At 46.7% G+C, this 121896-nt stretch overlaps 5 protein-coding genes and 1 pseudogene across 12 annotated transcripts; 3 read left to right on the plus strand and 3 right to left on the minus strand.

Annotated features, from left to right (window-relative positions):
• Positions 1-20349: 20349 nt before the first annotated feature.
• Positions 20350-25138, plus strand: SLC35G3 (solute carrier family 35 member G3). The gene has a single exon (XM_055101125.2). It carries the CDS (start codon positions 24056-24058, stop codon positions 25070-25072), a length of 1017 nt encoding a protein of 338 aa, XP_054957100.1. The 5' UTR covers positions 20350-24055; the 3' UTR covers positions 25073-25138.
• A 1339-nt stretch (positions 25139-26477) lies between these two features.
• LOC100975898 (transcription factor Spi-C-like) lies at positions 26478-27432 on the minus strand (annotated as a pseudogene).
• A 1895-nt stretch (positions 27433-29327) lies between these two features.
• Positions 29328-70792, minus strand: UNC45B (unc-45 myosin chaperone B). Its single transcript, XM_055101126.2, has 19 exons — positions 70433-70792; positions 69859-69895; positions 68645-68820; positions 65887-65976; positions 64126-64293; positions 63404-63572; positions 59321-59491; positions 54694-54865; positions 50511-50811; positions 48941-49035; positions 48611-48758; positions 47409-47549; positions 44504-44631; positions 42843-42909; positions 41747-41860; positions 41255-41370; positions 38211-38328; positions 35314-35469; positions 29328-32098 (listed from the first exon to the last, which is right to left on the minus strand). Exons 1-19 carry the CDS (start codon positions 70598-70600, stop codon positions 31838-31840), a joined length of 2796 nt encoding a protein of 931 aa, XP_054957101.2. The 5' UTR covers positions 70601-70792; the 3' UTR covers positions 29328-31837.
• A 5438-nt stretch (positions 70793-76230) lies between these two features.
• NLE1 (notchless homolog 1) lies at positions 76231-86751 on the plus strand. 3 transcript variants are annotated; one of them, XM_003817991.5, is made up of 13 exons: positions 76231-76563; positions 76699-76842; positions 78758-78975; positions 79510-79589; positions 80934-81010; positions 81184-81281; positions 81631-81823; positions 82327-82462; positions 82609-82655; positions 83372-83574; positions 85316-85475; positions 85573-85643; positions 86365-86751. In XM_003817991.5, the coding sequence occupies exons 1-13, from the start codon at positions 76546-76548 to the stop codon at positions 86375-86377; spliced, it is 1458 nt and encodes a 485-aa protein (XP_003818039.1). In that variant the 5' UTR covers positions 76231-76545; the 3' UTR covers positions 86378-86751. The 3 variants fall into 3 exon arrangements, with proteins under 3 accessions (XP_003818039.1, XP_008969518.1, XP_014197567.1); XM_008971270.4 differs by lacking the exon at positions 78758-78975 and having other exon boundaries at positions 76462-76563; XM_014342081.4 differs by lacking the exon at positions 78758-78975 and having other exon boundaries at positions 76520-76842.
• A 114-nt stretch (positions 86752-86865) lies between these two features.
• Positions 86866-98627, minus strand: FNDC8 (fibronectin type III domain containing 8). Of its 3 annotated transcripts, XR_008621612.2 has the most exons (5): positions 96879-98627; positions 91400-91775; positions 89158-89394; positions 88262-88534; positions 86866-87680 (listed from the first exon to the last, which is right to left on the minus strand). XR_008621612.2 is itself a non-coding variant. In XM_003817992.4 (4 exons), exons 1-4 carry the CDS (start codon positions 97085-97087, stop codon positions 88382-88384), a joined length of 975 nt encoding a protein of 324 aa, XP_003818040.1. In that variant the 5' UTR covers positions 97088-98627; the 3' UTR covers positions 86866-88381. The 3 variants fall into 3 exon arrangements, 2 of the variants coding, with proteins under 2 accessions (XP_003818040.1, XP_034797978.1); XM_003817992.4 differs by having other exon boundaries at positions 86866-88534; XM_034942087.3 differs by lacking the exon at positions 86866-87680 and having other exon boundaries at positions 88085-88534; positions 89185-89394.
• A 289-nt stretch (positions 98628-98916) lies between these two features.
• Positions 98917-120391, plus strand: RAD51D (RAD51 paralog D). Of its 4 annotated transcripts, none has more exons than XM_003817993.6 (10): positions 98917-99252; positions 99612-99673; positions 100165-100283; positions 111191-111272; positions 111516-111650; positions 112156-112251; positions 115095-115185; positions 115315-115385; positions 117273-117437; positions 117602-120391. In XM_003817993.6, the coding sequence occupies exons 1-10, from the start codon at positions 99171-99173 to the stop codon at positions 117683-117685; spliced, it is 987 nt and encodes a 328-aa protein (XP_003818041.1). In that variant the 5' UTR covers positions 98917-99170; the 3' UTR covers positions 117686-120391. The 4 variants fall into 4 exon arrangements, with proteins under 4 accessions (XP_003818041.1, XP_008969520.1, XP_008969521.1 ...); XM_003817994.6 differs by lacking the exon at positions 100165-100283 and adding an exon at positions 101750-101928 and having other exon boundaries at positions 98950-99252; XM_008971272.6 differs by lacking the exon at positions 111516-111650.
• The last annotated feature ends 1505 nt before the right edge of the window (positions 120392-121896 follow it).

Raw genomic sequence — 121896 nt, forward strand, 5'->3', positions numbered from 1 at the left:
AGTATAGGCCGGGCATGGTGACTCATGCCTGTAATCCCAGCACTTTGGGAGTCCAAGGCGGGTGGATCACTTGAAGTCAGGAGTTTGAGACCAGCCTGGCCAACATGGCAAAACCCCATCTCTACTAAAAATACAAAAATTAGCCGGGTGTGGTGGCACGCGCCTGTAGTCACAGCTACTCAGGAGACTGAGGCGAGAGGATTGCTTGAACCTGGGAGGTAGAGATTGCAATGAGCCGAGATCATGCCACTGTACTCCAGCCTGGGTGATAGAGCAAGGCTCTGTCTCAAAAAAAAAAAAAAAAAAAAAAAAAAATGCAAGTGGCCGGGCATTGTGTCTCACACCTTCAATCCCAGCACTTTGGGAGGCCGAGGTGGGTGGATCACCTGAGGTCAGGAGTTCGAGATCAGCCTGTCCAACATGGCAAAACCCCATCTCTACTAAAAACACACAAATTAGCTGGCGCGCGCCTGTAATCCCAGCTACTTGGGAGGCTGAGGCAGGAGAATCTCTTGAACCTGGGAGGCGGAGGTTGCAGTCAACTGAGATTGTGCCACTGTACTCTAGCCTGGGCAACAGAGTGAGGATCTGTCTCAAAAAAAAAAAAAAAAAGAAAAAGAAAAAAAGAAAGAAAAGAAAAGAAAAAATATGCAAGTATAATTCAGTAGTTTTGCCATTGGGTCTGAGATTCTGCATTTTTAACAAACTCCCAAGTGATGCTTGAAGAATTTAGAGGACACTGGGCAAACATGCATCCCCTTCCTCACCTAAATTACTGCTGCTGAAGTCAAATAAAATATAGAGACAAATCTCTGAATTTAAAACATTTTCATCTATGTAGGAGGTGGGTTTAAATATATATGTATACATATATTTTTAAAAACCATTTTATTTGAGAAGCAAGAACTGTAATGTGGGGCATACACAGAGACCAGGTGGTCTTCAGTATGCCAGAAGAACAAAAACTTCAGAAGTTTTATAAAAAGGAGAAATTTTACAAATTGTTTCGAAAGTAAGTTTATTGACGCTAGTAAAGCTTTGGGGAACCAACAAGCTCAGAGATTGGTGAGTGACAGCGATAACTAAAACTACTCTTAGAGTTGTAGCAGATTGTTTCAGTAGCTATTCAGTAACAGGGGTTTCAGATTACAGAAGGCAAGCTAGCAGAGGATTATATCCTTGGTGCAATGCTCTATGCCCTGAGTGCTTTTATTCCCTGGTCTCTAGACTCTGTTTTAGTTGAGTATGACAAAAATTACCCAATTTGTATAATCAACTTTCACTGTGCCTTTGCTGCATACCTTTGCTGCATACCCAGAGATTCATCATTAAAGAATAGTTCCTTTGGGTCTTGGACACATTATTTGTTCAGCATGATTCTCACTTCTCTAAATCTCATTATTGCTTTGCTGTGGTTCTCTTATGGAACTTAGTATGTTCTTTTGCTATACTTATGGGTATATATCTTATACCCCTACCCTGCCCTTCTCCATCTCCACTATCCCCAACCCTCATGCTAGATTAGGGCCCCACTATAAAGTGTTCTTATAGATTTCTGTGCTTTTTATTAATAGCAGTTATAAAAACTCTAATTAAGTAATTATGTAATTTTTGTGGGTGTCTCCACTACTAAATAAAAAACTTCATGAGGTCAGGGATCCTGTATATATTGTATAACACTGTATCCCCATCATTACCACATTATCTGGCACATAACAGGTGCTCAGTGAACTGTAAGGTTCATGAAAAGAGCAACTTTGTATTCCCTGAAGAACCCACCATAGAGCCCTGTATATCATAATTATTTGGCAAATAATTATTAACTTAATGGCAATAATCTTAGGAGATATTAAACAATCATTTTCTCATTCACTCATTAATTCATTCAACAGCAATTTATTGACTAGCCACGGTATGCCAAGCATGATTCTGTCCTCAAAGATCTAACAATATCCAGAAAACACACTGCTTCAAGATGAAGTTCTCTTTCCTTGGTTTAAATTGAGTTATTTTTTGGACTAACAGGTTCCCAAGGTCATGTTTATGCCTTTATGAAAGTTTTTAGGTAAGAAAGAGACATGGTCCAGTCTACACTTTTAGATGGTGTATTATTAACTCAGAATAGAGGAAGGATGTGGGGAGGGAAGACTAAAGGCAGAGAGACCATTAGAGGATCGTTGCAGCCAAGCAGTTGAGAGATGGTCTGGACTAGAGCAGTGGCAGTGGGGAAGGAGAGGCTTGGGTAAATTTGGGAGAGATTTAGGAAGTAAAATGAACGGTACACTGTGATCAACTGGATTTGGTAGACGAGGAACATGGAGACTTAAATAATATAAGTCTAGAGTTCAAGAAACAGGACTACGATGGAGATACAAATCCAGGCACGATCAGCTTGGAGCAACAGGATGGAAGAGATCACCCAGAGATACTGTAGAAGACTCTGAAAACATCCCATTCAGAACAAAGGCTGAGGAATGCCCCCATCAAGGAAGAGGTAAATTAAATGTACATTGCAAAGTAGCCTGCAAAGAAGACTGAGTGAATGGCTAGAATGGTAAGAGTAAAAGAAAATCAAGCACCTGTGAGACATAAAAGTGGTATCAAAGAAGTCCAGAGACGCCGGACACAGTGGTACATACCTGTATTCCCAGCTACCTCGGAGGCTGAGGCAGGAGGACGGCTTAAGCCTAGGCGTTTGGAACTGTACTATTTTTATAACTTTTCTACAAGTCTAAATTGCTTCAAAATGAAAAGGTTTTAAAAACTCAGAGCTCCTTACAATTTTCAAGTTTGTTTTATTTTCTCCCATTGGTTAACATACACTGTCAATCTTGACATTTTGGGAAATCTGGAAAAAAATCTTTAGAAATAGGGGCAGGGAAGGACATAGATTTATTTATTGTCCAAAGACTGTTAGCATTGTGACATGTTTCATCTGGACTTTTTTTCCCCTAGAATTTTTTTTGGCAGAGTGGTAATTAAATATTAGTGGACTTTTTTTTATACTTATTTTTACTGAATCTTTTTTTACATTTATTTTTACATTTATTATAGTAGTAATAGGAGACTTTTAAGATGTCACACCAAAGACATCTCTGTTCCCTTTTTTGCAATACCCCAAATGAAAAATAAGAAATGAGACACCTAAACCTCACCCCTCATTATGTGGGAAGAAGGGCTAAGGCTGCCTCATGCAATGGAGGTCGAGGACACCAGGAGGGAAAACCTGCCACTACAGATGTTGGGCACAGTCAGCAGAACACGGGGTTGTCTGTATTGGGTGGTTTGTAGACCCTGGGCAGAAAATTCAATGACTACTTGTTTGGAACAACCAGACTGAAGGGCAGAGGGGGCTTGGAGTTTCCTTACCCTTGTGTTAATCGCAGGATTGGCAAAGGACACATCATCTTTGAAATCGGAAAAACATCTGTGAGTGACAAGCAGCCCTGCCTAATATCTAGTCTGTGAAAAGAGGAAATCAGTACCAATCATCAAAACAGTTATAAAACCCTGTACCCTATGTAACTTTTCTGTGAATCAGGGAGGCTTTGGCACCCCCAAGCCCTGCCCTGGCCCTGTTCCCATGCTATATCCTGCAAGCAGCTCCATCAAGGAAACAAGGATCCACCCTGGGAAAAGAGCCCTCTGGATACATGTGACAGGGAGTCCAGGATGACAGCTGAGGGTGGGCCCAGAGAGCCCCCAGTCAGGATCCAAGGGCAGAAGGCTCAGGGGGACCTTCTCCTGAGGATACAAAGTTGATGGTAGACTTCATGTACTTGATTAACCAAAAAAAAAAGTTATGAAACAAACAAAAAGTAAGATGACATGAATCCTGAGGAAAGCAGAAAGTTGTATGAGAAATGAAATGCACCCATAGTACATCACCTAGCACAACTGTGACTAGAGAGGCTCATAACAAGGTGAACATCGAATATTGTTCTAACCCAAAACAGTGATAAAATCATCTTGGCAGGATGTGGGGAGAGCAAAATAGGGAGGGAGTATAATTGAGCTAAATCTTCCGGAAATAGATAATATCTAGTTAAACCTCAAAATGGCACCATTTAGAGCTAAGTACCAAAAGAAACATCAAAGTGATGGCCCCTAGGAACAAGATGGGGGCAGGAGCAGGAGACTGCTGGTGTTATACTAAGCCCTGTCAAACTATTTCACTTCCAATATTATGTGCATGTACCACTTTGATTTTTAAAACTTATAAAAATCTGAGAACTATCTGGAAAGTAGTGGACAATGTATCTCCTCTTACACAGCTTTTTTCCCCCATATAATTGGAGGAAACCCCCCCCGCAGATTATCTGATAGAATCAGCACTTCATAGACCCATATTCATGCCACTCCTGTGGATCTGAAACACAAGATCTATAGTCCACATAATAATAATCCTATCCTGACCTTTTCTTTGCATCTTCTAAGTTTTGAACTCTAGGGTCTGGCACTTGCTGTCTCCAAAATAACTAGTGAAACTTCAGTGCTTAGCTCTGAAAATTGCATATCTGGTGGGGAAAACAACCAACTCAGCAAGATAAGTAGATAATGTCTCTCCGACCCTTTATAGCTGCAGAAAAGTAGGTATGATTTCGCTTCTTGAAATTGTCTTTCCAAATGTTATGTCTAGCAAAGGAAAACTGTATAAAACATCTAGACTTCAGAGAATATTATTGTGTCCTATGAAAGTAATCACTAACTGCTACCAAGTCTGTCATCCTGAAGGCTTGTTTAACTCTAAGTTGTGCTGTTCTGATAACATTGAAATGAATGCTTTTTCCTGGAAGGGATATACACGTAAGAATTTATTTTGTTGAGCCAGAAGAGAGAGGAAGAGCTCTTTCCTGTTTTCCCACATGCACGGAGATTATAAAACCTATGCTTCTGTTCAATTGTTAAGAGTTTAGGAGTTTGTGATCCATTGAAATGAAGATTTCTTACCTGGACACTGCTTCCTTGTCTTGGAGCTGACCATCCCCTCTGGCCTGGCAGCAGGAATTTTCACCCCATCCCTAGATATTATGAGAAATCAGACCCTTGGCTCACCCAACACTCACCAACTAACTGCCACCTGCTAGTAGCCCCAGCCCCACCAAGTAGCTGTTGTTCCTCTGTTCTTTCCTACAGCCTCTATTACTTTTTTTTTCTTTTTTAGACAGGGTCTCCTCTGTTGCCCAGGCTGGAGTGCAGTGGTGCATTCACAGCTCACTGCAGCTTCAATTGCTTGGGCTCAAGAGATCCCACCACCTCAGCTTCCCAAGTAGCTGGGACCACAGGTGCATGCCATCACATCCAGCTAATTTTTTGTATTTTTTTGTAGAAACGGGGTTTCACTGTGTTGCCCAGGCTAATCTTGAACTCCTGAGTTCAAGCGATCTGCCCACCTCAGCCTTCTAAAGTGCTGAGATTATAAGCGTGAGCCACTGTGCCCAGCCTACTATTTTTTTAAGGTTAAGATTTTATTTTCAAGGCTTCTCGTGTTGTACAGAAAGTAAAAATGGTGTTCCAACCTCAGTGTAATTGGTAGCTGTGACTGGCTATGACTCACATGCCAATCACAGCTATCCACACTACCACAAGATCCTTACGTGAAAACCCGGTAATACTTACAATTTGTTAGGGTGAATTCTCCAAGCTTGGTGGTGGATTTCCAAGAGGTACAAATGGAAGAAGGCAGACTACCACACTTTGGGTGGGCGGGTAGGTATCTTGGCATTTGTATCCCAGGCACTTCAGCTACCAAGGAACTCCATATGAACAATAAAACCAATCCCGAACAGTCCCAACACTTTCCCTTCCCAGACCCCTCTGCTTCCAATATCCTCAGCCCACCTTCCAGGCCCCCTGCCCCAGACCCTGCCCTAGAGGGTTCCTTTCTAGTTCCCACATCCCCAAGCAATGGATGGAAAGGAAATCTCTTTTCACACAGACCTCAATCTCTGGGAACTGGTACCCAAGAGGAGTCTAATTGATTATTGATTGTTGATTGATTGATTGAGACGGGGTCTCACTCTGTCACCCAGGCTGAAGTGTAATGGCATGATCAGGGCTCACTGCAGCCTCAACCTCCCAGGCTCAAGCGATCCTCCTACCTCCACCTTCCAAAGTGCTGGGATTACAGGCACAAGCCACTGTGCCAGACCTAGTTGATTTTTGAGATGGGATACACTGGGCTTTATGGGCTAGCCAACCCCATCCCATGTTGTTGCCCTACAAAGATTTCCAACACACTTGCTCATACACAGGCAACCATGGGGAATGCAACCCCTAGCGAATAATCTCAGGAACCTGTTTGCACCCAAGACACAATACTCACAGAACCCAGAAACGTGGCTCATTGTGTGGCTGTTTCCTCTGAAATCTTTCATGGTTATGAACCGCAGTGAAATCTACTGTCTTGTTATTGAGGTGTATTGGGTTTTGGACTTCCATACTAGTAGGTGAACAGCCCACAGACCTCAGAAACTCAAAGATCAGGGCCAGAATGGTATATTGGCAACAGTGCATAGAAAAGAAAGGTGTGGCCGAGCGCGGTGGCTCACGCCTGTAATCCCAACACTTTGGGAGGCCAAGGTGGAAAGATCACTTGAGCCCAGGAGTTCAAGAGCAGCCTGGGCAACATGATGAAACCCTTCTTTACCAAAAATAAAAAAATTAGCCTGGCATTGTGGCATGCACCTGTGGTCCCAGCTACTCAGGAGGCTGAAGTGGGAGGATTGCTTGAGCCCAGGAGATGGAGGCTACAGTGAGCTGTGATCACCATCACTGCACTCCAGCCTAGGTGACAGAATGAAACCCTGTCAAAAAAAAAAAAAAATTTGGTCTGGGTGTGTTTATTTTCATCAAGGTTGAAATGTGTGCACTTTTCCGTGTAATGCTACATTTCACTTTGTAAAAGCTTAATTTAAAAAAGTGAGTAATACCTTTCTCTTAGAGTTGTTGTGAGGAATACATAAAATAGCAGATCTGAAGCAACTTTTTCTTAGTGTAAGAATAAATGCTATTCTTATACTAATAAGATTATACTATAGCATAAATGCTATTCTTATCCTAATAAGTGTATGCCATAGAATAAATGCTATTCTTATACTAATCAGAATATACTGTAGGATAAATACTATTCTTATACTAGTATGGATATACTATAGAATAAATGTTATTCTTATGCCATTATACTAAGAATACACTATAGAATAAATACTAGTCTTAGACTAATAACAATATACTATAGAATCAATGCTATTGTTAAACTAAGAACCAGTTGCTTCAGATCCGCTATTTTACGTATTCCTCACAACAACTCTAAGAGAAAGGTATTATTCACTTTTGAAACTAAGCTTTAATAAAGTGAAACATAGCATTACACAGAAAAGTGCACACATCTCAAGCTTGATGAAAGTGAACACACCCAGACCAAAACTTCAAAGCTGCCATGGTGCCCCCCCCTACCGCTATCCTTACGCTCTGCCTGTAAGTAACCACCATGCTGACTTTTAACATCACCTACTGGTCTTGCCCGGTTTTGAACTGGTATAAACGGATCATTCACTATACAGTATATTCTATTAGGTCCAGCTTCTTTCACTTGAATATTGTATTTGTAAGTCACATCCGTATTGTTGTACTTAGCAGTAATGTGGCATTTACGCTGGTGTATCGTCTTCTCCTGTATACGTATCAGACAATTTTTCCATTTACGATGGACATTGGGGTTATTTCCATTTGGGAGTCACAATGAAAAGTGTTCTTTCTCATTGCAACACACAAACACAAGTACATATTTCTGTTGGCTGTGTACCTTGGAGTTGCTGGCTATGTATATGTTCAATTTTATGTCAAGCACTTTTAGGGGATACTGCCAAATACATCTTCCTAAGTTTTCGTAGCAATTCACATTCCCATCTGCAGTGTATAAGAGTTCCAGTTATCCCATATTCTCACCAACACTTGGTTTTGTCAGTGTTTTAATTTTTTTTTAATTTGCTTATTTTTTCAGACAGGGTCTTCCTCTGTCACCCAGGCTGGAGTGCAGTGTCACCATCATGGCTCACTAACTACAGCCTCGACCTCTAGGACTCAAGCAATTCTCCCACCTCAGCCCCCAACTCCCAAGTAGCTGGGACTACAGGCATGTGCCACCACACCCAGCTAACATTTTTAAAGTACTCTTTGTAGAGATGGGGGTCTTGCCATGTTGCCCAGCCTGGTCTCAAACTACTGGCCTCAAGCAATCCTCCTGCCTTGGCCTCCCAAACTGCTGGGATTACTGGCATGAGCCACCACACCTGGCTTAATTTGCTTTAAAAAAAAATTCGATAGGGGTACAAGTGGTTTTTGGCTACATGGATGAATTATATGATAATAATGTCTGGGCTTTTAGTGTGACCATCACCTGAATAGTGTACATTGTACTCAGTAGGTGATTTTTAAATTCCACATTCCCCTCTCAACTTTCCCACCTTCTGAGGCTCCAGTGTCCATTATACCAATCTACATACCTTTGCGTACCCATAGCTTAGCTCCCACTTACAAGTAAGAACATGCAGTATTTGATTTTCTGTTCCTGAGTTACTTCGCTTAGGATAATGACCTCTGGTTCTATGCAAGTTTCTGCAAAATACATTATTTTCCTCTTTTTATGGCTGCATAGTATTCCATGGTGTGTATTTGTGTGTGTATGTGTGTGCGTGTATATACACAGCACATTTTCTTTATCCACTCATCAGTTGATGGATGCAGTGTGGTTTTAATATTAGCCATTCTGATAGGTCTATGGTGACATCTCATTATAATTTTATTTTGCATTTCCCTGATGACTAGTAAGATGACTGAGTTTCATATATTTATTGGCTCCTTTTATAAGGTGTCTGTCTGTACAAGTAGTTTGCTTTTTTTTTCTTTTTTTTTTTTTTTGAGACAGGATCTCCCTTTGTTGCCCAGGCTGGAGCACAGTGGTGCAAATCTGGCTCATTGCAGTCTCGACCTCCTGAAATCAAGCAATTTTCCTGCCTCAGCCTCCTGTGTAGCTGGGAAACACAGGCACATGCCACCATGCCTGGCTAATTTTTTTATTTTTTGTAGAGATGGAGTCTCAATTTGTTGACCAGGCTAGGACAAGTTCTTTATTGATTAAATGTTTAGCAATCTTTTTCCACTCTGTGGCTGACTTTATTACTGTCTTAATAATGTCTTCTCATGAATTGAAGTCTTAATAGTGTCTTTTCATGAATTGAAGCTCCTATTTAATAAAGTTGTCCAATTTATCAACATTTTCGTTTATGGTTAGTGTTTCTATGTCTCATTTAAGAAATACCTGCCTACTCCAACTCATGAAGATAGTCTCTAGTGTTATCTTCTAGAATATTTCCTTTTTATTTTTTTAAACTCTCTAGCCCTATGTCATAAGAATATTTCTAGTTTTACTTTTCACATTTAGATCTCTAATCCACCTGATGTTTGAGTGTGTTGTGGGGGAGGGGTTAAGTTTAATTTTTTTCCATATGGATAGCTAGTTGACCCAATATCATTTGTTGAAAAGTGCACCCCTTCCCCTCTGTTCTGTAGTGTGATCTTCGTCATAAGTCAAGTGTACCTATATGTGTCGGTCTATTTCTGAATTCTCTCTTCTGTTTCATTGGTCTATTTTCCTATTCTTTTGCTGACATCACACCATCTTAATAACTATGACCTTATATTGATACTCACTGTTAGTCTTCCAACTTATTCTTGTTTTCTTTTCTTTTTAATTAAAAAAAAATTGTGGAAATGGAGAGTCACTACGTTTCTCAGGCTGGTCTCGAACTCCTGGCCTCAGGCAATACCTCCTGCCTCAGCCTCCCAAAGTGTTGGGATTACAAGCGTGAGCCACCATGCCTGGCCAAACTTTATTCTCCTCCAAGATGGTCATTGCTATTCTTGACTCTTTGGCTTTTCATAAACATTTTACAAATAACTTATCAATCTCTGTCCCACCAAAAGCCTCAAAGTTGTATTGGGCTTTCATGGAATCTATATATCACTTTGGGGAGAATTTATAGCTTTATAATGTTGTCATCCAATCCAGGAATTTGGTAATATCTCTCTATTTATATGAGTTTTCTTTTATTTTTGTAAATAATATTTTATAGTTAGGATTCTTAGACATCTTTCACAATTTATCTCTAGGCATTGATGTTTTATGATATTATAATGGCACCATCTTTAAAAACTCAATTTCCTAACTGTTATAGGTATGTAGAAACACAAATGATTTTTGTAAATGGACTTTGTATCTAAATTCACTTACTGGTTCTAATAGTTTGTAGCTGTCAGATTTTTTACATGTACAATCCTGTCATGTGAATAATTAAAAAGTTTTATTTCTAAGTTTTCAATTTTATGCTTTTCTTTTTTTCTTCTTTTTTTAGTGTAAATTGACAATTTATAATTGTATAGATTGATGGGTTCTGTGAAGAGGGAGTTGCGTGGGGAAAAAATTTATGGGGTACAAAATGATGTTACGATTTATGAATGCAATGTGAAATAATTAAATCAAACGAGTTAACATTTCCGTCACCTCAAATACTTAACTTTTTTTGTGGCAAGAACATTTGAAATTTACTTAGCAATTTTGAAATGTACAACACTCTACTATTAACTATATTCACCATGCTGTGCAATAGAATGCACAAAAAGAAAAATCATGTTCTGCCTGTCTGAAATACCCTTTGACCATCACCTCCCCATTTCCCCATCTTCCAGCTTCTGTCACCACCATTCTACTCTCCACTTCTATAAGTTCATTGTTTTAAATTCCACATATAACGGAGAACATGTGGTATTTGTCTTTCTGGGCCTGACTTATTTCACTTAGCATAATGTTCTTCAATTCCATCAATGTTGTCACAAATTTCAGAATTTCCTTCTCTCTCTCTCTCTCTCTTTTGAGATGGAGTCTCACTCACTCCGTCACCCGGGCTGGAGTGCAGTGGCGTGATCTCTGCTCACTGAAACCTCTGCCTCCCAGGTTAAAGCCATTCCCCTGCCTCAGCCTCCCAAGTAGCTGGGATTGCAGGCATATGCCACCACACCCAGCTAATTTTTGTATTTTTAGTAGAGACAGGGTTTCACCGTGTTGTTCAGGCTGGTCTCAAACTCCTGACCTCAAGTGATCCACCCACCAAAAGTGTTGGACTTACAGGTGTGAGCCATTGTACCCAGCCAGAATTTCCTTCTTTTTAAAGGCTGAATAGTATTCCATTGTATATATGCACTACATTTTTTTTAAATCCATTTGTCTGTTGATGGGCAGAGGTTGATTCCATTACTTGGCTGCTGTGCATAGTGTTGCAATGAACATAGGAGTGCAGATATCCCTTCAACAAACTGATTTTGAGTCTTTTGCATTAATACCCTGAAGAGGGACTTCTAAATCATATAATAATTCTATTTTTAGTTTGGTTTTGTTTTTTTTTTTTTGGGCGGGGGGATCTCCATACTGTTTTCCATAATGGCTGCACCAATTTACATTTCCACCAACAGTGTACAAATGTTTCCTTTGCTCTACATCCTCACCAACACTTATCTTTTGTTTTTTCATTTGAAAACACTCTGTTTTGAAATAAAGTACAGGATGATTAAAAACATAATAATAAGCATTCTGACAGGTGAAAGATTATATCTCATTGTGGTTTTAATTTGCATTTCTCTAATGATTAGTGATGCTGAGCATTTTTTCATTATCTGTTGGCTATTTGCATGTCTTCTTTTGAGAAATGTTTTTATCACTGGAATGCAAGGATCAATAAATGTGACATGCCACATTAACAGAATGAAAGACAAAAACCATATAATCATCTATTAGATACCAAAAAATCATTCAATAAAATTTAATATCCTTTTATGATAAAAACTCTCTCTTATCTTCCATTCCCTAGGCAGAGAGTCAGAACGAGAGAGCAAGAGAGAGAGAGAAAGATGACAAAAAAAAGTTCACCAAATTAGATGTAGAAAGCATATATCTCTTTGAGGATAACCCTGAGTGCAAATTTTTTAAAAAGAAATGTAACTCAGCACAATAAAAGTCATTTATGAGAAGCCCACAGCTAACATTACACTCAAGGCCCTTCGTGTAAGATCTGGAACAAGACAAGGATTTCTACTGTTTTAGTCTGTTTGTGTTGCTCAACAAAATACCTGAGCCCAGGTAATTTATAAAGCAATGAGGTTTATTTGGCTTATGTTTCTGCAGGCTGTACAAGCTTCTGGTAAGGGCCTCAGGAAGCTTCCACACACGGTGGAAGGTGAAGGGGAGCCAGAATGTGCAGATTACATGGTGAGAGAGTGGAAGCAAGAGAGAGGGGCAGGAGGTGCCAGGATCTTTTCAACAATCAGCTCATGGATGAGCACAGTGGCTCATGCCTGTAATCCCAGCACTTTGGGAGCACGAGATGGGAGGATCACTTCAGCCCAAGAATTTAATTAAGACCAACCAGCCTGGGCAAAAAAGTGAGACTCCATCTCTACAAAAAATCAAAAAATTAACCAGTCACGGTGGTGTGTGCCTGTGGTCCAAACTACATGGGAGACTGAGGTGGGAGGATTGCTTGAGCCCAGGAGGTCAAGACTGCAGTGAGTTATGCTCATGCCACTGCACTCCAGCCTTGGCAACAGAATGAGACTCTGTCTTAAAAAAAAGAAAAGTGAATTTATAAACAAAATTTAAAAAAATCAGCTCTTGTAAAAACTAAGAGTGAGAACTGACTCATTATTGCAAAGATAACACTAACCTATTCATAAGGGATCTGTCCCATTATCCAAACACCTCCCACCAGGCCCCACCTTTAACATTGGGAATCAAATTCTAAAATGAGACTTGGTAGTCAAACAAATCATATCAAACCATAGCACCTACTCTCCCACTTCTGTTCAACATGGGATTGAAGTTCTTTCTAGAGCAATTAGGCAAGAAAAAGAAATAAAAGGCATCCAAATAGGAAAAGAAATGAAATTGCCAATGTTTGTTGATGGCATGATCTTATATATGGAAAATCCTATCGACTTTAGCAAAATAGTTGTTAGAACTAATATGTGAATACAGTAAAGTTGCAAGATACAAAATCAACACACACAAAAATCAGCAGCTTGCTTTTGATTAGTGTCAATGTGTTAAAAATTTACAAGAAAAAAAGAAATAAAAATCAGTAGCATTTCTACACACTAACAACAGACTTTCTGGAACCTAGGCTTGTGAAAAAAAAGAAAAAAAGAGATAACAACAAACTATACAAAAAAAGAAATAAAGGGAACAATCACATTCACAATACCTACAAAAAAATAAAAAAAACTTAGGAATAAATTGGCCAGGTAGGTATTAAAATCCATGCTACCCAACGTGACCTGCAGATTCAATGCAATCCCTATGAAAATCCCAACATCGAGGGTGGAGCCAAGATGGCCGAATAGGAACAGCTCCAGTCTACAGCTCCCAGTGTGAGTGATGCAGAAGACAGGTGATTTCTGCATTTCCAACTGCGGTACCGGGTTCATCTCACTGGGGATTGTCGGACAGTGGATTCAGGACAGTGGGTGCAGTGCACCGAGCATGAGCCGAAGCAGGGTGAGGCATTGCTTCACCTGGAAAGGACAAGGGGTCAGAGAATTCCCTTTCCTAGCCAAGGAAAGGGTGACAGACAGCACCTGGAAAATCGGGTCACTCCCACCCTAATACTGCGCTTTTCCAACAGTCTTAGCAAACGGCACACCAGGAGATTGTATCCCGTGCCTGACTTGGAGGGTCCTATGCCCACGGAGCCTCCCTCATTGCTAGAACAGCAGTCTGAGATCAAACTGCAAGGTGGCAGTGAGGCTGGGGGAGGGGCGCCTGCCATTGCCGAGGCTTGAGTAGGTAAGCAAAGCGGCTGGGAAGCTCAAACTGGGTGGAGCCCACCCCAGCTCAAGGAGGCCTGCCTGACTCTGTAGACTCCACCTCCGGGGCAGGGCATAGCCAAACAAAAGGCAGCAGAAACTTCCGCAGACTTAAATGTCCCTGTCTGACAGCTTTGAAGAGAGTAGTTGTTCTCCCAGCATGCAGATGGAGATCTGAGAATGGACAGACTGCCTCCTCAACTGGGTCCCTGACCCCTGAGTAGCCCAAGTGGGAGGCACCCCCCAGTAGGGGCAGACTGACATCTCACACGGCCGGGTACTCCTCTGAGACAAAGCTTCCAGAGGAACGATCAGGCAGCAACATTTGCTATTCACCAATATCTGCTGTTCTGCAGCCTCCACTGCTGATACCCAGGCAAACAGCATCTGGAGTGGACCTCCAGCAAACTCCAACAGACTAGCAGCTGATGGTCCTGACTGTTAGAAGGAAAACTAACAAACAGAAAGGACATCCACACCAAAACCCCATCTATATGTCACCATCATCAAAGACCAAAGGTAGATAAAACCACAAAGATGGGGAAAAAACAGAGCAGAAAAACTGAAAATTCTAAAAATCAGAGCGCCTCTCCTCCTCCAAAGGAATGCAGTTCCTCACCAGCAATGGAACAAAGCTGGATGGAGAACGACTTTGATGAGTTGAGAGAAGAAGGCTTCCGACGATCAAACTACTCCGAGCTAAAGGAGGAAGTTCAAACCCATGGCAAAGAAGTTAAAAACCTTGGAAAAAGATTAGACAAATGGCTAACTAGAATAACCAATGCAGAGAAGTCCTTAAAGGACCTGATGGAGCTGAAAACCACAGCACGAGAACTACGTGATGAATGCACAAGCCTCAGTAGCCAACTCGATCAACTGGAAGAAAGAGTATCAGTGATGGAATATCAAATGAATGAAATGAAGTGAGAAGAGAATTTTAGAGAAAAAATAATAAAAAGAAACTAACAAAGCCTCCAAGAAATATGGGACTATGTGAAAAGACCAAATCTACGTCTGATTGGTGTACCTGAAAGTGATGGGGAGAATGGAACCAAGTTGGAAAACACTCTGCAGGATATTATCCAGGAGAACTTCCCCAATCTAGCAAGGCAGGCCAATATTCAGATTCAGGAAATACAGAGAATGCCACAAAGATACTCCTCGAGAAGAGCAACTCCAAGACACATAATTGTCAGATTCACCAAAGTTGAAATGAAGGAAAAAATGTTAAGGGCAGCCAGAGAGAAAGGTCGGATTACCCACAAGGGGAAGCCCATCAGACTAACAGCTGATCTCTCAGCAGAAACTCTACAAGCCAGAAGAGAGTGGGGGCCAATATTCAACATTCTTAAAGAAAAGAATTTTCAACCCAGAATTTCATATCCAGCCAAACTAAGCTTCATAAGTGAAGGAGAAATAAAATACTTTACAGACAAACAAATGCTGAGAGATTTTGTCACCACCAGGCCTGCCCTACAAGAGCTCCTGAAGGAAGCACTAAACATGGAAAGGAACAACCGGCACCAGCCACTGCCAAAACATGCCAAGTTGTAAAGACCATCAGGGCTAGGAAGAAACAGCATCAACTAACGAGCAAAATCACCAGCTAACATCATAATGACAGGATCAAATTCACACATAACAATATTAACCTTAAATGTAAATGGGCTAAATGCTCCAATTAAAAGACACAGACTGGCAAATTGGACAAAGAGTCAAGACCCATCAGTGTGCTGTATTCAGGAGACCCATCTCATGTGCAGAGACACACATAGGCTCAAAATAAAGGGTTGGAGCAAGATCTACCAAGCAAATGGAAAGCAAAAAAAGGCAGGGTTGTAATCCTAGTCTCTGATAAAACAGACTTTAAACCAACAAAGATCAAAAGAGACAAAGAAGGCCATTACATAATGGTAAAGGGATCAATTCAACAAGAAGAGCTAATTATCCTAAATATACGTGCACCCAATACAAGAGCACCCAGATTCATAAAGCAAGTCCTTAGAGACCTACAAAGAGACTTAGACTCCCACACAATAATAATGGGAGACTCTAACACCCCACTGTCAACATTAGACAGATCAATGAGACAGAAAGTTAACAAGAATATCCAGGAATTGAACTCAGCTCTGCACCAAGCGGACCTAATAGACATCTACAGAACTCTCCACCCCAAATCAACAGAATATACATTCTTTTCAGCACCACACCACACCTATTCCAAAATTGACCACATAGTTGGAAGTAAAGCACTCCTCAGCAAATGTAAAAGAAAAGAAATTATAACAAACTGTCTCTCAGACCACAGTGCAATCAAACTAGAACTCACGATTAAGAAACTCACTCAAAACCACTCAACTACATGGAAACTGAACAACCTGCTCCTGAACGACTACTGGGTACACAACAAAATGAAGACAGAAATAAAGATGTTCTTTGAAACCAACGAGAACAAAGACACAACATACCAGAATCTCTGGGACACATTCAAAGCTGTGTGTGGAGGGAAATTTATAGCACTAAATGCCCACAAGAGGAAGCAGGAAAGATCTAAAATAGACACCCTAACATCACAATTAAAAGAACTAGAGAAGCAAGAGCAAACACATTCAAAAGCTAGCAGAAGGCAAGAAATAACTAAGATCAGAGCAGAACTGAAGGAAATAGAGACACAAAAAACCCTTCAAAAAATCAATGAATCCAGGAGCTGGTTTTTCGAAAAGATGAACACAATTGATAGACCACTAGCAAGACTAATAAAGAAGAAAAGAGAGAAGAATCAAATAGATGCAATAAAAAATGATAAAGGGGATATCACCACCGATCCCACAGAAATACAAACTACCATCAGAGAATACTATAAACACCTCTACGCAAATAAACTAGAAAATCTAGAAGAAATGGACAAATTCCTTGACGCATACACCCTCCCAAGACTAAACCAGGAAGAAGTAGAATCTCTGAATAGACCATTAACAGGCTCTGAAACTAAGGCAATAATTAATAGCCTACCAACCAAAAAAAGCCCAGGACCAGGTGGATTCACAGCCGAATTCTACCAGAGGTACAAGGCAGAGCTGGTACCATTCCTTCTGAAACTATTCCAATCAATAGAAAAAGAGGGAATCCTCCCTAACTCATTTTATGAGGCCAGCATCATCCTGATACCAAAGCCTGGCAGAGACACAGCAAAAAAAGAGAGTTTTAGACCAATATCCCTGATGAACATCGATGTGAAAATCCTCAATAAAATACTGGCAAACTGAATCCAGCAGCACATCAAAAAGCTTATCCATCATGATCAAGTGGGCTTCATCCCTGGGATGCAAGGCTGGTTGAACATATGCATATCAATAAACATAATTCAGCATATAAACAGAATCAACGACAAAAACCACATGATTATCTCAATAGATGCAGAAAAGGCCTTTGACAAAATTCAACAACCCTTCATGCTAAAAACTCTCAATAAATTAGGTATTGATGGGACGTATCTCAAAATAATAAGAGCTATCTATGACAAACCCACAGCCAATATCATACTGAATGGGCAAAAACTGGAAGCGTTCCTTTTGAAAATTGGCACAAGACAGGGATGTCCTCTCTCACCACTCCTATTCAACATAGTGTTGGAAGTTCTGGTCAGGGCAATCAGGCAAGAGAAGGAAATAAAGGGTATTCAATTAGGAAAAGAGGAAGTCAAATTGTCCCTGTCTGCAGATGACATGATTGTATATCTAGAAAACCCCATTGTCTCAGCCCAAAATCTCCTTAAGCTGATAGGCAACTTTAGCAAAGTCTCAGGATACAAAATCAATGTGCAAAAATCACAAGCATTCTTATACACCAATAACAGACAAACAGAGAGCCAAATCATGAGTGAACTCCCATTCACAATTGCTTCAAAAAGAATAAAATACCTAGGAATCCAACTTACAAGGGATGTGAAGGACCTCTTCAAGGAGAACTACAAACCACTGCTCAAGGCAAACCACTGCTCAAGGAAATAAAAGAGGATACAAACAAATGGAAGAACATTTCATGCTCATGGGTAGGAAGAATCAATATCATGAAAATGGCCATACTGCCCAAGGTAATTTACAGATTCAATGCCATCCCCATCAAGCTACCAATGACTTTCTTCACAGAATTGGAAAAAACTACTTTAAAGTTCATATGTGTCAGGGAACCTGCCCCGATAGTCACATAGGTTCTTTTCTATTTTCCCTAAGCATTGGCCGGGTTGAGAAATAAAGGGACAGAATACAAAAGAGAGAAATTTTAAAGCTGGGCATCTGGGGGAGACATCATATGTCGGTAGGTTCCATGATGCCCCACAAGCCGCAAAACCAGCAAGTTTTTATTAGGGACTTTCAAAAGCGGAGGGAGTGTACGAATAGGTGTGGGTCACAGAGATCACATACTTCACAAGGTAATAGAATATCACAAGGCAAATGGAGGCAGGGCAAGATCACAGGACCACAGGACCAGGGCAAAATTAAAATTGCTAATGAAGTTTCGGGCACCATTGCCATTGATAACCTCTTATCAGGAGACAGGGTTTTGAGAGCAACCGGTCTGACCGAAATTTATTAGGTGGGAATTTCCTCTTCCTAATAAGCCTGGGAGCGCTATGGGAGACTGGGGTTTATTTCACCCCTACAGTTTTGACCATAGAAGATGGCCACACCCAAGGGGGCCATCTATAGACCCAACCCCAGGCACATATTCTCTTTCCCAGGGATGTTCCTTGCTGAGAAAAAGAATTCAGCAATGTTTCTCCCATTTGCTTTTGAAAGAAGAGAAATATGGCTCTGTTCCGCCCGGCTCACTGGTGGTCAGAGTTTAAGGTTATCTCTCTTGTTTCCTAAACATTGCTGTTATCCTGTTCTTTTATCAAGGTGCCCAGATTTCATATTGTTTAAACACACATGCTCTACAATTTGTGCAGTTAACGCAATTATCACAGGATCCTGAGGCAACATACATCCTCCTTGGCTTACCAGATGACAGGATTAAGAGACTAAAGTAAAGACAGGCATAGGAAATCACAAGGGTATTGATTGGGGAAGTGATAATTGTCCATGAAATCTTCACAATTTTATGTTCAGAGATTGCAGTAAAGACAGGCATAGGAAATTATAAAAGTATTAATTTGGGGAACTAATAAATGTCCATGAAATCTTCACAATCCACATTCTGCCATGGCTTCAGCCGGTCCCTCCATTTGGGGCCCCTGACTTCCTGCAACACATATGGAACCAAAAAAGAGCCCGCATTGCCAAGTAAATCCTAAGCCAAAAGAACAAAGCTGGAGGCATCACACTACCTGACTTCAAACTATACTACAAGGCTACAGTAACCAAAACAGCATGGTACTTTTACCAAAACAGAGATATAGACCAATGGAACAGAATAGAGCCCTCAGAAATAATGCCACATATCTACAACTATCTGATCTTTGACGAACCTGACAAAAACAAGAAATGGGGAAAGTATTCCCTATTTAATAAATGGTGCTGGGAAAACTGCCTAGCCATATGTAGAAAGCTGAAACTGGATCCCTTCCTTACACCTTATACAAAAATTAATTCAAGATGGATTAAAGACTTAAATGTTAGACCTAAAACCATAAAAACCCTAGAAGAAAACCTAGGCAATACCATTCAGGACATAGGCATGGGCAAGGACTTTATGTCTAAAACACCAAAAGCAATGGCAACAAAAGCCAAAATTGACAAATGGGATCTAATTAAACTAAAGAGCTTCTGCACAGCAAAAGAAACTACCATCAGAGTGAACAGGCAACCTACAGAATGGGAGAAAATTTTTGCAATCTACCCATCTGACAAAGGGCTAATATCCAGAATCTATAATGAACTCAAACAAATTTACAAGACAAAAACAAACAACCCCATCAACAAGTGGGTGAAGGATATGAACAGACACTTCTCAAAAGAAGACATTTATGCAGCCAAAAGACACATGAAAAAATGCTCATCATCACTGGCCATCAGAGAAATGCAAATCAAAACCACAATGAGATATCATCTCACACCAGTTAGAATGGCGATCATTAAAAAGTCAGGAAACAACAGGTGCTGGAGAGGATGTGGAAAAATAGGAACACTTTTACACTGTTGGTGGGACTGTAAACTAGTTCAACCATTGTGGAAGTCAGTGTGGCGATTCCTCAGGGATCTAGAACTAGAAATACCATTTGACCCAGCCATCCCATTACTGGAAATATACCCAAAGGATTATACATAAAGCTGCTATAAAGACACATGCACATGTATGCTTATTGTGGCACTATTCACAATAGCAAAGACTTGGAACTAACCCAAATATCCAACAATGATAGACTGGATTAAGAAAATGTGTCACATATACACCGTGTAGTACTATGCAGCCATAACAAATGATGAGTTCATGTCCTCTGCAGGGACATGGATGAAGCTGGAAACCATCATTCTCAGCAAACTATTGCAAGGACAAAAAACCAAACACTGCATGTTCTCACTCATAGGTGGGAATTGAACAATGAGAACACATGGACACAGGAAGGGGAACATCACACACCAGGGCCTGTTGTGGGGTGGGGGGAGGGGGGAGGGATAGCATGGAGATATACCTAATGTTAAATGATGAGTTAATGGCTGCAGCACACCAACATGGCACATGTATACATATGTAACAAACCTGCACATTTTGCACATGCACCCTAAAACTTAAAGTATAGTAAAAAAAAAAAAAAAAGAAAGAAAGAAAAAGAAAATCCCAACATCGTTTCTTATAGAAATAGAAAAAAATCCTAGCCTGTAATCCTGGCACTTTGGGAGGCCAAGGTGGAAGAACTGCTTGAGCCGAGGAGTTCACCTCCACCAAAAAAAAAAAAAAAAAAATTTTACCAGGTTTGTCAATGCATGCCTGTGGTACCAGCTACTCCAGGAGCTGAGGTAGGAGGATTGCTTGTTTGAGCTCAGGAGTTTGAGGCTGCAGTGAGCCATGATTGTGACATTCATTCCAGCCTGGGAAAGAGAATGAAACCATGCCTCAAAATAAAACAAAAAACATTAAAATTCATACAAAACTGCAAAAAAAAAAAAAAAAAAAAAAAAGCCAAGGCAATCATGAGCAAAAAGAAAAAAAGCTGGAGATATTTGCTTCAGAGCTCTCTGAAGTTGAAAAAACTGGAGGTATCACACTATCTGATTTTAAACTATACTACAAAGCTATACTAATTAAAATAGTATGAAATAATCGCTTCTCTGCCTTTTGGCTAAGATCAAGTAAGTGTAAAACAGCATGGAATTGGCAAAAAAGAAAAAGACACATCAACCAATGGAACAGAATAGAAAGCCCAGAGATGAATCTGATTTTCAACAAATATGCCAAGAAGAAAAAGACCGCTCTTTTCAATAAATGGTGTGGGGAAAACTGAATTTCCACATGCAGAAAAAGAAAATTGGACCTTTATTTCAACACCATATACAAAAGTTAGTTCAAAATGGATTACATACTTAAACATTCCTGCATTAGTTTGCTCAGGAAAACTGCCAACAAAAAAAAAAAAAAAAGGAAAGAAAGAAAAAAAAGAGACGTTTAAGACCAAGAACCTAAAACCGCTAGAAGAAAACATAGGGGATCAGATGACAGCCTCCTTTAAAAAAAAAAAAAAGAAAGAAAGAAAACATAGGGGAAACATACAAGACATTGGTCTGGGTAATGATTTTTTTGGATTTGTTCCCAAAAGCACAGACAACAAAATTAAATATAGACAAATGGTATCACATCAAAGTAAAAAGCTTCTTGGTTCATGATGTGTAGCTAAAACAAACAAACTAAAAACCTTCTGCACAGCAAACAATCAACAGAGTAAAGAGATAACCTATGGAATGGGAGAAAATATTTGCAAGCCAGACATCTGATAAGGGGTTAATATCCAACACATATAAAGAGCTCAAACAACTCAATAGCAACAAAACAAAACAAAAAAGCAATTAAGACCTGCTTTCTGCTGACCAAGTCTTCTTCCTTACCCCTCCCTAATAAGAAGAAAAAAAGGCAATTAAAAGATGGGTAACTCCTCCTTAGTATAGTGGTAAAATTTAAACATTAAAAAAGTTTTGGGACCAGTCTGGTCACTCACACCTGTAATCCCAGCACTTTCAAAGGCCAAGGTGGGCAGATTGCCTGAGCCCAGGAGTTCAAGACTAGCCTGGGCAACATAATAAAACACTGTCTCTACAAAAAAAAAAAAAAAATTAGCTGGGCTTGAGCCATCTTTGTGTCACTGCACTTGAGCCTGGGTGAGAGAGCGAGACCCTGTCTCAAAAAAAAAAAAAAAAAAAGCTTTAAGTTGTAAAAAAAAAGTGGGTAAGATCAAAAGAAGAGAAGGAAAGAAAACAATGTATAAGATACCTGAGCTCTCCCTCTCCCTCTCCCTCTCCTTCTCCCCACGGTCTCCGTTTCCCTGTCTTTCCACGGTCTCCCTCTGATGCGGAGCCGAAGCTGGACTGTACTGCTGCCATCTCGGCTCACTGCAACCTCCCTGCCTGATTCTCCTGCCTCAGCCTGCGATTGCAGGTGCGCGCCGCCACGCCTGACTGGTTTTCGTATTTTTTTGGTGGAGACGGGGTTTCGCTGTGTTGGCCGGGCTGGTCTCCAGCTCCTAACCACGAGTGATCCGCCAGACTCGGCCTCCCGAGGTGCCGGGATTGCAGACGGAGTCTCCTTCACTCAGTGCTCAATGTTGCCCAGGCTGGAGAGCAGTGGCGTGATCTCGGCTAGCTACAACCTCCACCTCCCAGCCGCCTGCCTTGGCCTCCCAAAGTGCCGAGATTGCAGCCTCTGCCCGGCCGCCACCCCGTCTGGGAAGTGAGGAGTGTCTCCGCCTGGCCACCCATTGTCTGGGATGTGAGGAGCCCCTCTGCCCGGCTGCCCAGTCTGGGAAGTGAGGAGCGCCTCTTCCCGGCCGCCATCCCATCTAGGAAGTGAGGAGCACCTCTTCCCGGCCGCCATCCCGTCTAGGAAGTGAGGAGCGTCTCTGCCCGGGGGCCCATCGTCTGAGATGTGGGGAGCGCCTCTGCCTGGCCGCGACCCCATCTGGGAGGCGAGGAGCATCTCTGCCCGGCCGCCCCATCTGAGAAGTGAGGAGCCCCTCTGCCCGGCAGCCGCCCCGTCTGAGAAGTGAGGAGCCCCTCCGCCTGGCAGCCGCCCCGTCCGGGAGGGAGGTGGGGGGCAGCCCCCGCCCAGCCAGCCGCCCCATCCAGGAGGGAGGTGGGGGGTCAGCCCCCGCTGGGCAAGCCGCCCCGTCTGGGAGGGAGGTGGGGGGTCAGCCCCTGCCCGGCCGCTGCCCCGTCCGGGAGGTGGGGGGCACCGCTGCCCGGCTGCCCCTTCTGGGAAGTGAGGAGCCCCTCTGCCCGGCCACCACACCGTCTGGGAGGTGTACCCAACAGCTCATTGAGAATGGGCCATGATGACGGTGGCGGTTTTGTGGAATAGAAAAGGGGGAAAGGTGGGGAAAAGATAGAGAGATCAGATTGTTGCTGTGTCTGTGTAGAAAGAAGTAGACATGGGAGACTCCATTTTGTTCTGTACTGGGAGGGGTTCTTCTGCCTTGGGATGCTGTTGATCTGTGACCTTGCCCCCAGCCCTGTGCTCTCTGGGGCATGTGCTGTGTCCACTCAGAGTTAAATGGATTAAGGGCGGTGCAAGATGTGCTTTGTTAAACAGATGCTTGAAGGCAGCATGCTCGTTAAGAGTCATCACCACTCCCTAATCTCAAGTACCCAGGGACACAAACACTGCAGAAGGCCACAGGGTCCTCTGCCTAGGAAAACCAGAGACCTTTGTTCACTTGTTTATCTGCTGACCTTCCCTCCACTATTGTCCTATGACCCTGCCAAATCCCCCTCTGCGAGAAACACCCAAGAATGATCAATAAAAAAAAACAAAAAACAAAAAAAGAAAGAAAGAAAAGAAGCAGAGTTGGACTCAGCGGGAAACTAGGTGTGCTACCACCTCAGGAGAGTTCCAGGGAAGAATCCCACCCCCACTCCAATGAGGTCACAATGGCTGGAGCTCTGAGGGGCCCAGGCGCCCTGAGCCAGGAGGAGAGGAGAAAGTCCAAGGAAAGATGGCTGGCAGTCACCCCTATTTCAACCAGCCTGACTCCACACACCCATCGCCGCCCTCCGCTCCACCCAGCCTCCACTGGTACCAGCGCTGCCAGCCCTCTGATGCCACCAGTGGCCTGCTGGTGGCCCTGCTGGGTGGGGGCCTGCCTGCTGGCTTCGTGGGCCCCCTTTCTCGTATGGCTTACCAGGCTTCCAACCTGCCCTCGCTGGAGCTGCTCATCTGGCGATGCCTCTTCCACCTCCCTATTGCCCTGCTACTTAAACTGCGTGGTGACCCCCTTCTGGGACCTCCTGACATCCGAAGCCGGGCCTTCTTCTGTGCCCTGCTCAACATCCTCAGCATTGGATGTGCCTACAGTGCGGTTCAGGTGGTACCCGCTGGCAACGCTGCCACTGTTCGCAAAGGTTCTTCCACCGTCTGCTCCGCCGTCCTCACTCTCTGCCTTGAGAGCCAGGGTCTCAGTGGCTATGACTGGTGTGGACTGTTGGGCTGCATCCTAGGACTAATCATCATTGTGGGACCTGGACTCTGGACACTACAGGAGGGGACCACGGGTGTCTACACCGCCCTGGGCTATGCGGAGGCTTTCCTGGGAGGCCGGGCGCTGTCCCTGGGGCTTCTGGTCTATCGTTCTCTGCACTTTCCCTCCTGCCTCCCAACAGTGGCCTTCCTATCTGGCTTGGTGGGGCTGCTGGGCTCTGTGCCAGGCCTCTTTGTGCTGCAGACCCCCGTGTTGCCCAGTGACCTCCTGAGTTGGAGTTGTGTGGGGGCAGTGGGGATCCTCGCCTTGGTCTCCTTCACATGTGTGGGCTATGCGGTCACCAAGGCCCACCCTGCCCTGGTGTGCGCTGTCCTGCATTCCGAGGTGGTGGTGGCCCTTATACTGCAGTATTATATGCTCCATGAGACTGTGGCACCTTCTGACATCATGGGGGCAGGGGTTGTGCTGGGCAGCATTGCCATCATTACAGCCCGGAACCTCAGCTGTGAGAGGACAGGGAAGGTGGAGGAGTGAGATAGAACTTGGGAGCCCGGGGGTTGGGAGGGACAGGGATAAATAAAGGCAAAGACTGAAGACAAACATGGGAGGAGAAGTGACTGGAAAAGAACTGGTGTGGGAGAGGGATACCTCTCAGAGTCAAGGGTGACTTGGGGACTTGGTGGAGAGGGACTACCTGGAAGACCTGGGGCCAGCCTGGGACCAAGGGATGTGGAGTCCAGGCTGGGTCCTGGAATCAGGGCATAACTAAGGGGTAAAGTCTGAGGAGCAGATCCAAAGGGCTGAGGCAGGGAGGCCGTGGGCCACAGGGAGGACTTCACTCAGCAGCAAAGAGAAGAGCACTGGGGCTGGAGTGTTCCGGCAAAGACAGAGCCAGCAGCTGCGCTGGGGGAGGGAAGTGTGCCTCCCCACCCCTCCCCTCACGGCAAAGGTTTCCTTTCCTTGTGCTTGTGCCCCCCCCCCTCCGCTTGGGGTGGTGACGTGACATTGACATCAAACAAGGATTACTCTGAATGTGAAAAAAAAAAAAAAAAGATACCTGAATAGACATTTCTATGACATTTTAAAAGCCATGAACTTATTTTGGCACAAATATTTTATCATATGCAGTCACTTCTTTGTAAATGATTTTTTGTAAAGTCATTGGATATAAAAGAGTGATTTTCCTCACCTGAGTACATGAAAAGAAAATGCCGAAATCAATATATAAATCAAATCATCTGTACTAGCACTGTTAATCTAGAAGAAAGTGGTTGCATAGAGAAGAGTAAGAATGTAGACCAGCTTATTGAAGTAGGAAAAGAAAAAAAAAAAGGAGCTTCAGAGGTAGGCTTTGCCTCTTAAAAAAATTAAAAACATAAGTCATTGTGTTGTGCTTGGGAGTTAGCAGCAAAAAAAAAAAAAAAAAAAAAAAAAAAAAAAAAAAAAAAAGAAGTCACTGTCTGTGAAAGGAAAAGAAAAAATGAAAAGAGTTTGCATCCATTGAAGTATGCAGAAAAAGAAAACAATTTTTAAAATAAAATAAAATGAGTATAGTTGGGAGCTTAGCAATGGACATACAGAGTGGAGTAATAGATACTGGAGGCTCCAAAAGGTGGGCGGATGGGTGGGGGATGAGGGATGAAATCCTACCTATTGGGTACAATGTTCACTATTCTGATGATGAGGATGCTATGCAATATGCTTTACCACTACGCAATGTATCCATGCAACAAAACTGCACTTGTACTCTTAAATCCATAAAAATTAAAAATTGTCTTGGCTGAGACCTCTTTTAAAAAATAATAAAATAAAAAAATTAGAGAGAATAGTAAGAGCAGAGCAAGGACATTTAGTCTATACTTTCAAATGGACTTAATCATTTGAAACAATAAAGTTTTTCATTGAATCTTCATAGAGTATTAAAAAAAAAGCTGCTCATTGGCAGAATTTCCCACTGAGTTAGTATAGATTACATGCTCTTTGATAAAAGCAGCAAATAAAGTTACTTGGTTTTTTTTCTCTTTAGTATTTGCTTTAAGAGAAAAATCCTAAACTCCTTCAGAGGAAGGGAAAACGAGATAGAGAGTGAGAAATCCTTAAAACTGTAGGGACTTCCAATGCCAGGAAACCATGAAATATGAGAGTACATTTAGCAATCATGGTGATTTAGCTCATGGTAATTGGCATATGTATAATTATAATTTGCATTCCAGTTATTTAAACTGAGATATTCTTGATCAGGTTTAACACACTTGGGGAAAGATCTCTTTCCCCAAGAAATAAGATGGAGAGAGTCTTTGGAGAGTGGCCTCACTGAACTGGTAAGTCAGCTTCCTCCGGATTTTGGTAATTTCCTCACTTCTTCCATAATTTCTCAGTGCCCTGGCCATTTTCTGATAAGTCATGGTCTTCGAACGGCCTTTTCTTTTCCACCAAAGCTCGGCAAGTTTTCCTTTGTTTTTTGATACAAACGGAAAGATGCCTTTGATTTTATCTACCCACTGAATACAAGGTGCCATCTCTGGATTACACAGGGATTCGTGAAGGTATTCAAACAGTCTAAGCTTCTTCCTGCCTTTTCCCCACTTTTGCTGGAGAATAGTGGGTTGTACCAGCTGGTTTTCAGTTATGTTCTGCAGAGACTGATGAATGTTTCCTTCAAAATAGAAGTCTGCAGCACTGCTGATTACCGTTCTCCAATTACAGACAGGTTCCTCTGTAGGCAACACTCCATAGCAGCTGGAATTTCCTTTGACGTGAGGACAATAATTGATTAAAGCCAGGTGATTTTTGTAATCTGGTGAGTACTAGAGATCTCCAGTTGAATGTTGCCTCAGTGCCTCAAAAGCATCCTCAAATGCTTGACCCAGCTTGTCTTGTTCAACACACGTCATGTTTCATTAATAAATTGACAATTTTGTTCCTTGGCAATTGTTGCAGGAAGACACTTCAACCCTTTATAGAGATATTTCATTAATATCAGAATTGTAAATTCAATGGTAGGCTGTCATGAAAATAAAAAATTATTTTCCAGCGTGATAGTTCTGCCCATCAGTGTCCAATGCAGCATCCACTTGCATATGGTGGAAATAGCCTTCCCCTCCCCTGAAACACATGTCTGCCTCCCGCTTGGCTAACCTGTAACCTGCCATTGTAACAGCTGTCACGTTTGGCCAATTTTATGATTTTCGTTTCCTTTTCTTGCCTTTTTGTACTAGCTACGCTCTTCGGTACAAAGTTGAATACAATTGGTAATAGCAAGTACTGTTATCTCATTCTTAATCTCGGGATAATTAAATATCACAGCGGCTATAGATTTTATACAGATAAACTTTATCACATTAAGGAAGCTTCTTTCTATCTTTAGTTTACTGAAGAGTTTTATCATGAATTGTTACTGAATTTTATCAAAAACTTTTCTTACGTCTATTGAGATAATCATATTATTTTATTCTTTATTCTGTTGATGTAGTACATTATATTGGTTGATAGTCTCATATTAACCAATTTATTATTCTTAGAATAAACATAACTTGATTAATGTGTTATCTTTTTATATATTGGTGGATTTGGGGTGCTAGTATTTAGTAAAGGATTTTGTACCTATAGTCATGAAAGATACTGGTCTACAATTTTCCTATATGTCTTTGTTAAGTTTTGCTATCAAGCTATCCTCATAAAAAGAGCTGAAAGTGTCCTTTCTTTTATCTTCTCTGGAAGGGTTTGCATAAGACTGGTACTGTTTTGGCCAGACGCGGTGGCACACACCTGTAATCCCAACGCTTTGCGAGGCTGAGGTGAGAGGATTATTTGAGCCCAGGAGTTCAAGACCAGCCTGGTCTTTACAAAAAATAAAAAATAAAAATACTTGATGCACCTATAATATCATAGTGAATCTCCATTTCTATAAAAAAAAAAACACCGTTTTTAAAAAGGAAAAAAAATACATTAAGTTGGAGGACTAACAGTGAATATCAGCTACTCAGGAGACTGAGTGGGAGGATCGCTTGAGCCCAGGAGGTTGAAGCTGCAGTGAGCCGTGATCACGCCACTGCACTCCAGCCTGGGTGACAGAGTGAGACCCTGTCTCGAAAAACAAAAGAAAACAAAAGAATGGCATTGTTTCTTTCTTAAATGCCTGTAGAATTCACCAGTGAAACTAAATGGGCCTGAGTTTTCTTTGTGGGAAGGCTTTCCTTACCATCGTTGTTGTTATTACAAACGCAATTTATCCAATAGGTAACATACTATTCAAATTTTCTATTTCTTCTTTTAACAGTTTAATAAATGGTGTCTCAGACACTTAAACCTCTGTGACTCACAACCTCTGCTAACAAATTGGCAAACATCCCAAATGGAATCAACTTTACCAAAAAGTTAAGCTTCCTCCTTGGTGCTTCCCTTTTTGTTGGTCTCACTGCCTTAATGGCTCTTGGTGCCTTAAACAGATTGTTTAAGTTTTGCCCAGTTTTTCAATTTTTGTATGTCATGGTATTGTTTTGCCACAAGTTACTCTTACTAGGAACAGAAATTCTTTATTATTTACCTTTCACAAATGAGAAGACTAAGAGTCAAAGGGGTTAAATTTTTACAAAATATCCTTTTGGAGATATAAACTTTAAAACTGTATGCTTCTCAAATGGCAAAGGATTAATATGACACAGACCAAGTTCTCTGATAACAACATACTTCAGTTAAAAGTAATAATATAAATGATGAATTTTCCCATTATATGTTGGGAAACTAAGAAACATACCTCTAAGGTATTTATAGATTTTCTGTAAGAGAATTGGTTGGAAAAACCTAGAAAGTTGGCAGGTATTGGCTGTTCCTTGCTGTTTTTGAGCAAACTACCTCAATAAAGAGATGATCTCAGGCTAGCATCTGCCTATTTGAAAGCATAGATGAAAAGAAATAGAAATCTGCAAAGAAGGGCCCTCTTACAAGCAACGATATAAGAGTCTAGGCTGGAAAAGCCAACTACTTATGTAACCTAGGCAGTGGGAAACAAAGGTATTTGTCACAGCTTTTCTTAAAGGCCTCCCATGAAGACTTAGCCAGACAATGGGAGGCAGCCCAGTGGCAAAAATCAGATGAAGGAATTCAGCTTTCCTCTAGATCTTCTTGGACTATTTACAAAATATTCATGTTAAAGAATGTGGTCTCCCAGACTGGGCAACATAGTGAGATCCTGTCTCTACAAAAAAAAATTTTTTAATTACCTGGGGGTGGTGGTGTGTGCCTGTAGTCCCACCTATTGAGGAGGCTGAAGTAGAAAGATCACTTGAGCCTAGGAGACCAAGGCTGCGGTGAGCCATGACTGCACCACTGCACTGCACTTGAGCCTAGGTTACAGAGCAAGACCCTGTCTCAAAAAAAACAAACAAAAAAAGTCTCTCCAATCCAAACAAGATGAACTTTATCTAACTGGCCCTGAACGCCACTGGCAGATGTAACCTCATGAGATCAAAACGAGTAAGAGTGTGGCCCTGCCTGTGAAAGAGTTTTCTTTAAAGGAGCTAAATACACCCACTCAAGCCCACATATGAGGAAAGAAGGAAAGAAGAATTTGACAGAGGTCAAATCATGCCATTTATTGTGTATATTTTCAGAAGCACCACACCCTTTTGAATGTTGTCATTCTCTATCATAATAAGGATATGATGAATATAGTTTCCTGCTGTGAAACAAGCCCATGCAAGAGTTAGTTAAAATGTAGGCTGTATGTAAAGACCATTAGTGCAGAAAAGATCTGAGAAACTAAGGTTTTAGTTCTCTAGAGGTACAGCGGGTATTATGTTGGATTTGGCCCATACCGCAACAGTGCAACTCTGATAGTCTGTCCCTTTTCCAGCTGATGTCCCAGGCATATGTACACTTACATTTACTACACAACGGAACGTTGTAAATTGTTTTTATCAAGGACCGTAAATCTGAATGTCCCACCCTTTACCCGATGCTGAGATCAGAACTGTTGACCCTTCAATAAACGTAGGTAGAATTGGGACATACCGGAGTGACCGGAGTTAAGATAGATCTTAGCTATCTTAACCATGCTAAAAAGGCAATATTAACAGAGAGGTTCTGATCTACGGCATATTACTTGTGTCATTCTTTTGTGGCCAAGCCTGACATACAGAACATGTTCTTTGATCTGCCCAGGGTACATTCTTTTGTGGTGGCACACCTCTTCCATTAATACCCCTAATCAGTCCATGTCAATTGGACAGGGATGAAGCTCATTCCTTCCCTAGACTTGTATATATGACCCAGGCCTGGCCAATTAGCATTCCACCTCTGAATATGATTGGTTCATAGATGGAAATGTGACCTGAGACATAGACATATCAGAGTCATCCCTGGGAACTTTGCCGGGTTATTGAGAATGCTCTTCTCTCTTCTCTTCCATAATGAACTATAACAACTATGTCAGCCTGGGGCTGCCGGGGACTCTCTTTCCTATCACAGGGAGAGAGCCTGCCAGGGAATGAGACAAACCTATAATAAATAAAAGACAAGATATGGGGAGGGGAAATGAGAGAGAGAAAAAGACACATCCATGGTGATGACATTTGAAACTCTGGATCTAACTAACAATGTCAGACCTTCCCTGGGTGGCCAAGATACATGAGCCAATGAATTATTTATTTTTTGTTTGAAGTACTTTGAGTAGATCTTATTTGTATTCATCATGTCCATCTTGCTTGGAAGACTTTCCCAAGCAAATTGCAGAGGTCATGCCCCACTGTTGAACATAAACTCTATTTCCATCACAGTGAAGTGATGGGAATGGGCATGGGACTGGGACAGAGCACTGCAGGTGAAACACACAGTTCTGAACAGACTGATTCAAATAGTGTGGGAGAGAGGTCATGAAAACAGCACAGATCAGCATCCAAATACAACAGCATTAACCTTTATATGCACACACCCGTTAGTTCCTACCTTACCACAAAATCCATTTTCCAAAATATAAAGAACTTCAACCTATTATCCTGGCCTTCAGAATGGGTACAGAAAGAATGATCCAACCTATTTCTAATTATGGGTGAAAATTATTCTGGGAATTTCTGAAACATGACAAATATAAGGAGACAGGAAGCAAGAGAGAGAGTGAAACATCCAAACTCTGTCAGGACAAAGGAGAAGACTCACAACTCAGAGAACAATCAAGTCTTTCCTTTATATTGAGACTTCATTGTCACTGCTATGATCCCTAGATGACCTGACTCTCCAGGAGAACCCAACCCAGGATCTGCACAGTACAGGACCACTCCCAGCATCCCTGAGGGTCGCTGTCTAAGACACTGGTTTAATGAAACCATAATCCATGCACTTGATGAGACATTCTCGGGCTGTCTGAACCACTTCTGCCTTCTTCTCATCTGGCTCCTGTTTGCCCACCACAGTCAGGATCTCCAGCAGCTCACTCTCCACCAGCTTCTTGGCCAGCTCAGCATCGGCTGCCAGTAGGTTGTAGGCAATGACCAGGCCCCGGTGTTGGACAGACAGCTGGTCGTGCAGGCAAAGCCGCTGGAGGATCTCCAACCACTGGGTTGTCTGGAGGCAGGGAAAAAGGTAAGGAAGGTGCTAGGTTTGAGTGTGTCCCCAGAGTTCATGTGTTGGAAATGTGGTCCCTGGTGTGGCAATGTTAGGAGGTGGGTCCTTTAAGAGGTAATTAGGTCATTAAGAGGAATTAATGTTGCTGTCACAGGAATGTGTTAATTCTTGCAGCAGTGAGTTCTTGCTCTCAAGGGACTAGACTAGTAATCATGAGAGCCACTCACGGCCCCAATTGCCACCTCTTGTGTTTTATCCTTTTCACACACACACACTTCCCCTTCTGCTTCTAAATCATGCTATGACACAGCACAAGACCTTCACCAAAAGCAAATCAGATGACGCTGTCTCATCTTGGACTTCCCACCCTCCTGAGCTGTGAACCAAAATGAAGCTCTTTTCTTTTACCTAGTCTCAGGTATTCTGTTATAGCAACAGAAAATGAACAAAAACAAAAGGACTAAAGGAATCAGCATAACTTAGTTATGGTCACGCATCTGGAAATAGTAGAGGATTCATTTTCCCACATTCATTTATTTCTTAAGCAGCTTAAGAAGCAAAGGGCCAGACCCACTGCAAGCCTGAGAAGAATGGGGATGCAGAGTGTTCAAAAGGAGGATTCTCACCCTGGGCATATGGGCAATGTCTGCTTCTGCCAAACCAGGTGCCCTTTGAGACATCAACTCCAGGCATGCAGACATGCTGTCCCCCAGCCCTGACTTTAACTGGAATCAACACAAGAGTCTTAAATGTATCCTCACTTCCATTCTTCCTCCATTCCCAGCTGTGAAGCAACCCAACTTCTATTCTTGGGAAGGTAGGACTCTAGACTCCTCTGATCATCCCAGGAGACAGAGATAATGCTAAGAATAGAACCAGGAGGCTTGACTCCTGTGTCATTCAACAGATACACTTGGGGCAGCAGAGTAGCATGGTCATCAGCATGGGGATGTGGAGTCAGAGAGGCCAGTGTTCAGGTCCCAGCCTAGCCACTTACCAACCATATGGCCTCAGCTAAGTTAATTAACCTCTGTAAGCCTCAGGGTCACCTTCTATACCTATCTCTAACATTGTGGTGATTTAATGAGATGATACATGGAAAGAGCTTAGTATGGAGGCTGGAGCACAGTAAGTGCTCAACAAGTCGAAGTGGATGCAGGGCAAGTACGTGATGATTTAAGACACCAACCCAGGCCAGGTGCGGTGGCTCATGCCTGTAATCCCAGCACTTTGGGAGGCCGAGGCAGGCGGAGCATGAGGTCAGGAGTTCGAGACCAGCCTGGCCAACATGGGGAAACCCCCTCTCTACTGAAAATACAAAAATTAGCCAGGCATGGTGGTGCACGCCTGTAATCCCAGCCACTAGGAAGGCTGAGGCAGGAGAATCGCTTGAACCCAGGAGGTGGAAGTTGCAGTGAGCCAAGATTGTACCACTGCACTCCAGCCTGGGCAAAAGAGCAAGACTCTGTCTCACAAAAAATTAAAATAAAAATAAATTTTAAAAAAACAACAATGCAAAGGTTTTCCCTTGGGCTTCTTTGTACCTGTTACCCTCACCTGGCATTTGTCAGCAGGGCTCACTTTCCACAAGCACATGGGTAGACAGACACAGGGGAAAGAAAAGGCAAATTCTTGGCTTTTGAGCATCTAACCCAACTTTTGTAAACTGCACTGAATGTCCTATCCCAAGGAAAGAACATGAAAGCTCAGCTAGCTGTGGCACGGTTCTATGCTGGAAAGTTTCTATGCTAAAGTGTAACTGATAATGGGTCCAGGGCCCATCGCTCCCTGGGATGAGTCACCGAGGGTCAAAGGAAGCAGTGATAGAAACTCAACAAGGATAGGATTCCAGGGCAGGAAGCATAGCCCAGGGCATAGCCCAGATGACATGAGACTGTAGAGATGTCCAGCATCCAACATGGCCATGGGGTGGCACAAAAGATGAGTCTGAGCAGCTTCACAGAGTCCCCAGGAAGCCCCACGTCAGAACAAAAATGCAGCCAAGATGTCTGAGCCCCACAAGGAAGACCGACAAAGTGGCCAGGAGTGGGTTGGCAATCCTGAAGGGTCCCAATCCCTTCCCAACTAACAGCCTGCGTGGCCTTGGGCTAGTTGCTTTTCTGCACCTCAGTTTCCTCATTTGTAAAATAGGGATGATGACAATAATAATATCCACCTCACACGGTGGTTGGGAGAATTAAATGACTTAATAAATGTAAACACTTAGGGCAACACCTGGCACTCAGTAAGTGCAAGGAGTCACAGAGGGTCCTGTGAGGACCTGCAACAAGAGTTATGTGACCAGTGACACCAGCAGAGGCTGCTCTAGGGCAGCGGTTTCAAAGTGTGGTCTCCAAGCTGTTAGCATCCCACCCCCAATCTACTAAATCAGAACATGTTGGGAAACTGTTTTAACAAGTTGCCCAGGTGATTCTTACACACATTACAGTTTTGAGAAGCTTGCCTTAGAGAAAGAAGCTAAAGTCCAAAGACCATGCAGGATGAGCTACATTCAGCAGATACACCCTTGCCAGATGCCAGGACAACGTAACCCCCCTTGGAACTTAGAGAACACACCCGCTGATACACACATACCTTACACTGACTATCTAGAAGAGCCTGCCTTTAAAACAGACATGAACACCTTTGAATTGACCATGTCCACATTTTTCACCATGGGGAGAGATGTGTGCCCACAAACTCTTCAGTTTGGTGAAATAAGGAAAGTTTCATTGGGCACTCCCACGTTTGTGACTATACAGATATCATTTCCATTACACCTGCTGCAATGGCCACAGTCTCATAGGAGCTGGTCATTGTGTCCACTTAAGAGAATCTGCAGCTTTTTTGCCAAACCATAAGCTCCTTATGGCATCCCAACCACATCCGTGCTTCTCTTGGGAAGCTCTGGAGCTCCATGGCAGTGGTTAGCATTGCTATTGTTCTTAAGCAATGAGGTATATGCACCACTAAAGGTAATGGGTGAAACTCCAGTGGGAGGGTTTGAGCTAGCACACTTGGGAAGACCAAATAATGAATGTAAGGCACTGAAGTGAATAAACCCTCCTCTCCTTAGGCAGTAGGAACAGAAGCCTGGGGGCTGCGAGGGGTTTCTTTAGGAGTTGGCCTCCCCAGAGGATCATCCAGTGTGGTCTGTGGGTGGGGAGATTCCCTGGAGCCACCCAGCCCGTCCTATCCCCAGGGCCAGCTCTTACCACTTGAGTCATCTTGAGGCACAGTTTCTTGTGTGCTGCTGTCAGCATGGCCAGAGCCCCTGCAGCCGCATTCTGCACCTTATCATCATCCTCCCCGCAGAGCAGCACCACCAGCTTCAGCCGGTCATTCCCGTCAGCCAAGAACCTTTCCTGTACCTGTGGGAGGCAGGAACATGGCTCAGAGAAAACTGTCCCCAATCTGCCCAGCCTGAAGAGGGAAAGATACATCTGAAGTTCTCTGACCCAAGATCTCTTAGAGTTTCCCTTTAAGCAGGTCACTCATGCTACCTCCCCCAAGAAGCCTTCCCTGACTGGTTGAATGAAGGGGCTACAAATTCTTCCAAGTAAAGAAAATAAGGAATTCCCCATCTAGTGTGCTTCACCACCTCTGTTTGCATTCAGCCTCCACACCAGGGGAAGGAGGCAGGCACAGACTCCTGCAGGGTAGATGATGCCTGAGGAACTGTATTTCCCATCCCTTTGGGGAACATTGGAAGGTTTCTCCCATAATGGATGGGCCTTCAGGGTCTTCCATAAAATGATTTTGCAGGGACTGGGGCAGAAGCAGGGAACAATTATGTGGTTTGCTTGGTATTAGAAAGCTACAGTGCCGTCTCCACCAGGTGAGAGATGAGGCTTCCCAACGATCTGAAAACCAGGAGAAGAGCTTCCAGGGGACCAGTGCCCTGATATGTCTCAGAGAGGTATTAACCCCTCACAGCATCTCATCCTCACCCCTCTGCACTACTGTAAAATCTAGGTGGTCAAGTCTCAGCGCATTCTACTGGGCCAGGTTTCCTAGAAGTGGAACTCCAAAAGGGGACCAAGATCACAGCTTCCCAGATGTGACCCTCTACCTGCATCTCCCTGAAGCTGAAGCAGTGGTCATGGGAGGTGAGAGCATGGCAGAGGTCACCATATATCGGAGGGGTCAGCATGGCCCCCTCTCATGGGACACAGCTGCCCTTACATGGACTACATTCCCCCATTTCTCACATCTCGATGTGGTGGTGGCCTAGTTCTCATAGATGGAACATGAGTGGAAGTGATGTGTCACTTTCAGGCACCTCTCCCTCAGTCTGTCTCCCCATTCACCATCAGAATGGAATCCACTCCCAGTGTGGCAGAGGAGAAGACAGTTCTTGATCAAAGAAGCCTGGATCCCTGAGTCAGCTTGAAAGTGAGCCACCCGGCCGGGCGCTGTGGCTCACGCCTGTAATCCCAGCACTTTGGGAGGCCAAGGCAGGCAGACCACGAGGTCAGGAGATCAAGACCATCCTAGCTAACATGGTGAAACCCCGTCTCTACTAAAAATACAAAAGATTAGCCAGGGGTGGTGGCACGCGCCTGTAGTCCCAGTTACTCGGGAGGCTGAGGCAGGACAATTGCTTGAACCCAGGAGGCGGAGGTTGCAGTGAGCTAAGATCACACCACTGCACTCTACCCTGGGTGACAGAGCCAGACTCCGTCTCAGAAAAAAAAAAAAAGTGAGCCACCCAATCCAAATAGGACATTGACATGGTGAGCAAGAAATGAACTTCTATCCTATTGGGACCACTGAACATTTTGACTTGGGTTGTTGCAGCAGCCGGTGCTCCCATAGGAAAGGTTGCCTCCCTCCTCCCATTACCTCTCTCAGCCTCTCAGCCTCCCCGCCCATCTCCTTGGACACACTCTCTTCTCCCCTATGGCTGCCAGGCCCCCAGCCCAGCCTTAGGCCAGTTCCCTGGTAGACCCTGGTAGCTTAATTCCCCCTGACTTTAATATGCTTTTTTTTTTTTTTGAGATGCAGTCTTGCTTTGTCACCCAGGCTGGAGTGCAGTGGCACGATCTCGGCTCACTGTAACCTCTGCCTCCCAAGTTCAAGCGATTCTCATGTCTCAGGCTCCCGAGTAGCTGGGACTACAAGCACCCACCACCATGCCTGGCTAATGTTTGTACTTTTAGTAGAGACAGGGTTTCGCCATGTTGGCCAGGCTGGTCTCGAATTCCTGACTTCAAGTGACCCATCCACCTTAGCCTCCCAAAGTGTTGGGATTGCAGACATGAGCCACCACACCTGGCCTTTAATAGGCTTTAATGGGTTAGGTTTTCCCCTGTAACAGTGAAAAGATCTAAGGTTCAGGTGTTGAGGGTAAACAGACTGGGTCTCACGCTAGCCCCTATGTGGGGGCCCAGGAGGGACATTCGGCTTGGCCCTCATGTTAATGAAGGGCCTGAAATTTAGACCCTGCTGTTATCTCTGATAAGATTACACCTACAGGCACAGCAGTACTCTGACAGGATGGGGAGAAGAAGACATTCACCAGATGGGTATCATTTGTCCCATGACTGGACCGTGAAGCCTATGGCATGTTCTGAATTCATTTTATTTTTATAAACCCTGTAATTATTCTGTGCTGAGTACAGTTATATTGCATTGCAATTTCTATGGGAACAGTGGTAGTTCATTAAATGCTGACATTTAAGACATCCTAAAATGGCTGATAACTGTATTTGGCATTTCTTCATTTTTTCTATATATGTGGAGCTTCAATAAATGCAAGTGGTCTAGACTTCCTTGACCTCTGAGAGGCCCTGGTCTCATATCCTGCTTTGTTTTAAGGTTATTCGGGCCTAAGTAACTTAGGGAAATGGTGCCTTCCACCTCATCTAGCCCAGGGTTTGGATTGAAAGCCCCAGCTTTGTATTTTTTCCTTTATGCATATCTTTCTCTCGGGGCCCCTACAGGGAGGGGGGCTAAAATCTAGGAAATATTTAGGGATTCCTGGATTTTCTGCCCAAAATGCTACCTTAATGCCATCATAAGAGCTCCCGATCTCACCCCAGGCCCTGACCCTGGCCTGCCTCTCGTGCCTTTATCACGCCCGGGTCTCCATCCTGAGCCCCTGCCTCACCTCCTTGTGGAGCACCATGTTGCACATGCATTCGGTGGCCGCCTGCCGCAGCTGATCATGATTCTCAAACATGTAGTTCTCGATGTCTGGCAAGGCCCTCTCCTTAAAAATCTTCTGCCTAGGGTAGGAGGGTGGAGGAAGAAAGACCCTTGAGTCTTCTGCCATGACCATAGGGGTTTTCTGCCCACCCAGGGACCATTCTTCCATTCTGGTGCTGTCCTTCCCACGTCCTCAGCCAGCATGGTTTATGTGGCATCACACTGCCCCCAGCTCTAGGAGGGGCACCATGGGCCTCAACTAAATTGTATAGCATGGCATCCTGGCCACAGCAGTGGGTTCTGGATATCACCCAACTGGAGAGCCTCTGTATTATTGCAGTAAAGAAATTCTCTCTCTCTCTCTCTCTCTCTCTCTCTCTCTCTCATCCTGGATGTAGATCCAAGAAGATGTGAAGGCCAGAACTGCCCTTATAACCATGAGAGAGCAAAAAAGCCCATTGAGAATTAAAGCAATACAGAAAGGAGAGGAGAGACAGAGAGAACAGGAACCTAAGGCAGCTTTGTAAGCCCCGCATCAAGCCACACCTGAATCTTGTTACCCCAGACTTTTTAATCTACATGAGCCAATAAATTTCCTTTATGCTTAGGCCTATTATAGTTAAGTTTTCTGCTACTGGCAACCAAAAGAATCCCAACCCAGTACATGCTGACATACTCCTGCTTCCAAAGAGGAATACATTTTATCCCACTATCCACCTGGATATCTTTTTTTTTTTAATACTTTAAGTTCTAGGGTACATGTGCACAACGTGCAGGTTTGTTACATAGGTATACATGTGCGTGCCATGTTGGCTTGCTGCACCCATCAACTCGTCATTTACATTAGGGTATTTCTCCTAATGTTATCCCTCCCCCAGCTCCCCACCCCCAACAGGCCCCGGTGTGTGATGTTCCCCGTCCTGTGTCCATGTGTTCTCATTGTTCAACTCCCACCTACGAGTGAGAACATGCGGTGTTTGGTTTTCTGTCCTTGTGATAGTTTGCTCAGAATGATGGTTTCCAGTTTCATCTATGTCCCTGCAAAGGACATGAACTCATCCTTTTTTATGGCTGCATAGTATTCCATGGTGCATATGTGTCACATTTTCTTAATCCAATCTATCATTGATGGACATTTGGGTTGGTTCCAAGTCTTTGCTATTGTGAATAGTGCCACAATAAACATACGTGTGCATGTGTCTTTATAGTAGCATGATTTATAGTCCTTTGGGTATATACCCAGTAATGGGATTGCTGGGTCAAATGTTATTTCTAGTTCTAGATCCTTGAGAGCCAAATCATGAGTGAACTCCCATTCACAACTGCTACCAAGAGAATAAAATACCTAGGAATCCAACTTACAAGGGATGTGAAGGACCTCTTCAAGGAGAACTACAAACCACTGCTCAACAAAATAAAAGAGGACACAAACAAATGGAAGAACATTCCATGCTCATGGATAGGAAGAATCAATATCATGAAAATGGCCATACTGCCCAAGATAGTTTATGGATTCAATGCCATTCCCATTAAGCTACCAATGACTTTCTTCACAGAATTGGAAAAAACTACTTTAAAGTTCATATGGAACCAAGAAAGAGCAGGCATAGCCAAGACAACCCTAAGCAAAAAGAACAAAGCTGGAGGCATCATCAGGGTCAGGTATCACGCTACCTGACTTCAAACTATACTACAAGGCTACAGTAACCAAAACAGCATGGTACTGGTACCAAAACAGATATATAGACCAATGGAACAGAACAGAGGCCTCAGAAATAACACCACACATCTACAACCATCTGATCTTTGACAAACCTGAGAAAAACAAGAAATGATGAAAGGATTCCCTATTTAATAAAATAGTGCTGGGAAAACTAGCTAGCCATATGTAGAAAGCTGAAACTGGATCCCTTCCTTACACCTTATACAAAAATTAACTCAAGATGGATTAAAGACTTAAATGTAAGACCTAAAACCATAAAAACCCTAGAAGAAAACCTAGGCAATACCATTCAGGACATAGGCATGGGCAAAGACTTCATGACTAAAACACCAAAAGCAATGGCAACAAAAGCCAAAATTGACAAATGGGATCTAATTAAACTAAAGAGCTTCTGCACAGCAAAAGAAACTATCATCAGAATGAACGGGCAACCTACAGAATGGGAGAAAATTTTTGCAATCTACCCATCTGAAAAAGGGCTAATATCCAGAATATACAAAGAACTTAAACAAATTTACAAGAAAAAAACAACCGCATCAAAAAGTGGGCAAAGGATATGAACAGACACCTCTCAAAAGAAGACATTTATGCAGCCAACAGACACATGAAAACATGCTCATCATCACTGGTTATGAGAGAAATGCAAATCAAAACCACAATGAGACACCATCTCACGCCAGTTAGAATGGTGATCATTACTACTTTAGAAAGAAGTGCTGGCTGGGTGCGGTGGCTCACACCTGTAATCCAAGCACTTTGGGAGACCAAGGCGGGCAGATCACCTGAGGTCACGAGTTTGAGACCAGCTTGGCCAACATGGGGAAACCCTGTCTCTACTAAAAATACAAAAATTAGCTGGGTATGGTGGCGTACTCCTGTAGTCTCAGCTACTCGAGAGGCTGAGGCTGGAAAATAGCTTCAGCCCTGGAGGCAGAGGGTGCAGTGAGCTGAGATAGTGCCACTGTACTCCAGCCTGGGCGACAGAGCAAGACTCGGTCTTGATAAGAAAAGAAAGAAAAGAGAAGAGAAGAGAAGAGAAGACAAGAGAAAAGAAAAGAAAAAGAAAAGAAAAGGAAAGAAAAAAAAGAAAAGAAAAAGAAGGGCCTTATAGCATCTTTTGGCTTTGGTATAGTCACTGTGTGGTTTACTAATGCTAACTCAAATCCCACCCCTTGCCTTTGTGTTGTCTTCAGAGAAGAGCATTCTCAGCACATTATGTGAAATTTCAAACAAACACTTTTTGAGCCACCTCTCTCCACCCCTGCCACACTCACCACACTCACCGGAGTTTGTCACTCCGCCCAGACAGGTTGGTGAGGCCTAGGAGAGCCTCATAGTTCTGAAGCCCATCCCTCTGTGTGTCCAAGAGTCTTACGAGGGGCCGCACCACCTCATACACCTGTTGGGGAGGGGTCAAGGGTTTGGTCAGGTGAGGACTTTGTTCCCTGAGTGCCTCACATTTATAGGTGACCAGCTGTAAAGTTTCCAAAGCACTTTCTCATACATTGTCTGATTTCATCCTCACAATGATCCTGACTCCTGACAGGCAGGATTATTTTCTTTACTCTATAGATAGGATAACTGAATTTTGGAGAGGGCAATCCGGTTTGTCAGAGGCAGAACCAGGCCTGGAATCCAGGTGCCTCCATGCATCACCCTCCGTGTGACAGCACCATGCCCCTGTCCCAGGCTCGAGGTAGAATGACAAGGGGAAAGGCCTCTAGGAGCAGAGGAGACCCCTCCCATTGCCCTATCCCCTCTACCCAAGCACCTACCCGCTCCCCAGGAAAAGCAATGTCCGGATTGGAGACAGCAGCGATCTTTGCTAGAGCGTGGGCTGCCTTCACCTTGCCCACATCTGTGCCCTCCAAAGCCAGGGGAATCAGGGCCTGCAAGAAAGGGCAAGGTCACTAGTTAGTCACAGACATCCAGAGGCTTCCCGCCTATCCTCCTGCTCCAGGTGCTGTCTGTCTGTCCCACGGGAGGTCCAGGAAAATTCTGCCGTATAATCAGCCCTTGCACATCATGGAAAACAATTAAATCCTTAATCACATATTCACTCCTCTTGGTTCCCAGTGCACATTCAGGTCTTTACCCCACTTCCTCCCACCCACCTAAATATTCCTTCAGCTTTTGGAAAAATAAATAACTCAATCAACAAATTTTTTACTTTCTGCCCAAGCCAAACTCAATCTTTTTGTTTGTTTGTTTTGTTTTGTTTTTTTGAGACAGAGTTTCGCTCTTACTGCCCAGGCTGGACTGCAATGGCATGATCTCGGCTCATTGCAACCTCCTCCTCCTGGGTTCAAGCAAGTCTCCTGCCTCAGGTTCCTGAGTAGCTGAGATTACAGGTGCACGCCACCAGGCCCAGCTAATTTTTGTATTTTTAATAGAGATGGAGTTGCAGCCAAACCCAATCTTAACATCAGACATCTATTGAGCACCTACCATGAATCAATACTTTCTATATTTTCTCTAATTCTTGTGACAGTCTACAAATTGAAAGTGTGATTTTCCCCCTATTTTACAGATGAAGAAGCTGTGGCTGGGAGATTAAGTATTTTGCCTGAGGTTATGCAGTCAAAAATGGGAAGAGCAAGAACTCAACTACAAGTCTTCTACATCAAAGTCCAGGGTCTGTCTTTGCACGGTTCTTCCTTCCAACAGCAAGGAGGATAGATGGGATTCCAAAGTACATACCATCATAGCATAAAGTCAAGCAGAAATTGGCTTGGGGCTATGAGCACAGACAGCGCAGATAACTGGTGGCCGTATTCCAGGAGGTCGAGTTGGGGCAGAGGGTACATAATTCTTGCGCTAGGCAAAGAGCATGCACAAAGGCACCTTCTAGGAAGGCACCTGCCCAGTTACCTTGCCACCACCTTGAGCCACAATGGTGCCTCGGTCCTTTGGGTTGTCACACAGTGCCAGGAATACCCTGTGGGACCGAGAAGAAAGGAGAACAGTTAATACACCAGCACACCTTCCCAGGCAGCAGCAGCAGCAGGCCAGCCAGTCGGAGCCAGTGAAACCCTGGGATGAAAACGGAGACTATGGAAAGTGCCACTTGTGTGCCTGTGCCCCAGAATTAACCACTTTGGGAAGATGACATCATGGGAATAATTGGCTGGGAAGGAAGTGAGGCCAAGTGAGGCTGCAAAGAGCACTCCTCACTATCACTATTTAGGGACGCAACCACCCAGGAGAAGCTTTTCAACTTCAATGGATGTGCCCCAGGTCCTCCGTGATCTGGCTCTGGCCTCCTCTTTTGTCTCATCCAGCACCAGCTCTTCCTATGGATTCCCTGCCCCAGACATATTGCAGGAGAACCCCAAATTCACTCATTCTCTCTCCATCCTCAGTGTCTTTGCAGATGCTATTCTCTCTGCCTGGAACCTTCCCTCTCCTGCATTTAGGTGGCTCCTTTGCTTCCTTCAGAGCTTGAGTTGTCACATCCCCCAGGAGGCCTTACCAGCTGCCTACCCACCTCCCCTCCAGTCTGGCTGGTTGGGGAACACTGCTTGTGCTCCAACCAGCCCTTTATGCTTCCCACATCATGGCATCCATTGCATCGGACTGTAGCTGTGATCTTGCCTGCCTCCCTGGCCAGGCTGCACACAGACTGTGCCTTTAATCTCTGAGAACAAGGTAACAAGAAGGAACAGTGGCCTCCTTTCTCCTGATACAAACTTCCACCTGTGATGACCTGCCCAACATTCCACTTCTCTTCCTTCCTTTCCTTCTTTCCCTCTTTCTTTCCTTCTCCTTCCTTCCTTCCTTTCCTTTCCCTTTCTTTCTTTTCTTTTCTTTTCTCTTTCTTTCTTTCTTTCTCTTTCTTTCTTTCTTCTTTCCTTTCTTTCTTTCCTCTCTCTCCTTCCTTCCCTCCTTTCTTCCTTCCCTCCTTCCTTCCCTCCCTCCTTTCTTCCTCTTTCTTTCTCTCTTTCTTTTTCTTTCTATCTTTTTCTTTCTTTCTCCTTCCTCCCTTCTTCTTTTCCCTTCCCTCCTTCCTTTTTTCCTTCCGCCATCCCTTCCTTTCTCTCTCTCTCTCTCTTTCTCTCTTTCTTTATTTCTTTTTTGTATAGAGACAGGATCTTGCTCTGTTACCCAGGCTGGAGTGCAGTAGCACCATCATCATTCACTGCAGCCCTGAACTCCTGGGCTCAAGTGATCCTCCTGCCTCAGCCTCCCAAGCAGCTGGGAGTACAGGTGCACACCACCGTGCCAGGCTAATTAAAAATTTTTTTTGTACAGATGGGGTCTCAATATGTTTCCCAAGCTAGTCTTGAATTCCTGGGCTCAAGCAATCCTCCCACCTGGGCCTCCCAAAGCCCTGGGATTACAGGCATGAGCCACCACCCCTGGTCCCATGTCACTTTTCAAAGCTGATCCCCTCATACCTTTCTCCAGGCTTTCCCAATAGTTTATCTCCTCATTTAGGCCCCCACCATTTCTATCTCCCTGCCCAGTGTGCTGCACTCCAGGCCCCTCAGCCCCCAGCCCTAGTTCCAAGCCTTGGCCCACTGCAGCCCCACCTGGCCAGCAGCTCCTTGGTCTGGTCAGTGAGGATGGCACTATCTGCTTTCACCATGCAAGCCAGGGCAGAGATGACACCTGCCTTCAGAAGCCGCTTCACCCGCATGTCTATAAAGTCCTTCTTGTCCTGAGGAGATGAAAAGATGGCAATGTGGGAGGGTCCTGGGTGCCAGGCCAATCTGTATTGGAACCAAAGATGGTGCATTTCTGAATTCTTGGGGTTGGTTGAATAATGGCCTCCAAAGATGTCCATGGCCTGGCCAGGCACAGTGGCTCATGCCTGTAATCCCAGCACTTTGGGAGGCTGAGGCGGGCGGATCACGAGGTTAGCAGATCAAGACCATCCTGGCTAACACGGTAAAACCCTGTCTCTACTAAAAATAAAAAAAATGAGCCAGGCGTGGTGGCAGGCACCTGTAGTCCCAGCTGCTCAGGAGGCTGAGGCAGGAGAATGGCATGAACCCGGGGGCGGAGCTTGCAGTGAGCCGAGATCGTACCACTGCACTCCAGCCTGGGCGACACAGCGAGACTCTGTATAAAAAAAAAAAAATCCATGGCCTAATCTCTGGAACCTGTGAATGTGGGACCTTACATGGCAAAAGGGATTTTGCAGACACAATTATGTTAAGGATTTTGAGATGAGGGGGTAAGCCTAGATTTCTGTGTGGGCCCAATATAATCACCAGGATCTTTATAAGAAGGAGGCAGGAAGATCAGAGTTAGTACTAGGAGATGTAACAATGGAATGGAAGTGAGGTCAGAGTGGTTCAAGGTCACCAGCCAAAGCATGTAGGTGGCCTCTAGAAGCTGAAAAAGGCAACAAAATGATTCTCCCTTAGAGCCTCCCAAAGAAACCAGCCCTGCTAACACCTTGATTTTAGCCGAGTGAGACTCATTTTAGGACTCTTGACCTCCAGAACTATACGATTTTTAAAACCGGGCCAGGCGTGGTGGTTCCCGCCTGTAATTCCAGCACTTTGGGAGGCTGAGGTGGGTGGACCACTTGAGCCCAGGAGTTCGAGACCAGTCTGGGCAACATGGCGAAACCCCGTCTCTACTAAAAATACAAAAATTAGCTGGGCATGGTGGAGCATGTCTATAATCCCAGCTACTCAGGAGGCTGAAGCAGGAGAATTGCTTGAGCCCAAGAGGCGGAGGTTGCAGTGAGCCAAGATTGCACCACTGCACTCCGCCTGGGCGACAGAGGGAGACTCAGTCTCAAAAAAAAAAAAAAAAAAAAAGTATAAAAATTGCGTTTTAGGCCACAGTGCTTGTGGCAATGTGTTCTAGAAACAATAGGAAACTAAGACACTTCTCCAGATTCCCTCTTCCCAAGCAACTGCCAAGGGGTATACAGCACGCCCTGCTGTCGTGTGTGATTGTCTCTCCTCTCTTCTTCCTTGCCTTACCTAATCCCAAGACAGAGCCTGAGGAGCTGATACCGTAGAAAACCAGTCCCAAAGATTCTCTCATTCACAGAGGAATGAAATAAAAGACGGATAATCCAAAAGACTAAATGATGCATATATTGTTTTTCTTGGAAAAGGCTGGGGTGGGAGTGGAGGTAGAGAGAGGGTATAGGCAGGAAAGGACACAGTGGATGAAGCCGCCATAACAATGGACTGGGTTTGCTGGAAACCCAAAGTCAACCCAGGGTTAAAGAGTCCCTACAGATAATCCTCAGAGTGAGGAGTGGTGGGGAAGGGGCTGACAACCCTGGGCAAGCCCTGGAAGCCACACTGGAACTTCACAGCCACAGCACATGCTCTGCACCCTTGCCTGGATGAAACATCATGCAGCTTTCAAAAATGATTCAGAGGCCAGGTGTGGTGGCTCACGCCTGGATTCCCAACGCTTTAGGAGGCCGAGGTGGGTGGGTCACTTGAGGTCAGGAGTTTGAGACCAGCCTGGCCAACATGGTGAAACCCTGTGTCTACTAAAAATACAAAAATTAGCTGGGAGTGGTGGCATGTGCCTGAAATTCCAGCTACTCGGGAGGCTGAGGCAGGAGAATCACTTGAACCTGGGAGGGGGAGGTTGCATTGAGCCTAGATCTCACCACTGCACTCCAGCCTGGGTGACAGAGCAAGACTCTGTCTCAAAAAATAAATAAATAAAATAAAAATGATTCAGAGAATGAGATGGCAATGTGAAAAACATATTTTTCCAAAATTGGGCACAAAATGATAAATATATTCTAATTATAACTGTGAAAGGAAAAAAGATACATAGAAAAAAAGCCTCTGGTAGGTAACATAACATCAAAATGCCAACAGCAGTCATGTGGAGATGACGTAATCATGAGTGGTTATTTTCTTTTCCCCACACTTTAACTCGTTTTGCAGCATGATTATATTACTTTGATCATTAAAAAAACTAAATGATTTTATTGGCTGGCAATATCTTGCATATATTCTTATGCAAATCACACACAAATCATATCTTCATGTGCAGGGAATTGTTGGAGAGGGTTCCAGGGGATCTGTGACTTCTGGGCTAATGCTGACCATGCCTCTCCTCTCATGATTCCTACTTAGCACCCATGTCACAAAATCCAGAAATCTGAGAAAATCAAATTGTTATCTGTTGGAGACATGAAATAAAACTGTCTTTTATCCATAAAATCAACAACACAAGTTGCAAAGTGTCCATCATGGCTCTGTTTGTTTTCTCAGACTATAAATTGTTGGATTTTTTTCAAAATAGAAAATAAAAACAAAGAAAAAGCATGAGCACCATCTGGTGGGAAAGTTTACCATTAACATATTCAATGTATGTGTATCTTACCCCCAACCACCCAAACACACACCCTGCCACTCCTGACACCACTCCTTTTGCCATTCCGCCTCCTTTGGAGGCCTAGTGGCACAGACCAGACCCCTCCCAGGTCGCGCCTGACCCTACCTTGGGGTGTTCCTCGGGCACATGCTGCTTGGAGAACTTGGCGAGCTGGACAAGCTCTGGGATGACCTCCTTGACATCGTAGCTGTTGGTGCAGTTCACCAGGGTGGTGGCCACCGAGTACAGGATGGTCTTGTCACTGGTCTGGAAGGCACAGGGTTGGGGAGAGGGAAAGCAGAAAGGAAACTTTAGGACAAACCTCTGCTTCCAGGATGCTCCCTCACGTGGCCGGCAGGTTGGTGTCGGAGGAGTGCAGCTGGTAGGGCCCATTCTGAGGAAAGACAGCAGCGCAGGAGAGGAACGGTTCTCCCCATAAAGGCAGGCAGCAGTGTCTCCTGCACCCTCCACAGTAGCTCTGACAGTATGAATAGGAGCTGTCCCACAAAGATCCTCGCTTTGCGCCTCTTCCACAAGCCCAGTCTAACACTTTCCCATCCAACTGGAGATGGGGCGGGAGCTGGACATTTTCCAGTCCTGGTGAAAATCTCTCCCATGCTTCCTCCATTTACTGGTAGAAAAGAGCCAGGGAGTTGGCCCAGCAGATGAGGAAAGGAGTCTGGGGGGGCCTGGGAGGGAGGGCAGGTTCCCAGAAAGGCCAGGCACAGCCTCTTTTATTTATTTATTTTCTTGAGGCAAGGTCTCTCTCTGTCACCCAGGCTGGAGTGCAGAGCTGGAATTCTAGCTCACTGCAGCCTCGATCTCCCAAGGCTCAAGCAGTCCTCCCACCTCAGCCTCCCGAGTAGCTGGGATTACAGGTATGTGCCACCACGCCCAGCTAATTTTTGTATTTTTTGTAGAGTTGGGGTTTCACCATGTTGCCTAGGCTGGTCCTGAACCCCAGAGCTCAAGCCATCCGCCCGCCTCAGCCTCCCGAAGTGCTGGAATTACAGGCGCGTGCTACGATGCCCCGCTTTTTTTTTTTTTTTTTTTTTTTTTTAGCTGCCTCAGGTCCTTCAAGACCTCACCTCCTGAGGGCCCCAGGAAAACAAACTGCCCTCCTGTGCATCTTCCCATCTCTGGAAGGCATTGGGAGTCGGGAGTCCATTTTACAATCAGGTAAAATGAGGGCCAGAAAGGGGGAAATAACCAATCATGTTTACACAGGGGTAAGGAGTAGAGCCAGGAGGAAGACTGGGATCCATTCCCTGTGGGTCCGGACCCAGCAGACCTTTCCTGAGGTTTGCGGTCGGGCCAGACTCCCCGACACTTGCCTTGGCCAGCTCAAACATGGCCTGCAGGGCAGGGACGTCCCGGACAAAGTCGTCCTTCACATCAGCGTCCAGCGTGAGGTAGGCCAGGCCCTCCACTGCCCAGCGCCGGGTCCGAGTGTCTATGGACGTATTGCACAGCCACCTGGAAGTGAGGAGGGAGCACACATGGGAAGGGGCCCAGGGCTAGGTCAAGAGGGTGAAGCGATTTCAGGGTGGTGAACCAGGGGTGAGGTCCCTTTCACACTCCACTAGAGCACACCCCAGAGACTCTTGCCCGGAAGGCGCGTGAGGAGATGGAGGGCCTGGGAAACACAGCCCCCTTACTTGCGACACTGTTTGGCCAGTTTTTCTGTCGACCCTTCCGCAAACTGCCTGAGACCGTAGTCTGTGCCACCTGCAGAGCCGAGCTTACAGAGTCCCTGAGGAGGAGAGGAGACAGCAGACACATGCAGGATCAGAGACACCAAGGCTTGGGGATGAAGCCTTGCTCAAACAGGTTTCTATGGCCAGAACACTTCGCCCCTCTTTCTTTGCTTGGATCCACCTCCGTGCAGACTGTAAAACTCAGCTCAGGTGTCACCTCTGCTGAGATACTTTCCCTGATGCTCTGGGTTAGGGTAGAGGCCCATAAAGTTGCAAATTCTTGACCTGCCCCCTTCCCCCACCATTTTGACCCCACAGATGTATTGTGCCTGCCATTTTGAAAAACCAGCAAGACCAAGTTAACCATATCTGAAGCTTCAATGGGGAACCTTGTTACGGCACAGAAACTGACAGAGAAATCCTATCTTCTGGATAACAGATTCAGATGTGCAAAATTTTACCCAGAGAAAATTGGACTTTTCTTAGGGGGGCGGTTTCATAAGAGAAAATTCACTTTTGTCAGAAGCTAGAATTTGTTTTTAAAAAAATGATGCTTGGTGCGGTGGCTCACGCCTGTAATCCCAGCACTTTGGAAGGCCAAGGCGGGTGGATCAGTTAGGCCAGGAGTTTGAGACCAGCCTGGCCAACGTGGTAAAACCCCATCTCTACTAAAAATACAAAAATTAGCAGGGTGTGGTGGCAGGCATCTGTAATCCCAGCTACTTGGGAGGCTGAGGCAGGAGAATCGTTTGAACCCAGGAGGCGGTGGTTGCAGTGAGCTGAGATCATGGGGGTTGCAGTGAGCCAATATCATGCCACTGGACTCCAGCCTGGGCTACAGAGGGAGACTCTGTCTGAAAAAATAAATAATAATAATAATAATTTCAGGCCAGGCACAGTGGCTCACGCCTGTAATCCCAGCACTTTGGGAGGCCCAGGGGGGTGGATCACCTGAGGTCAGGAGTTCAGGACCAGCCTGGCCAACATGGCGAAACCCCGTCTCTACTAAAAATACAAAAATTAGCTGAGTGTGGTGGCACACATCTGTAATTCCAGCTACTCTGGGGGCTGAGGCACAAGAGTCACCTGAACCTGGGAGGCGGAGGTTGCAGTGAGCTGAGATTTCGCTGCTACACTCCAGCCTAGGTGACAGAGTGAGACTCCATCTCAAAAAAACAAAAAGTAAAATGAAAGTGGAAAAAAATACCTTATAGAAACTGATTAAGGAAAGTGGCTCTTCAGAATTCGCTCTGAAAATGCATTCTGGACACAAGCTCCTCAGTGTTCATGTTGTTCATAAGCAGGGAGACTAACGTCCTCAGGGTTAAGCAGCAGAGTTCACGGTTCTGAATCTACATCCTCACAAGCCCCCTGGATATTGCCCTGTTCTGCAGGGGTCTGTGGCTGGGTCTGGTGCCCCCTTGAACCTGGTCTCCTCAAGGACAGCAGCCTCAACTCATTCATTTTGGTGTCCCTGGTGCCTGGCATGGCACCTCGTATTGAGTAGGAGGGTGGTACCGAGCCCACTCACCACCAGTGTGCGGATCTTGATCTTCTCATTTTTGGTGGTCTTGTAGATCTGTTTGAGCAGTGACACTCCATTGGTGATGATGAAGGTGGCGCGGCTGAGCTTGGTGGAGGCATGGATGAGGGCCTCCACGGCCACCAGCTGGTCCGTCTCGCGCTCTGAGCCACATAGTGCCACCATCATCTCCATCACACCTTTCAGTCCCAGCAGCTGGTTGCCCAGGTCAAAGGGGCCCTGCAGGATCCCTGACACCGTCTGGATGGCATTCAAGTTCTTGTCCATGTCCTGGGGGTCAAACTTGCCCCTAAAACAAAGGACAAGGGTGGTCAAGAGAACTGGTCCAAGAGAATGGAAAGAGTGTGAGATTTGGAGGCAGTAGGATTTGGATTTGCATCCTGGCTCCACCACTCATGTGCTGTGTGATATTGGGCAATTCAGCGAACATCTCTGAGCCTCAGCTCCTGTAAACTGAGGATAGTACTACTAGTTCTCAGAGTTGTGGTGAGGATAAATGACATAACAGCTGTGTCACAGAGTGTGCCTCTGGGAAATACACTCTGACTCAGGGATTGACATGCAGGAAGTTTATTAGAGAGAGCTCTTGGGAAGAGAAGGAAGCAGGACTGGGGCAGAGGGAGGCATTTTGCAGCTACCACAAAGCCTCAGCCTCCAAGAAGTTCTGGAGCTGGAAGACCCTTCACAGTTGTTCCAAGTTAGAGTGAGTCTTTTTCTTTTTTTTTTTTTTTGAGACTGAGTCTTGCTCGTTGCTGGAGTGCACTGCTGCCATCATAGCTCACTGTGACCTCAAACCCCTAAGCTCAAGCAATCCTCCCACCTCAGCCTCCTGAGCAGTTGAGACTACAGATGCACACAATCATGCTCAGACAATTGTTTAGATTTTTTTGTAGAGATGGGATCTTGCTATGTTGCCCAAGCTGATCTCAAACTCCTGGCCTCAGATGATCTTTCCACCTGGCCTCCCAAAGCACTGGTATTATAGGTCTGAGTCACCTCAACTAGCCTGCTGTGAGTGTTTGCATACTGGCTTCCCTGGGAAGGGTGAAACAGCTCTCCCCAGGTGAGACAAGTCCCAAAGAGAGATAACAGCTGAGATCTATCAGCTGACAGCCTTTCCAGCAGCTGCTGTGTCTGGGAGGACAGTACAGCATTGACAACAACACAAAAAGGCCTAGCGTGATGCCCGGCACACTGTGTCTCTCTGTGACATGGCCTGGGCCAGTCACTCCCCTCTGGTGATCTGGTCTTAGTCCCTTCCCCTGTTGGTGAGCACGTGGGCTAGATATCCAGGAACGTTCTGCCTTGCTTTCAGAATCTATTATCATCTACTCTAGGGGAGAATCTCTGCGTGGGAATGTCAGAGGTGACATGCCTTCTGATGCTTCTCATCTGCCCAGGTTGGTGCATTGTAGGAAACAGGGCAGATGTGCACAGTGGAAATGCAGCTGTGTATAAATGCAAGAAGGCAGCGTGGACTGGTCAGGAGAACTCCACACCAAGAGTCCAAGACCTGGGCTCTGGTCCCATGTCTGCCTCTGATTGCTGGAGGATCTCAGGCAAGTTCCCCTGGGGAAGAGGACTCAGCTTTGGAAGCTCTGAGAGCCCCTCCAGCTTGAGCATCCCATGTCCTGTGCCTCATCTCTCCACTCAGTGCCCAGGGAACCAGCATCCTTCGTAATTAGTTGGGGTCTGACCTTTGAGCTGGCACTGGGTCCCCACACAGCCTCCGCCCCTGATGAAGCGGGATGTATTCCACTCTTGCTAGGGGCAGGCTGGGGCACCATTTGATGAAGGCAGTGACCCCTCCTCTCAGCATTCCACAGGCTGACAGGAGGGTCCTCAATCAACAAGCCCAAACAAGAACTAGCTGGATGACAGGTAATGGGAGTCAGTTGAGGACCTCACGAGGGACTCAAGAAGTCAGCAGAAAAAGTTGAAACTGAGGTAGAGAAAGACAGAAGCCTTGAAAAGACCTAAGTGAACCAAAGTCAGGGTGAGCAGAAGCCATGGGGTAGAGAAGGAGTTGGCAAATCCAGGGAGTTGAGAATAGCTTTCACATTATTTTATTTTATTTGAGACGGGGTCTCACTCTCTTACCTAGGCTGGAGTGCAGTAGTGCCTTCACGGCTCATTGCAGCCTTGACCTCCTGGGCTCAAGTGATCCTCCTACCTCAGCTTCCCAAGTAGCTGAGACTACAGGGGTGTGCCACCACACTTGACTCATTTTTAATTTTTTTTTTTTTTTTTTTTTAGAGATGAGGGTCTCTCTACATTGCCTGGGTTGGTCTCAAACTCCTGGTCTCAGGCAATTCTCCCACATCGGCCTCCCAAAATGCTAGGATTACAGGCATGAGCCACCACACCTGGCCAACAGCTTTTTGCCTTTCTTTTTTCTTTTTGAGATGGAGACTTGCTCTGTCACCCAGGCTGGAGTGCAGTGGTGCGATCTTGGCTCACTACAACCTCTACCTCCTGGGTTCAAGCGATTCTTCTGCCTCAGCCTCCCTAGTAGCTGAGATTACAGGCATGTGCCACCATACTCGGCTAATTTTTGGTATTTTTAGTAGAGATGGGGTTTCACCATGTTGGTCAGGCTGGTCTTGAACTCCTGACCTCAGGTGATCCGCGCTCCTCGGCATCCCAAAGTGCTGGGATTACAGGCGTGAGCCACTGTGCCCAGCCAGCTTTTTGCATTTTAAAGGATTTTTAAAAATATGTTGACAGAGACTTATCTGTCCCACAAATACTAAAATATTTACTCTCTGGCCCTTCATAGAAAAAGTTTGTTGACCCCTGGAATATAGAAAGGAAAAGCAGAGTAAAGGCAATGTCTTCACCCACCTAAGACTCACCTGGAGTGCTTTTAAGCATGCAGCTTCCTGAGCCACACCCCAAACTACCGAGTCAAGAGGGGATGTCTCAGAAATCTGAATAATTTACAAGTCTGGGAATCATTGCAATAAATAATTAAAAGGTCATGCACTGGAGTCACACTGATGCTGGAGCACCAGTGAGGAGACTCAGGAACTGCAGCTGCTGAGGGTCCTAACCCCTGTCTAGCTCTGCAAAGCCACATGAATCTTAGTCTTGAAAGAACCGGGCCTCCCTCCTTGACAAGCTGACATGTGTTCCTTTCAACCACAGAAGCCAGTGGTAGGTGTAAAATATGTCCATGGCTGGGCAAGGTAGCTGATGCCTGTAATCCCGGCACTTTGGGAGGCGGAGGCAGGACGATTGCTTGAGCTTGGGAGTTCAAGACCAGCCTGGGAAACACAGCAAAACAAAAAATACAAAAATTAGCCAGGCGTGGTAGTGCACACTTATAGTCTCAGCTACTTGGGAGGCTGAGGCAGAGGCAGGAGGATCACTTGAGCCCAGCAGGCTGAGGCTGCAGTGAGTCATGATCATGCCACTGCACTCCAGCCCGGGTGACAGAAAAAAAAAAAAAATTAGCCCAGCATGGTGGCAATTGCCTGTAGTCCCAGCTACCCTGGGAGGCTGAGGTAGGAGGATTACATGAGCCCAAAAGTTCGAGGCTGCAGTGAGCTATGATTGTGTCACTGCACTCCAGCCTGGGGAACAGAGACTCTGTCTCAAAAAATAAATAAAATAAAATATGTCCAAAGATATGTTGACACCCCTGCCTTCAAAAGCTGAAACCTAATTTCTTCCCCTTAAACATAGGTCAAACTTACTGACTTGCTTCTAACGAACAGAATGTGGCGGAAGTGATGACATGTATCTTCTGAGGCTAGATAGAGAAGACATCTCCCTGCTGCCTTGCTCTGTCTTGGCTCTCTTACTGTGGCATGCCAGCGGCATGCAGTGAAGACGCTTCAGCAGGCTGCAGAGAGGTCTGCAGGGAGAGGAACCAAGGCCTCCCACCAACAGCCAGCACCAGTGTGCCAGCTGTGTGAGTCCACCATCTTGGAAGCATTTTCCAGCCCCAGTCAAGCCTCCAGATGGCTGCAGCCCCAGCCAGCATATGACTGTAACTTCATGAAAGACCATAAGCCAGAGCCACCCAGCCAAACCACTCCCAAATTTCTGTTCTGGTGTGAGATAATAAAACATTATTGTTTGAGCTGCTAAATTTTGAGATAATTTGTTACACAGCCATAGATAACCAAGACAGAGCCTGACCCTGTGAGGCCTCCAGGAAACTTACGTGATGTATTCCTCACAGATCTTGCGGAAGTGATCGCGCTCCGGGTCACAGCGCAGGTCATCATAGAGCTTGTTGATGAGGATAGAGGCCAGCATGCGGGTGTTGTCAGTCAGGGGCAGGCAGGACGGCAGATCTGGAACCTGCCCCACAACCTTCAGGATCTTCCTCAGACCTGCAGGGTAGACAGTGGCAAGCCTAAGATTCCTGCTGGGCTCCATCCTCACACACACCTCTCACTCAGTGACTTGTTATCATCAGCTTCTCTCCAGCCCTGTCTGTAGAAAACATGTGGTTCATCCAGAATGAAAGGCCCTAGAATGGGGTCAAAGGACCCAGGTTATACACCTGACACTGCCCCCAACTTGACCAATTCACCTCCCTCTAGGGGCCTCTATTTTCATGTGTACAAAATCAGGACTAGTTGATCTCAGAGGACTCTACCAGTGCTGACATTCCATGGGCTGATGTATAGTCTTCTCCAAATACTATTTCATATTCCCTTCCTCAAGCCTCAGCTTCTTCATTTGTAAAATGGGAATAATACTACCTACCTCATAAAGTTTGAGGGCTCAATGAGATAATGTATGGAAACTCTACTATCAATCCAGACACACTACTATCACTCAATAAATGTTTATTATTGAGTGTGTATTTATTAAGTATTTAGTAAATGCCATATTTACATTTATGATGATGATGATGATGTCTTCTCATCTCTTCTGTTGAAAAATCTTCAATGGCTTCCTATTACCGTCGGGCAAATTCAACAGTCATGTCTTAGTTAAATAAATGAGCACCTTTGGGGTACTGGCTACCAAAATAACAGATACAACCCTGACCTCCAAAAGCTCACAATACAATAGGGAAAACTGACATACGAAGATTGCAATGAGATGTGATAAGTATAGAAGGGTAACACTGAAGATGAGGTGATTCACTTCAACAAAATAAGATCTGCAATTTATTCTGAGCACTTACTATGTGCCAAGAGCTTTATACACATTCACTTCATCTAATCCTAACAATAACCCTGCTGGTTAGGAATCATTATTTCCATCTTTCAGAGGAGAAAAACAAGACTTAGAGAAGTCAAGTAAGTTGCCCAGGACAAGTCAAGTAAGTTGCCCAGTGACATAGCAAGGACACGCTCCCAATCCCGTCTGATTTCAAAGCCTGTGATGTTAGCTGTTACACTATGTTGCCTCTGGGGCAACAGAGAGATGGATTTCGGAGCCAGGTTTTAGAGGTGGCTTGGAGCTGGTCAGGCCTTGGGTAGTATAGGGAAGTGGGAGGAAGAACATTCCAGGTAAAAGCTGGGAGGCATGAAACTCTAGATGTTAGGAGGGAATTAAAAGTGCCTGGAACCAGCCTGGCCAACATGGCAAAACCCCGCCTCTACTAAAAATACAAAAAAATTAGCTGGGCATGGTGGCGGGCACCTGTAATCCCAGCTGCTTGGGAGACTGAGGCAGGAGAACTCAGGAGGTACAGGTTTCAGTGAGCCAAGATCACGCCATTGCACTCCAGCCAGGGCTACAAGGGCAAAACTCCGTCTCAAAAAAAAAAAAAAAAAAGCGCCTGGAAGTGGCTTGGTGGCTCATGCCTGTAATTCCAGCACTTTGGTTAGGCCGAGGTGGGAGGACCACTTGAGCCCAGGAGTTTGAGACCAGCCCAGGCAACAGACCCATCTTCCCATATGAAAGAAAAAGAAAAAGAAAGTGCCTGGCAGTAAATTTTGTGCTATGTACATTTTACCACTTAAAGGAAAACTTCTGTTTCCTCCCTAAACTACTTCTACTCTCAGAGCTTACTTCTGACACTGGATGGGAGTCCTACAATTCAACGCTGACACTAACCACTTGGGGTTAGCACAGACTCCACAGGTTAAGGGCTCAATCCCACAAGACTACCCTCCTTCGGATGCCAGCCTCAAGTCCAAGTTGCCACCTGTGCTTCTGACTGGCCAACTATAAATCAGAGATTCCCATGACCCTCTCCCTCAGGTTTGATAATTTGCTAGAATGGCTCACAGAACTCAGAAAACCAGTTTAGTTACTAGATTACCAATTTATTATTTAAACAACAACAATAACAAAAACAGAAACTCAGGAACAGCCAGATGGAAGAGATGCAGAGGGCAAGGAATTATTGGCAAGGGGCGTGGCACTTCCATGCCCTCTCCAGGTAGCCATCCCTCCAGCACCTCCATGTGTTCACCAACTTGGGAGCACTTTAAGCCCCTTTGGCTAGGGATTTTTTTAAAATAGAGGCTTCATTATGTAGGCACGGTTGATTAAATCATTAGTTATTAGTGATGAATCCCACCTCCAGCCCCTCTCCCCTTCCTGGAGGTAAGGGGTGGGGGGCTGAAAGTTCCAATCCTGTAATTGCATGGTTGTTTCCCCTGGCAACCAGCCCCCATTCTGACATTCTGAGGTTATCTAGGGGATCCCAGCCACCAGTTATTACATGAGCATACAAAAAGATACTTATCACTTCAGAGGTTAGCTGTGTGCCAGGAAACAGCAGCAGAGACCAAATATGTGTATTTCTTATTATGCAACAACCATGCATTTAAAAAGTGCTCAGTAGGGCTGGGGAGTAACAGGAAGTGCCTGATGAGCCAACACAGACTCCCCAGCCTGGGTCCTAAAAGCATCCCTCAAATGCCCCTCTCCAATCTCATCTCCCAGTCTCCCCTTCCATTCTTGCCCACACCTTGAGCATCTCATTTCTCTTCTGTTCAAACACTCTAGACCTTCCTCCTGTCTATCTTTGCCCCTTCTCTCACCCAGAAGCTCACTTCGGGTTTGACATCCTGACAGCTCCCTTACCGTGCCTCCCAGCCCAGTTTGCACAACACATAACACCTCAACATTGCAGCTTTGTATTCAAATATCTGAATTTTTAAATCCACATTATTTTTACCCAAGTGTTGTCCATGTTGGTGCCCTTTACAAAAAGAACAGAATAAAAAATACTGCTCTCTACCTGTCCCATCCCATAACACGTGGATGAGCCTAGATCCTGGTGCTGAGAGAGAAGATCTGTTGTTAACGCTCACGTTTCATGACACATGTGGAGAAGACCAGAATGAGGCAGGGAGGAAGTGGGGTTTGGGCATTTAGCAGTAGGGTAATGTGTTAAAGTCTAAGCACTTGCACATGCACTTTGCTGAGGTCTATAAAAACCAAACAAGGGAAGCGCAATATCAAAAGACATTCTTTAAGCTGGGAAGAGCTGATCTGAATCTTTTAGAACAAGGTATAGTCTGTGTGTCATAAAACCTATGGAAGAATTTACCATAGCAGATCATGAAACCACAGGTATGATTCCTTAACAATCAAAGAAGTTGATTGAGGAGAGGGGTAACACCTCGGAGCTGACAAATTGAGTGACTGTCTGCTAGAACACGTGAAAGGAAAATAAAATCTTGGCCCGGTGCCATGGCTCGCGCCTGTAATTCCAGCACTTTGGGAGGCCGAGGTGGGAGGATCACTTGAACCCAGGAGTTTGAGACCAGCCTGGGCAACATAGTGAAACCACATCTCTACAAAAGAAAAACGTTAGCCCGGCATGATGGTGCGTGCCTGTGGTCCCAGCTACTCGGGAGGCTGAGGGGTAGGAAGATCACTGCAGCCCAGGAGTTTGAGGTTGCAGTGACTATGATCACGCCACTGCACTCTGGCATGAGCAACAGAGTGAGACTCTGTCTCTAAAAAGAAATAAATAGATAGATACACAAAAATAAAATCTTGGGACCCCCAACTCCCTAAACCAAAGGAAAAAAATTAAGCTGAAAGCTGAATCATGGCAAGAAACTGCCTTTCCTTTTATTCCTAAGCAGATAGCTACAGATAAAAGGTTAAATATCTCCAAAGGTTTAATAAATTACTCTAGTGCTTAAATATGTCCATTCTATGTTCACCTTATCTTATGTAAAGTGGTCATTTACTGAGCAGGAGACAAATATGTAATTGACTATTTGACTATTCCCCTACCTCCTCCTTTCTCTTCCAACATGTGCATTCATGTAATGTGACCACACCCTCCCTCTTTCCCCTCCAGGCTGTCTTTCCCCTTGAAATATTGAAGCCCTTAAAATCATCTTTGGAGAAAGGCTCAGACCACAGACTGTTTCTGTGATTCTGTGTTTCCTCTCTGCGGGGCATGTCCGTAATCTTGGCAAAATAAACTTCTAAATTGATTGAGACCTGTCTCAGATACTTTTGGGTTTACAAACATTCTCACTGTGCTTTATATAAACTATACTTGATGCAATTTCCTCCCTTTTGAAAGGCCTGTGAAGTATTTTACCAACCATGAGACTTCTGGAATTTTATCCTGTGGTTGGTGGAGTCCTTGTCCCCATTTGCTAGGATGCTTCACCCACATGTTTTGGGGATGTGTTTGGGCACTTCCTGGGCATGTTCAGGCTCTGAATTCAGAGCCTTGACCTGCGCCTTCACAGGCCCACTGGTGGATCCTGATGGGCCAATGCCTTTTCTCATCTTTTCAGTTAGAACTGAAGACCCCTTCAAGAGCCTCACATCTTCCATTTTCTGTTCAGTGCCCTGGGGCCCACTTAAAAGGCTTGAGCAAGCCCCAAACCTTCCCCTCTTCTCACCATTATCCACCACATAGATGGTACGTGAGTTGTCATGAATGGCAAGGTCCTTCCTGGGGACATTCTTATTGAGCAGGTTCAGCGCCTGATCCCTGCCCTGGCCAGACACCTTCTTGCTGACTAGCATGTCCAGCAGGTGGCTGGTGATCTGCTTCAGGTCCTTCTTGGTGTCTGAAGAAAAAGAGGACAGGGGTAAGTAGAGAGGGGTAGGAAATCTCACATATATATGACCAAGAAGAGCAGCAGCTTCTAGACTCTGGAAGTACTGAATCCACTACTCCCTGAATATGTGAATTCCCAGGGGAGTATAGTGTTGCCCATCTCACCTGGAAAAAGGGAGAGAAATCCCTAGACAACACCCCCAAGTGGTCCTCCAGCCACCCTGAACCCTGACTTCTACAACAGCTCATTCCATCCTTGAGCAGTTCAGATTCTTAGAAAGTTCTTCACTCCGACCAGTGACTGGCAGAGATCCAGGGATGCTTTATGTGGTTTCTAATAAACTGATTTAATAAAATGCTTTCCAGAAGGGGAATTTATACTTTTTAGGGACATTTCACTCCCCACAGATTCAGGCATGCTGGGAGCCTGAATTCAAGCTTTTGCCTGTGACGCCGGGACTTCCTGCCCACTGGTAGATCTTAAAAGGCAAATGCCTTTTTTTCTGATTTTGCCCTCCCAGATACTTAGAGATTTTTGCTCTCATTCTAGGATGGAGCCCAAAGGCAGGCAAACCAAAAAGTAAAGCTCTCCAAACCATGTCAGATAAATAACTGATGAAGGAATACAGCTCCATCGCCTAAAGAAGGAAAGATGTAAGCAGATGTGACAGCTCGTCTTCAGACAGAGGCATGTCATGAGAGTGAGATAACAGACTCCTTCTGTGAGGCTCCAGAGGGCAGACTTTGGACCAGAGGCAGATGGAAGCTACAAGGGGATAGAGTGGAAATCAATATGTGGAAGAATTTTGTAGCAGAGATGTTCAACCCAAGGAAGTCATGGAAGATTGTGAATTGGTGTCTCCCTGGGAAACACGACACTCATTATAAATGTTCTTGGATAATCTCCTCCAACACTGGCCCTGGGCTGCTTATGTGACCTGTGGCACAACCAGAGGCTTACATGGCACTTGCACATTGGGGCTTGTCCATTTAGAATCCAGCCACCATGTTCTATAGAAACCCAAGCTGGCCACTAGCAAGGCCACAAGATCAACAAGGTCACAAGGCCACAAGGTCAACATTTCCAGTTGACTGCCAGCCACACAAGCAGGGCCATCTTGGATCTTCCAAAAATTCTAGCTCAGAAAAGGAAAGTGACTAGCTGACCATAATAATAATAGTAAGTCAGAGTCACATCAAGAATCCAGGACTTCAGGGCTGGGCGCAGTGGCCTGTAATCCCAATATTTTGGGAGGCCACAGCAGGAGGATCACTTGAGGCCAGGGGTTTGAGACCAGCCTGGGCAAGAAAGTGAGACCCTGTCTCTATGAAAAATTTAAAAATTAGCCAGGCATGGTGGCATTAGCCTGTAGTCCTAGTAACTCCAGAAGCTGAGGTGGAAGGATTGAGCCCAGAAGTTTGAGGCTGCAGTGAGCTGTGATTGCATTACTACAGTCCAGCCTGAATGATAGACAAGACTCTGTCTCAAAGCAAACAAACAACAACAAAAAAACTCTTATAGACAAATAAGAACAACATTAAGAAATAGGTAACAACATGAACAAACTATCCAAAGACAAAGGAATCCAAATGGCTAATAAAGATACAGAAAAATGATCAATCTGATGAATAATTTAGTTTGAATCTAACACGATAATTTTTAATCTACTGGATAGGCAAATATCTTTAAGAAGGATAGCATTCAAATCTGATGAGAATGTGTTAAAATGGAGACTCTCATCATTGCTTGTGAGAGTATAAATTGATGCAGCCTCTCAGAAAGGAATTAGAGAGCAAGATATAGAAAGAACATTAGTTATTCTCATAGCCTTTGACCCAGTGCTCCTTTTCTAGGAATTTGACCCCAGGAAATAATTATAAATGTGGCCAGGTATGGTGGCTCACACCTGTAATCCCAGTACTTTGGGAGGCAGAGGCGGGCGGATCACCTGAGCTCAGGAGTTTGACACCAGCCTGGCCAACATGGCAAAACCCCATCTCTACTAAAAATACAAAAATTAGCAGAGGCTGAGGCAGGAGAATCGCTTAAACCCGGGAGGTGGAGGTTGCAATGAGCTGAGATCGTGCCACCGCACTCCAGCCTGGGCAACAGAGCAAGACTCCATCTCAATAAATAAATAAATAAATATAAATAAATAAAAATAAATTATAAATGCAAGCATAGATGCAAAAATGGCTCCTGGAGAGTTTTGTATAAACATGCAAATTGGAAATAACTGGAATCTCCAATAATATAGAGCTGATTGATGAATAATCCATACAAGGGAAGATTATGATATTCTTGAAAATAAAGTTTTCTGAGTGAACCTGCCTCTTTGGCCCTCCCAGCCAGAGCAATATCTTCTAAATTGATGCCTAGGACCTGGATGTGCAGGGAGAAGCATGAGTCTGTATGTGCATATGCAGGAAACAAATGTAAAATTAATTATTAAAATCAAAGGAATCCTTTTTAAGAATATTAAATGGTATGCAATATTAATATAATGCTCAGTGCAGAAAAAAACATATAACTATTCATAGCAGAATTCCAATTTTGTTAAATATTGATGGTTTGAAAAAAAAGAGAGGAAAGATACATGTGGTAATGGTAATAGTGATTACCTGAATGGGTAATTATAGGCATTTATTCTCATTTTTACATAGTTCTATATTTTCCCAAATGTCTTCAATAAGCCTCTGTTACATTTTTTAAGCTGTGGTAAAATTTAAATAAAATTTACCATTTTAACCTTTTTTTTTTGAGATGGAGTCTCACTCTGTCATCCGGGTTGGAGTGCAGTGGTGCAATCTCGGCTCACTGCAAACTTCGCCTCCCCGGCTCAAACGATTCTTCTGCTTCAGCCTCCCAAGTAGCTGGGATTACAGGCATGTGCCACCATGCCCAGCTACTTTTTGTATTTTTAATAGAGACAGGTTTTCACCATGTTGGTCAGGCTGGTCTTGAACTCCTGACCTCATGATCCATCCACCTCGGCCTCCCAAATTGCTGTGATTACAGGTGTAAGTCGCTGCGCCTGGCCCCATTTTAACCATTTTTAAGTGTTCAGTTCAGTGGCATTAAGTATATTCACATCATTGTGCAAACATCACCACAATCTATCCACAGAATGTTTTTCATCTTGCAAAACTGAAACTTTGTCCCCATTAGAAAATAACCCCCCATTTCCCCTCTTCCATCCTCTGCCAAACACTATTCTACTTTCCATCTCCATGAATTTGACTACTCTAAGTATCTCATATGAGTGGATTCATGCAGTATTTGTCTTTTTGTGGCTGGCTTATTTCACTAGCATAATGTCCTCGATGTTCATTGACGTTGTTGCATGTGTCAAATTTTCCTTTCTTTTAAGGCTGACTAATATTTCATTGTATGTATATACCATATTTTGCTCATCCAGTCACCCACCAATAGATGCTTGAGTTGTATCCATCTTTTAGCAATTGTGAATATTGCAGCTATGCCTGTTACTTTTATAATCAGAAAATACATATAACAGGCCAGGTGCAGTGGCTCATGCCTGTAATCCCAGCACTTTGGGAAGCCAAGGCAGGCAGATCACCTGAGGTCTGGAGTTTTAAACCAGCCTGGCCAACATGAAGAAACCCTGTCTCTACTAAAAATACAAAAATTAGGCAGGCATGATGGCGTGTGCCTGTAGTCCCAGATACTCGGGAGGCTGAGGCAGGAGAAGTGCTTGAACCCAGGAGGCTGCAGTGAGTCTAGATCGCGCTACTGCACTCCAGCCTGGGTGACAGAGTAAGACCCCATCTCAAAAAAAGAGAAGAAAAGAAAATACATAAAACCAAGCCACCCCCACATACAGGAAATTCTCAGTCTGAGGTAGCAACTGACCTTTTCTTTCCCCATCCCCTTGAATCAAAACTGAAGAATGTTTCCTACCTAGAACCAGGGCCTCCTCCTTCCCTCGATGCTCCCGCTTGTCCTCCCCAGACAAGGAGTCAATGATGGCTTGGAGCAGGTTGCAGACAGCCAGAGACATCTCCTCATTCTTCACGGCCATGAGGCTACAGATTCGGTCTATCCGCACTGCATGCAGAATCACTGTGGCCTAGAACCCCAGCAAGAACCATGGTCAGCTGCCTTGCCCCTCCCTTCTAGCTGCCATGCAGGTTAGAGAGGGTGTGATAATCCTCCCCACCCCATCCCATGCAGTAGAGAAATCAGCCCAGGCAGCCATTGCCTCATGGGCCCCTCTGTCCTGGAAACCTCTTGACACAAGCCATGCCCATCTCTGGAGGTCAGAGCTGTGCCATCCAATACAGTGACCACTGGCCACATGGGGCCGTTGAGCTCTTGCACGGTGGCAGGACCATATGGAGATATGCTGTAGTGTAAAATACACACTGGGTTTCAAAGACTTAGCATGAAAAAATGTAAAATATCATAGCCTTTGCATTCATCACTTCTGCCTTAAGCACTTTCAGTAACTTGTCTTTGCTTAGTCAAACCCATTTCCAACTGAAAGGGAAAAAGAGACTGGAGCACCCTTTGACTTTTTATCTGGTTCCACTGATGCCAGCCACAGCCCTGACCACACGTCACCCTCCGGATCCTTGGACCAGCAGTCATCTGCTCCACATGCCCCACAGCTGGGCACTTACTCTGGCTTGGTGGCCGCTGCACATGCCCGACAGGGTCCGCACTGCAGCCAGCACCAGCTCAGGCTTCTTAGTGTCCAGAAGCTGCACTAGCAAGGCTACTCCATTGTTCTGGAAGATCTTCTCAGCCCCTGCTTCCTCACGGCCTAGGACAATGAGATTGTTGGCAGCCTGAAGGAGGAAGAGGCAATAAGGGTTACGAGGGAGGTACGGCCACCCAGGCCTGGACCATGGGCCAAGTACAAGAAGAGCCAGTGCAAAGACTGGATCTTCAGAACATTGTTCTATTATCTCACCTTGGTAATCCTCCTCCTGGAAACATAGCCCAAGAACATAATTCAAGAAAAAAAGCCAAGTAATTTGCATCAAGACCAACTGGATGAAATATATTGCAGCCATTAAAGTCATGAATAAAAAGACTAAGAGCAATGGAAAAAGCATTGGTATGCAGAATCAGGATCAAATGTTTACTCCAATTGCACTTATGTTAAAATAAAGATGTATATAATGCTTACAGAGAAGGACTAGAAAAAAGGTGGAGAAATGAAGTGTTTTTACACGGAGAATCATTTCCTTAAACATTTTGTTGATTTTCCTGTTCAGGGAAATCTGAAGTTCCCGGGAAGTGAGCAGCAAAAACACTAGATGGGACCTGAAAGCCCTGGGTTTGAGTTCTGATTCTGCTCCCTGCTAGCTGTATGAGCTTGGGTGAGTCACGGCACTTCTCTGGACCCCAGACTCCTCATCTGTAAATTTAGGCAGTTGAGTAAGCAGGTTCCCAAGTCTCTTCCCACCTAAAGCCTTCCAACTTAAGGATGTATGAACCTTAAAATAAAAGGCTCCAGGTCTCAAGCAGGACCTGAGAACCCAGGGCTGAGAAGCACAGGAGGTGGAAGAAGGGGAAGGGGAGGAGGTGGGCAAAGAGATGTTGAGTTGGGTGCTGGGGAGAGGGCTGATTAGAGAATTCCAGGCAAGCGTGACCAGAACCATCACTATCAACTAAGGGCTTTGTACTTTTCCAAAAAAAAAAAAAAACAAATAAACAAAAAAAACAAACCAAAAAACTTTGTTTTATCTGTAACAACTTATTATGTTCTCACAAGAGTTTGTTAGGAAAGATATTTGCCTAGTTTATGGATTTATTGAACATGAAACTAGCAAAAATTCCCCATTGTCTCTCAAGTTCTTGCAAATGTAAAACACTCGAATGTTCAATTTTTTTCCACTGCAGAAACACTAGAAGGAAACATTAAAAAAAAAGGTAACAAGTTTGGTTAAGAGGATGATTATGTTGGTAAATATTTAAATTTTTCAGAATGACTTCTTTCAATATTTTTTAATGAAATAAAACATTATTTTAATGGGCCCGTTATTTCTTAGGGCCGAAATTATAGTGAGGCCAGTGAGGTACTTGCCTTGGGTGCAAAATTTAAAGGGGGCACCAAAGAACTCAATAATCGAATAATAATCAATGCTATATTTTTAAAAATCAAAATCAATGCCAGAAAAATCCATGATGAACAAAACATCAAAATTTCAAATAAAGACAGGATCCAACCTTGCTGCATGACTCTCCTCACTAGATTCACCCAAATCTCAGTCCTTCTTATGGTTTACACTGTGTTCCAATGTGCTTAACCTTTGGCCAATTTTCCTTCCTGGGCTGCAAAGACAGGCCTCCGGTCCCCCTTCCCCCTCGGAATGATGTCACTGTCCAGACTGGCGGGTCCTTCTGCTGGCTGGATGGCACTGGCCAGCACTCACCTTTTCCCGCTTATCAGCCTCACTGTTTTCATCCAAGATGATCTCAAACATCTTCTGTACCCTCGAGTCTGTGGAGAACTGCACTCGGAGCTGAGGAGAGAGGAGGGAGTGGGGAAGGAGGCAGGTGGGGTCCACGTCATTTCAGCTCCACATTCAGTTCATCTCAGTAAATATCAGGGTGTCTACTCTGGGCTCCCACACATACGTTCATTCATGTATTCATTCGACAAACATTTACTGGATAAGTACGATGAATTAATAAATACAATAGAATTGTGAACAAAATCAAGTCCTTGCCCCTGAAGGCTCACCATCTGGTTACATTTGTTATCCCATTTAGACATCACAATAGTCTGGGAAGGAATAAAGGATCTTCAGCCAAGTTTTAGAGTCTAGTAAACAATCTGCTATTAGACATTTAAATAGGGATAAAACAGAAATATGTCTCCATACTCAGAATCCTGAAGCAGCTTTCTTTTTTTTCTTTTTAACACACTTGAAATGTAGATGAAGCAGCTTTCAAGCTCTGTTTCAAGCAAATTGAACTCATTTTGTTTGGATATCTGGTCCCTCACAGTCCCCACTCCAACCCCACTGCCCTGGGTCCTCCATAAAGTGACCTAACTGATCATCATCCTTCACTCCGCCAGCTCGTTTTGAACCTCCTGTTACTTTGTTTGGGGGGTCCACACTACTCCCACCTACTTCTGAGCACATTTTTTAATTTTTAATTGTTTTTTTGAGATGGAGTCTTGCTCTGTCACCCAGGCTGGAGTGCAGTGGCATGATCTCTGCTCACTGTAACCTCTGCCTCCCAGGTTCAAGTGATTCTCCTGTCTCAGCCTTCTGAGTAGTTGGGATTACAGGCATGTGCCACCACGCCCAGCTAATTTTTTTATTTTTAATAGAGACGGGGTTTCACCATGTTGGCCAGGCTGGTTTCGACTCCTGATGTCAGGTGATTCACCAACCTCGGCTTCCCAAAGTGTTGGCATTACAGGCGTGAGCCACCACACCCAGCCTATTTTTAATTTATTTTTATTTTTGGTAGGAACAGCGTCTCTCCCTATGTTGCCCAGGCTGGTCTCCAACTCCTGGGCTCAAGTGATCCTCCCGCCTTGGCCTCCCAAAGTGCTGGGATTACAGGCGTGAGCCACCGCACCCAGCCTTGTGCTCATTTCCTTTGGGGGTGTGGAGAGGTCTTTCCTTCGCCTATCCCTCTCTGAATCTCTCCTTAGTTTATATTTCCTCAGTCCTTGAGTCTGCACCCTGGACAGCATGCTGTGGTCCTACCACAGGGCTTCTCCAGATGTGTAGAAGTTATTGAGTCTTGGAGCAAGGGGCTGAGTGATCAATTACCTTACGGCTCTTACAGAGAGGAAACCAACACCCCAAGAGATGCCCCACAAAAACTAGCAGCTGAGCCAGGACTAGGGTTCAGGATTTCTCACCTCTGGTCCAGGTTCTCCGCACCCTACTCCATTTCCTAGAAAATATTTTATGCTCCTGGCTCACATCAGTAATCCCAGCACTTTGGGAGGCTGAGGTGGGTGGATCACATGAGGCCAGGAGTTCGAGAGAGTCTGGCCAACATGGTGAAACCCCATCTCTATCAAAAATACAAAAATTAGAATCCCCGCCCCGCGGTGGGGCGCGGGAAATGTGGCGTACGGAAGACCCGCTCCCCGGCGCCGCTCGTGGGGGGCCCAAGTTCTGATCGAGGCCCGCGACCTCAGATCAGACGTGGCGACCCGCTGAATTTAAGCATATTTGTCAGCGGAGGAAAAGAAACTAACCAGGATTCCCTCAGTAATGGCGAGTGAACAGGGAAGAGCCCAGCGCCGAATCCCCGCCCCGCGGTGGGGCGCGGGAAATGTGGCGTACGGAAAAATACAAAAATTAGCCAGGTGTGGTGGTGCACGTCTGTAATCCCAGGTACTTGGGAGGCTGAGGCACAAGAATTGCTTAAACCCAGGAGAAAGAGGTTGGAGTGAGCAGCTGAGATCATGCCACTGTACTCCAGCCTGGGCAACAAAGCGAGAATCTGTCTCAAAAAAAGCAATCATGCTCCTAATGGGGCCTGGCTCTCCTCTATCCCTCATCGATGTCCTCAATTCCCATGTATTTTATAATACATAGAAAGAGAGAGAGATCATGTTGCAGACATACTAAGTTATAATAATATTTCTAAACCTCCATCTGGAATTTTTTTTGGGGGGGCGGGGGTGGGAGAGACAGAGTCTTGCTCTGTCGCCCAGGCTGAAGTGCAATGGCACATGATCTCAGCTCAATGCAACCTCCACCTCCCAGGTTCAAACAATTCTTCTGCCTCAGCCTCTTGAGTAGCTGGGATTACAGGCGCCCCCACCACACCCGGCTATTTTTTGTATTTTTAGTAGAGACGGGGTTTCCCCATGTTGTCCAGGCTGGTCTCAAACTACCTGATCTCAAGTGATCTGCCCGCCTCAGCCTCCCAAAGTATTGGGATTATAGGCATGAGCCACTGTGCCTGGCCCCATCTGGAATTTAAAAGACCTGTGTTCTAGCCTTGGCTGGCTTGCGCCCTCAAACAAGCATCACAGATAGAAGCACCTGCTTAGCTGTTCTGTGCAGCCTGCCCATGCCACTTGCTGTCTCTATCTCAGAGTGTGGAGGTAGGGCTAGCCCTGCCCTGATGACCCACCTCCCTAACCCATTCCTACTAGGAATGAAGAGAGGGGCTGGGCAGCCAAGGGTTGTGGGAAGAGGCCCAGCTCACCTTCTCCTGAATGCTGGTGTTGAGTCTCCTCAGCGTCTCCTGGAAGTTCTGGTTCCGTGGCTCGAGGGTGGCACAACGCTGCACGTCTTTGAAGGCCTGGTCCAGCTTCCCCAGGTGCTCCAGTGCCTGGCATCGCCGATACAGAGCCTTGATGTCCGAGGAGTTGATGTCGATGGCTATCGAGGGGAGACGGGGGATGACGGCCTTAGGGAGCCAGACTACAGACCACCAGCCCCACTTTCCCAACTCCAGGAAGCATGCTCTTGCTGCGCTTCTGTGTCTTCCTTGGAGATTATCCAAACATGTGGACTCTCTGGCCCTTACCTCCCCTTTGTTAGGGAGACAGTAAGATCCACAGAGTTTCAAGGTGGGAAGAGAGCTTGAGGGTCATGTCATCCAATTCCTAACGCTCCAGTCTCTGCTACAGGATCCCCGCCAGGGGCTTAACCAATCGATGCTTGCATACCTCCAGCAGTGGGGAGCTCCCTCCTCCTCAAGACAGCCAGGCAGGCCTGGCGCAGTGGCTGATGCCTGTAATCCCAACACTTTGGGAGGCCAAGGTAGGCAGATCACAAGGTCAGGAGTTCGAGACCAGCCTGGCCAACATGGCGAAACCTTGTCTCTACTAAAAATACAAAAATTAGCCGGGCGTGGTGGCAGGCACCTATAATCCCAGCTACTTGGGAGGCTGAGACAGGAGAATTGCTTGAACCCGGGAGGCAGAGGTTGCAGTGAGCTGAGATCATGCCATTGCACTCCAGTCTGGGCAACAGAGCAAGACTCCATCTCAAAAAAACAAAACAAAACCTAAAAAACAAAACAAAACAAACAACAACAACAACAACAAAAGACAGCCAGGCAGCTTAATCAGAAAACATTTCCCTCTCCCTACCTGAAATGTGTTCCCTGTAACACTGCCCAGCCCTGGAACCCTTGAGATGATGAAATCCAATCCTTCTTCCTTGTGACAGCCTTTTAGGAATTTGAAGGCAGCTCTCTGACCCACCTGGGAGTTGCCTTTTCTGGGCTAAATATTGCAGCTTCCCTCAACTGCTCTTCACAGGATATGTTTCCAGTCCCTTCTCCAGCTTGTTCTCTCCCTCTGAAGTCACTCCATACTCACTGTTTCTTCCCCCAAAATGGTAACTAGATTAAAACCCAGGCCATGCAGAGGAGAATGTGACAGGGCAAGCTTGGGGGTGGGAGGGGCTCACCTCTGGAGGCATCTGAAGCTGCCTGGACATAGCTCTCCTGAGGAAAGGGGAAGGAGAAGGAGACTCAGTTAATGTGGGCCCAATGCAGAGATGGCCAGAGAGTGTCCCCACAGTGTGGGGAGAGGGTTTCCTGGGGGAGCTGCAGGCTGTCAGAGGCCCAGGGCATGCTCCTCACAGGCATGGCAAAGAGGACAGGCTTTGACATCAGGCAAACCCAGGTTTGAATCTCGGCTCTGCTACTACTTGGGAGAGCTTGGGCAAGTTAATGAAGCCCTCTGGATCCCGAGTTTCTTACCTGCAATAGGGGGAGGACAACAACAGCTATCTCACGGGCCATTAGTAAGATGCCATGAATAACACATGAAAGCACCTGGCATTGGGCTGATTCTGCTCTGGATGAATTTCTGTCTTTCCGGGGCATGGGTCAGGGGGTTGGAGGCACCCTTCTCCAACCCCAGGCATCCAGGAGAGTCGGCTGGGATGAAGGGCAATTTCTATCGGGGTGAAGGGGCTGCCACTCAGCCCCAAAGCCCCTCTGCCTCACTCCCACCCTGTGCCCTGCCCTGCCCCAGACCGTTTTCAGGCCACAGGCTGCCCGGTTCCGATAAAGCGTGGCCAGCAGGGCCTTGTCCTTGGTCAGCTTCAGGGCCTGGCTGTAGCTCTTTGTGGCGGCCTTGTAGTCCTGGAGCTGGAAATGCCGGTTCCCTTCCTCCTTCAGCTGTACCGCTTCCACCTCTGCCATCTGCTGGGACAGGAGAAGCTCTGTCTGGTCAGCCCCTCACTGCAGACCCAGGGCTGGGCTCCTGGCCTGAGGTCCGGAGCTCCAGGGTCCCCTCACACCAGAGAGGATGGTGGGGATTCTGCCTGGAAGGGATCCACCCCCAGAACCCCCATATCTATTGCCCCATGAGGACATTATAGCATTTGCTCAGAGCTTGGCCCAAGTTGAGAGTCCCTGTGCCTCACTCTCTGTCCCTCCCAGCCTGAGCAGGCGAAGCCACTCAGTTTGTGCCAAAGGCCTGAACTCTCATTGCAGGTCTTAGAAGTTTGCCGTCTCCCTCCCCAGTCCAGGGCACACCCCAGGCCCATGCTCACTTTTTCAGCAAGGACGATGCTTTCGATCTGTCCTCTTGTGATGCTGCTCCCCTGAGCACTCCTGTGTCAACCTCCAGCCAGCCAGCCTCAGTCTGCCCCTCCCAGCCCCCACCCAAGAGATTTTCTTGCCTCAGCCAGTGGCTCTGGACCATATTTGGCCACAGGGGCAGGTGCCCCTGGAGTCTGTCACTGATACTCAGGGCCCTCCCCCTCCCCAGACTGGTCAGTCATGACCACGTGGAGGTGCTGACCAGCCTCTGCCCAAGCACCCCACTCTGGGGTATCCTGGCAGGGGGGGGCTTAGGCACTAACATTCCAAAGAGTGACAGAAAGATCCAGAAGGGACAGGAACCCCCCAGCAGACTCCCTCCCTGGGCACAGCTCTAATGCACCTTTCCACATCTATCCCAGATAAACAGCTTCCTCTCCCTCCCTTCAACCATTGCTATTTTTGGGAGCAGAGTGACAGCTGAGGGGCTGACAGACTGGGACACACAGCAGTTGCCCAGATCCCAGACCAACTGGAGAGTTCCAGAAATACCTTTCTGGAGGGAGCGGGGAAGGAACAGGGGAAGAAAGTTCCTTCCCTTTTCCACTTCTGCGCAACACCTCAACCCACCCTGCTTTCACGTGTTCAAAATGTCTTTGCTTTTCAGAAAGACCAACAGGACTTGCTAACTCAGTTTAGTGTGAGTGAGTGGTTCGTTAGTTTCGGTCCACATGCGGTCTCCTGTTCCTCCCCCTGTGTATAGAGTGGATCTATTCAGCCTACCTCTCCCATCTGACTGGGAGCTCCCAGAGCGTGGGCTTTGTGTATCCCCCATCAGGCTGAGATCTCTTAGGGCAAGGGCTGGGTCAGACTGGGAATTCCCCCGAGGCCAAGGGTCCCCCCACCCGACTGGAAACTCTCCTGGGACACACTGAGGCTCCCTCGTCAGAAGGGGGTCTTCCTGGGACAAGAACTATGTATTCGCCATTGCAGAGGGGTCTCTCCTGAGGCAGGAATGTTTCTCCTTAGCTAACTGAGAGTTCCTGAAGAAATGTTATGACGTTGTCCCCAGTTGGACCCAGAACTCTTCTGCCTTTCAGTGCCGTCAAGCCTGGGCTGTGAGCTCCCTCCTGGAAGGCAAAGACAGCATCCCATATAGCTTGTCCCCCAACCCCCTTCCTGCACAGGTTCTGGCACATTCAGTGTCCGAAGTGTGTTTCCTGAATGGAATGAATGGATGAATGAATGGTGTCTTCATGCTGATGATTTCCTCCACTCGCCTCTCGTCCCTCTCCCCTCCACCCCACACATATCTTCAAACTTACCTGGCCAGAGCTGAGAAAGACACTGAGGAAAATCCCAGGTGGAATCATTCATACTAGATTCTACTCGCAGACCTGTGACCTTGGACACACCGCTATGTGACCTTGGACAAGTTGTAGTGCCCTGCTGGACACAAAGCCCAGCCCTAACACATGTTTGTTGAATGAGCAAATAAATGAATGAATAGATGGATGAATTCCCTGCCTTCATGTTATCACAAGCCCTGGGCCCTTTTGTGGGGCAAGCTCTCTGCAGCAATGAGGTAATAGGATAAAGGATCCTGACATTGGCAGAGACCTGCGGTTCTGTGACTTTAGGTCCAAGGGATCTTATATTCAAATGCTGATTCAGTAATTCATTCCACAAGCATTTCTTAAACATCTTGTTGTTGTTGTTGTTGTTGTTGTTTGAGACAGAGTCTTGCTCTGTTGCCCAGGCTGGAGTGCAGTGGCACGATCTCGGCTCACTGCAACCTCCACCTTCTGGGTTCAAGAGAGTCTCCTGCCTCAGCCTCATGAGTAGCTGGGATTACAGGCATCCACCACCATGCCTGACTAATTTCTGTATTTTTAGTAGAGATGGAGTTTCATCATGTTGGCCAGGCTGATCTTGAACCCCTGACCTCATGATCCACTTGCCTAGGCCTCTCAAAGTGCTGGGATTACAGGCGTGAGCCACCGCGCCTGGCCCACATTTCTTAAACATTTATTATGTGTGAGGAACTGTGAAGCATAGAACACTGGTGAGGGCAAGGATTTGTGTCTATGTTGTTCCCTCACATATTCCAAGCTTTTGTAATGGTGTGGGGCACAGTGGCTGACACCTGTAATCCCAGCACTTTGGGAGGCCAAGGCAGGCGGATCACCTGAGGTCAGGAGTTCCAGACCAGCCTGGCCAACATGGCGAAACTCCGTCTCTACTAAAAATACAAAAGTTAGCCGGGCATGGTGGCGGGTGCCTGTAATCCCAGCTACTAAGGAGTCTGAGGCAGGAGAATCACTTGAACCCCAGAGGCAGAGGTTGCAATGAGCCAAGATCACGCCACTGCACTCCAGCTTTGGTGACAGAGCAAGATTCCATCTCAAAAAAGAAGAAAAAAGAAAAAGAAGGTGCTCAATGCTATTTGTTGAATGAATGAATGAAATAATTCCATGGATCTGTGATTCTGTGATTTCTTTTTTGTTTGTTTGTTTGTTTGTTTTGTTTTGTTTTTTGTTGAGACAGGGTCTCGCTGTCACAAGTGGAAAGCAGTGGCATGATCACGGCTGACTGCAGCCTTGACCTCCCAGGTTCAAGCAATTCACCCATCTCAGCCTCCTGAGTAGCTGGGACTATAGGTGCATGCCACCTGGCTATTTTTTTTTGTAGAGACATGATCTCACCATGTTGCCCAGTCTGGTCTCAAACTCCTGGGCTCAAGTGATACTCCCACCTCGGCCTCCCAAAGTGCTGAGATTACAGGTGTGAGCCACTGTGCCAGCTGGATCTGTGATTTCTAAATGTGAGGAATACCAGGATGTTTTGAAAACATACAACAGGGAAATATGACATCATTTCAAAGGTTTCCCTGCGTAAGTGATAAATGAGTTGATATACATAGAACTCCTACAATGTCTGGCAGAGAGTAGGCACTCAATACATTTATTGGATGAATGAATAAATATTCAAGGCAAGACCTGAAGAATGAGGAACTATTCCTGTATTAGTCGGCTGTGGCTACCATAACAAAATAGCACAGACAGGGAGGCTTCAACAACAGAAATTTATTTTCTCACAGCTCTGGAGTAGAGAAATCCAAGGTCAAGGTGCCATGAGGGTTGGTTTCTGGTGAGGCCTCTCTTCCTGGATGCAAACAGCCACCTTCTCACTGTGTCCTCCTATGGCCTCATCTTTGTGTGTGCTCAGGGAGGCAGTGCGGGGGGCGGGGAGAGACAGAGAGAGAGAGTACTCTGGAGTCTCCTCATTTCACAAGGGCACCAGTTCTATCTGATTAGTGTCCTACCCATACAAACTCACTTATTAACCCTTCCTATGTCCTTACAGGGCCCATCTCCAGGCCAGGCATGGTGGCTTACACCTGTAATCCCAGCACTTTGGAAGGCCTAAGACAGGAAGATCATTTGAGGCCAAGAGTTCGAGACCAGCTTAGGCAACAGAGTGACAGCCTTGTCTCTACAAAAATTTTTAAAAGTTAGCCGAGTGTCAGGTACAGTGGCACACACCTGTTGTCCTAGCTACTCAGAACACTGAGGTAAGAAGAGCACTTGAGCCTGGGAGTTTGAGGCTGTGTGAGCTATGATCACACTACTACACTCTAGTCTGGGCAACAGAGTGAGACCCTGTCTCTAAAAAAAAAAAAAAAAAAACAATAATAATAATATATGCTATCTGCAAATACAGCCACATTCAGAGCTAGGGCTTCAATATATAAATTAGGGCAGAGGTGTCCAATCTTTTGGCTTCTCTGGGCCACAGTGGAAAAAGAACTGCCTTGGGCTACACATAAAATACACTAATGATAGCTGATGAGCTGAAAAAAAAAATAGAAAGAAAATCTCATAATGTTTTAAGAAAGCTTATGAATTTGTGTTGGGCTGCATTCAAAGCCATCCTGGGCTGCATGCAGCCTGTGGCCCAGGGGTTGGACAAGCTTGAATTAGGGGAAGGGCACAATTCACTCCATAACAGTTCCAGACAGAAAAAACTGCATGGGCAAAATCACTGATGCAGGAAGAGCCATGCCTTGTAAGAACTCAGAAAAAGCCAGCAAGATTTAACCTAAAGAGAGGGGTGGCTGGACGTAGCAAGGCTGAATCGACCATTATAAGGAGTGTTCTTTTTTTCCTGCATGTAAGGGAGCCGTCGCAGGGTTTGAGGGTGAAGAGCAGCAGGCCAGATTTCTGGTCTGAAAAGATAACCCTGGCTGCATCGTGGAGAATGGGTAGAAAGAGGCAGGAATGGAAACGGGGGGCTCATCGGGAGGCTGTTGTAGCGGTCCAGGCAGGTGATGATGGTGACTCTGACCAGAGTGAGGCAGTGGAGATGGGGAGAGCAGATTCAAGCTGTGTTCATGAGGATGACTTGGCAGAGCTTGAGACTGCCTGAGCAGTGGAGGGAGAGAGAGGAGAGTTGGCAAGGGAGATCCTTCGTTTCAGGCAAGAGAGCTCAAGTTCATTGCTGTCTGCTTCAGTTCCTCAGTAATATGGGGAGAAAAGGGTTGTAAGAATTAAATGAGTTATGTGGGAAAGCACTTAGAACAATTCCTGTCTTGTTGATGTCATTATCACTATTATTGCTTTACAGCATTGATGATTGTAGAAATGATTTGCTTTTGTACTCGAGTATTATTGAGTTGATCCATTTTACTTATTTATTTATTTATTTATTTATTGAGACAGAGTCTTGCTCTGTCATCCAGGCTGGAGTGCAGTGGTGAGAGCTCGGCTCACTGCAACCTCTGCCTCCCAGGTTCAAGAGAATCTACCACCTCAGTCTCTCCAGTAGCTATGACCACAGGCGCATGCCACCACGCCTGGTTAATTTTTTTGTATTTTTAGTAGAGACCTGGTTTCACCATGTTGGCCAGGCTGGTCTCAAACTCCCGGACTCAAGTGATTTGCTCGCCTGGGCCTTCCAAAGCGCTGGGATTACAGGTGTGAGCCACCACGCCCAGCCTTGACTTGATCCATTTTTAAAAGGATACTAATTTCTAGGCTAGGCGTGGTGGCTCACACCTGTAATCCCAGCACTTTGGGACACTGAGGCTGGGGAGTGGGGGACTTGCTGCTTGAGTTCAGGAGTTTGAGACCAGCCTGGGCAACATAGTGAGACCTCGTCTCTACAAAAAATGAGAAAAAAATAACCGGGCAGGGTGTCATGTGCCTGTAGTCCAGGCTACTCTGGAGGCTGAGGTGGGAGGATCGCTGTGCCAGAAAGTTCGAGACTGCAGTGAGCCGTGGTGGCACCACTGCCCTCCAGTCTGGGCGACGGAGTGAAACTCTGTCTCAAAATGAAATTAAATTAAAATGGGGCAAGAATCCCTGTTGTGAAGAGTCGAAAGTTTACTGTGTCCTCTAAGACCCTGGCGAAAAATAAATGTGAAGGCTGTTGAGGGGCGGGAGGAGCACCAGGCAAGCCCATTTCTAATCCCTGAGGCCGTGCGCAGCGGGACCCTTCTCCTCCCCAACAGCAGAGGGCGATGTGGCCGGCGGCGACCCCGCCCGACCACGGAGACGGCGCTCTGTCTGCCGGGCTCTTTCTCCTCCACGTGGGGACGCAGGATGGCGGCGGCAGTGGCGGTGGGTGTGCGTGGATGGGGGCGGGGGGCGTCGCCGCGGGGCGCTAGGGCCCGGGTCCCTGAGGCCTGAGAGAGGCGAAGTGGGGCTCTTCTGGGCGGGCGACCAGACTGACTCCCGCCCCACTTGCTCGCGCAGGACGAGGCGGTGGCGCGCGATGTGCAGCGGTTGCTAGTGCAGTTCCAGGATGAGGGCGGGCAGCTGCTGGGTTCCCCGTTCGACGTGCCCGTGGACATCACCCCGGACAGGCTGCAGCTCGTGTGCAACGCGCTACTGGCCCAGGTAAGTGGCTGGCCAGGGCGGCCTCGCATCTCCACCCCCGGGCGGATGCGGTGGGGGAATCATATTACCGAGGGTCTGCGGTTCATGGTCCCCCGCTAACGGACTGTGGTGACCCACCTGGCGTGAGTTCCCACCTATGTCAGAGATGGAATCAGTGGCATAGCGCTTTACACGCCAACCAAAGGGGTCCACCTGTGGAGAGGGGCCTAGCTTTGAACGCACCGGATGCTGTATTTCATTGATTCTTTGTCACAGTCCCCCAGTCTGGGACACGTTAATATCCCCATTTTACAGCGTGGCCCGGAGGGACTCAATATTTTGCACGATGCTGTGTAGTAGGTAGCAGATTTGGAATTGGAACCCAAAACTATCCGAATACCCATGCTTTTATTTATTTATTTATTTACTTTTTTTTTTTTTTTTTTTTTTTGAGATGGAGTCTCACTTTGTCGCCAGGCTGGCAAGCTGGAGTGTAGTGGCGTGATCTCTGCTCACTGCAATCTCTGCCTCCCAGGTTCAAGCGATTCTCCTGCCTCAGCCTCCCGAGTAGCTGGGACTACAGGCGCGCGCCACCACACCCAGCTAATTTTTGTATTTTTAGTGGGGACTGGGTTTCACCACGTTGGCCAGGATGGTCTCGATCTCTTGACCTCGTGATCCGCCCGCCTTGGCCTCCAAAGTGCTGGGGATTACTGGCGTGAGCCACCGCACCCGGCCTTTGCTTTTAACCTTTAAGCCAGTGTGTTTACTGAAGAGCTGCCGTGGGGACTGGGGAGGTCCTTAAAATTGCAGTTCCTGGACCCCATCCCAGCCTTACTGAACCAAACTCTGGGATGAAGCAGAAAGTCTACATTTTTTAACAGGCGTTTTGGGAGCTTTTTACACAAATATAGTGTAGTGTGGTAGTTTGGGAAACACTGCATAATGCTATGTGCTAATCCTATCTTGGACGTAAAGAACCTGAATTAATCATTGGCAATAGGACATCGAACTAATTACTTAGTTGTTCTGAGCCTCTGCTTTTGAAAACTGTCAGTGGGAATATTAGTATCTACTTCCCAGGGTTGTTATGAGATGCAGATAAAGAATTTCAGGCCGGGTGCAGTGGCTTATGCCTGTAATCCCAGTACTTTGGGAGGCTGAGGTGGGCAGATCACTAGAGGTCAGGAGTTCGAGACCAGCTTAGCCAATATGGCGAAAACAGTCTCTACTGAAAATACAAAAATTAGCCAGGCGTGGTGGCAGGCGCCTGTAGTCCCAGCTCCTCGAGAGGCTGAAGCAGGAGAATTGCTTGAACCCAGGAGGCAGAGGTTGCAGTGAGCTGAGATCTCACCACTGCACTCCAGCCTGAGTAACAGAACAAGACTCCATCTCAAAAAAAAAGAAAAAAGAATTTCCAAGTGCTGTGTAAGTGTCCTACAACTGCTGTTCAGTGACTTAAAAGGTCTTGCTAGGCTGGGCACAGTGGCTCACGCCTGTAATCCCAGCACTTTGGGAGGCCGAGGCAGGTGGATCACCTGAGGTCAGGAGCTTGAGACCAGCCTGGCCAATGTGGTGAAACCCCATATCTACTAAAAATATAAAACTTAGCCGGGCGTGGTGATGGGTGCCTGTAATCCCAGCTACTCGGGAGGCTGAGGCAGGAGAATCTCTTGAACCCAGGACGCGGAGGTTGCAGCGAGCGGAGATTGCTCCACTGCACTCCAGCCTGGGTGACAGAGCGAGACTCTTGTCTCAAAAATAAATAAATAAATAAATAAAAGGTCTTGCTCAATGGGCAATGATGGGGGTATCCCTAGCACGATGGCTGAAAAGAAGAAGCTTCACCTCCCACAGCTCAGTGGGGAGCATCCCTGGCAGAGGGTGCCCCTGCACATCCATTGATGCGGGTTTGTCCTTTACCATTGTCCTTCAGGAGGATCCCCTGCCACTGGCTTTCTTTGTCCACGATGCTGAGATCGTCTCCTCACTGGGGAAGACGTTGGAGTCCCAGGCAGTGGAGACAGAGAAGGTCCTAGACATCATCTACCAGCCACAGGCTATCTTCAGAGTCCGGGCTGTGACTCGCTGCACTAGCTCCTTGGAGGGTCACAGTGAGGCAGTCATTTCTGTGGCCTTCAGCCCCACGGGAAAGTAAGGACAGCTGCAGATTCATGGAGGGGGTATGTGGGGGTGCAGTCTTTGCCTGGTTTGGGGACCGTCTCCCAGAGTTATAATTGATGGGGCCTCAGGGCTGCCTACCATAGACCCAAGCTCTGGACTCAGCTTGCAATTAAGGGACTTCCTCAGTAGGGCATGGTCCCCAAAGGCTGCTTAAGGACCCCTGCCTTGGACAAACCTTTCCTAGACTTGATTTTTCAAGATCTGAGCTGTGTGACTTGTATAAATCACTTAACCTTTCCGAGTTAATTTTTCATCTGTGAAACTGGGATTAGTTGCTTCTCTCAAACTTAGAAAGGTAACGAGAAGCTTCAAAAGCTGGTTATAGCTGTGGAGAGGAAAGAAATGGCCTCCTGATGTATTCTCCCAGAGGACAGCATCAGTATTGTCTTTCTCCCTTCCAGGGGCAAGGAAAGAGTCCAGTTCCATATTCTATTCACAGAAAGTGATTGAATAGGTGGCAGAAATGCACATGTGCAGTGTCAAGCATCCTCTCTTCTTCCCCAGGTACCTGGCCAGTGGCTCTGGAGACACCACCGTGCGCTTCTGGGATCTCAGCACAGAGACACCACATTTCACATGCAAGGGTCAGTATGCAATTAGCCATTTAGGGGGTCTTCTTTTTTTTTGAGACAGGGTCTTGCTCTGTTGACCAGGATGGAGTACAGTGGTGCAGTCACAGCTCACTTGAACTCCTGGGCTCAAGCCTTGAACTCCTGGGCTCAAGCAGTCCCCCTACTTCAGCCTCCAGAGTAGCTGGGATGACAGGCACTTGCCATCACACCTGGCTCGTTTTTTGTTTTCATAGAGATGAGGGTCTCACTTTGCAGATTACAACCCCTTAATATCCAGTTGGCGGCTGTCTGTTCCTAGGTAGAGACCATGTCCTTGAGCCCAGCCAGCCACTTAGACACAAGCAGAAACTGCACCAAGGAGTCAATATGGGACATGGCGAGAGGCTGACTGACTGCTAGCAAGGAGAACCTGGTTTAAATCCTGCCTCTGCCACAGTGGTTTTCAAACTTGAGCACAAATCAGAATTGCCCCGCCTCAGGGGCTTGTTAAAATGCAGATTGCTGGCCAGGCGTGGTGGCCCATACCTGTAATCCCAGCACTTCGGGAGGCCAAGGCAGGCAGATCACTTGAGGTCAGGAGTTTGAGACCAGCCTCGCCAACACAGTGAAACCCCATCTCTACTAAAACTACAAAAATTAGCCAGGCATGGTGGCGTGTGCTTGTAATCCCAGCCACTCGGGAGGCTGAGGCAGAAGAATTGCTCGAATCTAGGAGGCGGAGGTTGCAGTGAGCCGAGATGGCACCACTGCACTCCAGCCTGGGTGATGGAGTGTGACTCCATGAAAGAAAGAGAGAGAGAGAAAAGAGAAGAGAGAAAAAAATACAGATTGCTGGGCTCCACCCCCAGAGGTTTAGTTCTATTGGGCCTGGGGTAGGGCCTGGGAATCTGCATTTCTAACAAGTTCCCAGGAGATGCTGCTGCTGCTGCTCTGACGACCACACTTGAAGAACCACTGCTATACCACAGATTAGTTAAGTGACCTTGTGTGTGTAGGGCATGTTCCCTTTCTAAGCTTCAATTTTCTCATCTGGAAAATGGGGATGATAATTCTTGCTTTGCTCCGTAGCTTAGAGCTCTTGTGAGAAATAACAAGGGATGACATGTACAAAAACACTTCATAGCATGTGTCACATAAGGAATCATTAGAGAGTGATGGTGTTATCCATGCAGCAAGATGCAGAGCTCTAACACTTGGGGTGCGTTCTATCCATCCCCAGAAAGCCTCATCGCTCCTTTTGTTCAATCATTCATTTATTCAAATGGTTAAGGAGTACCTGGCACCTGACAGGCACTGCTGGGCACTTGGGATAAAGACAGATGTAGTCCCTTATTTCTCCCTCCTCTGCTTTCTTAGGACACAGACACTGGGTCCTTAGTATATCCTGGTCTCCAGATGGCAAGAAGCTGGCCTCAGGCTGCAAGAATGGCCAGGTAGGTAGTTCTCAGGGTATCTAGGCAGAGACTCAAGGGGGCCTTCCTAGGGGACAGTTCAGAATCAGGTTCAGGAGTCTTCGGGGAGGGTTGGGTGGGAAGTGGTAGGCAGGGATTTTGGTGGAGCCAGAGACCTGTTGGGGAGGATTATTCAGTGAGCTTCTGTCCTTCAGATTCGCCTCTGGGACCCAAGCACAGGGAAGCAGGTGGGCAGGACCCTCGCTGGCCACAGCAAGTGGATCACAGGCCTGAGCTGGGAGCCCCTCCATGCGTAAGTGACACTGACGGAGCTGGGACAAATGAGCCAGGGGATCAAAGCCATCCCCTTTCCCTGCCCAATGCATAGAAGTTTTACGTGAGGGGACAAGATGGGCAGCCTGAATGACCGTGATGGCTTGGCAGGCATGGGGGAAGGGTCTCGGGCAGACCTGCATTGCTGCTTGGGAGAGGCTCTCATCACAGGGTCTGCTGGTTGCAGTCACCTTGCAGTGCAGCCGGGTCTTGGTGTCAGAAAAGCTGTCAAAAGATTGTCCATGGCCTTTAAGTTGGGAATGGGGAGGTGCCATGGGCAGACAGATGTTGCCAGGTCACAGATGAGGTCACATCTCCCTTCTCTCCAGGAACCCTGAGTGCCGCTATGTGGCCAGCAGCTCCAAGGATGGCAGTGTGCGGATCTGGGACACAACTGCAGGCCGCTGTGAGCGCATCCTCACCGGGCACACCCAGTCGGTCACCTGTCTCCGGTGGGGAGGGGACGGGCTTCTCTACTCTGCCTCCCAGGACCGCACCATCAAAGTCTGGAGAGCTCATGACGTAAGTGCTGGGAGGGTTCAGAAACCAGTCCAGAAAATCGCAAGTCACAAGATGCTGGCACTCAGAATGACCTTGACATCAGCGAGTCCAGTGTTTCCCAGACGTGTGCTGGGAGCCCTGGTCTAGGGAGGTGTTTTGGGAATGAGGAGTTCTGTGGTTGGTGCTGCACCATAGTGGAGATTGCAGAGTCCCCATGAGATCGTCACACTCTGGAAATTCCTCCTGTAGGACAGCTGTTGGGCTTTATCAGATCTACCATATCCCAAATGTATTGGACTGGAGCCGTTTACTCTGACATCCCTACCTCCTCTTCCATGAAACATTTTCATGATCTCGACTCCATTTTACAAGTGGGGAGAGACTTGACCCCAGAGGGGTGGTTTGATTAAGATCACAATGCATGAGTGATGATGATTATTAGTCTTGTACCACCCGTCTCCTGGGGCTAATCGCCCAGGCGTGGGGAGGAGTGTGTGTGTCTGACCTGACTCGCTCTCCCGTAGGGTGTGCTGTGCCGGACTCTGCAAGGCCACGGCCACTGGGTGAACACCATGGCCCTCAGCACTGACTATGCCCTGCGCACTGGGGCCTTTGAACCTGCTGAGGCCTCAGTTAATCCCCAAGACCTCCAAGGATCCTGTGAGTGATTGGGAGAAGGAAGAGCAGGGGCTGATTGGGAAGGAGCCAGTTCTCTAGCTTAATGGGGAGTGTTTGCTCTTTGTGTTGGATTTTCTTATCGGCCTTCTTCCTCGTCTCCTTTTCTCCCCTCCGGTACCTGGTCACAGTGCAGAAGTTGAAGGAGAGGGCTCTGAGCCGATACAACCTCGTGCGGGTGAGTGTGTGCCAGCCACATGCACCCCTAGCTCTGTACCAGTCCTTAGCCAATCACTAAAACCCTCTCAGACCCTTCTCCCTTCTAGACCCAGCTCAGAATGTACCTATTCCAAAAAGTTGTTCTTCATAATCCTAGTTTGCAATCCTAAAATACTAATGTGCTAGAGATCATTTTATTTCGTTTTTTGTTTAGTTTATTTGCTTGTCTATTATTACATTTCCAACATGCTTCTTTTTTACTTGAATTTGTTGTTTAAGATTGTTTACACATTCGCGTTCAAAAAATACAAAAGGTAGATCGCGGAGTCTCCCGTCTCTATTGTAGCATCCAGTGCCACCAGTATCCTGAATCACCTTCCAGAGATTTAATATACAGACACGTGTCTATATACAGTATATATGTATAAGCACACACACACATGCATACATACATAAAATCCTTCTTTTAACACATTATTTTGTGCCTTTTTCTGTAATTATGTATCTTAAAATTTTTTTCTACATGCATGTAGAGTTTCTTTTTCCTTTTGGATGAAGTGACTTGCCTGGGGTCACATGCGAGTGAGTGGCCAAGCCAGTCCTCATTGCTCCTAGCGCTGGCCTCTCTCTGTCCCTGGCATTGAGTAATCAGGGTGTATGCTTGCTGCCAAAGTCGGGCCCTCCTCCTTCCTTCTGAGACCACACCCAACACAGTGTGCTTTCTGCCTCCCCTAGGGCCAGGGTCCAGAGAGGCTGGTGTCTGGCTCCGACGACTTCACCTTATTCCTGTGGTCCCCAGCAGAGGACAAAAAGCCTCTCACTCGGATGACAGGACACCAAGCTCTCATCAACCAGGTGCTCTTCTCTCCTGACTCCCGCATCGTGGCTAGTGCCTCCTTTGACAAGTCCATCAAGCTGTGGGATGGCAGGACGGGCAAGTGAGTAGGGGTGGGTACTGCTTCTCTGTAAGGAGTGAATGGTGGGAGGGGCTTGGCACTGCCACTTACTAGCTGTATGGCCTTGGCAGGTGTTTGGATTTCCTAAGCCACTGTTTCCTCTTTGGTAATATGCAGACCCCCTACCTCTCAGCTTTGTTACAAGGTGTTTGTTTGTTTGTTTGTTTTTAGAGATGACTTTCACTCTGTCACCTGGTGTTCAAGTGGCTCGAGTGCAGCGGCACGATCTTGGCTCATTACAACCTCTGCTTCCTGGGTTCAAGTGATTCTCCTGCCTAAGCCTCCCAGGTAGCTGGGATTACAGGCCTCCGCCACCGTGCCTGGCTAATTTTTGTATTTTTAGTTGAGACGGGGTTTCACCATGTTGACTAGGCTGGTCTTGAACTCCTGAGCTCAAGTGATCCAACTGCCTCGGCCTCCCAAAGTGCTGGGATTACAGGTGTGAGCCGCCATGCCCAGCCTAGTTACACGGATTTAATGAGACAGTATGTTTAGGACCCGCACTAAGTGGTCACTAAAAATGCTAGTTCAGGCTGGGCGTGGTGGCTCATGCCCATAATCCCAGGAGTTTGGGAGGCCGAGGCAGGCAGATCACCTGAGTTCAGGAGTTTGAGACCAGCCTGGCCAACATGGCAAAACCCTGTCTCTACTAAAAATACAAAAATTAGCCAGGCATAGTGGCACGTGCCTATAATCCCAGTTACCCCGGAGGCTGAGGCAGGAGAATCATTTGAATTTGGGAGGCAAAGGTTGCAGTGAGTCGAGTTCACACCACTGTACTCCAGCCTGGGCCACAGAGTGATACTCTGTCTCAAAAAAAAAAAAAATGCTAGTTTATGTCTTAGGAGAGAAGTGATCTTAGAGCTAGCTGCTGAAGAGGTAGGGCTGTAGCCCTGGAGAAGGTGAAGTGGTGGTAGGTAGGCTTGTGGTACAGTTGTTACTTGGCCCTCCTCAAAGTGTGGGCCACAGACCAGCGGCATCAGCATCACCTGGGAGCTTGATAGAAATGCAGAGTCCTGGCCCCAACTCAGACCTTGTGGATCTGATTCTTCATTTTAACAAAGTTACCAGGTGACTCTGCTACCCACTCAAGTATGGGAACCCTTGGTGTGATGAGGCACAGTGCTCTTGGGGTTAATCGGATTAGAGGAGAGGCAAAGCCACAGGCAAGGGGGAGAAAAAGAGCCAGGGAAACCTTGTTAGGGCTAAAGGGGGGACCTCTGCGTTAGTCACTGTGTTTTCACACAGCAACCCTTTAAGATAGGTAATTGGGTTCCTTTTTAAAATAAGGAAAATGAGTCTCAGGCCTGATGGTTTGTCCAAAGAGAAACAGCTAGACTGTGTTGACGTGAAAGTTCAGAGGGCCTACTGTTACTCCATGCCACCTGTCAGCAGGCACTTGCTGTTTGGGGGGATGACAGGCAGATGGGCTAAGCAGATGGCTACGTTGGAGTCTAAGGCATGCAAAGTTGTGCAGGTATGGAGGGCAAGCAAGAGGCATGTTAGAAGCTACTCATTTGGAGAAGTTTTACAAATTGTAATGACTGGTAATGATTAAAATGGTCTGGGATGGGGACCAGGCAGTGTGATTTTGTAAAGGTTCCCAGGTATTTCTAACAGACAGCCGAGGTTGAGAACCACTGCCATGAGCGTAGGGGACCCTTCAGACGTGTTGAAAGATGTAACTCAGACTAAAATCCATCATCGTCTTCTCCTGGACCAGGTACCTGGCTTCCCTACGCGGCCACGTGGCTGCCGTGTACCAGATTGCGTGGTCAGCTGACAGTCGGCTCCTGGTCAGTGGCAGCAGTGACAGCACACTGAAGGTGTGGGATGTGAAGGCCCAGAAGCTGGCCATGGACCTGCCCGGCCACGCGGATGAGGTAGGGCCAACCCTCAGGCAAAGGAGGGACTGGGGTTGGAGCCTGGCTGGCTGTCTCCCTCTCACCACCCCACCTGCCTTCCTCTGCCTCCCTTTAGGTATATGCTGTTGACTGGAGTCCAGATGGCCAGAGAGTGGCAAGTGGTGGGAAGGACAAATGCCTCCGGATGTGAGTGTGGGGGAAGTGGTGGTTGGCATGCACAGCCCTCCTACCCCTAAGGTCCTTCTGTGCACACTTTCCCTTACAGCATAGAATTCCGCAGGGCCGTCCAGGTGCTCAGACTGTCTTGAGGAGGCATGTGGAGCCAGATTCTCAGTGGGCAAGTGGGAGGGCCACAAGTGGGAGGGCCATCGGAACAACAGAGGCCACAGGACACCTCGTAGAGGGCGCGTCCAGGTCTTTCTGTCAGTGGGCAAGTGGGAGGGCCACCGGAACAACAGAGGCCACAGGACACCTCGTAGAGGGCGCGTCCAGGTCTTTCTGTCACTAGACTTCAGAGTCGCAAGACCTGAGTTCAAATCCTGGTTCTGCCATGGAGTAATCACAGAGAACTTGGTTAATCAGTCTCTTGGGAATTATCAAACCTTCACAGACAGGATCAAAAATAGGAGGGTCAACACTCTGGAAGACAAAGTGTTGTGTGCTTATAAGGGATTGTGACTGTTTGCTGGTGGGCATCCCGAGGGCCAGGCCCTGGGTGGAGGTTCTGGTGGCAGCAGGCAGTGAGTGGGCAGCCTGAGTTTGGGTGGGCAGAGCAGGGACGGTCACCCGGCTCTTGGTGACTCTGAGGGTGGACCACAGGCCGTCCGTCTGTTGACACTGGGATTATATGACGGCCTCCCTTTCCTAAGGTGGAATCCCCATCCTGACACCCTTCCCTTCTCCACAGATGGAGGAGATGAGACGGCCCGAAGTTCTCTCTGACCCCCACCTCGACTTGGCCTCTGCCAGCTGCCTTCCCTGCCAGAGAACAAAGGCTGAGATGGCAGTGCACACACCCTCCCCACCAGTGGGGACCTGAGAATGCGTGTGGCCTGCTGTCCTCGATAGACCGGAATGGGGTTTTCCCACAGATCCCCGCCTGTGGCACACCCCAGAGCCAGAAATCGAAGGTCACAGGAAGTTGTCACTGAACTTGGCCCGTGTCTGCTACTCTGTACCTTGCTGGTACAGACAGGGGTGGTGGGCAGCCAGGCTCTATGAGTGGGCCCCTAGTGTCAGCTCTGTACAGGGTCAGATCCCAGGTTCTATGACCAAATAAATAACTTAAGTTTTGTGTGTTGGGTTCTAATTCCTTGTCCTAGAATCCCCATGACTCAATCAAGGACTGTGCTAAATCAGATTGTCCAGCCCCCGCCCTTGCATTGGACTACGCCAAAACCACACTGACCAGGCACTTGCCTTCCCTCTCTTCCCCCGTGTCGGTAAGAGAGAGGCCAGTTGTGATAGTGGCCAAGGAGAATCTAGGGCTGTATTGTTGTCCACTGCAGTAGGCACCGGCCACATGTGGCTGCTGGCATGAAATAGAAGTGCAGTTCCTCCATCGCACTGGGTAAGGCCTCCAGTATTGGACAGCACACAGAAAGGTTTTCATCATCAAGAGAGTTCTGCTGGTCAGCCCTGCTCCAGGGGACGCCTCTGCCTTCGCATAGCACACTGCTTGAGGCCCTGCCAGGCACCAAGCACTGCCCTGGGCCCTTGGGATAGAGCGGGGAAGGTGATGGCTCTTCCAGAGGATTCCCTCAGATGGGGAGGCAGCAGTATGAGCTCTGAGCAGAAGTGGGTATGGTTGATACAGAGGAAGTTCTTTGCCACGAGAACTTTCAAGCAGTGAAAGGAATTCCCATCAGGACTCAGACCCCAGGCCGAGATCTTGCCCTGAATGTACCCTGCCTCTGCTTTCTCCTGCATCCCATGCTAAGCAGGGTCATGGTCTGAACTACTCAGATTGGATTTCCAAACCATCCTTGTATAAACTGCTCAGAACTAGCATCTTGCTCCTTCTTACCCTCCTCCACCCTTGTCTGTGCTTTTGGGTTTTGCGCGTCACCTAGCTGTGGTGCTTGGCCTCCACCTTGCACATCTCTGCAGTGAGGCTACATAAGAAGCGAACAAAACTATCAGCCACTGAGCTCCTTGGTGCCAGCTGTCTGTCTGCTGTGCTCTCAGACTGCACCAGGCCTGGAAGGTTCTCAAGCTCCAAAACTTTTGATGAGGAAACAACATAAGAAATGATTAGCCCATGCCCTCACATCTAGTAAGAGAAAGAGCTGGGATTAAACCAGGCCCTGCCCCAAAGCTTATTGTGCACTTTGTACCACATCCCTCCGTCCAGAGCTCAAGCTAGTTTGACAGTTCATGGGCCACCACGTCTGTCCATGACAGCTATTTCTGTATTTTTCTGGTGTAAGAGCCTTTTAGTCTTAGAGCACCAGTCTCCCTGCTCCCCTACCCCGCCCCACTGGGGAAGGGGTGATGGCAGCATCCTATTGCCTAGCTGCCTGTTTTCTATCTCCCTACCCATGTAGACTCTGTCCTGGTGGAAGCTAGGAGGTGGGTGCCAGCCAGCGCATCGGAGGCTGTCTGCAGCATAAAGCAGACTTTAGGGTGCTGGATGACCTGCAGTTCTTTAATGAGGGACCTAGAACCAGCCCAGATTTGGGGGAGGAGGGAGTCTAGCAGCTGTGGGCAGTGGCTGAGCCTGGCATGGCCTGGCCTGAGATGCCTCCAGGTGAATGGGGCCCCTATCTAGCCTTGGCCCCAGCCCAGGGGTGGGGTGCCCATACCACTCTGCCAGGCCCCGGGCCCACAGGGTGCTGGTGGTATGGTAGGTCTCATGGCTCTGGTTCCTGAGGGCCCAGGGTTGAAGCTGAAAGTAGGTGAGGGGTGTCCTGGGGCCCTCCCCCTTAACAGGGAAATAGGTATTCCAGATCCTCCAGCCTCCGCATCTCCTCCGGCCCGATGGACACGATCTTTTGCCGGGGTTCCTTGCGCCGCACGGTGATCTGGATGGGGTAGTTCTCAGGAAAGCTGCTGAAGTCAGTGGCCAGGGTTGCAAACTGAAGTGAAACAAGAAAACCCTTCAGAGTTCCTTCCCAGATCTGAACCTGGCTCTCTCTCTGTCTCTATCACCCCTTTTTTTTCTGTCTGCTGACTCAGACCTTAAACAGCCTTATCCAACCTAGCCATTGACGCAGGAAACAGGTGCAAAGATGCATGACTCAAGCCTGTACCTCCTCATTATGGGATATTTCCAACCAAAGGGCTGTCTGTACTCAGGCCTCTATACCCCCATACCCCTACCCCATACCCAGGCTGTTCCCTTCTTCGTCCCCCTTTAGCCTCTTGTCTTCCCTGTTTCTTTCAATGCCCTTGACTTCCCAGCCTACTCACAATCATGGGCACTGAATTGCAGAGTCTAAAAACCAATGGCTTTGGAAGGGGAACATTATAGTGATGTTGAAAAATACATTCGTTTGCATTCCTAGTGGGCCCCAGAGTGGCTTAATCCTTAAACCTCCCAGAAGCATGCATTCTGGAATTGATGCTTCTTGACCCAGGCAGAAGGAAAGCTAGCCAGATGAGTCATGTGGGCATAGGGGTGTTCCCAACCTCCAAAGCCCTGGTTCCCTGGCTTTGGACTTCTCTCCACCCCCAAGGCCCCTCTTTTCCGAGGGCTCACTTTGTAGGGCTTGCACCACTTCCCCACCCCAGCTGTGTTGGCTGCACGGACACTGAGGCAGTAACACGTGTTAGGCTTTAGCTCCATCAGCTTGACAGTAGTGCCCAAAATCTTGTTGAAGATCCATGGACGATTCTTTGCCTCGGGCAACTCATTCTCCTGTGTTTTGGCCACCTCCTGTAACAGGAGCTGGTAGAAACTGACCGGCTGCTTGCCCAAGGCGTAGGTCCAGGAAATCTAGGGGAAGAGAGAGGCCCGAGGCTTCCTCAGATATGTCCTGTCCTTCCTGTCCCCTCACCCTCCCAACTGGGGTCAGGATGTCCCATGCCCATCCCCTGCTCCTGCTGGGGCCCAGGCAGGTCAGATGGAAGGTGCAAGGTACTGCAGCACTGAGTGTGGAACCCCTGCCCCGAAGCATGTACTACTCTCCTGGGCAGCCCCACCCACTTTAGGGTACACCCTCATTCCATATTTCTTATATGCCAGGGGTCCTCAACCCTTGGGCCGCCAACTGATAGCAGTCCATGGCCTGTTAGGAACTGGATAGCACAGCAGGAGGAGATTGGTGGGTGAGCAAGCGAAGCTTCATCTGTATTTACAGCTGCTCCCCACGGCTCAGGGTACCACCTGAGCTCTGCCTCCTGTCAGATCAGCAGAGACATTAGATTCCCATAGGCACGTGAACCCTATTGTGAATTGTATGGGAGGGATCTAAGTTGAATGCTCCTTATGAGAATCTAATGCCTGATGATCTGTCACTGTCTCCCATCACCCCCAAATGGGACCCTCTCGTTGCAGGAAAACAAGCTCAGGGCTCCCACAGTTTCTACATTATGGTGATTTGTATAATTATTTCATTATATATTACAATGTAATAATAATAGAAATAAAGTACACAATAAATGTAATATGCTTGACTCATCCTGAAACCATCCCCCCAACCGGATCCATGGAAAAATTATCTTCCATGAAACCAGTCCCTGGTGCCAAAAAGGTTGGTTCTAGACTCTGTCTAGACTCTGTTAGCTGAGAGGGACCTTAGAGATCATCTTATCGACTAGGTCCAGAGAGGTCAAGTGACTGGTCCATCATCATACAGCAATTAAGTGACAGCCAGGGTTCAAACCCATAGTTCCAGAGCCCATACACTTTGTACTACAATGGTTGCCAAGCCTGGCTAAGCATCTCAGGGAGATTTTATAACTGCAGATTTCTGGGCCTGCTGCCTCCTGTCTGGTTTCTCCTCCATCTAGGCCAGTGGTTGTCAAACTTGGTGTGCATTAGAATACCCTGGAGGACTTATTAAAAGATAGATTACTGGGCTCCGCCCCAACAGTTTCTGACTCAGGAGGCCCAAATGTGGTGGAGGGAGATGAGAATTTAAATTTCTAACAATTTGCTGAGTAATGCTGACATTGTCCATCTGGAGAGCACTTTGAGAAACACTGCTCTGGGCCATCCAACAGTGGAATTCCAGGCATCTTCCCAAGATACAGCTCGAATTGCTTTCATCATCTGATGTGAAGCTTTTTACAAAGCTGTTCCCTATTACTTACAGAAAAGTCTATAAAGTAGTCTAACACTGGAGGACTCTGGAAGATGATCCCAGACTAACATTCCCCATCCTGTCCCCTGTCTTCACTTCCCATAGTGTAGGACGGTGTTGTTCGACGTGTAGCCCGCGGACGGGGAGCCACAGCATCCTCTGGGAATCTGTTACTAATGCAAATTATCAGGCTTCACCCTAGACCCTCTAGGGAGGAGGCCCAGCAATTCTGAGTAGCCTCACTTGATCCCAGGTCCTCATCCAGGGCTTCTCACGCTTTCATGTTCCTACAGATCACCTACCATCTTGTTCAAATTGAGATTTCCTCCCTCACTTTCCTGTGAGATTTTGCTAGGGTCCGCCCCTCCAGGGAATGCCTCCCCTCCTCCACCTCTAGATGTTTACATGCTACCTCTACATCCCAGCTCAGATGTTACCAAAAGCCACCAAGCTTATTCCCGCATCTGGAAATATCTTTCCCTCTGAATTCCTGGTGGCACTTGCTCTGAACTTTTCCTACAGCACTGAACCCTTTCTGTCTTGCACTGGAGTTTTTACAGACACATCCTCTCCCTTCCTAAACCGTGAACTTGAGGTCGACATGCAGGTGGCAGGCACCTTCTCACTACCCATGGAGCTCAGCTCAGTGCCTGGCACAATCAGCCTCTGCTGAACGCATGAGCAAGGGAAACGCACCACAGCTGTGGAATTGTTGACGGTGTGCTCAAAGATGAAGGGGGTGTCCGGCAGGTCCACAACCACAGAAGATTCTGAGTGCGTTGAGGAGGTTTCTGTCTCCAGCTCAGGGTTGTCAAGGTCCAGCAGGCCCCTTGTGGCCATCTGGGACTTCGATGGGCATGGGCAGGGGCCGAGCGCCAGGTCCTCGTTTTCTGCATTCTTGGCCATTGGGGAGAAGCTGAGTTTGTTCAGCTCCCCCTCCAGCATCCCTGCAAAGAAGCTGCTGTTGGGCTGGGTCACAGCTAATTTGATGGGGTTCAGCAAGGTGGATGAGAAGGCAGAGATGCTGGTCTCATCAGAGCTGCAGTCTGAATCCTCTACTGGCAGCGGCTTCCTGGAGCAAAAGGGGAGACAGGTGAGTCAGATGAAGGAGGCCACCCCAGCCCGTTCCACCTGAGGGCAGGCCTTGGGCCTGACTTACCAGCATCCCCAGCCATTTGCAAACAGCTTGGAACAGCCTCATTGCTCTATAGCATTGCATTAGACTCACCAGGGCACTTACTAAAAATGCAGACTTTTAGTCCCTGGTCCCCAGTTAGCATGGGACTAGAGAATCCGCATCTTTAATAAGATCCTGGCTGGGCGCAGTGGCTCACGCCTATAATCCCAGCACTTTGGGAGGCTGAGGCAGGCAGATTCAAGGTCAGGAGTTACAGACCAGCCTGGCCAACATGGTGAAACCCTGTCTCCACTAAAAACACAAAAATTAGCTGAGTGTGGTGGCTGGCACCTGTAATCCTAGCTACTTGGTAGGCTGAGGCAGGAGAATTGCTTGAACCCGGGGAGCGGAAGTTGCAGTGAGCCGAGATCACACCACTGCACTCCAGCCTGGGCGACAGAGTGAAACTCTGTCTCAAAAAAAAAAAAAAAAAAAAAAAAATCCTTAGAAAATCCTGATGCAAGTGTTCTGCAAACCACAATTTAAAAAACATGCTAAAATGGCAAGTCCTCCCTCCAAAGTGGGGTGCAAATGCCCCAGGGAATAACCACAAAGATCTACTGGGGTATGGAAGTAATACATTCAATTTCACTAATGTTTATTTACTATTGTTTAAATTTTAATGGAATTACTAATATTTACTTACATTTTAGTGGCATTTAATAATACCTATTAATATCTAGCACGTAAAATTAACAGAAATACAAATACATATATGGGCCAGGCGCGGTGGCTCACACCTGTAATCTCAGCACTTTGGGAGGCCAAGGTGGGTGTATTACCTGACGTCAGGAGTTCAAGACCAGCCTGGCCAACATAGCGAAACCTTGACTCTACTAAAAATACAAAAAATTAGCTGGGTATGGTGGCGGTTGCCTGTAATTCCAGCTACTTGGAAGGCTGAGGTGGGAGGATCGCTTGAGCCTGGTAGGTGGAGGTTGCAGTGAGCCGAGATCCTGCCACTGCACTCCAGCCTGGGCAACAGAGTGAGACCCTGTCTCAAAAATAAAATAAAACAAATATACATATGTTGGTGTGGATGCTCAAAAACTTATTTCTTCCACTCTGAATTTTTTAAAATTATGAAGTATTTTAGACTTATACAAAAATATCAAGAACATTATATTAAACCTCCATTTACTCCTCATCTACCTTTAGAAATAAAATCTTATCACTATGGGTAAAGCCCCCCAGACACTTCTGTCTCCCACCAAAGTCCCCATCCTTCGACCGAAAAGTAATGAGTACAGTAAAGTTTAAATTGTGTATTTATTACTCAATGTGTGTCTTTATAGGTTTCTTACATATTTATGTTATCCCTAGGCAAGATCTATTATTTTTCACGTTTGTAGATGTTGTACAAATAAAAGATATTATTCAGCACATACCCATCTGCAACGTGCTTTTTTCACTCAACTTTGTGTTGACATTCATCTATCTTGATACATGTAGCCCTGGTTCAGTCATTTTTACTGTTTTATGATTTTCCATTACATGGATATTTGTTTTTGTTTTTGTTTTTTGAGACAGGGTCTCCCTCTGCTGCCCAGGCTGGAGTGCAGTGGCACAAACTCCCGGGCTCAAGCCATCCGTCCACCTCCACCTCCTGAGTAGCTGGGACTACAGGTGCACATCACCATGTCTAGCTAATTTTTGTGTTTTTCTGTAGAGGCAGGGTTTTGCCATGTTGCCCAGGCTGATTTCGAACTCCTGGGCTCAAGTGATCCTCCCAAAGTGCTTGGATTATAGGTATGAGCCACTGTGCCCGGCCTATATGGATATTTGTATTGTTATGAGATGTTTGCTATTACAAAGAAAAACCTTGTACATGATCCCCACCACTTAACATTTCTTTTTTCTGTTTTTACTCTTTTTTCTTTTTTTTTTTTTGAGCTGGAGTCTTGCTCTGTCGCCCAGGCTGGAGTGCACTGGTGTGACTTCGACTCACTGCAACCTCTGCCTCCCTGGCTTAAGTGATTCTCCTGCCTCAGCCTCCCGAGTAGCTGGGATTACAGGCCCACACTGCCACATCTGGCCAATTTTTGTATTTTTAGTAGAGATGGGGTTTTACCATGTTGGTTAGGCTGGTCTCGAACTCCTGACCTCAGATGATTTGCCGGCCTCAGCCTCCCAAAGTGCTGGGAATACAGGCGTGAGCCACTGCCCCCAGCCAAACAAAAAACAATATTTTTTTAACTGATGAAGAACACCAAGCCAAAAAGTTTGGCTTTCAAATCTTTTTTTACCTTTACCCAAAGTAAAATACACTTTCCATGGCAACTTAGTACATGCATATATACACCTATAACTAAGACAAACATTTCACAGACCAACACTTACTCTGTGTGCAATGGGCTCTGGAATTTCCAATTCTATTATAGTTTATTTTATTTATTTATTTATTTATTTATTTATTTATTTATTTTTGAGATGGAGTCTCACTCTCTCAGCCAGGCTGGAGTGCAGTGGCGTGATCTCAGCTCACTGCAACCTCCGCCTCCTGGGTGAGAGTGATTCTCCTGCCTCAGCCTCCTGAGTAGCTGGGACTACAGGTGCGGCCACCATGTTCAGCTGATTTTTGTATTTTTAGTAGAGAAGGGGTTTCACCATGTTGGCCAGGATGGTCTCGATCTCTTGACCTCGTGGTCTGCCCGCCTTGGCCTTCCAAAGTGCTGGGATTACAGGCGTGAGCCACTGCACCCGGCCAGTTTATTTTTATCATAGTGGTCTTCACCAACTAGAAGGACTTCTTGACCCATTAATAGGTCACAATTCACAGTTTGTGGATCCCTTACTCCCATCCAGCCTCCCACGTCTTGGTTGATGAACGGGCCAAGTTTTTCCTCCCCAAGTTCCAGCCTCATCAGCCTCCTCCTGAGAAATCCTGATTAGCCCAGATCCCCTATGCTAGCGCTTGGTGGACATTTGGAATAAATGATTCCCCCACCAAGGTCTTTTGTAGACTGAAGAGTCTGGGTATTAATGTCATATGTGCTTTAGATTGTCCTAATGAATTAATATTTCAGATTCACTTACTGCAAATGCTGGTACTGAAGCAAGCACAGAAGGCCGCTAGGCACTGGCTACATGCTGAACATCTCCTCCTCCTGATGTTCACAACAGCTCTGCTGGATGGGTGTTAGCCCCATTTGGCAAACGAGGGGCTGAGGGTCCCTGATCTGTTTTTTTTTTTTTTTTTTTTTTTTTTATGGAGCCTTGCTCTGTCTCCCAGACCCCTGGCTGGAGTGCAGTGGCACAATCTTGGCTCACTGCAACCTCCACCTCCCAGATTCAAAGGATTCTTCCACCTCGGCCTCTTGAGTAGCTGGGACAACAGGTGCGTGCCACCACATCCAGCTAATTTTTGTATTTTTAGTAGAGACGAGGTTTCACCATGTTGGCCAGGCTGGTCTCAAACTCCTGACTTCAAGTGATGCATCCGCCTCAGCCTCTCAAAGTGATGGGATTACAGGCGTGGGCTACCCCATCTGGCCTCCGATCTTAATTAAGTTGTCTAAGACCATAAATCTCTAAGTGGCAGAACTTGGATCTGAGTTTGGGCTTCTAGTCCAAGATTCCCAGTATACCATGAAGTTTCCTACGAGCATCCATCACTTTAGCCATACCTGCTTGCTTACGGGCACTTTGGGGAATGGACACCACATCCCTCTCACATACTCAAGACCAGCTATGTAGTCTGTGGAGCCCAGTGCAAATTGAAGTACCCTGAGCCCCTTATTCAAAAATTCTGAATTTGAAGATAGTAACAGAAAAGCATTAAACTAAGCACAGGCCCCTTGTAAGTGCAGGGCTATTTGTGACTGCACAGGTCATTCACCCATGTGGTGGGTGACCTGCAAGTAATTCCCCCAGCCCACATCACCCTGTACCACCACCCCTTCACTGGCTAACTCCTTTCCTTCCTTGGAGACTCAGCTCAAATATCACTTCCTCCAAGAAGCCTCCTTCAACTGCACCCAGTCTCAAGCTATACTAAGCCCCTCTGGTCCCTCAAGGCATCCTGTCCTGGCACTTACCAGACCATGCTATATCATTCTCATTATTGCATGATCCCCATCCTTTCACCCCTGACCTCCACATGCCAGACTGGGAGCTCCTTAAAGGCAGGGACTGTGCTTTCCAGCTCTATGTTCCCAGAACTTAAACACTGGGACAGACACCTTGCAGGTGCTCAAAGAGTTTTGTGGAATGAAGTAGAGGAAAACCAGACTTGGTGAGGAGGAACAGCAAAACCCAGTCCGAAGGAAGGCAGGCTACTGGGGAGCAGTCAGGTAGATGAAGGTACCAAAGAGAGAGGGTTGAGGAAGAGGAGCCATGGGTGTGTCAGGGGTTTGGTGATGGTGAGGACCACAGCCAGTCAAGGCAGGATAAGGAGCACTGTCAACAAACTGACTAATCCAAGAAGGCCTCCTGGAGTGGGAGCTCCATATGCCTCCAAGAAGTGATTTGGGGCTCAGGAATATATAAATAGATCCAACCTGCCCACACGCTCTTCTCTGGGAGTCAAGGAACTGGGTTGTGACAAGTCAGGGAAGTATAGATTCTTTGTCTCTCTGCCCAGCCCCCGGCTCCAGCCTTTCTTAGAAACTATAGGCATGGTGGCTCAAGCCTATAATCCCAACACTGTGGGAGGCTGAGGCGGGAGGATCGCTTGAGCCCAGAAGTTCAAGACCAGCCTGGGCAACATGGTGAAACCCCATTTCTACAAAAAAAAAAATTATATATATATATAAATATATATATGAAAATTAGCCAGGTGTGGTGGTGGCGCGTCAATAGTCCCAGCTACTTGGGAGGTGGAGGTGGGAAGATCACTTGAGCTCAAGAATTCAAGGCTGCAGTGAGCCGAGATTGCACCACTGCACTCCAGCCTGGGTGACAAAGCAAGATCCTGTCAAAAAAAAAAAAAAAAGGAAGGAAGGAAGGAAGGGAGGAAGGAAGGAAGGGAGGGAGGGAGGGACCAGATTTGTGTCTTACAGTAGGTTGATGGTATCATCCTCCAAGAAGTTGACCAAATTGCCCTTTGAGGCTAGTGGGAGTCCTTTGGTAGTGACGGTCCGGTTCATAGACTTGGGGTTTGGAAAGGGTTTTGGCAGTTGGTCAAGGGCATTCATCATGTTGAAGTTTTCTTTCTTCAGTACAGCCTCCTCCCCATCTCCCACTTGATGGAGTGCCTCTGATGCCATCTGGTTTGTTCGGGATGACACCCGTCACCATGCAGGACAACCCAGCTGACCAGAAGCAGAGAGAAACTGTGGGGGCAGTGGCCCACCTTTAGTTTGGGCAGTCTGTAGGTGCAATGAGCTGACTTCATAATCATCACAGAGTGTAACAATTACAGGCCAGCCTCCCCCCTTGATTTGAGGCTACTGCTGCCAGGCTAGCTATGTGGCTGGCCAGACCAAGGGCCAGTGTGACTGTGAAGCAGCATCATGAGAGGGGTAAAACCAAGGAACAGACTGCATGAGCCCTTGGGCCCCTTCCAGCTCTAATACTCCATGGTGATGGCAGCCCTGCCCTTCTCTGAAGATCTCAAAATGCCTGACACCTGTGTCCTTCCGCACTGCCCTGGGAAGGAGAATAAGGATGGTGAGAGACGGGCGTGGGATGTAGAGGATGGTGGTGTGGCCCTGAGAGATAGGCAGTATTGGAAAGTGTCTGTTGGGGAGGGAAACTTTGTCCGTAGAAGCTAAGGCTCTCTATCCTGAAACCATAGGCTGCAGACTCCACTGTGCCCAGTCGGTTAGTGAAAGGGAAAGCCCACATGGTTCATAGGGGTTCATGGCTCACATATGATCAGACTTCACTGCTAGAATTCTAAATGTGCCACACCCACACTCCCAAGTACTTTCCTGTGTGGAGTGACAATGGTGGCAGTTGCAGTGGGATACAGAGATGGGCCACACATGATCTCTGCTCTCAGAGAAACCACCTTACAGTAGGAAAACATGTACACAGCTTCAGGGGTGGGGAGGGGGGCTGTTAGAAAGCACTGGCTTTGCAGAGTCAGATGTGGATGTGAAGTCCAGCCCTGTGCCGCCTAGCTGGGTGACCTTTGACAAATGATTTAACCTCACTGAACCTCAGTTTCTTCATTGGTGAAACAGGGATAAAAAATAGCGCCTCCCTCACAGATTTGTGATGAGATAACCATGTAAAGTTTTATTTCTTCCTATGGATGAGGCAAAGCAAAGGACATTAAAAAATACCAAATCATATCTTTTTGTGTGTGTTCTATATAACCAAGGTTTCTTGCCCTTAAAAAAAAATAAAAAATAAAATAAAAAATAAAGGCCGGGCACGGTGGCTCACACCTGTAATCCCCGCACTTCGGGAGACCAAGGCAGGAGGATTGTTTGAGCCCAGTAGTTCGAGACCTGTGTGGGCAACATGGTGCAACCCCATTTTGTAGAGGCGAAACCTCTACAAAAAATACAAAAATTAGCTGGGCAAGGTGGCACGTGACTGTAGTCCCAGCTACTCAGGAGGCTGAGGCAGGAGGATCGCTTGAACCCAGGAGGTCGAGGCTGCAATGAGCTGAGATCTCACCAGGGCACTCCAGCCTGGGCGGCCGATCGAGACCCTGTCTCAACCAAAACAAAACAAACTTTTGAAAAATAGACGCAGGTGCCCTCTGGATGCTTTGCTTCTTCTTGACACCTGTCGTATAATCTGTAATGATGTGATTTCTGCGATTCCTTTTCATTGTCTATCTTTCCCTTGCTCACAGTAAGCTCCCTGGGGGTAAGGGCGGGTCGTCTTGTGTCGCATTTTGTCTCCAGCGGAGATCCGTTCCGTTTGGAACGGAAGCTGGCGCACAGAAGGCTCTTTAGAAGGTCGGTGTGTGTGTTGCGGCCGAAGGTAGAGGCCGAATGTGGCCGTGGGTGGCGTGTTGAGCGCGGAGGGGGTCGTGGGACTCGGGAACCTGTGCAGGCGGTGGAGAGGGGCGCAGCGGCTCTGCCCCGTGCGGCCCGCAGATGGCGCTGCAGGCCAGGTCCTCGCCGCGCGCCAGCCTGGAACCCGGAAGCGGCAGCGCGGCGCGACCCAGCGGGCGGGCTCTGGGCGCGGGAATCCCGGCGGATCCCGGGCGGGCGGATGACCCCCAGCCCTACCCTTGGTGCCGCCTCCTCCTCTCTCCTTTCTCCTCCGGCAGCCAGCGCGCCTGTGTCCTATCTAGGAAGGGGTAGGGGAGGGGCGTCTGGAGAGGACCCCCCGCGAATGCCCACGTGACGTGCAGTCCCCCTGGGGCTGTTCCGGCCTGCGGGGAACATGGGCGTGCTCAGGGTCGGACTGTGCCCTGGCCTTACCCAGGAGATGATCCAGCTTCTCAGGAGCCACAGGATCAAGACAGGTGACCGGGTGTGCGCGTGCCAGGGAGCCGCGCGGGCCTCGCACAGCCTGGGCAGGCCCCGAGGGCTGGCGCACTGCCCTGGCATACCTGCAGGGCGCTTCCCCTCCATTCCTAGAGGGCCGCGCTTCTGGAGAGGCTCAGGAAGGGTGGGCGTGGGGAGCCAAGCTCTAAAACAGGGTAGAGATTCCTACTGTGTGCAGGGCACCGCGCCGGCTCCTGCAGCTTTGTTATTTCACACTGGCCTCCTGAGACGGCCTGCCGGGGGGTAGAATTGACACCCCATTTGACAGATGAGGAAAAACCAAGTGTGGGAGGCCCCAGTCCTCTCTGCCAATCCGCTATACGTGTTTTGTTTTCAGTGGTGGACCTGGTTTCTGCAGACCTGGAGGAGGTAGCTCAGAAATGTGGCTTGTCTTACAAGGTGAGCTCCTGATCTCCACACTCCAAACCTGAGTGTCTTTTTAAAAAGTCCATCCCAAGCCAGCTGGGCGCGGTGGCTCATGCCTGTAATCCCAGCACTTTGGGAGGCCGAGGCGGGTGGGTCACTTGGAGTCAGAAGTCAGGAGTTCGAGACCATCCAGGCCAACATGGTGAAACCCCGTCCCTACTAAAAATACAAAAATTAGCTGGGTGTGGTGGCCCACGCCTACAATCCCAGCTACTCGGGAGGCTGAGGAAGGAGAATCGTTTGAGCCCGGGAGGCAGAGGTTGCAGTGAGCCGAGATCGTGCTACTGCACTCCAATCTGGGCGACAGAGTGAGACCCTGTCCGAAACAACAACAATAACAAAAGTCCATCCCAAGCCAAAGGGAGCAGAGGGTTCTCAGATATTGAGAAGTAGGGTGAATGACACCCTGGGATGCCAGCTTCTACGGGCAATTCGTTGCTGAGCAGTCTGGGGCCCTTTGGCAGGCCCTGGTTGCCCTGAGGCGGGTGCTGCTGGCTCAGTTCTCAGCTTTCCCCGTGAATGGCGCTGATCTCTACGAGGAACTGAAGACCTCCACTGCCATCCTGTCCACTGGCATTGGCAGGTTTGTGTGTGTACTTGGGGAAGAAGGAGAGAGGCAGGAGGATGGGGCCACCTTTCAGCTCTGCTTTTGATGCTTGAGTCTAGACAGGAGGGGTTTTTTTTAACCAATAATGGATGGGAAGGAAAGGGGTCAGGACATCTGAGTTCTTATCCTATAACAGGGTTATGGGGTATCTCAGCCTTGGCACTATTGATATTTAGGGACAGGTAATTATTTGTTGGGGGGTGGAGGCTGTCCTGTGCAGTGTAGGATGTTTAGCAGCATCCCTGGCCTCTGCCCACTAGATGCTAGTAGCACCAGCCCTGCTCCAGTTGTAACCATCAAAAATGTCTCCTGACATGGCTAAATGTCCCCTGGGAGGCACAATTGCCTCTGGTTGAGAAGCATTGTCCTATAACACAAGATGTCAGTATCTCATTATTTTCACCATCTTCTCTGGCCCTACTTCTTATTTTACTTAAGGATATGGCAAGAGAGAACATTTACTGAGTGCCTACTATGTGCAGGCATTGCCTGTATGTTCTAGGTAATCTCTTCAGTGACTCTACCAGTTAGAGATAATTAACCCTACTTGAGTTTAGCCTAAGAGGAGCAAGTGGCAAAGGTGAGGCTCAAGCCCAGGAGTATGTGGCCCAGAACTTATTCACCACATCTGCAGCAGTAGAGAACAGGAGAGTTCAGATAAAGAAGGAGTTGCGGTCCGGATGCAGTGCTCATACCTGTAATCCCAGCACTTTGGGAGGCTGAGGCGGCAGATCACTGGAGGCCGGGAGTTTGAGACCTGCCTGGCCTGCTTGCCTGGCCTGCTTGCCCGCCCAAAATGATGAAACCCCGTCTCTACTAAAAATACAAAAATTAGTCGGGCGTGGTGGCGGGCGCCTGTAGTCCCAGCTACTTGGGAGGCTGCAGCAGGAGAATGTGGGAGGTGGAGGTTGCAGTAGGCCAAGATCGCACCACTGCACTCCAGCCTTGGTGACAGAGCGAGACTTTCTTAAAAAAAAAGGAGCAGTTATGTTCTGCCACGTTGTTTGGTGGGTTGGGGAAGAGTTGCAAAGACGACAGACGTTTGCTGGCCAAGTGAGTCTTGACCTTTTTCCTGGTCTGTTTGTTCAGAAATTGATGAATAACTGCCACCATAAAGGTCTTTGGATTGGTGTGGCCCTTTCTGTTTCCTTAACACATTCTCTTGGCAGGGTTCATGCAGTGTGGTGCTTGCTTTCCCTGGTTGGGGGTCTGAGTCTGTGATCCATCAAGCACTGGCTAAGGGCCTGCTGGGTGCTTGGTATGTGCAGATGATACATACACGAATGAGGCAAGGCCCCTGCCCTTAAGGCCTCTAGTTGGGTGTAGGGGAAAAGCAAGTGAATACAAGAGAGCTGTAAGCACCGAGGGAGGCAACGGTAAGGAGGGAGTGGTGAACAGGAAGCCGATTGGCCTTGGGCTTAGGGAGTTTATAAATCCAACAGACATGGAGGGCGCACTCAAGTGGGAACCTGGGAGGATTGCAGCTGCCTCAGGTCCCCGCAGGGAGATCGTGGAGTGGGGTCAGGAATGCTCTGAAGAAGGCAGGACTTGGGCATGGAGGAACAGATGGACTTTCGCTGAATGCTTTCGATGAACGAGGCACTGCGGTCAGCACTTCACGGTACATTATTTCATTTATTCGTCACAACCACCAATGAGCATGTTACTGTTTAAATCATCATTCTAGGCCGGGTGCAGTGGCTCACGCCTGTGATCACAGCACTTTGGGAGGCTGAGGTGGGCGGATCATGAGGTCAGGAAATCGAGACTGTCCTGGCTAACACGGTAAAACCCCGTCTCTACTAAAAGTACAAAATATTAGCTGGGCGTGGTGGCGGGCGCCTGTAGTCCCAGCTACTCGGAAGGCTGAGGCAGGAGAATAGCATGAACCCGGGAAGCGGAGCTTGCAGTGAGCAGAGATCGCACCACTGCACTCCAGCCTGGGCAACAGAGCAAGACTCCATCTCAAAAAAATAAAATAAAATAAAATAAAAATAAATCATCATTCTATAGGTGAAGAAATTGGGACTCAGGTTAAATGACTTGTTCAAGATTGTGCAGTTAGCAAACGGCAGACCAGTTATTTGAGTTCATGCTTGTCACACTCCTAAGTCTAAGAACGCGGCTCTTAACTCATCTGCCCGGCTGTCTCCCTGGAGGCGGGAGGCCATTGTGAAAGCAGGGTTATAGACAGTGGGGTAGAGGTGTGCAGGGTGGAAGGGTGGCAGAGGCCAAGCAGGGCCCTGGCAGTGCTGGCCTGGGGTATGTGAGTCCAGTCTAGAACAGTGGGAGACATGTTGAAGAGGAACTGTGGCAAGACCTACTACCAGGAGGAATGTATTGTGAAGAATCAAAGCTGACTCACCAGGTTTCTAGCCTTTCTTTCTTTCTTTCTTTCTTTCTTTCTTTCTTCCTTCCTTCCTTCCTTCCTTCCTTCCTTCCTTCCTTCTTTCCTTCCTTCCTTCCTTTCCTTCTTTCCTTCTTTCTTTCTTTTTTTTGACGGAGTTTCACTCTGTCGCCAGGCTGGAGTGCAGTGGCGTGATCTCGGCTCACTGCAACCTCCGCCTCCAGGGTTCAAGTGATTCTCCTGACTCAGCCTCCCGAGTAGCTGGGACTACAGGTGCGTGCCATCAACGCCCAGCTAATTTTTTGTATTTTTAGTAGAGATGGACTTTTGCCATGTTGGCCAGGATGGTCTCGATCTTCTGACCTCGTGATCCGCCCGCCTTGGCCTTCCAAAGTGCTGGGATTACAGGCGTGAGCTACCATGCCCAGTCTCTAGCCTTTCTTACCGTGTGCTGTGGACAGTTAATGGTGTAACTTTAAAACTTGGGAGGAGGGGAGTTCTGTAGTCAGAAGTTTGAGAAATGCCTGACTAATCCAAATTAAACAGGTTTCTCTGTTGTAGGCCGCCTCAGAACCTTTAGTGCTGAGGTGCAATGATTCCTTACAGGGTGTTATAGCATGTAACGTACCTTGGGAAAAGCTATGTTGATGAGGGAGATTGATTATTCCTTATAGGCCAGAGCTAGGTCTGTTCATCCCACAGTCCCCTCATTTTAGAATAAGACTGTCAGGAAATATGAGGCATTGAAGTGGTGTGTGAATGGATGACTGAAAGAATGGCTAAAAGGCAGTTCAGAGGGAAAGGCAGAGGATAAGTCCCAGAAATCACCTGTATTCTAGGCAGTGGTAAAACCCAGGTGTACTTCTGCTTCATGGGGCAAGACAGGGGTCTCTCCCTGTTGACATGCGGAGTTAGAGGTGATGGGGACATATTGGTAGGAAGGTTCTCTGGGCAGTCGGAGAGGCATGGAATGGAAACTCAGGTGAGAAGTTGGCTGGAAGGTGGATTTGAGAATACCTTATACGGACTGATCTCCACAGCCAAGGATGTGGTTGATTCTTGACTAGAGTCAACACCAGTGCTTCAACCCCAGCTGCACGTTAGAATCATCTGGGAAACTTGAGATATTCATGCTCTGGTCCCAACTCTATAAATTCTAATTTAATTAGTCTAGGTCAGTGGTTCCCAAACTTGTGTGCCCATTGGAGTCACCTGAGGACTCTTTTAAACATTACGAAGTCCAAGTCTCCCCCAGACCAATTAATCTCATTCACTGTGAGTGGGACACAGGCATCAGTATTTTTTAATTTTTTAATTTGTTTTTTAGAGACAGGGTCTTGCTCTGTTGCCCAGGCAGGAGTGCAGTGGTGCACAATCATAGTTCACTGCAGCCTTGAACTCCTGGACTCAGGCAGTCTCCCTGCCTCAGCCTCCCAAGTAGCTGGGACTACAGGTGCTCACCACCATGCCTGGCTAATTAAAAAAAAAATTTTTTTTTTGTAGAGACAGGGGTCTTGCTATGTTGCCCAGGTTGATCTCAAATTCCTGGGCTCAAGCAATCCTACCTCTGTCTCCCAAAGTGTTGAGATGACAGGTATGAGCCACCATGCCTGGCCAGGCATAAGTATTTTTTTGAAGCTCCCAGGTGAATCCAATGTGCAGACAACTTTGGGTACTGCTGACATAGGCATTTTTAAAAAAACTCCCCTGATTTTATTTTATTTAATTAATTAATTTTATTTTTTTGAGATGGAGTCTTGCTCTGTCACCCAGGCTGGGGTGCAGTGGCGCGATCTCGGCTCACTGCAAGCTCTACCTCCCGGGTTCATGCCATTCTCCTGCCTCAGCCTCCCAAGTAGCTGGGACTACAGGCGCCCGCCACCACGCCCAGCTAATTTTTTGTATTTTTAGTAGAGACGGGGTTTCACCGTGTTAGCCGGGATGGTCTCGATCTCCTGACCTTGTGATCCACCTGCCTCGGCCTCCCAAAGTGCTAGGATTACAGGCGAGAGCCACCGCGCCCGGCCAACTCCCCTGATTTTAATGTGCAGGCAGGATTGAGACTAACTGCTCTAGTCTAATGGTTCTGAAACTTGAGCGTGCTTCAAAATCACTTGGAGGCCTTGTTGAAACTCAAGTTTCAAGTGTGGGCTGCATTCCCAGAGTTTCTGATTCAGTAGGTCTTGGGGAGTGGAGCTGTGAATTTGCATTTCTAGCTAGTCCTTAAAGGTTGCTGATGCACCTGGTCTGGGGACCACACTGGGGTTCCTCTGATCTCAATGGGAAGAATGGAATCAGGAGTGGTAGAGGCTGGATACTTATTAAACAGAGATGGGGTGAGCACAGTTATCTCAAGAAGCCACAGGGCTAGAGTGGTAACCAGAGTGTTTTGACTGGCGGGAACCTGTGGGTATAATCATGGGGAGTCCCTGGAATTAAAATGGTTGGGGGCCAGGCACGGTGGCTCATGCCTATAATCCCAGCACTTTGGGAGGCCAAGGTGAGTGGGTCACCTGAGGTCAGGAGTTTGAGACCAGCCTGGCCAACATGGCGAAACCCCATCTCTACTAAAAATACAAAAATTAGCCAGGCGTGGTGGTGGGTGCCTATAATCCCAGCTACTCGGGAGGCTGAGGCAGGAGAATTGTTTGAAATCGAGAGGCGGAGGTTGCAGTGAGCCGAGAGCACACCACTGCACTCCAGCCTGGCAACAGAGCGAGACTCCGTCTCAAAAAGAAAAAAAAAAAATGGATGGGATGCTTACTAAAGTGCTGTTCGGCATATACAGAGAGGTCATGGGAGGTCATCAAGAACCATCTCAAGGACTGGAACCTGGGAAGGTGATTGTAGGGCTAGGAAAGGGACTCATGTGGTCAGGCATTGGTACAGGCCGTGGCATAGAAGAAACTTCAGCCTAGAGATAGGGCAGGGCATGGAGGGTAGGTGGTGACCTGTTTCATGTGGTTGAGGGAGAGAACCTGGTTTAGGAATTGGCATGTCATGAGGTTTATCCCAAGTCTTTCACAGCCAGTGTTGATGATACAGAAGCGAAATAAAAGTGATAGCACCTTTCTGTTACTCATTTTTCTGGAATGATTATTGGGTGCCTCCTGTGTTTCAGGCACTGTGCTAGTGCTGGGGATGCGATAGGGATAGGACCCAGTCCTTGCCCCATGGTGCTCTCAGCTAGATGAGCAAGACAAACAAAAACAAGCAAATAAAAAATAATTACAAACTCCTAGGACTAGTGAGGATACAAGACCAACACATACAAATCAACTGCATTTCTCTATACTCACAGTGAACATGTCAAAACTAAAATAAAAAACACTACCATTTATTGGCCGGCCGCAGTGGCTCATGCCTGTAATCCCAGCACTTTGGAAGGTCGAGGCAAGTGGATCACCTGAGGTCAGGAGTTTGAGACCAGCCTGGCCAATATGATGAAACCTGGTCTTTACTAGAAATACAAAAATTAGCTGGGCGTGGTGGTGGGTGGTTGTAATCCCAGCCACTTGGGAGGCTGAGACGGGAGGATCACTTGAAGCTGGGAGATGCAGGTTACAGTGAGCGGATATTGTGCCACTGCACTTCAACCTGGGTGACAGAGTGAAACTGTCTCAAAAAAACAAAACAAACAAAATGGCCGGGCGTGGTGGCTCACGCCTGTAATCCCAGCACTTTGGGAGGCTGAGGTGGGCAGATCACAAGGTCAGGAGATCAAGACCATCCTGGATAACACAGAGAAACCCCATCTCTACTGAAAATACAAAAATTAGCTGGGCGTGGCAGTGTGTGCCTGTAGTCCCAGCTGCTGGGGAGGCTGAGGCACGAGAATGGCATGAACCTGGGAGGCAGAGCTTGCAGTGAGCCAAGATTGCGCCACTGCACTCCAGCCTGGGCGACAGAGCGAGACTCCGTCTCAAAAAAACAAACAAATAAACAAACAAACAAAAACACAATACCATTTATAGTTGTTTCAGAGAAATGAAATACTTGGGTATAAGTCTAACAAAGCATGTGTAGAATCTGTATGCTGAAAATTTTTAAATTGCTGATGAAAGAGATCAAAGATGACTCGGATAAATGGATGACATGTACTTTGTTCATGGATTGGGAGACTGAACATAATGAAGATTTCAATTGTCCCCAAGTTGATCTGTAATTTAATGCAGTTCCTATTAAAATCCCAGCAAGTTTTTTTTTTCTATAGACATAGACAAGCTTATTCTAATAATTATGGGAAGACCAGTCTTACCTAGATTAGCTAAAACAATTTGGAAAAAGGATAGCTGGAGGAATCAGTCTACCCAGGGTTAAGACTTGCTATATAGCTACATAATTAAGCCTAGTGTGGTATTGACCGAGGGACAGATGGACACAGATCAATGGAACAGAATAGAGAACCCAGAAATAGACCTCCACAAGTATACACAACTAATTTTTTTTTTTTTGAGACAGAGTCTTGCTCTGTCACCCAGGATGGAGGGTACTGCTGCCTGGGCTCAGGCAATCCTTCCACCCCAAGCCTCCCGAGTAGCTGGGACTACAGGTGTGGGACACCATGCCTGGTTATTTGTATTCGTGTTTTTTTTTTTTTAGACGGAGTTTCTCTCTCTCTCTCTCTTTTTTTTTTTTTTTTGAGATGGAGTTTCGCTCTTGTTGCCTGACCTGGAGTGCAATGGCGTGATCTCGGCTCACCGCAACCTCCGCCTCCCGGGTTCAAGCGATTCTCCTACAGGCACATGCCACCAGGCCTGGCTAACTTTTTTGTATTTTTAGTAGAGACGGGGTTTCTCCATGTTGGTCAGGCTGGTCTCGAACTCCTGACCTCAGGTGATCCGCCCGCCTCGGCCTCCCAAAGTGCTGGGATTACAGGTGTGAGTCAACGCGCCTGGCCTGAGTTTCTCTCTTTTTGCCCAGACTGGAGTGCAATGGCGTGATCTCGGCTCACTGCAACCCCCGCCTCCCGGGTTTGATTCACCTGCCTCAACCTCACGGGTAGCTGGGATTACAGGTGCATGCCACCACGCCCAGCTAATCTTGTATTTTTAATAGAGATGGGGTTTCACCATGTTGGCCAGGCTGGTCTCGAACTCCTGACCTCAGGTGATCCGCCCGCCTCGGCCTCCCAAAGTGCTGGGATCACTGGCGTGAGCCACCGCGCCCAGCCTGTTTGTATTTTTTTTTATAGAGACAGGGTTTCATTATGTTGCCCAGGCTGGCCTCAAACTCCTGGGCTCAAGCAATGCTCCCGCCTCAGCCTCCCAAAATGCTGGGATTACACACAATTGATTTTTGACAAGGGTACAGAAACAATGTGTTGGAGGAAAGACAGCCTTTGAACAAAGGGCGCTGGAGCTATTGGACATCATAGGCTAAAAATATACAATAATAAACCTAAACCTTATACCTCATACAAAAATTGAAAATGGATCATAGACTTAAATGTAAAACCAAATTGTCTAATTTTTAGGACAAAACAGGAGAAAATCTAGGCAAAGAGTTCTTAGATTTGACACCAAAAGTATGATCCATGAAAAAATTTTTGATTAATGGGGCCTAATCAAAATTTAAAACTTTTGCTGTACAAAACAGAATGAAAAGAGAAGTACAGAATGGGAAACATAGTTGCAAGCCATGTATTCAACAAAGGACTTGTATCTAGAATGAAGAAAGAATTCTTAAAACCCAACAATAAAAAATCAAACAATTCAATTAGAAAATGGGCAAGGGCTGGCTCACACCTGTAATCCCAGCACTTTGAGAGGCTGAGGTGGTCAGATTGCTTGAGCCCAGGAGTTCAAAACTGGCCTGGGCAACGTGGCAAAAACCCTGTCTCTACCAAAAAAATACAAAAATTAGCTGGGTGTGGTGGCACATGCCTGTAGTCCCAGCTACTTGGGGGAGCTGATGTGGAGGATCACCTCAGCCTGGGAGGTCAAGATTGCAGTGAGCTGGGACCATGCCACTGAATTCTAGCCTGGGTGACACAGTGAGACGTGAGACCCTATCTCAAAAAAAAAAAAAAGCCAGGCGTGGTGGCTTACGCCTGTAATCCCAGCACTTCGGGAGGCCAAGGCAGGTTGATCCCCTGAGGTCGGGAGTTTGAGACCAGCCTGACCAACATGAAGAAACCTCGTCTCTACTAAAAATACAAAATTAGCCAGGCGTGGTGGTGCATGCCTGTAATCCCAGCTACACGGGAGGCTGAGGCAGGAGAATTGCTTGAACCTGAGAGGTGGAGTTTGTGGTGAGCCGAGATCACGCCATTGCACTCCATCCTGGGCAACAAGAGTGAAACTCCGTTTCAAAAAAAAAAAAAAGTTCAACACTATTAACTATTAGGGAAATGCAAATTAAAAACACAGTGAGCTATTATTTCATACCTATCAGAAAGACTAAAATAAAAAAATAATGATAATACCAAATGCTGATGAAGATGTGGAGATACTGGACTACTCATATATACATTGTTAGCGGATATGTAAAATGGCATAGCCACTCTGGAAAATAGTTTGGTAGTTTCTTATAAAATTAATAATGCATTTACCATACCACCCAGCAATTGTATTCTTGGGCATTTATCCCAACGTTGTAAAAACTTGGGTTTATACAAAAACCTGTAAAAAATGCTTATAGCAGTTTTATTCATAGTAGCCCCAAAGTGGAAACAACCAAATGCCCTTCAATGGATGAATGGTTAAATAAACTGTGATACATCCATACCATGGAATACTTTTTAGCAGTAAAAAGGAATGAACTATCCATATATGCAGTAACTGGGATGGATCTCAAGGGAATGATGCTGAGTAAAAAAGCCAATCGCAGGGCCAGGCACGGTGGCTCATGTCTGTAATCCCCGCACTTTGGGAGGCTGTGTTGGGCGGATCACTTGAGGTCAGGAGTTCCAGACCAGTCTGCCCAAAATGGCAAAACCCCGTCTCTACTAAAAATACAAAAATTATCCAGGTGTGGTGGTGGGCGCCTGTAATCCCAGGTACTCGGGAGGCTGAGACAGGAGAACTGCTTGAACCTGGGAGGTGGAGGTTGCAATGAGCTGAGATTGCACCACTGCACTCCAGCCTGGGCGACAGAGCGAGACTCCGTCTCAAAAAAAAAAAAAAAGAAAAAAGAAAAAAAGCCAATCACAAAGGTTACACAGTGTATAATTCTATGTACATAACTTTGTTCTTGAAGTAACATAATAGAGATTAGTGGTTGCCAGGGATTCGGGATTAGGGGTGAATGGGAGGAATGTGGCTATAAAAGGGTAGCAGGAGGAAGACTTATAGTGATGGAAATGTTCTGTATCTTGATTATAGTAGTCGTGTAAATCTACATATGTGATAAAATGGCATAGAACTAGACACATCAACACACGTGCTTGAATGCTAGGAACACTGGTGAAATCTGAATAAGCTCTGTGGATAGTACCAACATCAGTTTGCTACTTGTGTGATATACTATAGTCCTTTTTTTTTTTTTTTTTTTTTTTAAGAGAAAAGGGTCTTGCTATGTTGCCTGGGCTAGACTTGAACTCCTGGACTCAAGTGATCCTCCCACCTTAGTCTCCCAAGTAACTGAGACTACAGGCCCCTGGCTAGTACAATACATTTTGTAGTACAGTTGTTATTATTAAGGTAAACCAGGTGAAGGGTTCATGGACTTTTTGCAACTTCCTGGGAATCTATAATTATCTCAAAGTTGTTTTTTCTTGTTGTTGTTGTTTGTTTTGTTTTTTTGAGATAGAGTCTTGCTCTGTCACCAGGCTGGAGTGCAGTGGCGTGATCTCGGCTCACTGTAACCTCCACCTCCTGGGTTCAAGCGATTCTCCTGCCTCAGCCTCCTGAGTAGCTAGGACTACAGGCGTGTGCCACCATCAAAGTTTAAAAAAAGCGACAAATTTTGGGAAATGCTATCAAGGAAACCCACAAACAGCTGGGCGTGGTGACTCACGCCTATAATTGCAGCACTCTGGGAGGCCGAGGCGGGTGGATCGCTTGAGGTCAGGAGTTTGAGACCAGGCTGGCCAACATGGTGAAACCCCGTCTCTAATTAAAAAAACTAGTCGGGTATGGTGGCGGGCACCTGTAGTCCCAGCTACTCGGGAGGCTGAGGCAGGAAAATCACTTGAGCCTGGGAGGTGGAGGTTGCAGTGAGTAGAGATCACGCCACTGCACTCCAGCACTCCGGCCTGGACAACAAAGAGAGACTCCGTCTCAAAAAAAAAAAAAAAAAAAAAAGGAAACCCACAGGGCCTGAGATGAAAAACGAAGGGAGAACCTTCTGATGGGGTGGCAGAGGCCTCTCTGGAGAGCTGATCTTTAAGAGTGGAGGGATGAAGAGAGACCAGAGAAGGCACATTTGGGCATTCCCTCCTTACCAGAAGAAAACACCAGGAGAAGCCTCCTGGCCAGTGATGTTCAAAGACAGAACCAGTGCTTGAAAGAAATGTCTTACTTTTCTTCTTGGTACCTTTTCCCCTGTCTTCCTCCTAACCTCTTGTGTTGATTTTCTTCTCTTCTGCCATCAGTCTTGATAAACTGCTTGATGCTGGTCTCTATACTGGAGAAGTGACTGAAATTGTAGGAGGCCCAGGTAGCGGCAAAACTCAGGTACATGTGAGGCCAGCAGTCAGGAGGATTTAGGGGTGAGGGTGGTAGATGCATAGCCCAGGGTCCCTGGGGGAGCTTCAGCGTACTAACGGGTTCAGAGCCCAACAGAGAGAAGATGGGTAATAAGGAATGGGGTTTGGACTCAGCCCATTTGTTTGCTGGAATCTGGGCAAGGTTTGGTGGGGAGCTCCCATTCTGGACCCTCTCTGAAGTGTCAAGTTCATCCAATGCCCCCACCCCCAGGTATGTCTCTGTATGGCAGCAAATGTGGCCCATGGCCTGCAGCAAAACGTCCTATATGTAGATTCCAATGGAGGGCTGACAGCTTCCCGCCTCCTCCAGCTGCTTCAGGCTAAAACCCAGGATGAGGAGGAACAGGTAAGGGCAGGATGCTGGGTTCCATTGAGATTCTGACACAGGAAAACCCCATTATCCCTTAACATTGTAAGAATTTGGGTTGAATAGTCATTCCTTGCCTTCAAACTTGCTGTTCTATTAATACATCTCGTATTCCTTAAGCCACCCCTGTTGATGCCATCATCCCATTTGGGATGCTACTCACACCGATTCTTCCAGGAAACCCTCCCAACTCTTTGCATGCCCTAAACCAGGGCTGGCAAACACCAAGCTTTGTGTTTCCAGTCCATTTCTCACCCGTGAGAGACATCACTAATCAGTCGTATCCCTCTTTCCTGCTGAGTTCTGAGTACTTTACAGCTCAGCACCCAGGCAGCCACCACTGTGACAACTGACCATTAGACAAAGCTCATTTGCCACCCTGGACCTGAGTCCTTGCATCCAGGTGCCTCTTCCTTCTCAGCCTTACCTTGACCCCCTACTCCCTCTTATCCAAAGCCCTTGCTTTTCTTTTCCACCGCTTCAGGCAGAAGCTCTCCGGAGGATCCAGGTGGTGCATGCGTTTGACATCTTCCAGATGCTGGATGTGCTGCAGGAGCTCCGAGGCACTGTGGCCCAGCAGGTGAGCCTGCTGTTCTGCCCCTCCTTGCTTAATTCAGCTTTCTAGGTGCTATCTCTGTGGGCAGGTGTCCTACAGACTGTTTGGAAATGCAGATGTGCAATCTGGTGACTCCAACTATGCTTGCTACTCCCAGGATGGAATTCCCGAGCACCTAAATCACATACCTCATTGTTTACATGTTCATCTTCCCTGCTGAACAGTAAAGCCCCCTGAGTGGAAGGATCATGTCATATTTATGTCTGCATTCCCCACTAGGTGAGTGAGGAATACTTTTAGCTGCAAGTAATAGAGGTTGTCTGACAGAGACTTGAAGCTTGAGGACATTTAATTATGTCACATGAGTTGGGAGGTTGGCAGGTCCATGCTATCAGGGCAATAGATTTGTGTGTCTGATTTTCTTGTTCTTCCCCTCATGGTTGCAAAGAGGCTGCCAAAGCTCCAAGCATCTTGTCTTCACACATCCACATCCATATTCAAGGCAGTAAAAGATAGATGGTTCTTTTCTGTACCTCCTCCCTTTTATCAGGGATGAAGAATCTTTCTCCAGAGCCCACTAATAGACGTCCCTCTTCCCCTTACATCTAGTTGGCCAAAATGGGGTTATGTGTGTATCTTGGACTAAGACCTGGGCCCACCATCCCTGAAGTCAGATTTCTGCCCAGTCGCTGAACACATTCAGAGTCATGTTAATGGGAAGGATTTAGAATGGCATTTGGGTTGGTACTTTGCTACTCATGTTGGGTGCTTAGACAGGATTTGGTGCACTGATTTATAAATGACTAGATGTGGAGGATACCTTAAAGATAGAATAGTTTATCTCAAACTTTTCCTCTCACCCCAAAGCATAACGTGTTCACACGGGCATCCCCACGACTATATATAAAGTCAATGATTTTTACAAACTTTAGAACATATAATAGTTGAACAAGCTGGGAGTGGTGGCCCACACCTGTAATCCTAATGACTCCAGAGGCTGAGATGGGAGGATTGCTTGAGCCTAGCAGTTGGAGGTTGCAGTGAGCTATGATCATACCACTGTACCTTAGCCTGGTCAGCAGAGCTAGACCCCGTCTTTTAAAAAAAAATGTTGAACAAATACTTACCTCAGAAGTCATAGCTGGTTATGACCCACCAGCTTGTTGAGACATGAAGCTGAGTAGTGCTTACCTCACTTTTAGAGATGAGAAGAGTGAAGGCCAGAGAAGTGAAGTGAGTTGACCAAAGTTGACCAAATATTTAGGGCAAGAACTAACCTTATAGCCCAAACCTCTCAATTCCAGATCAGAAGACTGTATTTTTTACTCTAGGACCATTAGATGATATATCTTCTATTATTGCATAATAAGTTACCAAAACCTTAGTGGCTTAAGACATAGTATTTCTTATCTCACAGTTTCTAGGGGTTAAGAATCTGAGACTAGGAGCGGTGGCTCACGCCTAAAATCCCAATGCTTTGGAAGGCCAAGGCAGGAGGATCACTTGAGCCCAGGAGTTCAGGACCAGCCTGGGCAGCATAGCAAGACCCTGTCTTAAAAAAAAAAAAAAAAGAAAAAGAAAGAAGAAAAGAAAAAGAACCAGAATCAGGATATAAGAAGTAAGGGAGAAGAGAAAAGAAGCATCAAAAACAGTTTAAGTCCAGGGAAACCAGGAGGACTCTCCTGCTTGTGTAAAGACAGAAAATTATGGTTAGAAAGATGGCACCAGGCTGGGCTTGGTGGCTCATGCCTGTAATCCTGGCATTTTGGGAGGCCAAAGTGGCCAGATCACTTGAGGCCGGATTTCGAGACCAGCCTGGCCAACACAGTAAAACCCCGTCTCTGCTAAAAATACAAAAATTAGCACCCATAGTGTGCACCCAATGTGTGCACCCATAGTCACAGCTACTTAGGAAGCTGAGGCATGAGAATCGTTTGAACCGAGGAGGCAGAGGTTGCAGTTAGCTGAGATCATGCCACTGCACTCCAGCCTGGGTGACAGAGCAAGACTTAGGGAATTTATTTGGAGGCATTTTAGATACGGAAGATGAGGCCTGGAGGCATGATCTAGAAGGAGACAGTGAAGTAAAAAGAAGGCTAAACTCTTCAGCAAAGGAAGTTAGGAATTTGAGGGTGGTAGTTAGCAGGACAAGGGAAAGAAAGGAGGGAGTCAGAAAAGGAAAAGAAGGGCCTTACCACCATGGTGGGAGGCTGGACACAGGAGAGAGATGGCTGCTGAGAGATCCATGACCAGAGGCCTCAGGACTCTCTGCGGAGCTTTCTGAAATTTGATGACTTTAATGTAGTTTTTAGTTACTTTATTTTATTTTTTTTGAGACAGAGTCTTGCTCTGTCGCCCAGGCTGGAATGCAGCGGCGTGATCTCAGTTCACTGCAACCCCCGCCTCCCAGTTTCAAGCGATTCTCCTGCCTCAGCCTCCTGAGTAGCTGGGATTACAGGTGTGCACCACCACGCCCAGCTAATTTTTGTATGTTTAGTGGAGACGGGGTTTCACCATGTTGGCCAGGCTGGTCTCGAACTCCTGACCTCAAGTGATCCACCGCCTTGGCCTCCCAAAGTGCTGGGATTACAGGCATGAGCCACTGCGCCCAGCCACTTTAGTGCAGTTTTGATGTCCTGTGATTTAAACCCTTTCTTTCTACCCAAGTCTTCATTGAAGTCTGTTACACATGCCAATGGGACGAGGGAGACATTGCTGCTGATGACATTCTGTGATGCCCGTGCAGCTTGCTGTATTTGGGATGAGGGGGGCTATTTCTTACTAGTTTTAGATAGAAAAGCAAGCTTGTCCTGTAATGTGTCCTAGAGGCTGACAGGTTCATGAGTGCTTCCCCCACATTCCTTCAGGTGACTGGTTCTTCAGGAACTGTGAAGGTGGTGGTTGTGGACTCGGTCACTGCAGTGGTTTCCCCACTTCTGGGAGGTCAGCAGAGGGAAGGTGAGTGATGTGGCAGAGCCTGGGGCCAGTGGAATGTGACCTCGCCTCCCAGCTCTGGAGTCTGGTCTCTGGCCAGCCCCATCCCTGGTTCCCCACTGCCCTCCCTCTCTGCTTCTCCTCCTCCTACAGGCTTGGCCTTGATGATGCAGCTGGCCCGAGAGCTGAAGACCCTGGCCCGGGACCTTGGCATGGCAGTGGTGGTGAGGAAGCAGGCTTGGCCAATGAACTTGATTTCTAGTTATTGCGAGCTCTTTATTTCCCTTAAATGTCAGCTTCTGAACCCCAAAGTGGCCCTTTAGGAAAGGGACATATCCCAGCTTCCCTGGGTCAGCTACAGCTTTGCACCATAAATAGCTAAGGGAATCAGGAATCGTCTTGTTGTTTTTTTGTTGTTTTGTTTTGTTTCTACATTTTTTCTTTTTAGTCAGGTTTATTGAGGTATAATTTACATAGAGTAATTTTCTCCTTATTTGAAGTTTGACTAATGGATATAGTTGTATCCAGTCTTGTGACCCCACCAAAAGGTCCCCCAGGCCCAGGCAACCACTGATCTGTTTTCCATCCCAATAGTTTGGCCTTTTCCAGAGCTTCATATAAATGGATCTTTTTGCTATTGAAGTAACTGTTTCTGCTTATGAGGTAGTTTTTTTAAAGTCTGCATGCTTCTCATAGAAAGGATAGAAAATAAATATGATTCAAATTTGTCATCAATCTCCACATCCACAGAAACCATATTAATATTTTTACATATCTCCATACAATACTTTTTCTGCATATTTACTTATACTTTTAGCCAACTTTCTTTCTTTCTTTTTTTTTTCTTTTGAGATAGGGTTTCGCTCTGTTTCCCAGGCTGGAGTGCAGGGGCACAATCACAGCTCACTGCAGCTCGACCTTCCAGGCTCAAGCAATCCACCCGCCTCAGCCTCCCAAAGTGTTGGTATTAGAGGTGTGAGCCCACACTTAACCAGCTTTCTAACTAAACTAACCTCATGAAAAAATAAAAAAAATAGGCCGGGTGCGCTGGTTTATGCGTGTAATCCCAGCACTTTGAGAAGCCAAGGCTGGTGGATCACTTGAGCCCAGGAGTTCGAGACTAGCCTGGGCAACATGACAAAACCCCACCTCTACAAAAAATACAAAAACTAGGTGGCCTTGGTGGCAGGAGAATTGCTTGAGCCTGGGAGATAGAGGCTGCAGTGAGCTGTGATCATGCCACTGCACTCCAGCCTGGGCAACAGAGCAAAACCTCATCTCAAAAACAAACAAACCAAAACAACAACATAAAAAATACCATCTGAGTCCATTTCCTATGTTTTAAAATAGATTTTTTAGAAATGTAATTTTTAGCAGCTATATATTTTTTCCAGTTTCTTTTATTGTGGTAAAATACAAGTAACATAAAATTTACTATCTTAACCACTTTAAGGTATACAGTTCGGTGGTGTTAAATACATTCATAACGCTGTACAACCATCACCACCATCCATCTCTATAACTCTTCACCTTGTAAAACTGAAACTCTGTACCCATTAAAAATAACTCATTTCCCCCTTCCCCAGCCCCTGACAACCACCATTCTACTTTCTGTATCTATGCTTTTTGACTACTCTAGGAACCTCATATACATGGAATCATATGGTATTTACTTTTTGTGACTGGAGTATTTCACTTAGCATAATGTCCAGAAGGTTCATCCACCTTGTAGCATATGTCAGATTTTCCTTCCTTTTAAAGGCTGAGTGTCTGGGCGTGGTGGCCCACACTTGTAATCCCAGCACTTTGGGAGGCTGAGGCTGGCGGACTGCATGAGCTCAAGAGTTTGAGACCAGCCTGGAAAGCATGGTGACATGTGCCCCATCGCCTTCTGGTTCGGGTCAAACCTGAGGCATCGAGATTTAGTGGAAAGAGCGGGGCACAAGTCAGGAGGCCCAGGTTCTAGTTCCAGACCTGCCATTAGGTTTTGTAACCTTGGGGAAGTTATTTCTCTGTGCTAGGCCTCTGTTTTCCTCTCCGTAAAATGAAGCGGTAGTAATCGATGTCCTCTATACTAGCATTATGGATCTGTAAGTCTGTTTCTGCTGCAGGTGACCAACCACATAACTCGAGACAGGGACAGCGGGAGGCTCAAACCTGCCCTCGGACGCTCCTGGAGCTTTGTGCCCAGCACTCGGATTCTCCTGGACACCATCGAGGGAGCAGGAGCATCAGGCGGCCGGCGCATGGCGTGTCTGGCCAAATCTTCCCGACAGGTGAGCCAGCCCCAGGAAGATGCCAGTAATCTTGGGCCCTGGAGGGTGGTTTCCATACCCACAGATGTCTTCGAGAAGAACTCTTTAGAGGCTGAAACCTTGCAACTAAAGAAGCTACCCACTTGGGTTGCTTAACTCCACTGACTCCTTATTTCTTCTTCCAGCCAACAGGTTTCCAGGAGATGGTAGACATTGGGACCTGGGGGACCTCAGAGCACAGTGCCACATTACAGGGTGATCAGACATGACCTGTGCTGTTGTTTGGGAAACAGGGAAACATTGGGGACCCCTCCCAACTTTTCTTCCCAGTAACGCCTGCTGTTTACTGCCACCTGGCACTGGTGACTACAGACGTTCTCAGGCTGGCCAGAAGAGACATCTTGGGTTCCTTGGCCTCACTCTCTGTAAGCATATAAACCACAGGCGAAAGAGGATGCTGCATTGCAAGGACCCAGAAATTCACACTGGTGCCACGTTTCCTTCCCTTATTTCTAACGTGTATGTTTCTGGTGGAAATCAAGTTCACCCTGGCTGGGAGCATCTCTGATGAGGCATGCTGGCGACTGGATGGATAATCCTGTGCATCACCATTGTGTCCTGTGCTCCCTCCTAGCACAGTGGCCAAGCCGGGAAAGCCTCTAACTTGCCTTTGCTGCTGCTGCTGCTGCCTTTTTTTTTTTTTTTTTTGTCTCTGCCTTTCCATTTGTTAGATGGGGGCCCACTCTTCCTTAGCTCTGTCTCTGAGTTATTGGGTGGAAATAAGCTTATAAATGAAATACTCTTCTTCATCTCTGTTTTGCTCTTAAAAATATAAAAAGGCAATTCCCCGAGCCCTAGAGCCACCTGATTTCCCCTTAGAAGGCTGTTTTTCAGTTTCCCCCAGTGAGGCCCAAAGAACAGTTTATTCCTCCTTTCCTCTTGCTGATTTGGTTTCAGACCTGCCTGCATCACCATGACTAGGTGAGAACGTGTGGGCTCGCTGCAGTTCCAGGGATATAATTTAACAGAAAGGGAGGGTATGACCTGCTCCTGGTGAATCCAGCCACTCATTTAATATGCATGGTGCCCTGTGGGGCCCCTCCACAGTACAGCATAACCAGAGGTGCTGAACCATGGCCTTGCCCATAAACAGACAGGAGAATTTGCACAGTAAATAGAGCCAGCTGGGAAAATTGATGCTGACGTAAATAATACATGGCAAATCTAGTCCTTTATGCAGAAATTCATTGCTGGTGGCTCCAAGATGCAATATAATTACACCTCTCTTCCTGCCAGCTGTACCACAGCTAGTGCCCTAGTGTATGAAATAATCCCTCTGTCTTTCACCAGCACTGTGGCCATCCGTCTGAGAGCCATGACCCTGGCTGGGAGGGGACGAAGACACCAGGGAATGGAAAATAAAAGGAAAAGTAGAGAAATGATCAGGATTGTTTACTGGCCACATCTTTTAAAGGAAGGTCATCTTTCTTGGTTAGAGAGCCTGTTGTGTAATTAATCAGTTATGTCTTGGCTGCAGGAAAGGAGGGTCCAAGTTACACTCAGAAAGTAATGACATTTAGAGGTGATGAATGCAACAGGGATAGAACCATGGAGGATTGGGAAGGAGTGGCAAACTGGCACCAGGGTGTTGGATTGAGGACAGGGTTGGTAAGCCTAAGCCTGGGGGAATCCTAGCGCTTGCTTTCACAGAAGACCTCAGGAGAAATTAATCTTCAGTATCTTTATACCATGGGTGATTGGCACATTCCTGCAACCACAGTAAGACGCAATACATGAAGCTGGAAATTGCAAATTCTTGCCACTCAAGGTACTATTTGGGCATCTTCAGCCCACAGCAGACATGACCAATCGGGCACAAGCACTCTTTTTTGTGGAAGTCAAAGTGTTTTTAGAAGTTTTTCTCAATACAGCACTCCAGGGAGCCACTACCAGTCAGTTGGAGTTGGTATTCAAGGTGGAGTCTGGTTGCCATCTCTGCCCTGTTCCCATTATGTAGTGAGTTCAGGTACTTAATACCTAACTGAGGACCCTAGGACTGCAGTTTGAGATCATCTGGGGCCAGGCACAGTGGCTCACACCTATAATGGTAGCACTTTGGGAGCCTGAGGCGGGAGGATCACTTGAGCCCAGGAGTTTAACAGTTTAAAATCAGCCTGGGCAACATGATGAGACATTGTTTCTACAAAAAAATTTTTTTAAATTAGCTAGGCATTGTGATGTGCACCTGTGGTCCCTGCTACTTGGGAGCCTGAGGCAGGAGAATCGCTTGAACCTTGGAGGTTGTGGCTGCAGTGAGCCCTGATCGCACCACTACACCCCAGCCCGGGTAACAGAGCAAGACCCTGTCTCAAGGAAAAAAAAAATCATCTGGCCCATCCTGTTACTTAACAGAGAAGGTACCTGAGGCTTAAAAAGGATGACTGACAGTCCTAGTGGCAGAATGGAGGTGGGATCTGGAACCCAGAACTTGATTCCTAGGACTCTTTTTTTTTTAATTCCCACATTGGCTGGGTGTGGTGACTTACGCCTGTAATCCCAGCACTTTGGGAGGCTGAGGTGGGTGGATCACCTAAGGTCAGGAGTTCCAGACCAGCCTGACCAACATGGTGAAACCCCGTCTGTACTAAAAATACAAAAATTAGCCAGGCATGGTGGCCCGTTTCCTGTAATCCCAGCTACTCAGGAGGCTGAGGCAGAATCGCTTGAACCTGGGAGGCGGAGGTTGCAAGGAGCTGAGATGGCGCCACTGCACTCCAGCCTGAGCGACAGAGTGAGACTCCGTCTCAAAAAAAAAAAAAAAAAAAAAATGCAAAAATTAGCCAGGCGTCGTGGTGCATGCCTGTAATCCCAGCTCCTCGAGAGGCTGAGTGGGGAGGATCACTTGAGCCCAGGAGGCAGAGGTTGCAATGACCTGCGATCATGCCACTGCACTCCAGCCTGGGCAACAGAGACTCTGTTTCAAAAAGAAAAAAAAAAATCCCCACATTTTATTTAATTTCCAGTCCATACAGTTCTATTCCTGCTAGGGCTGTAACTCCAGCTGAAGGCACCACAGCTGTCAACCAAGGAGTTTCTGTGGCCATGGGAAGGTGTTGCATTCACTGCTACTTGAGACCACCACGTGACATTCCTGCAGGCTGTGCCCCTCACAGCCAGCTTCATCCTTTGGCTCCTCCTAGACCAGGACTTTGTCTTGCCTGCCTGCTGCCACTGCACTCTCTGTTCCGGCCACACCACACTGTGCAGTCCCCTGGTAGGACTTGGGCTAGGCTGGCTCTCCTGTCCAAGTGCCTTTTGCTCCCTTTGCTTATGTGTCTGTCTCTGCCCAGCTCCCACTGTGTCTGGTGCACACCCACCCTGACATCCTTTTTTATGCCTCAGCTGTGATCTAGATAGATGCTTACAGTAACTTCCCTGTATTAGTTATTCACTTGTACTTTCTGTTCACGTGTCTGCCTACAGGCTCCCACTTTTTGTCACTTTTTCTCTTTATACATTATGGAAGCTCAGTAATGATTAAATAGATGAATGATGTTTTAAAAATATATTTTAAGAAAGCAAAGGACTGGCTCTATCTCAGGGGTTCCTTCCATAAAGCGTCAACTTTCAATTTCCCCTGCGGGGGTGGTTTGAGACCTGAGGGCACTCTCTAGTTCTTAGGAAAAAAATGTACATATACATACACATATACATATATATATACACACACACACACACACACATATATATACATATATATATACACATATATATATACACACACATATATATATACACACACATATATATACACATATGAGCCAGGCGCAGTGGCTCACGCCTGTAATCCCAGCACTTTGGGAGGCTGAGGCAGGCCGATCACTTGAGGTCAGGAGTTCGAGACCAGCCTGGCCAACACGGTGAAACCCTGTCTCTACTAAAAATACAAAAATTAGCTGGGTGTGATGGCTCGCATCTGTAATCCCAGCTACTTGGGAGGCTGAGGCATGAGAATCGCTTGAACCTGGGAGATGGAGGTTGCAGTGAGCCGAGATTGTGCCACTGTACTCTAGCCTGGGAAACAGAGTGAGACTCCATCTAAAAATATATATATATATTCACACACACATCATTGAGTCCCCAGAGTGTCTTCTTACATATCTTTTTACAGGGGACTATTGTATGCCCTTTGTCTGACATCAGATGAAATTAATGTTGAGATCCTACTATGTGCTAGCACTTGATGGCCTTAATTAAAAATCAGGCATTTGAGTTCCCAAGGACTCAGGCAAAGGTCCATGTATCATTAAGGCTGCAAGTAACAAAACCTAGCTTAAAGAAGTGTAAATACTAGGGACACTTATTTATTTATATTTATTTCTTTTATGTTTCAAGACAGAGTCTTACTCTGTCACCCAGGCTGGAGTGCAGTGGCACAATCATGGCTCACTGTACCCTCTACCTCCCAAGCTCAAGTGAT

The sequence above is a fragment of the Pan paniscus genome, chromosome 19 (genome assembly GCF_029289425.2).
Source record: "Pan paniscus chromosome 19, NHGRI_mPanPan1-v2.0_pri, whole genome shotgun sequence".
Taxonomy (NCBI): Eukaryota; Metazoa; Chordata; class Mammalia; order Primates; family Hominidae; genus Pan; species Pan paniscus.

Excerpts from the sequence above, each read along its gene's own strand:
- SLC35G3 (XM_055101125.2), top strand. The coding sequence starts at position 24,056 with ATGGCTGGCAGTCACCCCTATTTCAACCAGCCTGACTCCACACACCCA.
- UNC45B (XM_055101126.2), bottom strand. The coding sequence starts at position 70,600 with ATGGCAGAGGTGGAAGCGGTACAGCTGAAGGAGGAAGGGAACCGGCAT. Across the intron at positions 69,896-70,432 it reads CAGCCTGTGGCCTGAAAACG|GAGAGCTATGTCCAGGCAGC; the intron begins GTCTGGGGCAGG and ends CCCTTTCCTCAG. Across the intron at positions 63,573-64,125 it reads GCAGCGGCCACCAAGCCAGA|GCCACAGTGATTCTGCATGC; the intron begins GTAAGTGCCCAG and ends CTGGGGTTCTAG.
- NLE1 (XM_003817991.5), top strand. Across the intron at positions 81,282-81,630 it reads AGCTGGGAGCCCCTCCATGC|GAACCCTGAGTGCCGCTATG; the intron begins GTAAGTGACACT and ends CCTTCTCTCCAG. Across the intron at positions 85,476-85,572 it reads TGCCCGGCCACGCGGATGAG|GTATATGCTGTTGACTGGAG; the intron begins GTAGGGCCAACC and ends GCCTCCCTTTAG.
- FNDC8 (XM_003817992.4), bottom strand. The coding sequence starts at position 97,087 with ATGGCATCAGAGGCACTCCATCAAGTGGGAGATGGGGAGGAGGCTGTA. Across the intron at positions 91,776-96,878 it reads GATGATACCATCAACCTACT|GAAGCCGCTGCCAGTAGAGG; the intron begins GTAAGACACAAA and ends CTTTTGCTCCAG. Across the intron at positions 88,535-89,157 it reads AGTGGTGCAAGCCCTACAAA|TTTGCAACCCTGGCCACTGA; the intron begins GTGAGCCCTCGG and ends GTTTCACTTCAG.
- RAD51D (XM_003817994.6), top strand. The coding sequence starts at position 99,171 with ATGGGCGTGCTCAGGGTCGGACTGTGCCCTGGCCTTACCCAGGAGATG. Across the intron at positions 99,674-101,749 it reads AATGTGGCTTGTCTTACAAG|ACATGGAGGGCGCACTCAAG; the intron begins GTGAGCTCCTGA and ends TAAATCCAACAG. Across the intron at positions 117,438-117,601 it reads TGGCCAAATCTTCCCGACAG|CCAACAGGTTTCCAGGAGAT; the intron begins GTGAGCCAGCCC and ends TTCTTCTTCCAG.